The sequence below is a fragment of the Anopheles marshallii genome, chromosome 2 (genome assembly GCF_943734725.1).
Source record: "Anopheles marshallii chromosome 2, idAnoMarsDA_429_01, whole genome shotgun sequence".
Classification (NCBI taxonomy): Eukaryota; Metazoa; Arthropoda; class Insecta; order Diptera; family Culicidae; genus Anopheles; species Anopheles marshallii.
In genome coordinates, this window is record NC_071326.1 from 52,416,729 (window position 1) to 52,560,907 (window position 144,179).

The window sequence follows — 144,179 nt, forward strand, 5'->3', positions numbered from 1 at the left end:
AACATTGAGGAGTTCATGCTTAACTGTACTTCAAATTTGTTTCCAAACTATTAAAATTGAAGAAAATGTAACAAAACACCTGATAATTTTTTTCTTTTAGTTGCTCGTATACTCGTATCACCAAAATGATTGAAACGTCAAATCTTTGCGTACGTTTATGCTAGCGGTACATTTTTTGACATGTTCTTCAAGTTCCATCAGGAACATTGTTTTCATAGAGATCAATGAGCAATAACAAAATCGAAGTATTCACTTTGGCACTAAAAACACTGCAAAGTGGTGTATACATGATTGTGTGCATAACATAATTGTAGCCAACCAAAACAAACCGCGCAGAATGTGACGTTTGTTCAAGCCAATGCGAGAGTTGTTTTATTGAAATGGACACTTTATCTTGAACGGCCATGCTTGCTCCCGGCAAACGTGACTTGACGAGGAACATTGACTGGACAAGATACGACAAATTAGTAGCCGCTTCGCTTTATCTTGTAGAAGATAATTAGCCTCCTGTAAAGGAGTATGAAAATCTTATTTTAGTAATAAACAAATGCGCCCTGGAAGCTCAAACAAGGGGCACCCACCAAGCAAGGAAATTTTAAAAACCCCCCACTCCTTGGTGGGACAAGGACTGCCAAGCAGCTTTTAATAAAAAGCGAGAGGCATTTAAAGCCTTCAGGGACACAGGTTCCAGGCCTTTATAAAGGGATATTGGCGCAGATTCGTCAATATTCTAGATCCTTCCACTTCGCGAAATTCGTTTTGGAAAATGGCTAGAAGGATGCGAAACAACAACAATATAAACGAGAACGAATGTTTTTCCGGCGAATGGCTTAACGAGTTTGCTCACAAGTTTTGCCCCGATTTCGTTCCAGCGCAAAACTTCACTCAAGATGCGCCTGTTAGTGACGAAATTTTGGACATACCATTCACCACGGTGGAACTATCCCTGGCTCTTCTTCTGGTAGCAAACTGCTTCAAAACCTACCAGACATGGGCAAGAAACGACTGCTGAGAATCTTTAACTATATGTTGGAGCTCAACATCGTCCCGCAAGAATGAAGAGAAGTGACAGTTGTCACTATTTTGAACCCTGGCAAACCACCATCAAGACACGACTCATATCGTCCGATATCTCTATTGTCGTGTCTGAGGAAACTCCTAGAAAGAATGATTCTTTTCCGACTAGAAGAATGGTTGGAATCCAACAACCTTCTCTCAAGTACCCAGTTTGGTTTCCGCAAAGCTAAGGGTACCATTGACTATTTAGCGCTTCTGGTAACAGAAATTAAACTTGATCGTGCTTGCAAGCAAAACATGGGGTCTATTTTTCTAGATATACAAGGGGCGTTTGACTCAGTTTCTCCCCACAAACTGAGCCAAAAACTGCAAACTGCCGAGCTGGGACCTAAAATGAATAATTTCTTATTAAATCTTTTGTCGGAAAAAGCTATGAATTTTAGCAATGGTTACGTTCAATTAAAACGACTCGAACGAGGGTTAAAACGAGGAGTACAGATTCCTCGTTGCGTGAGGAGATCAAGAATATTCCTCATGATCTTCGTCCGAGAGTCTTACCAGGCATTTTTTGAACAAGTACGGCCACATTGACACAATTAACCAGTATTACACTGATGGATCATCCTCTGAGGAGGGCATTGGCTTCGGTGTGTATAGTGATACACCGAAGCCTTCTTCAAATCGAGGCAGCCATATCGCCGTATTCACGACGGAGCTTGCCGCATTTTTTTACGCATTATTTTTTTTTATAGCAGCGAGTCCCCCGGATCAGTACTTCAAATTTACAGATAGCCTTAGTGCTATTGAAGCACTGAAAACTCCAAGGGCTGTTAAGAGCCAAGACTATTTTGTAGTCAAAATTGTTGAATTGCTCGGCTCAATGTTTAACAAGGCGTTCAGAATATCGCTAATCTGGGTCCCTTCTCACTGTGGAATTCCCGGCAATGAGAAGGCAGATTCACTGGCCAAAACAGGCGTCAGAGAAGGCGTTTTTTACGACCGTTCCATCTCTTTCCATGAGTTCTTACGCACTCCACAGCAACTTTTCCTGTTTCGTTGGCAGAGCATGTGGGAGGCGGATGAACTCGGGCGATTCCTTTTCTCGATCTCTCCGCAAGTGTCCCTGCGGCCTTGGTTCGGTGGGCTTCCTGTAGATCGTGCGTTCATTCGAATGATGTCCCGACTCATGTCGAATCATTTCGTATTGGATGCACATTTACAGCGTATCAATCTGGCAGATTCAAAAGTGTGTGGCTGTGGGGTCGGATTCCATGATTTGGACCATCTTTTATGGTACTGCGTGGAATTCGAATCCGCCAGACCCTCCTTGATAGGAGCAGTCGAATCCAGCGGTAGAATCCCGGATACACCGATTCGAGATGTTTTGGCAGGGACATGAAATACATGAGGCTGATTTTTCGCTTCGCCAGGGACAACGCTCTTATCCTATGAATCCCATCCTTATTTCCCCGTGTATACTTTCGCTCCCCATCCTTTGTTATTCGTTGTCGTTGCCTGATGACATTTTTGCAAAGTTGGCCCACTGCATATTCTTCAGCAAAATATATCTGTCGGACGCATTTTTACAAGTCCAGATCGAGGAGTGTTACAGGCCTCTCCTGACAATAAACACGCATCGAGGTCTTTACCTCTATAATCGTCTGCCTCCCGGGTTAAAGATAGCACCAGCCGCATTTCAGCAGATTATGGATGCGATGCTTTCTGGATTGGGCGATACGTCTGGTTATATGGATGACGTTGTCGTCGGAGGTAGGACTGAAAGAGAGCACGACGAAAATGTCAGCAAGGTGCTTCAGCGTGTAAAAGATTTCGGGTTTACATTCAAGGCCGAGAAATGTGCATTCAAGATGCATCAAATAGAATACCTTGGGCACATCATTGACCGAGCAGGTTTAAGGCGCCATCAAATGTAAATGAAGTTCGTTCGTTTTTGGGAGCTGTCGCTCAGGCCAAGTTTTAAGCGCGCCACTCATACGGGGCGTGGCTTAACTACGTGAGTGACAAACGTGGATGTCGATGCGCGATCGCAAAAGTAACCGTATGAAAGGATGCGTGAGTGGTAGGAAGCAAGCGTAGATACTAAGAGGCGTGATTACTCACGCATCTACTATGCGCTTCTGAGCGAGCCGAGTGTATCGGAGGTGCGTAGGCACAACAGCAGGGTTTTCCATCAAAATCACGGCATGGTTGAGCTCATACCTCCTAAACCGCACATATCGAGTTCAATTTGGTCAACATACCTCTCGTCCTTTCACCAGCACTTCAGGGGTTCCACAAGGAAGCAATCTGGGACCGCTTCTACTTATTCTGTTTGTCAACGATCTGTGTGCTGTATTACCCGACGGTTCCTACCTACTGTACGCCGATAACGTGAAACTGTTTATGCCTGTTAAAACTACCGACGACTGTGAGAGACTACAGCATGCTGTTACTGTTTTCAACTTATGGTGCGTCCAGAATTTATTGACGGTTTGTACGGAAAAGTGCTTTGTGATGTCTTTCACTCGGACGCGCTCACCTGTAAGGTACGACTATCAGATAAACGGAGTCAGTATAGCAAGAACCAAAGAAATGCGTGACCTAGGCGTTTTGATTGACGAAAAGCTGACATTTAAGCATCACTATGACAACGTTCTCAACCGCGCAAATAGAACATTAGGTTTACTGTTTAAATCGACGAGGGACTTTAATGACCCACATTGTCTAAAATCTCTGTATTGCTTGTTGGTTCGCCCGTTATTAGAATACTGTTCAATTGTGACTTGCCCGTATACTATTATATCTATAAGAAGACTTGAGACAGTGCAGAAAAGGTTTACAAGATACGCCATTAGAAAGCTAGGTTGGGCAGACGGATTCTCGATACCACCCTACAAACAGCGTTGTCTTCTTCTGGGCATAGAAACATTAGAAGTCAGGCGCAATAGAGCTCAGGTTATCTTTATCGCAGGGCTACTGCTAGGCACCATAGATGATCCGTCGTTAGTAAGTAGCATTTCGTTTGCTGTCCCGCGATCGGTATCTAGACACCGACAAATGTTGCATGAACCTCGCACTAACACAGTGTATGGTACTAACGCTCCAATTAAAGCCATGATTAGGCGATTCAATCAATGTTCGTGTCAGTTCGATTTTACGATGTCTATATCCCAATTTAAAAGTTCTTTGCGTTTATTGTAAGTTCCTCGTTAATGTTCTGTACGATCCTCGTTAAACCGTTTTCGGTGGACGAATTATTTAATAAACATTAAACATTAAACAGCAGCGAGCGAGCTTAGTGTGCGGAATTAAGGAAGTTCAAATCCTGAATTTCCCGGAGCTTTAGGGTAAATTATTTTTGCGCCTTTAGGAAGCGGAAGGGATATGTTTTTACTTAATGGAAAGTTAAACATCGCTAAAACACCATGTATGAAAATGACGACTATGGATTGGAAAATAAATCATAAATCAGTAGCAAGGAGAAATTGAGCGCAGAGAATAATTTTTACCGAAATCGTTTGCATTCCTCGCAAGCCTTCTATTCCAATCGAAACCCTACCTGAGGTAATTTTGGTTGGACACTAGTAGGCGTTCAGGCGGTGGTCACTCTCCTCTCCTTCGCAACCAAGGGGTTCGTTCCGAGCGTTTCGATCTGCTGTGTTCAACATTTGGCAGGGTTCCTTTTCCGTCCGCAAAGGCCCCCGCAAGCTTGGGGCAACTAGCTGGAAGGCAGTCGCTGCGAAGCGCGAATCCTGTCGGTGAAGACACCGTAGAGCGGCGACAATCGACGAGCATTTTTGTTGCTCGGAGTCTGGCGGCACCGGGAGACCAGCTACCTTCGCGGCTGGTTGGTGCTCGGCGGAGCCCGGACAACAGGAGCGATCAACTCTTATGGCAAATTTGTTCCCAGGATGCAGGATTTGAGGTACCCCCTGGACGATTTATTGAAAAATGAGAGCCAGTTTGTGTGGCCGAAGCTGTCCAAAACGTATTCAACAAAAGATTTTGAAATCAGATCTGCTCCTAACCCACTATGACCCTAAAGCCGAAATCATCGTAGCCGCAGAAGCATCTTCAGTTGGACTCGGAGCCACCATTAGCCACAAATTTACAGACGGATCAATAAAAGTGGTGCAGCACGTGGTGTAACTCGCTTTCATAAAATGCTGTATGGCAGGCATTTTAAACTTCAAACAGACCATAGGCCATTGCTCCAGATCTTTGGCTCAAGGAAGGGCATTCCTGTATATACTGCTAATCGGCTGCAACGGTTCGCGCTAAAGCTGCTGCTATACGACTTCGAGATAGAGTATATATCGACGGACAAATTTGGGAATGCGGACCAACTATCGCGGCTTATCAACAAGCATGCGAAGCCGGAGCCGGAGTACATGATCGCAAGCATTGAGCTGGAGGAGGTTGTAAGTTGCGTAGCCATAGAATCACTAAAACCATTTCCGATTCGTTTTAGAGAAGTTGCAACAGCTACAGGAACTGATGTTTTGCTACGCCAAGTTTGCGAGTACATCCAAGCGGGTTGGCCTCGAAATATGGCTTATGGTGCGGATTTGACCCGTTTTCATAGTAGAAAGGATGCGATTACGACCGTTGAAGGATGCATTCTTTTCGGAGAGAGGGTAGTGGTCCCCGCTGTTTTGCAGAAAAGATGCTTGAACCAGTTACATCAGGGACATCCAGACATCCAGCGGATGAAGGCGATCGCGCACAGTTTCGTTTATTGGCCATCACTGGACAACCTCAAGCGGAGGCACCATCATTTTGGCCAAAACCATCCGGTCCTTAGCATCGGGTACACATCGACTACGCCGGTCCGGTGGATGGAGTATATTTCCTGGTTGTGGTAGAAGCCTTCTCTAAGTGGCCAGAGATCGTAAAAACGGCAAGTATTACCTCATTGTCTACAATTACCGTCTACAAATACAATTAATTGGTTTTGACCACCAGTCACATTGGTCAGCGATAATGGTACCCAATTCACCAGCGAAGTCTTCAAGGAGTTCTGCGAGCGTAACTTTATCGAGCATATACGAACTCCACCCTTTAATCCATAATCGAATGGTCATGCCGAGCGATTCGTGGACACGTTCAAGCGTGCGTTGAAAAAGATACGGGTTGGGACCACATCGTTGGAAGAAGCTTTGGATCTACTTCTTCAGATCTATCGATCCACACCCAATCCTGTTTTGGCGCAACGTACTCCAGCCGAGATCATGATCGTAAGAACATCTAGGACGGTTCACCATTTATTGCGGCCGCCCGCAACATCAGACACCATTACTGGGCGCGACTTTCGTGAATGGCAGCCGGGTGATCCAGTTTACGCTAAGATGTACAAGGCGAACTCTTGGAGCTGGATAGCTGGAAGGATAGTTCGCAGGGGGGGGGGTAAACGTGGGTAACGTGATTTACGAGGTAGTTACCCAAGACCAGCAAAGACATCGACGCCACGTGAATCAGCTCCGACGTCGAATTGCTAGCCCAGCGGATCACATCGAGCAAAAGGAACCCCTTTACATTTTGTTGGATGAATGGAATTTGCCGCATCTGTCGTCCCATCGGCCAGCATCTTCGGCGCCACCGGTCTCATTGTATCCTACATCAGCATCGGCACCTCCGGCGCAGGTGGAGATCCCATCATCGCTATCAGCAACGGCACACATCAGAGAGCAACAAGCACTCCCGGTTACCGACAAGAACAACACCCGCGGCTACCACGACGTTCTTCTAGGTCTAGAAGACTGCCACGTAGGTTCAGCGCGTACCGGCTAACTTAAAAGGGGGAGGTGTTGTGTAAGGTGTTTTATATACCGTGGGCGCGCAGCGTTACTTGCCGTTACTCGGTTCTGTCATCGTGTTGACACGTGACAGCTACCGATGTATGCGTTTTCGTTCGGCTACCTTCGGCTGCGCGCGCCTCCATTTATGTAAGCTCTTGGTATTTAAGCTTGGTGGTATTCTGACGGCATAGATAAGTTCATTGTGCGGATGCGCAAGGTGTTGGAAAAAAATGGCGATTATGAAGAAAAGTAGCCAAGACCTTGGCCTTTCCAACGGTGTATCGCTTTTTGTAAATAAAGTCATTTTCTATGAAAAAAAAATTGGAGACCTTACTTTATTGTCAGCCCTTGTATGTTTTGTAATAAAATTCCCGTCCCGTCGTAAAATGTCGAACACAAGAGGTTGTTCCAGTGAAGACCGATGCAATAGCACATCAGTCACACCACAAGCAATAGCTCCACAATCACAACAATAACTACAATAACATCACTGGACCTAGGCCATCACATAAAATAATAGGACAGAGAAAACGAACAACAACAATAGTACAAAACCCAAAACGACACACAACCAACAACCACCATGCACCAACAACCAATCCTACCGAGTATGCACGGGATAAGACAATTCGCAAGAAGGAAATGCCTTGTAAAATTTGAAATATCAATGTAAATGTAATGTAATGTAAAAACTCAACACTATGTTGATAATACGGCAAATGCCGTCATTATGGAATAAATAAATAAATAAATGCATGAGTTACCTTCTAGCCTAGGGGGGCCTGTAGGGCACGCTAGCGATTAGCCTGTTAGGATTGGCTTCCTCTGCATACATCGTCGTGCTAATTCGACTTGTGTAAAGCGCGAGTTAACCATCATATGTGTGAGTCACACGCATCACACACATTTCTTATCACCTAACACCCATACATACATAAGTTAGATTAGAATTAGGCTAGGTTAGGATAGAATAATAAATTAGAGAGCAGTTAAAAAATTTGAACTCAACGAGGAACGTCTACTTCTTTCAATCCGAACATTAATTCGCGTAGCAAAACTGTGAAGTAAGGTATGGTACTTTCCTTTGAATGTTTGCCACATATGTTCTGCTCACAAACAATTCCAACAAAGCTTATGTTCTTTTTTGCTCCCACCGGTGTCTAACATTTCAGAATGTAAACACCCCATATTTTTTTAAATGACGAGAGGTACACGACAGAGGATAATTTCATGTGATACGAGGCATGTTCATGGATGAATCACGAGATGGATTATAAACGGCACTAGTACCCTCAGTACTGGCCACCTTAAAGAAGCTGTTAGTTGACTGCACCTATAGCAACATTGCCCATTTTTTAACAATGGCACTTGATCTTCTGTGAACTTGACCAGTTCGTCATATTCATCGTGCTTTGCACCCACTGCTTGCCAACCAACAGTAGGCAGTTTGTTTGTCTTCTAAAAAAGGAGAATGGATAGTGACATGTTTCAGTGTTCCCAATAGGTTTACCCAATTTATGCAAACTCTTCATATTCAGGGTAAAATCGTCTCGACGCAATGTCATAAAGATGCGCCAGGTCATTTAAGTGGCGTCCGGTTGGTACTGCGCTAAAATGTGTATTGCGCTGCAGTACTGTTGGTTTAGAACCTTTTTCTTGGCATGTCGCTTTGGTATGTTGGTTTGGTTGTCCCGGTCTCCGGCTGAACTGAGCACTGTGTTCGAATTACGTTCTTTATTATGTACCTATGATATTTGTACGATTGTTTAACTTTACAATTGTAGCTTAATTATACTGCGCACTAATTTCCTGTTTACATTAATCGGTCGTGCTGGTTTATGTTGTCGCTAATGCTGTAATTCTTTCATAACCAGGATATCAGCTTCATGTGTTTGCTCGACATGAACCGTTCCATTTGTGGCTTCATCAGCGTAACACGGGAGCTAAGATTGGTAAAATTTCGTAAAATGCAAACGCACTGTTCCACCGAATATGCGACAACCCCACGAAGCATTAATTGCTGAAGTATTGCAGATAGGTGAATTGTTTTGCGCATTGATGTAATGGTGTGTATGTAATGTATGTAATGTATGTAAGTGGTATGCATTGAGGTAATGTAACAAGACACCTTTAACCACCTTTTCCCTTTTACAATACGAGGTTCGTTCTTGATTGAAGTTCTCGTAATAATAGTTTAAGTAACGTAGTAACGTTGAGATATTAAATCCTGACATTACATTTAGGTGCTGCAATTCGTAAAATATTCAATATAAAAAATTCTTGGGTTATATCGTTTTAATTAGCCTGAGTCCTCTGATTCATACCGAAGTTTGTGTCCTTTACTTCAGCTTGTTCAGTGTTTCTGTTTGTGGATCTGTTTCTCTGGTTTCATTCAGCTTCGAGAATGTTTTCTAATGTGTCATTATGTTTTCTAATGTGATTCCCAGATGTTCTAGGTAATATTACTATTCTCGTACGAAAATATATTGTAAGGTCAATTTATATATTGTGTATCGTATACCCAGCTTTATTCAAAACTGCCCGTTCTGTTCGTTTCAATGAACCCGTTCTGTTCTGCCAATCGAGACAGTGGCGGAAATAATCATGCTGAAAGTAAAACCTGATGGCTTGTTGCAATACCAGATGTGATGTAAAGTAACGAAATGAGCTATTCTAGGCAAACAAATAATACGATTGATCGTGTGGATTGTTGTTCATACCATCATTTATTTAAAAACAAACTAAATACTAGTTTTAAAATGAATGGCATCCGCAAAGAAATGAAACTAAACTCTGTACCTATAAGAATATTTTGATATTATGTTTATGTACGAAATGTTATGTATAGGAAGAATTTAAAGGGCTGTCGATGTTATATGCAGATTTATTGACTAAAGATACAAACGGTAACAGGAAGGTAAAAACACAAGTAGGACGCGTCCTGTATGAGCGTGGCGGTACGATCAAGTGGCCACTCGGGGCAATCCGATGATCCCAAAACCAGTAACCCAGTGCCCCGCCTTCAACTGCAGGTGTGCATAAAACAACAATTATTAATTTTCGACTGTGTTCACCGCTATACGGAAGCTAAGAACGAACGTGAGATTATGTGATGCGTTGATGGAGGAAACATCCTAACGGTAGTGATAATGTGTTCGAGACTGCTGTATTGATCCAAACATTGTATTGATTAATAACCTTAATAACTAGAATAACTAGAATAACTAGAAATAAAAAAAACATCTACATATGGATAAGTCCACCGTCTCAATTAGTGAGTAATCGCTGTGTGTTTTTCACAACAATTATTCTCCAGTCAGCACCACGAGGAGGTTTGAGATCGGAGTTCTTAAAATGCTCAATCAATACAAAAAGTTAATTCAACATTTTGCCATCTTTGTATCTTTAGCATTTGCTAACCATCTACCTAACCATCTAATCTGTTCTTCACTACCTGAATGAACTCCTATCAGATGCTAGCTATTTAACCCTAGTCTGCTTTTGGTATATTTCATATCTTCTCAAAACTATGCTGGTTATGCCATTTAAACTAATATTCCCTTAAATAAGACCTCATACTAGCTTTATTTGTTCCCTTACTCCTAAGAAAATCCTTAACATGCTTCCATAAATTCTCTATATTCTGCCTGTGTACCTCTCGATTCCCTAGATCTACAAAATTGTCAGAATGATTTACCTTAAGATGCATATACCCATCCTCCGCATGCCGCTCTAATCCTCCGTACGCTGCCCAACAATCCGTCATCACTATACTACTTCTATCTACATTGTTTAAAATTAAATTATGCAGTGTTGTCCTATCCCTTTTCTCCACAACTTCTAAAAATATTTCATTTTTTCCCCTACAAATGCCTCCAACTAGCCAAACCTGATTACTATCTGAAACAAGACCCCTATTATTCTTTCGCTTAGCTACTACCGACTTATCAATTTCTACTGTTAATCCCGATCATCATATTGGCTTTCTATTTGTATCGACGTAACTAGCACGTTTTCCCTAACTGTACTAAATCACTTATATACTGTATTCTTATTAACTGCAATTTCCTCAACTATCGTTTCTACACGAAGATTCCTAGCCCATCCTAATACCAACAGCAAACTTTTCCCTAACGTTATCCTTGACCCGCTAAACACACTACCCTTCCTTATCGAACATTCCACCTTGTTACACCGCGGATTGCAACACACCCACTTGTAACACCCTTCTGGACTAATTTTTCTCCTATTCATCCCTGCACTACAGTTCTCACAATTCTGAGCTGCCCATAGTCCTGCATCTAACATTAAACTAACTAGCCCTACCTCATCTTCAACTAATTTCACTAACTTCGTCACTGAGTTTGCCTGTCCTAATGCATTCATTTTTATGTACTTATTTCTGGCTGCCCTGTAAGCTAACTCTGCGCTAAACCACTATTTTCGCTTTCCACTATTTACGCTCACTTTTATATACTAATTTACTATTTTTTTATGCAAAGCACACAAATTTAATTTTCTTTCCTCCTGACTATGTGGCGATGCGTTGGTTTGTCGGTGTGAAAAAAGTCGTTTTTTACGAATGGAGCACCTTCACCAATGGTCAATGCGATAGTTGCCCACTCTATATTCGAAAATGCCTTTGGCGCATGGCCTTTAGTTTGAATAAAAATTGTTACTGCCGTAATGCTTATTTAATCTTACATTATGTGATTGATTATATAATAAATCAATTCGTCATTTTTTCGTCTACAACTTGTAGATAAAAATTTTTGCTGAAAATTTTAAATTGTATATTGCGTTTCGAAGATCGAAAATCAAAGTCCATATCCGTGATGCCAGATGATTCGAAATTTTAATCCATTTAGTTAAAATAAAATAATTTATTTTTAATTTTAACTATTTATTTAACTCTTCTAGTTTACACTGCAAGTGATGTGTCCCATCAAAACAAACCCGTTTTCATGTGATGGATCTTCAAGGTTGACAAAAACATCTGCCACACTCCTCTACACTCCACACGTACTTCCACCTGCGCCAAAACACGCAAGGTAAAACATTCCCTGCGGGAAAAATCACCATACTTTCTCGCTCTGCCTTACTAAGGCCGCGCTCTGGGATTTGTCGTATACGACAAACGACAAATACAAATTGTATTTGTCTAGTCCCCTTCTCTTGTGCCACCACTTTTTGTTACCAGAATTTAGGTCGACGTTGTTAGCCGAGTCGGTTATGGTGCTGGTGTTCTGGTGGTGGTGCTCTAGTTTGTTAGATCCGAAAAAGAGAACCACTAGGGAAAAATAAAGCGAACGCGCTACAACAGCATTTTTCATAAACCGTAAAAATAAAGTATAACGATAAGGAGATAAGGATATAAGTCATAATAATTTTGAGATTAGGAATCAATACACCACTTTGGTAATGATATATGAGTTTTAATCTATTATCTATTTTAATCTATTATGGTATAAGGTATTGAAAAACATACACTTTTTTAAAGATGTAAGAAAGGAATGAGGATTATATAGATATTAGAGCAAAAAAACGTTGCACGTTGCACGTTTATTGTTAGTAGTAGTAGTACTATAGTAGTTTGAAATTGATAATGAAATCCTAATCCTAATTAATTCCTACTAAAACTATTGGATAATTTAACTATTTCTCATAAACAAATTTTTTAATTCATCCCTAATTCGGTATGCCCTTCTGGTTGCATTATTATTACGCCTATTGCGTCGACTGATTTCTTGTGCTGTATTTGTTGAATTGCTTCTACCAGTATTATCTCTTAAGTCTATACATATATTATGCAATAAGCATATTGTTTTAATTATAACATCTAAATTCTTGGGCTCCATTTGCAATTCAGTTTTTAAACACCTCCACTCACAAACTGTTATTCCAAAAGTGCATTCAACTATTTTTCGAATACTATTATGAAACCTGTTATATAATTCCTCCGCTTCGCCACTGTTGACAGGATATGGTCTCATTAAATATTCTTTAAGTGGATATCCTTGATCTCCGATTAACACATATGGCATATGCATGGAGCATCCTTCGAGTGGTCTAGATGGGGGAAGTCGTAAAATATTGTTTTCAATATTTCGAAATGTGTTGCTGTTCATAAACACGCCGCTATCGCTTCGTCTACCATAATCTCCTATATCTACGGTAATGTATTTTCCTTTATCGTCGACAATCGCTTGAAGATGGACCGAAAAAAACTTTTTGTAATTGAAAAATTGAGACTCAGATCGGTTTGGACATTTGAATCGAACAAACTGCCGTTCAAATTCTTGCGATACATTCAAAAGATGTTCGGATGATGGAAAAGGCATATGCAATGGTTGCAATGTCGTCCACATAGCTTCACATGTGTTGCATACGATGAATCCTACAGTTTGGTTTGATATTTTGAAGCTTTGGGCCAAAGCTCTGTAGGACAACCCAGTAGATAAGAATCTAAATTTAAAGAAAAACATAAAATATAATATTATTATTGTTTCAGCCCATTTAGTTAAAACTAAGTGGCAAAGCCTGCGCTCTCAGTACGGCAGAGAGTTGCGCAAGCTTAATGTGCCAACTGGATCAGCTGCCCCTGCCACAACGTCGTGGCGACACTTCCAATCATTATATTTCCTAAAGGATGTGTACGCTTTTCGGAAATGCGTAAGCAATATTCCGACGCCAGTAGCGTACACCGATAACGGTAATGCCATAGCTCATATTGAAATCTTTGGAATTAATTAATTACAGACAAATTTATACTACAGGGAATCAGCCAAATCAGGAAGAGGAGGAAGGGGGAGTGCTTGAGGATGGTAATTTAGATACATATATTGATGTATGCAATCGTACGTATTTGTACATATTTATCTTTGTTTCATTTCGCATTTAGAATATCTCGATTACCCGAACCGGTACATGGAACAAGAAGAAGACTCTAGCGATTTCGAAACGAATTTTGTTGATGGTAATAGTAATTAAATGTGATTCATTTTCATTGACCTCTAGACCTTATCTTGTTTATTTTCTAGCACCTCACACAATGACGCAATCGACCGCTTCTGAACCGGAGGACACCGCGCCACGCAGTAGCCGTAAAAAAAAGGACTGCTGATTTAATTAAAAAAGTGTTGGAAGTCGAGAAGCGGAAGCTAGCCCACTTTTCAAACGTGGTAGAATCGATGGCAGATCCTTTTTTCGCTGGTCTGGCGAAAGATGTTGCCAAATTTCCTTTTGCCATACAGCTGCAAATTAAGGCTGAGATGCTGGCGCTTTTACAGTCGCATGCTGAACAGTGGTAGGCAGAGCAGTAGAGCGAGGATTAGAGGGAAAGCAAGTTGCATGACATTAGTTTAGCATAGATTAGGATGCATGTAAATAGTTAAACTTAGATAAGGTTTCATGTAAATAGCGTAGCATAGCATTCATGAATTCCAGTAAACTACACACTGTCTTATACACGTCCTTGCTCTTTTTTTTACGTAGGAATGGCCAGGTCGCATCAACTTTTTTAACAACACAGCCAGATAGTCAGTCTGGCGATAGGGGAAACGGTGGAATTTTATTCCAATCCTGTCATGTGGGACCATTGCTATCCTGATGCTGATGCAGAATGATGTATCTGATGGAACTAGGCATGCGTGTACGCATTCGCACACGTTATTAGCGTACGCGAAACCGTACAATTCGATCCTATCTTTCTAGTACGATTGGCATGCGTACAGTTCATGGCATTGAAAGAGCTGTCGCACGCGTACAGTTCATGACATTGAACGAACTGGACCGCCCTTAATACTTTCCGAACCGTCCGTACCGTCCGAAAACCTAGAAGTAGGGGAGCGGGAGAGAGGGTATAAGACAACACGAACTCACGCGACACGTCACGGCGATATAACCATTTTTGCTGCTATGGGTGAAATTTATCACAACAAAATGCTTTTGATAGTTTGTAGAATTGTGTACCACGGGTCTAAACAAAAATTTTCAGAATATTAGTGAAAATAAGTTTAAAGATAAAGGAGCTAAAGTTTGCCCAAGTGGTCTTTTCGAAGACAAATCGGAACTAATCAGGACCTTTTTAGGACGTCCTAAATACGTCCTGTTTATACTCCAAAGGAAGCAGGTTGGACTTCATCCAAAATTTGTCAGGAGGAATGGCAACTAATTTTGAAAGCTTTTCGTTGCGATTGTGGTAGTGCAATAAAAAGTTGGAAAGCTCAAAAATGAGTTTCTTTTCTGTTTATTGCTCCCCTTCAGACAATAAGAGAAAAAACGAGTGCGATTTACAAGCCAAGGGGCTGAGGAGGCCAAGAAATCTTAGGGAAACAACGTGCGACGCCGTGTAATAACGAGGGGCCGTTGAATGTGTGCGTCAGCTATCGGCGGTTTTCGCGAGCGAAGCGATTATGTACACGCTCGAATCCTTTCCGTCTCGCATTGTCCTTCATCGCAGCGATCCTGCTCACGCGTTAAGCCAGCGCGGTTACTGTGCGCTGAGCTAGAGCGGTCGTTGGGTGTTCCCTTTGGGTTAATCTTTTACGTTTCCGTTCCTTTATGTTATTTTCTACGTAAATATTTGTAATTTGTAACTATTGTTATGTCGCCTTCGATAGCTGGATAGCTGAAGAGGTTTCTTCCATAAATGAAATGGAATGACATAAAATCTGTTCCTGATTTCCACTATTCGTGCTCATGATTCTTAGTCATGTTATGTGAGCTTATTTGATCCCTTATTTGATTTAATCTCTTATTTTTTCTTATACACTTATCCTTTATGCTGTCCTTTACCAATAATTCCCTTTTCATTATACATTAATACTAGTTGTTGAGTTAAGACGTATAAAATCGTACATCCTATATAAGAAAATTAATAAAACGAACATAACACTATAATATTATAATAATACCGGAAAATCGCCACTTGGCATTGTGTCGACTCAAGTGCCTCGAAAGAAAAATAAATCAGGATAAACATCTAACTGCTACTAAATGGACCCGATCTGCTGACTCCGCTACAATCTGTACTGTTTTGTTTTCGTGAGTATAAAATCAGTGTGGCAGCTGACATTCGACAGATGTACCACAAGCGACTTCGACGAAATACACAGCCAGCGTTTTCTATGGCGATTGGGAAACACCAATGTAGAACCTCAGGATTACGTCATGTTAAAAATAACGTTCGGTGTAGCAAGATCTCCTTGTACGGCACAATACGTAAAGATCGAGAATTCCGAACAGTATCACTCACAATATCCACGAGCGGTACAATGTGTTAAGGAGGAACATTACGTGGATGATATGCTGCCAAGTGTGAAGGCACATCCGGATGCGACAGAACTGGCACATCAGCTGAGTCAGATTCATTTTAACCCCGGATTTTAGTTGCATAATCGGTTAACTACCAGCGACAAAGTCGTGATGACAGTAAAAAAATTGAGAAGCTGGAAGGGTGATGGAGTTCAAATCGTGCTTAAAACCTGAAAAGGTGCTGGGAATGTGGCAGGACACAACAAAAAATAGCTTCAGCTATAAGCTTTCCCTAGTAAGACACCTCGAGATAGCACGCAAAGATAAACCAGTATCCAAGAGACAAATTATTATTATTGAGTAATGCGTATTGAGCTTATTCCACTCTAACAATAGCCTGTTTTAAATGTTATCAATGCCTGTGTAGCATATCTGCTATACATCAATCAACACATAAATATATTTGAAAATATGCATCATTTATCATATCATATCATATCATTTACAAAATGCATATACAGATCTCAGGCACAAACAGGACGCGTAAAAAACTATCATGGAAACGGAATAACCGAAAATCTTAAAATCACAGGTACAGCACAGAGCGTAAACAAGAAATAGATCCAGCTAAGGGATACAGAGCTAATTGCATCAGACAACATCCAAGCAAGAACAGAAATAAACATATTTATCATAACCCATATGCATGGGTGGTCCTACCCTAACCCAGGCAAAAAGGCTGTCAATATTTAGAAAGGATCAATTCTCGGACGAACATTGGTTTAGGTACAGTGCTGATGTAAATACCTAGAAACTATCATAATTTAAACAAACTCAAACGTCGAGACCAACAAAAAGAAACAATTCATGTAATCCATCAACATCAAAAGATGTATCAAACCGAGAAGAATAACGGTGTGACAATCGTTATCCGGAGTGCAAGCGGGCAACTACGTTGTTCCTCATTGAGTACCTAGAGTATTCGTACTGTCGGGATATTTCAGGAACATATTGCTGCCCGTGGAAATAACCCGGAAACGTATTCGTGTCATAAATATTGAAAGAATCATAAGTGCAAAAAGTATTGTGAAAGAGTTTAATATTACTCCTGCAACTCACTCTTAGCAACGGCTAGTTAGCAACAGACCTAACTTCAGTAAGTTTAACGATGCAAAATTTAGAGACATAAATACGATATCAAATTGGTCCCCGATCAGAGTCCCCGTGTAACGTGAATGTGGCGTGACTAAATTCACGTTCATTGTCAATGTAGCATTTTCACGCTGTTGTCCTCCAATTAGGTAATAGTCTCCACTTTGTGACGTGGTTGCGTTCCTTCTGGTGTAATCGTTACAAGAACCAATAATCCCATCCTTTTTCCACTAGTACAGGCGTGCTGAAAGGTAGTGATTTAAAAATCTTTCAACCCGTTTCTCGTGTGGATTGCGAATCTCTGCAAAGTACTGTTGATCGTTTTTTCTTGTGGTGTGCTCGTAATTTTGTTACCCTTTGTCTTGATAAGTGTAGTGCTATCTCGCTTACCCGATTTCAATCTCCCATTACTATACTATACGACAACGAGCTATACTGACGGTGGCGAAAGCCGGCAGGATACGATGGCTGGGACATGTAAAGATGCGGGGCCACGAGCGTTGAGACTGCGTCTCAAACCTCCTCAGTCACTCATTTACCTCAAAAAGTCACTCAAAACCAATGTCTCCGTTGCCTCTTGAGGTTTCCCTCAATTTCAGTTCAGTGGCAACCTTACTAGATTTGACGTTGACAACACACAATGTGTGACGAGTAAAATGTTTTTCATGTATTTTTATTTCTTGTTTCTACTGTATTTTTGTTTCAGTTCAGGAAAATATGGTCAAAAAAATTGTGGTTTGTTGATAAAAACTTAATCATCATTTTCTTAATTACAGGAGATTAATTCACCAATCATATTGCAGTTGAAAAGTATAAATTCAATTATAAAACATGTTGACAACGTTTGTCACACAGTATTCCAAAAAGTACGTTGCGGACACATAAAAACATCATACCGTACGCCAAAACATTGTGCTTGTACAATCATAATTACGCATAAAACACTTTCAGAATGTAGTTACATTCATAATAGTACGCAAAAAGATTACAACAGGTACATTACAAGATTACAAGATACAACAGGTTTTGTTTACATTTTGAGCTGCTAACTGGTCAGATCTGTCAAAAAGTCTCAAAAATTTTTGAGACTTTTGTAGATGAGCCAGGTTTTCCTCAAGACTCAATTCACTCAATGTTTAGAGTTTAAAGGAATCCCCATCGCTCGTGGCCTCGTGGCTAAATGAGGATGCCGGACACATGTCCCACCAAGAAGCTGTTCAAGTCTCCATGAATGGGAAACTGCAGCCAGGGACCGGGTATCCTGGAGAACAATTGTTGACCGGGCCAAGTCACTACGACGTGCTCCATCGTAAACATGCCAACGAAAGAGAGAGAGAGAGAGAGAGAGAGAGAAACTCCCATTACTTATTCTTATGTGGTCGACCGGCAGCCTATCAACCATGTCTCAGTCGTTACAGACTTGGGCATCTGGTTCGACAGCGCTTTTATCTTCATCCAGCAAATCGATCCCGTCGTAAATAGAGCTTGGAGGACCCTGGGATTGGTGATCCGGATAGCACGTGACTTTTCTCATACCCGCGGATTGAAATCCTTGTACTGCTGTACTGCTCAACGAATCCATAACCATAGAACGTTATACCTTCAGTTTTGATTCAGCTACCCTACAACATTTCATTATGGTGTTGTCCTTCAATAAAAATCACTCGTTTCTGGGTCCTTTTCTTTAACTGAATTCGGGAGTTATGTGTAACGAAATGTTATGCCCTTCGGTAGTTATCGTTGGGTAGCTGATGATTTCGTTGTTTACTGTGGTTACATTTGCATGATGTTAACAATTTGTTCCAAAAATTTGCTCCTATCTCTCATCAGACGCTTCAGGTGCTGTAGTTCCTTATAGAAACCATATTGGAGATTTCTTCTAATGGTTCAAATCTGGCGACGTCCTCTTAAACATGCTGAATATTGTCAACATTGCTAGAAACATTTCTTTCTCCATAAATAGTGGGAAAATGCTTGACGAACTGATCCAGCATTTGTTTTGCCAGCTTCCATGCGCTTTCATATACGGAAGATAAGAATAACAGTGCACAAAATAACAAGAAAAAAATTTGCATGTCGTACAAACTACGCGTTACACATAATACACATAGAAATGCACACATAACAAATACACATACAACGAATCTATCTCATCGTAAGGAATCGATTAGACGTTGGTAGACGTTGGAACTTCACTCTAACCATCCCGTAAAGAACTGCCTGCGGACCAGTGTGTGATTCGTTGTTGTTTTGGCGTGATTTTGACGTGAATTAGAAAGTTTTATATGTGCACTTCATCACCCGTTCAACGATCATGAATTGTGTCTACCACTACCACTACGTTACATCGATGCTGCCTTAAGTGCGGTTAAGACCGACCTTAAGAAGGAATTTCTGTCAGGTCTTGAGCGCAAAGTTTCATCCATTTTGGAGATCCATAAGAAGGTTAGATGTTAGTATCTCTAAAAAGCCTCTTCACCGGTACAAAAGATTCACATGGTGCGGCAGGAGTTGCTCTTCCCACGCCAACTCTATTACCATCAACTACCGAGTCAACTACTTTTCACGTACACCTCTATCGGAACGCATCACATCTAACACCACCACTGGTCAATCACAATCATCCAACGCAACTAAGTTTAAATTGGTCAACCTGTGACCCTGATCCAAACAACTCAAACGGTCTGTTGGATTTGTTAGACTTATATCGACTGGAGAAAAAAATCATTGGCGTAATGAATCGGGCAGAATCTTGGATCTTGTTCTAATCAATGAATCTGAGTCAGAAAGTATTGACGTTACATTTCCTGACATGCATGGATATTTAGTACCTGCTGATCTTTATCATCCACCGCTAATCGTCCGTGCTAACATCATGACTGCTGCAACGCTCGAGAATAATTCTCCCACCGAACATCAATCGTTAGATTTTTTACATGCGAACTTCGAAATACTTGACAATGCAATTTCAAACGAAAACTTCGACCATTTATTTACTGACGGTATTACCATTAATGACGCAATACACTTTTTAACGCCAAAAATGAACGAAATTATACACAGGACAGTTCCTCGTAAAAAAAGAAAGCGTAATCCACCATGGTCAAACCGACAACTAACTGTCCTTAAAAGACGGAAACGGGTTGTGTTGAGACGTTTTCATAATCGCAAGAACAACACAAACCGTGATTATTCTCATACGACTGCTTGAGAATATCGGAACTACCATCGAATGTTGCACAAAAATTATATTTCTCGTGTACATTGCAACCTAAGACGTAACCCCAAATCGTTTTGGTCATATATCAACTCTAAGAAAAACGTAAAGAATGATACATGAGATGTTATTGAGAACCTCGGAGCAATACATCTGTTCTGCACAGCGCGGATTCATACCAAAACGTTCAACATCCACAAATTTGGTAAAATTTGTCTCGGAATGTTTGAGCTGTATGGTTGAGGGTCTCCAGATGGATTGTGTTTACACAGATCTCAAAGCAGCTTTCGAGAGCATATCCATCGATATACTGCTGAAAAAGCTCAGGAGACTTGGACTTTATGGAAAAATCCACGCATGGCAACAATCTTACCTGTTGAACCGCAACTACAGTGTAAGATACGAACAGTCATTTTCAACCGAATACGAGAGTACGTCCGGTGTACCGCAAAAGCAAAAAATAAATTGGCGTCCACTACTGTTCCTGTTATACGTTAATGATATGTCGTACGTACTACCAAAGTCCTGTTTCTTGATGTATGTTGACGATGTGAAACTGTTCATGCGTGTCGATCGCTACGGTGGAAATTCATCAATCCTACAAATGGCTTCAACCGCTTTTAATGAGTGGTGTCTGCGAAATATGTTGTCTCTGAGCGTTGAAAAATGTTTTGTTTTATCTTTTACACGTATGCGTACTCCAATTTATATAGACTATGTTATAAACGGACAATTATTAGTACGGAAAGATGAAATACGGGACCTAGGCATCATATTAGACACCAAACTTAATTTTTTGCAGCTCTATAATGACATATTGAGACCTAATAATAGGTTAATAGGACACTGAGATTGATTTTTAAGGTAGCGAGAGACTTAGACGATCTTACTTGTATAAAAGCCCTATATTGTGCGCTAGTCAGGCCCATTATGGAATATGGGTCTATTATTACACGCCCGCATTCCGAGCTATGGAAACAAAAGATCGAATCGATCAAAAAACATTTTCCCGATATGCTGTTCGACGCCTACCGTGGTAAGACCGTAATAACTTACCTCCCTAAAAACATTTACCATCAACAGCCAAAACGGAGAAGCTATTTGTTGTGCTTTTAATTATTTATCGAATAGATTGCTAAACGTTTGGTGGCCATTGAATGTTTACACATGTCTCTCTTCAGAAATTTAACGGTAAGTGTTATGTCTTGGGGTTCGGACGGATGCACGCGGAAGCATAGATCGTTAACCATTGTTTGTACGTTAACTTATTACATTTATTAACAATAAATAGATAAAACACTGTGACGTGCAGCAGCGGTTGCCAGCACGTCTGCTCACCGCTGATGCTCAACCCGAAGTCTCCCGATTACGCATACGCGTTGATATCGGGTCAATCACGCATTGACCCGTAAGCGACGCACCTGTGTCACGCACACATCTGGATGTTGTCGCATGGCGCAAACAACCCAGAGCGCAAAACATGCGACAAAGTCTGCGTCTGCAACAGTAAGAAAACAACGGTGCCGAAAGAATAATCTATTTGTAGACAAGACTTCGTTTAAATAGGTCTTGTTTTAACATAGCTGAGACTGTTTTATAAACTACCCTAAAGAGCATACAAAACTGTTTATGCTATATTGTTACCTAGAGGTTAACAAAATTCTTTGCATGCCGTACAAACTACCTGGAAGTTCTCATATGCACAACATTTTACCTTTGCAGGTTTACCCATTAGCACGGTTGTCTGCTAGAAAAGGTTTTATGTTTAGTACCTGACCCGTACTAGAACCAAACAGGGAAATTCCATTAGGGCCACGGACGTACGTGAGATGCATACAAGGGAGATGTAAAGCTATACCCATTCCTACATTTGGTACAGGTAAGTTATTAAGCCTAAAATTTGAGTATATTAAGACAGGATGAAGTACGCATATTCATCAATAGTTGCAAGATCCTTGCCGAGTCAACAAGTCAGTAAAGATGTGTTCTTCAAATAATCAGTTACATCTAGACGAGAGCCAGGAAACGGCTTTCATCGATACTGGAGTTCATGTTGTAGCCAACATCCCGTTGCCGTCTTTGGACATTGCGCATTTAGTCCCAGCTTCGACAACAGAACTCCAGCAGCATTCATCTTTAGAGCCTGAAAACCAACTGTCTTCTGTCGACTCCGGACAATACGCCGACAATATATTGGAGGCGGTGTTACAGGAGCTAAAACAACTCAGGGAGATCGTAAAACAGCTTAGAGGAGACGTAAAGCAGCTCAGATTGGAAAACAAGCAACTCATTCAGCAACAGTCGCAGAAGCAGGCTACGAAAAGCGATAATGTACAGGCGACAACAGTCAACAGTGCACGATGTCGTTAGAACAGTCCCATCATCGCAGGCTCCAAGTGGCTTTCGTTTCCAAATTATTAAGAAGCTGGAACAACTGGACAATTTGGAGGTGTAGCGACCGTCGTAACGGTCAGCGAAACCGGTGACCGTAGTGACACTGGCTGTCACGCCGATGACCATCACACGACCGTGGTGCCAAGACGCGAAATGCCAGGCGTAGGCGGTTCCGGTTTGGCTTAACTATTCGTTCTCGTGTCATCCTGTGCATTAGCGCCGTTAGTTTATCGTGAGAAATTAATAAATTTTACTAAGATCCATAAAAAAGTGCCTATTCAATGTAAGCAGGTGCTAAAACTGATGACCCCGACGTGATCATGTCAAATTTATATAGCCACGATCCTCCGCTCGCGCTCTCCGCGCCTCGATACACGCGCTTGTCGACAGTTCCCGCGTGACGACGATTTTGTGCAGATTCCGTACATTGTAAAAATGCTTTCCCCTTGCTAGGTGGATATTGCATCGGACCAATCACCCGGAACGCGTGCGATCTCGTTCACGTACCCGTCAGATGCATCGTGCATTTACGCCAACTTCTAACGGCTTGTGTTTCTACCATGAAGGATATGTTCAGGAAGCGCGAAATTGCAGACCATTGTGCTCCTTTAACATCCGGCAGCAACGTGCCAACACGCCATCTACGTCGTACATGCCGTTTCATGTGCAACGAAAATGTTATAACCTTTGGTAGTTATCGTTGAGTAGCTGCTGGTTTCGTAGTTTACTGTGGCTACATTTGCATGATGTAGTTCACACACTCTGTTAACAATTTGTTCCAAAAATTTGCTCCTATCTCTCATCAGACGCTTCAGGTGCTGTAGTTCCTTATAGAAACCATATTGGAGATTTCTTCTAATGGTTCAAATCTGGCGACGTCCTCTTAAACATGCTGAATATTGTCAACATTGCTAGAAACATTTCTTTCTCCATAAATAGTGGGAAAATGCATGACGAACTGATCCAGCATTTGTTTTGCCAGCTTCCATGCGCTTTCATATACGGAAGATAAGAATAACAGTGCACAAAATAACAAGAAAAAAATTTGCATGTCGTACAAACTACGCGTTACACATAATACACATAGAAATGCACACATAACAAATACACATACAACGAATCTATCTCATCGTAAGGAATCGATTAGACGTTGGTAGACGTTGGAACTTCACTCTAACCATCCCGTAAAGAACTGCCTGCGGACCAGTGTGTGATTCGTTGTTGTTTTGGCGTGATTTTGTCGTGAATTAGAAAGTTTTATATGTGCACTTCATCACCCGTTCAACGATCATGAATTGTGTCTACCACTACCACTACGTTACATCGATGCTGCCTTAAGTGCGGTTAAGACCGACCTTAAGAAGGAATTTCTGTCAGGTCTTGAGCGCAAAGTTTCATCCATTTTGGAGATCCATAAGAAGGTTAGATGTTAGTATCTCTAAAAAGCCTCTTCACCGGTACAAAAGATTCACATGGTGCGGCAGGAGTTGCTCTTCCCACGCCAACTCTATTACCATCAACTACCGAGTCAACTACTTTTCACGTACACCTCTATCGGAACGCATCACATCTAACAACCACCACTGGTCAATCACAATCATCCAACGCAACTAAGTTTAAATTGGTCAACCTGTGACCCTGATCCAAACAACTCAAACGGTCTGTTGGATTTGTTAGACTTATATCGACTGGAGAAAAAAATCATTGGCGTAATGAATCGGGCAGAATCTTGGATCTTGTTCTAATCAATGAATCTGAGTCAGAAAGTATTGACGTTACATTTCCTGACATGCATGGATATTTAGTACCTGCTGATCTTTATCATCCACCGCTAATCGTCCGTGCTAACATCATGACTGCTGCAACGCTCGAGAATAATTCTCCCACCGAACATCGATCGTTAGATTTTTTACATGCGAACTTCGAAATACTTGACAATGCAATTTCAAACGAAAACTTCGACCATTTATTTACTGACGGTATTACCATTAATGACGCAATACACTTTTTAACGCCAAAAATGAACGAAATTATACACAGGACAGTTCCTCGTAAAAAAAGAAAGCGTAATCCACCATGGTCAAACCGACAACTAACTGTCCTTAAAAGACGGAAACGGGTTGTGTTGAGACGTTTTCATAATCGCAAGAACAACACAAACCGTGATTATTCTCATACGACTGCTTGAGAATATCGGAACTACCATCGAATGTTGCACAAAAATTATATTTCTCGTGTACATTGCAACCTAAGGCGTAACCCCAAATCGTTTTGGTCATATATCAACTCTAAGAAAAACGTAAAGAATGATACATGAGATGTTATTGAGAACCTCGGAGCAATACATCTGTTCTGCACAGCGCGGATTCATACCAAAACGTTCAACATCCACAAATTTGGTAAAATTTGTCTCGGAATGTTTGAGCTGTATGGTTGAGGGTCTCCAGATGGATTGTGTTTACACAGATCTCAAAGCAGCTTTCGAGAGCATATCCATCGATATACTGCTGAAAAAGCTCAGGAGACTTGGACTTTATGGAAAAATCCACGCATGGCAACAATCTTACCTGTTGAACCGCAACTACAGTGTAAGATACGAACAGTCATTTTCAACCGAATACGAGAGTACGTCCGGTGTACCGCAAAAGCAAAAAATAAATTGGCGTCCACTACTGTTCCTGTTATACGTTAATGATATGTCGTACGTACTACCAAAGTCCTGTTTCTTGATGTATGTTGACGATGTGAAACTGTTCATGCGTGTCGATCGCTACGGTGGAAATTCATCAATCCTACAAATGGCTTCAACCGCTTTTAATGAGTGGTGTCTGCGAAATATGTTGTCTCTGAGCGTTGAAAAATGTTTTGTTTTATCTTTTACACTTATGCGTACTCCAATTTATATAGACTATGTTATAAACGGACAATTATTAGTACGGAAAGATGAAATACGGGACCTAGGCATCATATTAGACACCAAACTTAATTTTTTGCAGCTCTATAATGACATATTGAGACCTAATAATAGGTTAATAGGACACTGAGATTGATTTTTAAGGTAGCGAGAGACTTAGACGATCTTACTTGTATAAAAGCCCTATATTGTGCGCTAGTCAGGCCCATTATGGAATATGGGTCTATTATTACACGCCCGCATTCCGAGCTATGGAAACAAAAGATCGAATCGATCAAAAAACATTTTCCCGATATGCTGTTCGACGCCTACCGTGGTAAGACCGTAATAACTTACCTCCCTAAAAACATTTACCATCAACAGCCAAAACGGAGAAGCTATTTGTTGTGCTTTTAATTATTTATCGAATAGATTGCTAAACGTTTGGTGGCCATTGAATGTTTACACATGTCTCTCTTCAGAAATTTAACGGTAAGTGTTATGTCTTGGGGTTCGGACGGATGCACGCGGAAGCATAGATCGTTAACCATTGTTTGTACGTTAACTTATTATATTTATTAACAATAAATAGATAAAACACTGTGACGTGCAGCAGCGGTTGCCTGCACGTCTGCTCACCGCTGATGCTCAACCCGAAGTCTCCCGATTACGCATACGCGTTGATATCGGGTCAATCACGCATTGACCCGTAAGCGACGCACCTGTGTCACGCACACATCTGGATGTTGTCGCATGGCGCAAACAACCCAGAGCGCAAAACATGCGACAAAGTCTGCGTCTGCAACAGTAAGAAAACAACGGTGCCGAAAGAATAATCTATTTGTAGACAAGACTTCGTTTAAATAGGTCTTGTTTTAACATAGCTGAGACTGTTTTATAAACTACCCTAAAGAGCATACAAAACTGTTTATGCTATATTGTTACCTAGAGGTTAACAAAATTCTTTGCATGCCGTACAAACTACCTGGAAGTTCTCATATGCACAACATTTTACCTTTGCAGGTTTACCCATTAGCACGGTTGTCTGCTAGAAAAGGTTTTATGTTTAGTACCTGACCCGTACTAGAACCAAACAGGGAAATTCCATTAGGGCCACGGACGTACGTGAGATGCATACAAGGGAGATGTAAAGCTATACCCATTCCTACATTTGGTACAGGTAAGTTATTAAGCCTAAAATTTGAGTATATTAAGACAGGATGAAGTACGCATATTCATCAATAGTTGCAAGATCCTTGCCGAGTCAACAAGTCAGTAAAGATGTGTTCTTCAAATAATCAGTTACATCAAGACGAGAGCCAGGAAACGGCTTTCATCGATACTGGAGTTCATGTTGTAGCCAACATCCCGTTGCCGTCTTTGGACATTGCGCATTTAGTCCCAGCTTCGACAACAGAACTCCAGCAGCATTCATCTTTAGAGCCTGAAAACCAACTGTCTTCTGTCGACTCCGGACAATACGCCGACAATATATTGGAGGCGGTGTTACAGGAGCTAAAACAACTCAGGGAGATCGTAAAACAGCTTAGAGGAGACGTAAAGCAGCTCAGATTGGAAAACAAGCAACTCATTCAGCAACAGTCGCAGAAGCAGGCTACGAAAAGCGATAATGTACAGGCGACAACAGTCAACAGTGCACGATGTCGTTAGAACAGTCCCATCATCGCAGGCTCCAAGTGGCTTTCGTTTCCAAATTATTAAGAAGCTGGAACAACTGGACAATTTGGAGGTGTAGCGACCGTCGTAACGGTCAGCGAAACCGGTGACCGTAGTGACACTGGCTGTCACGCCGATGACCATCACACGACCGTGGTGCCAAGACGCGAAATGCCAGGCGTAGGCGGTTCCGGTTTGGCTTAACTATTCGTTCTCGTGTCATCCTGTGCATTAGCGCCGTTAGTTTATCGTGAGAAATTAATAAATTTTACTAAGATCCATAAAAAAGTGCCTATTCAATGTAAGCAGGTGCTAAAACTGATGACCCCGACGTGATCATGTCAAATTTATATAGCCACGATCCTCCGCTCGCGCTCTCCGCGCCTCGATACACGCGCTTGTCGACAGTTCCCGCGTGACGACGATTTTGTGCAGATTCCGTACATTGTAAAAAATGCTTTCCCCTTGCTAGGTGGATATTGCATCGGACCAATCACCCGGAACGCGTGCGATCTCGTTCACGTACCCGTCAGATGCATCGTGCTGTTACGCCAACTTCTAACGGCTTGTGTTTCTACCATGAAGGATATGTTCAGGAAGCGCGAAATTGCAGACCATTGTGCTCCTTTAACATCCGGCAGCAACGTGCCAACACGCCATCTACGTCGTACATGCCGTTTCATGTGCAACGAAAATGTTATAACCTTTGGTAGTTATCGTTGAGTAGCTGCTGGTTTCGTAGTTTACTGTGGCTACATTTGCATGATGTAGTTCACACACTCTGTTAACAATTTGTTCCAAAAATTTGCTCCTATCTCTCATCAGACGCTTCAGGTGCTGTAGTTCCTTATAGAAACCATATTGGAGATTTCTTCTAATGGTTCAAATCTGGCGACGTCCTCTTAAACATGCTGAATATTGTCAACATTGCTAGAAACATTTCTTTCTCCATAAATAGTGGGAAAATGCTTGACGAACTGATCCAGCATTTGTTTTGCCAGCTTCCATGCGCTTTCATATACGGAAGATAAGAATAACAGTGCACAAAATAACAAGAAAAAAATTTGCATGTCGTACAAACTACGCGTTACACATAATACACATAGAAATGCACACATAACAAATACACATACAACGAATCTATCTCATCGTAAGGAATCGATTAGACGTTGGTAGACGTTGGAACTTCACTCTAACCATCCCGTAAAGAACTGCCTGCGGACCAGTGTGTGATTCGTTGTTGTTTTGGCGTGATTTTGACGTGAATTAGAAAGTTTTATATGTGCACTTCATCACCCGTTCAACGATCATGAATTGTGTCTACCACTACCACTACGTTACATCGATGCTGCCTTAAGTGCGGTTAAGACCGACCTTAAGAAGGAATTTCTGTCAGGTCTTGAGCGCAAAGTTTCATCCATTTTGGAGATCCATAAGAAGGTTAGATGTTAGTATCTCTAAAAAGCCTCTTCACCGGTACAAAAGATTCACATGGTGCGGCAGGAGTTGCTCTTCCCACGCCAACTCTATTACCATCAACTACCGAGTCAACTACTTTTCACGTACACCTCTATCGGAACGCATCACATCTAACACCACCACTGGTCAATCACAATCATCCAACGCAACTAAGTTTAAATTGGTCAACCTGTGACCCTGATCCAAACAACTCAAACGGTCTGTTGGATTTGTTAGACTTATATCGACTGGAGAAAAAAATCATTGGCGTAATGAATCGGGCAGAATCTTGGATCTTGTTCTAATCAATGAATCTGAGTCAGAAAGTATTGACGTTACATTTCCTGACATGCATGGATATTTAGTACCTGCTGATCTTTATCATCCACCGCTAATCGTCCGTGCTAACATCATGACTGCTGCAACGCTCGAGAATAATTCTCCCACCGAACATCGATCGTTAGATTTTTTACATGCGAACTTCGAAATACTTGACAATGCAATTTCAAACGAAAACTTCGACCATTTATTTACTGACGGTATTACCATTAATGACGCAATACACTTTTTAACGCCAAAAATGAACGAAATTATACACAGGACAGTTCCTCGTAAAAAAAGAAAGCGTAATCCACCATGGTCAAACCGACAACTAACTGTCCTTAAAAGACGGAAACGGGTTGTGTTGAGACGTTTTCATAATCGCAAGAACAACACAAACCGTGATTATTCTCATACGACTGCTTGAGAATATCGGAACCACCATCGAATGTTGCACAAAAATTATATTTCTCGTGTACATTGCAACCTAAGACGTAACCCCAAATCGTTTTGGTCATATATCAACTCTAAGAAAAACGTAAAGAATGATACATGAGATGTTATTGAGAACCTCGGAGCAATACATCTGTTCTGCACAGCGCGGATTCATACCAAAACGTTCAACATCCACAAATTTGGTAAAATTTGTCTCGGAATGTTTGAGCTGTATGGTTGAGGGTCTCCAGATGGATTGTGTTTACACAGATCTCAAAGCAGCTTTCGAGAGCATATCCATCGATATACTGCTGAAAAAGCTCAGGAGACTTGGACTTTATGGAAAAATCCACGCATGGCAACAATCTTACCTGTTGAACCGCAACTACAGTGTAAGATACGAACAGTCATTTTCAACCGAATACGAGAGTACGTCCGGTGTACCGCAAAAGCAAAAAATAAATTGGCGTCCACTACTGTTCCTGTTATACGTTAATGATATGTCGTACGTACTACCAAAGTCCTGTTTCTTGATGTATGTTGACGATGTGAAACTGTTCATGCGTGTCGATCGCTACGGTGGAAATTCATCAATCCTACAAATGGCTTCAACCGCTTTTAATGAGTGGTGTCTGCGAAATATGTTGTCTCTGAGCGTTGAAAAATGTTTTGTTTTATCTTTTACACTTATGCGTACTCCAATTTATATAGACTATGTTATAAACGGACAATTATTAGTACGGAAAGATGAAATACGGGACCTAGGCATCATATTAGACACCAAACTTAATTTTTTGCAGCTCTATAATGACATATTGAGACCTAATAATAGGTTAATAGGACACTGAGATTGATTTTTAAGGTAGCGAGAGACTTAGACGATCTTACTTGTATAAAAGCCCTATATTGTGCGCTAGTCAGGCCCATTATGGAATATGGGTCTATTATTACACGCCCGCATTCCGAGCTATGGAAACAAAAGATCGAATCGATCAAAAAACATTTTCCCGATATGCTGTTCGACGCCTACCGTGGTAAGACCGTAATAACTTACCTCCCTAAAAACATTTACCATCAACAGCCAAAACGGAGAAGCTATTTGTTGTGCTTTTAATTATTTATCGAATAGATTGCTAAACGTTTGGTGGCCATTGAATGTTTACACATGTCTCTCTTCAGAAATTTAACGGTAAGTGTTATGTCTTGGGGTTCGGACGGATGCACGCGGAAGCATAGATCGTTAACCATTGTTTGTACGTTAACTTATTACATTTATTAACAATAAATAGATAAAACACTGTGACGTGCAGCAGCGGTTGCCTGCACGTCTGCTCACCGCTGATGCTCAACCCGAAGTCTCCCGATTACGCATACGCGTTGATATCGGGTCAATCACGCATTGACCCGTAAGCGACGCACCTGTGTCACGCACACATCTGGATGTTGTCGCATGGCGCAAACAACCCAGAGCGCAAAACATGCGACAAAGTCTGCGTCTGCAACAGTAAGAAAACAACGGTGCCGAAAGAATAATCTATTTGTAGACAAGACTTCGTTTAAATAGGTCTTGTTTTAACATAGCTGAGACTGTTTTATAAACTACCCTAAAGAGCATACAAAACTGTTTATGCTATATTGTTACCTAGAGGTTAACAAAATTCTTTGCATGCCGTACAAACTACCTGGAAGTTCTCATATCCACAACATTTTACCTTTGCAGGTTTACCCATTAGCACGGTTGTCTGCTAGAAAAGGTTTTATGTTTAGTACCTGACCCGTACTAGAACCAAACAGGGAAATTCCATTAGGGCCACGGACGTACGTGAGATGCATACAAGGGAGATGTAAAGCTATACCCATTCCTACATTTGGTACAGGTAAGTTATTAAGCCTAAAATTTGAGTATATTAAGACAGGATGAAGTACGCATATTCATCAATAGTTGCAAGATCCTTGCCGAGTCAACAAGTCAGTAAAGATGTGTTCTTCAAATAATCAGTTACATCTAGACGAGAGCCAGGAAACGGCTTTCATCGATACTGGAGTTCATGTTGTAGCCAACATCCCGTTGCCGTCTTTGGACATTGCGCATTTAGTCCCAGCTTCGACAACAGAACTCCAGCAGCATTCATCTTTAGAGCCTGAAAACCAACTGTCTTCTGTCGACTTCGGACAATACGCCGACAATATATTGGAGGCGGTGTTACAGGAGCTAAAACAACTCAGGGAGATCGTAAAACAGCTTAGAGGAGACGTAAAGCAGCTCAGATTGGAAAACAAGCAACTCATTCAGCAACAGTCGCAGAAGCAGGCTACGAAAAGCGATAATGTACAGGCGACAACAGTCAACAGTGCACGATGTCGTTAGAACAGTCCCATCATCGCAGGCTCCAAGTGGCTTTCGTTTCCAAATTATTAAGAAGCTGGAACAACTGGACAATTTGGAGGTGTAGCGACCGTCGTAACGGTCAGCGAAACCGGTGACCGTAGTGACACTGGCTGTCACGCCGATGACCATCACACGACCGTGGTGCCAAGACGCGAAATGCCAGGCGTAGGCGGTTCCGGTTTGGCTTAACTATTCGTTCTCGTGTCATCCTGTGCATTAGCGCCGTTAGTTTATCGTGAGAAATTAATAAATTTTACTAAGATCCATAAAAAAGTGCCTATTCAATGTAAGCAGGTGCTAAAACTGATGACCCCGACGTGATCATGTCAAATTTATATAGCCACGATCCTCCGCTCGCGCTCTCCGCGCCTCGATACACGCGCTTGTCGACAGTTCCCGCGTGACGACGATTTTGTGCAGATTCCGTACATTGTAAAAATGCTTTCCCCTTGCTAGGTGGATATTGCATCGGACCAATCACCCGGAACGCGTGCGATCTCGTTCACGTACCCGTCAGATGCATCGTGCTGTTACGCCAACTTCTAACGGCTTGTGTTTCTACCATGAAGGATATGTTCAGGAAGCGCGAAATTGCAGACCATTGTGCTCCTTTAACATCCGGCAGCAACGTGCCAACACGCCATCTACGTCGTACATGCCGTTTCATGTGCAACGAAAATGTTATAACCTTTGGTAGTTATCGTTGAGTAGCTGCTGGTTTCGTAGTTTACTGTGGCTACATTTGCATGATGTAGTTCACACACTCTGTTAACAATTTGTTCCAAAAATTTGCTCCTATCTCTCATCAGACGCTTCAGGTGCTGTAGTTCCTTATAGAAACCATATTGGAGATTTCTTCTAATGGTTCAAATCTGGCGACGTCCTCTTAAACATGCTGAATATTGTCAACATTGCTAGAAACATTTCTTTCTCCATAAATAGTGGGAAAATGCTTGACGAACTGATCCAGCATTTGTTTTGCCAGCTTCCATGCGCTTTCATATACGGAAGATAAGAATAACAGTGCACAAAATAACAAGAAAAAAATTTGCATGTCGTACAAACTACGCGTTACACATAATACACATAGAAATGCACACATAACAAATACACATACAACGAATCTATCTCATCGTAAGGAATCGATTAGACGTTGGTAGACGTTGGAACTTCACTCTAACCATCCCGTAAAGAACTGCCTGCGGACCAGTGTGTGATTCGTTGTTGTTTTGGCGTGATTTTGACGTGAATTAGAAAGTTTTATATGTGCACTTCATCACCCGTTCAACGATCATGAATTGTGTCTACCACTACCACTACGTTACATCGATGCTGCCTTAAGTGCGGTTAAGACCGACCTTAAGAAGGAATTTCTGTCAGGTCTTGAGCGCAAAGTTTCATCCATTTTGGAGATCCATAAGAAGGTTAGATGTTAGTATCTCTAAAAAGCCTCTTCACCGGTACAAAAGATTCACATGGTGCGGCAGGAGTTGCTCTTCCCACGCCAACTCTATTACCATCAACTACCGAGTCAACTACTTTTCACGTACACCTCTATCGGAACGCATCACATCTAACACCACCACTGGTCAATCACAATCATCCAACGCAACTAAGTTTAAATTGGTCAACCTGTGACCCTGATCCAAACAACTCAAACGGTCTGTTGGATTTGTTAGACTTATATCGACTGGAGAAAAAAATCATTGGCGTAATGAATCGGGCAGAATCTTGGATCTTGTTCTAATCAATGAATCTGAGTCAGAAAGTATTGACGTTACATTTCCTGACATGCATGGATATTTAGTACCTGCTGATCTTTATCATCCACCGCTAATCGTCCGTGCTAACATCATGACTGCTGCAACGCTCGAGAATAATTCTCCCACCGAACATCGATCGTTAGATTTTTTACATGCGAACTTCGAAATACTTGACAATGCAATTTCAAACGAAAACTTCGACCATTTATTTACTGACGGTATTACCATTAATGACGCAATACACTTTTTAACGCCAAAAATGAACGAAATTATACACAGGACAGTTCCTCGTAAAAAAAGAAAGCGTAATCCACCATGGTCAAACCGACAACTAACTGTCCTTAAAAGACGGAAACGGGTTGTGTTGAGACGTTTTCATAATCGCAAGAACAACACAAACCGTGATTATTCTCATACGACTGCTTGAGAATATCGGAACCACCATCGAATGTTGCACAAAAATTATATTTCTCGTGTACATTGCAACCTAAGACGTAACCCCAAATCGTTTTGGTCATATATCAACTCTAAGAAAAACGTAAAGAATGATACATGAGATGTTATTGAGAACCTCGGAGCAATACATCTGTTCTGCACAGCGCGGATTCATACCAAAACGTTCAACATCCACAAATTTGGTAAAATTTGTCTCGGAATGTTTGAGCTGTATGGTTGAGGGTCTCCAGATGGATTGTGTTTACACAGATCTCAAAGCAGCTTTCGAGAGCATATCCATCGATATACTGCTGAAAAAGCTCAGGAGACTTGGACTTTATGGAAAAATCCACGCATGGCTCACCTGTTCCACCTGATCCACCTGTTGAACCGCAACTACAGTGTAAGATACGAACAGTCATTTTCAACCGAATACGAGAGTACGTCCGGTGTACCGCAAAAGCAAAAAATAAATTGGCGTCCACTACTGATCCTGTTATACGTTAATGATATGTCGTACGTACTACCAAAGTCCTGTTTCTTGATGTATGTTGACGATGTGAAACTGTTCATGCGTGTCGATCGCTACGGTGGAAATTCATCAATCCTACAAATGGCTTCAACCGCTTTTAATGAGTGGTGTCTGCGAAATATGTTGTCTCTGAGCGTTGAAAAATGTTTTGTTTTATCTTTTACACTTATGCGTACTCCAATTTATATAGACTATGTTATAAACGGACAATTATTAGTACGGAAAGATGAAATACGGGACCTAGGCATCATATTAGACACCAAACTTAATTTTTTGCAGCTCTATAATGACATATTGAGACCTAATAATAGGTTAATAGGACACTGAGATTGATTTTTAAGGTAGCGAGAGACTTAGACGATCTTACTTGTATAAAAGCCCTATATTGTGCGCTAGTCAGGCCCATTATGGAATATGGGTCTATTATTACACGCCCGCATTCCGAGCTATGGAAACAAAAGATCGAATCGATCAAAAAACATTTTCCCGATATGCTGTTCGACGCCTACCGTGGTAAGACCGTAATAACTTACCTCCCTAAAAACATTTACCATCAACAGCCAAAACGGAGAAGCTATTTGTTGTGCTTTTAATTATTTATCGAATAGATTGCTAAACGTTTGGTGGCCATTGAATGTTTACACATGTCTCTCTTCAGAAATTTAACGGTAAGTGTTATGTCTTGGGGTTCGGACGGATGCACGCGGAAGCATAGATCGTTAACCATTGTTTGTACGTTAACTTATTACATTTATTAACAATAAATAGATAAAACACTGTGACGTGCAGCAGCGGTTGCCTGCACGTCTGCTCACCGCTGATGCTCAACCCGAAGTCTCCCGATTACGCATACGCGTTGATATCGGGTCAATCACGCATTGACCCGTAAGCGACGCACCTGTGTCACGCACACATCTGGATGTTGTCGCATGGCGCAAACAACCCAGAGCGCAAAACATGCGACAAAGTCTGCGTCTGCAACAGTAAGAAAACAACGGTGCCGAAAGAATAATCTATTTGTAGACAAGACTTCGTTTAAATAGGTCTTGTTTTAACATAGCTGAGACTGTTTTATAAACTACCCTAAAGAGCATACAAAACTGTTTATGCTATATTGTTACCTAGAGGTTAACAAAATTCTTTGCATGCCGTACAAACTACCTGGAAGTTCTCATATCCACAACATTTTACCTTTGCAGGTTTACCCATTAGCACGGTTGTCTGCTAGAAAAGGTTTTATGTTTAGTACCTGACCCGTACTAGAACCAAACAGGGAAATTCCATTAGGGCCACGGACGTACGTGAGATGCATACAAGGGAGATGTAAAGCTATACCCATTCCTACATTTGGTACAGGTAAGTTATTAAGCCTAAAATTTGAGTATATTAAGACAGGATGAAGTACGCATATTCATCAATAGTTGCAAGATCCTTGCCGAGTCAACAAGTCAGTAAAGATGTGTTCTTCAAATAATCAGTTACATCAAGACGAGAGCCAGGAAACGGCTTTCATCGATACTGGAGTTCATGTTGTAGCCAACATCCCGTTGCCGTCTTTGGACATTGCGCATTTAGTCCCAGCTTCGACAACAGAACTCCAGCAGCATTCATCTTTAGAGCCTGAAAACCAACTGTCTTCTGTCGACTCCGGACAATACGCCGACAATATATTGGAGGCGGTGTTACAGGAGCTAAAACAACTCAGGGAGATCGTAAAACAGCTTAGAGGAGACGTAAAGCAGCTCAGATTGGAAAACAAGCAGCTCATTCAGCAACTGTCGTAGAAGCAGGCTATGAAAAGCGACAATGTACAGGCGACAACAGTCAACAGTGCACGATGTCGTTAGAGCAGTCCCGTCATCGCAGGCTCCAAGTGGCTTTCGTTTCCAAATTCTAATAAGCCGGAACAACTGGACAATTTGGAGGTGTAGCGACCGTCGTAACGGTCAGCGAAACCGGTGACCGTAGTGACACTGGCTGTCACGCCGATGACCATCACACGACCGTGGTGCCAAGACGCGAAATGCCAGGCGTAGGCGGTTCCGGTTTGGCTTAACTATTCGTTCTCGTGTCATCCTGTGCATTAGCGCCGTTAGTTTATCGTGAGAAATTAATAAATTTTACTAAGACCCATAAAAAGTAGTGCCTATTCAATGTAAGCAGGTGCTAAAACTGATGACCCCAACGTGATCATGTCAAATTGATATAGCCACGATCCTCCGCTCGCGCTCTCTGCGTCTCGATACACGCGCTTGTCGACAGTTCCCGCGTGACGACCATTTTGTGCAGATTGCGAACATTATAAAAAATGCTTTCCGCTTGCTAGGTGGATATTGCATCGGACCAATCACATGGGTAGTGGATCAATTGTGGTAGTGGACCGTAACACAAACAAGCTGTTTCTCATAGATACCGGCGCCGACGTCTCCGTGATACCCAGACAACATAGCCATAGACAACATTCCTTGCAAACTACTATCGATGAAATTATTTGCCGCAAACAGCTCACTGATTCGCGTGTATGGTGAATCTCGCTACACCTTAGATCCTGGCCTAAGGCGAGCGTTCCTATGCAACTTTATAATTGCGGGTATAGCGACTGCAGTCTTCGGAGCAGATTTTTTCTTGAACTTTCACCTCCTGGTGGAACTTCACAACAAATGCCTCGTCGAAGCTCTGACCAAACTACGTATACCCGGTGTTCCCGACCGAAATCTGCAGGAACCAACAGTCAAAGTGACCATTACATGTAACTTCACCAATCGCCACGCCCGACCACACCGACTGTCTCCGACTGTGTTTGAAAAGTACGCTGCTGCTCGAGCAGAATTCGAATCTCTGGGGCAGCTCGAAGTGTGCCGCCCTTCCAACAGCAGCTGGGCCAATCCTCTGCATATGACGAAAAAAGCCGACGGCACGTGGCTACCCTTAGCGATTACATGGCTCTTAAGGCGTCGAATGCTTAATGGGTTTTGTTTTCGCTAAAGTCGAACTGCATAAGGCATATCACCAAATCCCAATACACCTAGAAGATATTCCGAAAACGGCGATAACGACGCGTTTCGGTTTGTTTGAGTTTACGACGATGCCTTTCCGATTTAGAAACGCCGTGAAAACCTTTCAACGCGTCATCCATCCGTGGACTCGTTTTAATCAAAAAGACCAAAATCTCCTTCCTGAAACATCTGGTTAACACTGAAGGAAAACGTCTCCACCCTGAGCGGGTTAGAGCGAATAGCGAGTTGAGTAGGCCGACGAACGTAATCGAGCTAAAAATAATCCTCGCTATGGTCAACTGCTATCGTCGTCTTTCCCCCGGGAAATAAAAAGATGAATAAAACGTTACTCAACTTGAGTAAGCGTTTGACCAACAGCCAACAGCCGAAGCTTCCGAAGCGTTTGACAGATGCAAGGAATAGCTGCTAAACGCCGCGCTATTAACACACCCCGTAGCAAACGGAGAACACTCGCTGTGGACCGATGCGTCAGAACACGCCAAAGGAGCCGTACTTCACCAGCTTTTTAACGACAACCTCTTGTTTTTTTCTTAAATAAGTTTGAGAAAGCGCAACGCAAATACGCTACGTACGACCGCAAACTCACGGCCATTTACCTAGCCATAAGGCATTTTCGATACCATTTAGAAGGTCGGGAGTTTTGTATATACACTGACCACAAGCCTCTGGTGCACGCCTTGAAATCTTTCCTCACGCATCAAACCTACCAGGTGACTCCTACTATCGACTACGAGAAACTACCAGAGGAACAATCCAGCGATCCCAAATTGGCCGATATGCTCAATGGGAAAAAATCAACCGACGTGCACCTCCAGAGGACACCAGGAAGCAACACCGAACACCGATTCCAGGAAGCAACAAATCGCTGTACGCCGAGCGCCCTGGTGGAATAATTTGACCTTACATACCGAAGTCATTCCGGAAACCGCTTGTACACGCCGTCCACGACCTGAGTCACCCAGGAGCAAGAGCCACAGCCAAACTGATGACAGAACGTTTCTTTTGGCTGGACATCAAGAGCGAGACCCAGGAATGCGTGAGGAACTGTATCGCTTGCCAACGAGCCAAAGTAGGGCACCATACAAAGAGCCCTCTAAAAAAGTATCCGACAATCGCCGTAAGGTTCTCTCACATCATTGTGGACATCATCGGAACTTTTCCAGTCAGCAATGGCAACCACTACTGTTTGACAATCATCGACCGCTTTTCCCGATGGCCCGAAGCAGTACTGATCCCGGACATTACAGCACCAACTGTCAGCACAAAATGATATATATATATGTATATATATAACCATTGACCAACAAACCGATATGGCTCTCCCACCTGGCAAAAGTAATTCAAATTTCTCTCTGAAATCGATCTGCAATCGATCTTAGGCTGGGCACACACGGGACGACCACGTCCACATCGAACATCGTGCAAATCCGAACATAAACCTATCCTTTACCGTACGCACAAGCGAGACACAATAGTCGTACGATCAACCCGTATGCTCCGTACGCGTCATTCTAACAGAAGCATACGTAAAGTTCAGAGAGGATCTAGATCTAGTTTTGAACTAAAGGAATACGTTTATGTGCTGACGTCAGACAAAAAAGAGTTGTAGAAATCGATAATTATTCTGCTGTGAAACTAATGGATGTTTTGGAAATGGCTCATGATAATAGGCAAATTAAACCTTCTATTTCTGCCGCTAAATGTAAGTGCTTATTTTGCCTAGTCTAATATTTGTTCGTATTTGTTTTATGTAGGTTTCAGATAAACCATTGCAAATATTGAGCTCATAAAAAAATAATGTTATATCATAATATCGGGAACCGCTTCGCAATATGTTCGTGGTGTTTGAACATTCCATCACACAAAAACAATGTTTTTCTTCCTAGTTCTCACAACGGTTCGATCATAACCCACCTTTATGCAATCCATCCTTTTTACTCTACAACAGCAAGGCTGCGTAAGCGGGTGAGAGCAAGTCCGCTGATCTGCTCTCGATAGAATTCTTTCCGATTCCTCTTTCACTTTGTGCTTTGTGGACGCCTTGTGGACGCGTCCACGGCAGGACCCAATTTTTTTGAATTTTTCTATGACTTCGTGGATTTTGGACGTCCAGTGGACGTACGTGTGTGCCCAGCAATAAAAGTACGTGCAAAGAGGCGCCGGTCCTCTTTTTCGTAAAGAAAGTAGCAGTGAACTTTTTAATAGAGAATATATTCATGGTATTAACCGAGCATGCCCGGGATAAGGCTGTAGACAAGGAGGAAATGCCTTGAGGAATGTGTACTCCATGCAGTCTGACGGACGGATCATCATCGTCATGGGACGGATAGTACGGCTAAGAGCCTTTATAATCAAAATAAATAAATAAAATTAATAAAACATTCGTGGTATTAAAGAAACTGATAGTTTTTTGTTGATTTATCAAAGACAAAAAGGACATCGTTGCTGGACGCAAAAGCTGATGTAATGTGTGGAAAGTTGTACATAAAACTAGACACGCTGATTTCCAATAGGGCACCAAGTCCCGAATCCCAGCTGAAAATCCCGATACCTTAACTTGACGGAACGTATGAACAGTGGCCAATGTTCAAGGCAATGTTTATGGCCATTGTTCAACGATGCTGCACTTCTGTTGTTCTAACGGGTTGGCCGAGGGAGTAGTTAAACCGAAGGCTTTGCCTTTGCAGAGTTCTTGATGAACTTATAAGTTCTTGATGAACGGTAGGAACACGCCAAACACAACTTCGAATACAAACACTCTGGAAAAAATATTCTGTTCCGTTCCACATACTTATAGGGAAACTGAATCCAATTAAGGAGGATATAGTAGAGGAAAATACCAACAACGAAAAATAATAATGATGTTGGTGTAATGTTCTATTCACTACACCAATTTTTATTTGTAGCCAAAAGAAAACTTGGACCTACGTTGTGTTATATTTTTTTTATTTTTATTAAATAGTCTGAGACGTTTTTGCCCGATTGCTTCTGCTATGCTACTGAACGCTCACTACAGGAGCACGATGCCCCAAGCCCCGCACGAGCTTCCTTCCTATTCTTTACTGTTAATTCGCAGAACCGTTGCCCTATTGGCTGCTCAACCTGGCTTTAGTCAGAAAAGAATTCTTATTAAACTCAGTATGCCGTTCAACGTCCAATTAACACAAACAAATTCAAACAAACAATACACATTGATATAAGACACACAGTAACACTAATAGAATTTCGTGAAAATGAACAGGTGTTTTACCGTAACCATTTCATTTAAGAGATTTTCAGGTTGATTCCAGCGCAAATACTGAAGAAAAAAAGTCCCGTTACGTATTTGATAAACGAGCTACGAAAACTAAAGGGAGTAGTGAGATTAGCACACCTTGACCAATCAAAAAAATTGTAAGACCACAAATGAGGCACGGGGAAGAAAGGGTAATAGAACGCAATAGCAAGAGAAATAGAAAACAAGCTTAGATGCGTAGATGCCACCAAATTGCTCCAAACAGAAATGGAAAATGAAACAAAAAAATGGTACAGTGACCTATCAAAAAACAAAGGAAAAAATTCTTTAACTTCCAAAACCAATTCTCAATTCTTCTGTTGATACAAATCAACGGTCCGATTAAAATTAGGAAAGCTAGGAACCAGCGTCAGAGATAAACGACATGTAGATGGCGTTGGCGTCGTCGCCCAGTACGAAGTGGAGTCGATCGGGCCGAATGACGTTTCGATTAGGGGTCATTGGCTGGCCAGGACGAGAAAAAGGCATAAAGGGGACCGACGAAGGGAAAAGAGCGCTCATTTGTTTATTGCGAAACGATAGTGAATTTTTTAGCCCTCTCTCGAGGAAAATAAAGCTATTAAAAACTACACCGCGTATTATGAGCCGTTCTATTACGATAACGTTCGTAACAACACCAAACAAACGAAAACAATGAACAAAATACTATCAGGGCACGATCTAACCGACTACTGGCTATTCATAATGAAGATCAAACAAAACGGAAACTGTGATAACTGCGATAAACCAAAGATAGGATGGCACATGATTTTTGAATGCCCAATATACCACACCAAAGATAGAATAACAAAACAAGTACTAAAAACGAAATGGAAGGAAAAAACAGGAGACACAATTAGGAAACTAACAAAGTACATAACAGAAAAAAAACATAGAAATATTGGATAAAACCAAAAAGGAAAAGAAACTTGGAGAAGGTAATAACCCCTTTCACCTTTTTCACACGGGGAAAAGCATGAAAAGGGGTTGTCTAACTCCAGAATAAAAAATACAAAAGAAAAGAAAAAGGAAAAAAGAGAACAAAAAAATGTATAAGAAAAAAAAATAAACAAACATTAACAAGAAAGCTAGGCAGACAATCATCAACTACGAGGCATTGGATAAATTTGGGAGTGGAACGACTTCAACGATTTTGGGAGAGCGAAGACAATCTTGAGGGACCCGCCTTGTCGTTAGACGAGGACGCTTGCGAGAAACATTATGCTGCAACTACAACACGCGATGACCATGGACGATACATAGTATGCCTGCCTCGTAATCCCAGCGCAGACAAGGTGTTGAGCTCATTAATGGAAATAGCGGATCGACGATTGTTGGGAGTGGAACGGCGCTTGAAGATCAACCCTGAAATGGAAACAGAATATAAGCGATTCATGCAGGAATACGAAGAGCTTGGTCACATGCGAAAACTTACCGCACCGGTGGATGATAGTATTCCTAATTGCTATATTCCTCACCATGCTGTGGTGAAGGAATCAAGTACATCTACCAAGGTGCGGGTCGTGTTTGACGCGTCCTGTAAAACGTCATCGGAGTACTCATTAAACGATACGTTGCTAGTTGGCCCAATTATCCAGGAAGGCCTGCTTACAATCATTTTGCGATGCAGGACACAAGCGATCGCGATAGTGGCTGATGTAAAAAAATATACCGACAGATTCTCCACAGCAAAACCGACCGGAATCTGTTGCGTATCAGATATCGAAAGAACCCCCAAGATCGGATATCAACGTATGAACTGAACACAGTAACTTACGGTACAGCGTCAGCTCCTTTCCTAGCCACTCGAACCTTACAACAAGTTGCGCACGATTATAAAGAAAAATACCCGAAAGCAGTTGATCCCGTTTTGCATGACTTTTACGTCGACCGGAGCGACAGAGTTAACCGATGCGACAGAGTTAACCGATGCGACAGAGATACGAAAACAAATCACGGCAATGCTCAACTCAGCTGGCTTCGTATTAAAAAAATGGGCATCAAACGTTCCTGAATCGCTGCTGGATGTACCGCGAGAAGATCTAGCGATTCAATCGATGCACGAATGGAAAAGTAGTCAGGCAGTTTCCACGTTAGGGCTGGTTTGGGAACCCGCTAACGTTTCGTTTTTCTTCAAGGTTGAATTGTCGCAACCACCAGAAGTACTGGCTAGAAGCCTTGTCCTATCGTATACGGCAAGCATATTCGACCCACTTGGTCTGTTGGGTCCGACTATCATCATCGCGAAAGTTTTCCTCCAACGTTTATGGTGCTTAAAGGAAGGAGGAAAGGCTTGGGATTGGAACCGTGCACCACCGGACGAGCTTCAACAAGAATGGAGGAGCTTTCATTCAACGTTATATTCGCTACGCAAATTAAGAGTGCCACGATTCATATCTTAGCCAAAAACGGTCAGCTTACAATTGCACGTTTTCGCTGATGCATCACAGAGTGCATATGGAGCTTGCTGCTATGTTCGAGAGTCCACGGGAAACGGAGTTACGGTGCAATTACTAGCGGCAAAATCTAAGGTCGTTTCGTTGTCGAACACGCATTCGATCGCCAGGTTGGATTAGTGCGCGGCACGATAAGCAACCCAACTATTCCGGAAAGTGAGTCGAGCACTAACAGCGTCTACGATGGCTTTCTGTTGGACCGACTGAGTGACGGTGATGCATTGTTTGGATTCTTCACCACGTAGATGGAAACCATTTGTGGCCAACAGAGTGGCGCAAATACAGGAGGAGACGAGAATCGCGGAATGGCGTCATGTTCCTGGGGTTGATAATCAAGCTGACGACATATCACGGGGACTGAAGCCAGGAGAATTGTTAAAATGCGATTGTTGGTGGCATGGGCCTCATTGGTTGGCTTACAGTCAAGATGCATGGCCAATTCGCCCATCGACAGTGAAGGAAGAGGACAGTATCATCGAAGAGCGAGTGACGGTTTCACGAATTGTCACAGTGGCTACAAGGTGTGAGTTCCGCGAAAATTTGTTCGTGCATTATTCGTTGTACAACAAACTAAAACGAGTCGTAGCATACTACTTACGTTTCGCGATTTGCATGAAACGAGCCGAAAGATCGAGAGTCAACCGCAAGAAAACTGCACACCAAGGAGTTGGAGAATTGAGTTCCACCGCTTACAACCACGGAACTGCGAAACACCGAACTAAAACTATGCCAGTTAGCTCAACAGGATTCGTTTGCGGAAGAGCTAGATGTGCTAGCGAAAGAAAAATATGTTTCATTCCGTCTCCAACCACGAAGCGATCAGGACGTGCACCTGCTCAAATGCTCCGTGCTGACGAATTCGACGAGAATTGCCAAAAACAAAAAGCCATCGACCCCAGCTACACGCAGCACGTATAGTGAAAGTGTATAGAACGTTTGAGAAGCGACCTGTGCGTAGGTGCGTAATTGTGACTGCTTAGTTGTATCGTCTAGTGTTGTGTGTAGGTAAGCTGAGCGCCCGCTCAGTAAAGTGCGGTAAAGTAAAGTAAATCCCTATTAGTAGAACAGGCTTCTTCCTCGAGTGAACCATTCAACTCAGCAGTCCCGAAACCAAGAAGCAGGGCGTATCCTGCTTCTTTCAAGGGGGTACATGATGTTTTCTTCATGCCCAGAAATAAACCCCTGGATGCCAGATCGATCTCTGCATCGATCTTTAAAAACTATCCAGGAGTTTTGGACGTGCTTCGGCTGCGATCCAATAACATTCGGGTTTCCGCTAAGGACAGGACGCAGGCCAATGCCATTGCGGCTGATCCGACCTATACGGAGGATTATCGGGTTTACATACCCGGTGGATTGGTGGAAGTCATCGTTGTAGTAGATGACTTTGAATGCTCTCTGGAGGACATCCTAAAATACGGAGAGGGGGCATTTTTGCATCAATCAACTCCTCGTGCTAAGATCCTTGAAGTAAAAAAGCTTTATGCTTCAAGCTTTGTCGACGGAAAGAAGGTGTATCGTGAGACTTCCTCGCTCCGAATCACCTTCGAAGGTACGGTTCTTCCGAATTCCCTTCATTTTGAGGGACTTCGCGTGCCTATTCGTCGACCTTTTGTTTCAAAGGTAGCAAACTGCACCAAATGCAGTCAGATTGGGCATTCAACTCCTTACTGCTCAAACGTAGTAAAGTGCAGTAAATGCAAAGGAGTTCACATTACCTCAGAGTGCAACAAATCGGCCGAAAAATGCATTCACTGCAAACAAGAATGGCATGAGGTTACCTCCTGTCCTGTCTATCGTAGAAGACAGGCGAAGCACAAACGATCTGTACTCCAAATTGCAAGGGGCTCGTACGCCGATGTTCTGAAGGCGACCCCAAGCGTGAATCCGTTCGACACGCTATGTCTTTTAGCGGAAAATGAACCGTTGCCCAATCTGGCTCCTCTCACAGGAGTTAAAAGATGGAACATCCCTAGGGTGCCGATCAGAAAGGCACCAAAAAAGAAACTTTTCCCCAAAAAGGCACCGCGTCGTCACGGTGAAGCTTCGCCCATTTCCTACCCGTGATGAACAAACCACCTTTCGCCCACGTAAGGTAAAGACTCCTAAAAACCTTGCGTTCCCAACTGAACCTAGATCCTTACCCACCCTGACAGAGATTCTTCAATCTCTGCTTCAATCCCTCCACCTCCCGCAACACCTAGCAGGTCTGATTCCCTTGGCGATTCCTTTCCTCAGAGGAATGGTTCGAGAGTGGCTAGATCAATGGCCAGGTCTTAGTATGATGATACGCCTGGACGAGTCATGTCTTCCAATGGCTATCATACTACAGTGGAACTGCAGAAGTTTTATTGGAAAAATTGACCAATTTTAAATATTGGCGTAGATCACGCTCTAAGCCAGTTTTTTTGTATGCGTTTTGACGTTCCCAGGCTTATCCGCCTACAGCTCGCCATACAAATGGCAAGCCAAGTTAAGCCTAGGAAAGAAGGATTAGATTGGTTTCTCAATGAAAGTACCCAAGTACCCAAAACCCAAACTCGACAAATGTCAAAACAAAGAATTTTGCTAGCTGGTCTGAGCCAGGTTAGGCCAAGTTTCCCGTGTGCGAAAAAGGTAAACAAATTTTTTTTAACGAAAAGAACTGAAAAAGGATTATTTTGATAATCATACTTGTATATTATTTCAAACACATTGAAATTAAAACCAAATTACTAAACTTAAATCGATTTTTCTCAAATTTTAGTTTCACAAAAATGATCCCTTGTGTCATTCTTTATGTCAAAATGCTATGTCCTTTACGAATCTGTACAGAATGATACAGCCCGGTACCTGGATTATTTGACAGATACAGGCTTAAAGCTTAAGCTTTCTAACTTTTGGGATGATCTACCCCAATAGTTGACGGTCGATTATGTTGAGAATATCATGTTTATTCAATGTAATATCACAATAATAAAAAACTTTTGTCGCTAAACATAGATAGTAGATCGCAGAGTGTTGTACAAATGTATGAAAATATACACGCGTACACGCGGGGATAACGGTACAATGTGGTACAGTACCGCACAAAATAGGTAAAGATGTCGCATAGAGTTATTGTTCAGTAATACGATTCTACCAACAATATTCAGATGCCGGTCAAATTCAGATGCCAAGGAAAACGCATGTAAATGTTCGATCTTACATGAGGCCAGTATTGCTTTCATGTAGGCCAGTAGTGTTGAGGCAGGTGTAATGGCATACAAGGCTGAGCTTCTTCTTACGTTTCAGGTGTTGGATATGACTCGGACATTCGATCTCTTTGTGTTTGATCTGGAAAGTGTATGTTAGTCTTTTGTTAACAATTTTATGCTGGCGATTGACTGTCTCTCTGCGTGGGATAAATCCACCGTTTAAGAATAGGATCTAAAAAGTTATGCTCATCGTTTCTGAGTGCTGTAAGGAGAGTTGAGGTCTTCCGTAAAACTTCGTCCTTAAACAGTCGGAAGGAAATATTTTTCCATAACCTCCAAGCGCTGCTACTGAGTGATTCAGCATACTCGATTCGGATTTCGTTTGATGTTAGGCAAACATTCATCAACACGAGAGTTTTGTTTTGTTTTCGTCTTCAATTGGTGTTGGATAAGATAGAAAGGTTCCACGCATTTGAAATTGGGTAACATTGTTAATGTATTTAAACATTCTTCATTTTCTATGTGATTTTTACTCACACTCTCATTACTTCGGCCCTACTGTGTTATTACACAAGCGGCAGGCATATTTCTGTCAAAGGCTGATATTGGAAGATAGAATCCAAAATCAAGTGACAGAGTTTTCCCCCATATAATAAGCCCTTTATTGTTCATTCCTAGCTCCCTCTCCTCCCCCCTCTTCAGTCATACGGTTTTTGGTTATATTGTTTGTTACCCTAAGGTAGTTTGTAAGTACAGGTGAAACCTACAGGCAGACCTGTTTAATAAATTGAAATTGAAATAGTACCTGTGTAAAGACGTGGAACGATTCTTCTGGCTATAGTACGGCCAATCTCGTTAGGATTCATATCCATATCCCGTTCCTTGTTTCATATCTAGTGATATCCTGTTCCATGCGTGGAAGATCTGCTTTGGCAGATTCTTGATCTACTTCATGATTCCAAGAAGGAAGGCATCTAGCGCAATATTTCTAGCGCTAAACATTTACTGCGGAATGCTAAAGAATCGTCGGCTACTCGAGAAGAGTCAGCATTTTGTACTGTACTGCGCAATTTAAGAAGATCTGCCCAAAGCGTGCGGACTGCAAAGTGCTCATACGCACAGTATCTAACTACGATCAAAAAGTTGGGTTAAAACAAGGCAAATCGTGTGGAGCAATTGCATTTTCATATGGGGTCACACACTAATTCATAGTCACAAATCGTTCAGTTGGAGGATTCGCCTATGTGTGATGGAGAAGAAAGACATCTGCGACCAGGACACTCTGATTAAACCCACCTACACATACAAAACCGATGTGCGCTACGAGTACAAGTGTGCGAGAGTTACCGCGGAGAAGTTTGCAATTGAGGGGAAAATCAATCTAATCGGCCCAAGCTTCGAAGCGTGTTACCATTCCGTGTGAGTGCAATCAAGACGGAAATAGTGGTTAGAGCGAGCACTTTGAGGTTTCGTATGGCGTCTGGTCTAAAGGAGCGTCCAGACTGTAGACCATAAGAGTTACACATAACAACATTTTGTTATGTTATACTTGTTATGCGTAACAAAAACAGAATAGCGAAATGTTGAATCCGTACCATAACATATGCTCGAAATTTTCGAGCACAAGTCAATTCAGTTTTCGTGCACAGTCGAGCAGATGCGATGAATAAAATCAATGCTTCATTTTTAATTGTACAAATCCACGTGTTGATAGCATCTTGTGGAAAAAAATAATTGCGAAATGGATATGAAGGCTGAACATGTTGAAAAAACTGTAAGTATTTATAAATATATAGCCAAACCAAATGTGAGATAATGTTATCAGAATCAGTTTTTAGACGAAATTGAACGAAGAACAATGTCTCTCTTTAATTACGGAGGTGCATGCCAGGCCAACGCTTTGGAAAAAAACAAACGTTAATTATAAAGACAAGCAAAGAAAAGAAGATTTGAATCCATCCACTGTATCCACTGTAGATTAAAGATTATGAGACCGTCCATGATGACCATGCCCTTCCCCATTCGACCTGACGTTATGCTGTCAAGAGTTACTACTAGGTCCAATGTTCGGTCATAGATCGTCGAATGGTCACCATATTGGCAAAAAGGAGAATGCTGTGCGTATCACGTCCTTTAAAGTAGACAATGCAGATCGTGTTCCACGCCACATTAACTGGATTCACATGAAGACACAATGATCGCTTTTTCTCCTAAATTTACATGGCGAGAAATAATCTGATTGTCTTTATAAAATCTTCTTCCCTAGGTAAAATTAACGTTGGTTCGTCATAACCCATGTCGCATTATCATAGAAAAAATGAGTTATTTTCTTGAAGTGGGTTTTGTGTATATATTAATATCTGTGTATATATTAATAGCTATTAATATCGTACGTTCTACTGTTAGGGAAACTAAACTGTTAGGGAAAGTATCGATTTATAACTTCTTTACTATTGCACTTATTCGAATGTCGTAGAAGCAAACACAAAAGTATTTTGTTCGAAAATTAAAAAAAAATGTAATATTATTTAACTCGTTTGTTACAGCTTCATCGGTTACCAGCAAATCATCACGATGGTTTGCTTTCGAAGCGATGGGATTCGTGAATGGAAAACGACCAGGTTGGAGTAACTACAGACTCGGTAAGTTAAAATAATTTTTCATTACTCACTTTCTTAATTCCTGTATTCATTGAATCAAATTATTTTTATTTTCAGATCCAAAACACTGTCTATCGGGTGGAAAAACGATCACGCATTTCAACTCCGAGCCCTAGCAACAGTAACAACCATTCACCAGACCACCAACCTGAACCATGATCCCGGATTCCGCGTTTGAGCTGGGGAACTCGGGAACAAGCTGGGACATCGCTTGACCCGGAATCTCAACCCTCCGTAAATGTCGAAAGCCCAATATTATTACACACAAACGAGGTAGAACCCGCTCCATCAACCAGCAACCGTCAACGTGTAAGACGTTTACCGCGGCCACCGACAAGCACTGATCCGCTCTTTACTGATACACTACATAATTATAATGCGTTGTGCGAAAAAATTAACAAGAAGTTGGATAGCAATTCAAGATCTGACGCTTTTTTAGATTATTGAATATAAAATGAATAGAAAGATTCCCTCGGACCGGAACGAAATAGAACGGCAATTATTGACCGTTTTGGATAAATTCAACGATCTATCTGTAAGTGAGCCGGCCATTGTAGAAGGGGAGTATTTAGAAGAATATTTAGAAGAGGAATAACAATAAGACGAGGGAACAAAATAAAACAAAGGATTGGCATCCAGAGATGCCAATGTTTTGATAACACTAATATCATACAAATAAAATAATACTAATGGGAAATAAATAATAAATAATAATAAATAATTCAACGATCTATCTGTAAGTGAGCCGGCCATTGTAGAAGAGGAGTATTTAGAAGAATATTTAGAAGAGGAATAACAATAAGACGAGGGAACAAAATAAAACAAAGGATTGGCATCCAGAGATGCCAATGTTTTGATAACACTAATATCATACAAATAAAATAATACTAATGGGAAATAAATAATACATCGGGAGCGATCGTGTGAACGATCTGACCTTTGGATTGCGATCGTGTGATCGTATGAACGATCTGACCTCTCTGACCTTTGGGCTGCGGACCGGGACGGTCGCGTAATGTGTGCGATTCAATAGAGTGATATTAATTGTAACGCCCGTGATCGTACGACTGTGTTATATATACATAGTGTCCGAAACATAACAGATACAGATTAAAATCACATTTATTCAAGCCAGTTTTTCACAACAACACCACTTATATATTTAGCCAGACATTATCCAACTCAACAAGGTACTTATGGGGCCGTGAGGTTTACGATATAGGTATTTAATGAATCAGCATGCGAAATAATGGTCGTGTAATAATGAAGTATTACATAGGCTTCAAGAATACGGGTTTACAATACGAGCTGGCAAATGTGCGTTTAAACAGAGGCAGATCACGTACCTTGGACACGTGATCGATAGCCACGGGTTACGACCAGATCCGTCGAAGATCGTGCTTAACAAGACGCTCCCAGAACCAAAAGACATATCCGGTGTGCGATCATTTCTGGGGGCAATTAACTATTACGGGAAGTTCATCCCGAATATGCGAAAGCTACGTTATCCGTTGGACAGTTTGCTTAAGGCAAATAATTCATTTTGCTGGGCACTAGAATGCAAGCAATGGTTCAAAACTTCCAAGTCCCTCCTTTCGTCCGACTTGCTTCTAACGCATTATGACCCAAGGCAGAAACTAGTCGTTTCTGCAGTCGCCTCATCCATCGGTCTCGGCGCTACTATTAGCCACGTTTATCCTGGGGGTTCAATGCGGGTGATTCAGCACGCTTCCCGCGCCCTCACTGAAGCAGAGCGTCGTTATAGTCAAATAGATCGCGAAGGCTTGGCTATTATCTTCGCTGTAAAAAAAAATCACAAGATGATTTTTGGAAGGCGTTTCACTCTTCAAACGGACCATCGACCTCTACTTCACATTTTCGGCTCAAAGAAAGGTATCCCGACCGTCACAGCAAACCGGTTACAGCGTTTTGCACTCACTCTTCTAGCGTACGACTTTAGCATAGAGTACGTACGCACCGACGATTTGCCGATCTGCTTTCGCGCCTAATCAATACACAAACCAAGCCTGAGGAAGACACCGTAATCGCATGCATCGAGACAGACATCAAAGCAATGGTGATAAGTGCGCTTCAAACAACTCCACCTCATTTTGCAGATCTCATCAAAGAAACAAAGAAAGACTCCTTGCTGCAAAAAGTCATGCGATACATACAGGAAGGATGGCCCATTAATACAACATACACAGGGGAACTTTCACGATTCTTCGCGCGAAAAGATGCCTTATCAACCTTCGAGGGTTGTATTTTGTTCGGTGAAAGGGTGGTGATTCCTCAAGTTCTGCAACAAAAATGTCTACAATAAATGCATCATGGTCATCCCGGCATACAACGGATGAAATCGTTAGCCAGGAGTTATTTCTATTGGCCGTCCTTGGACTCTGACGTCACGGACTGGGTCAAAACATGTCATCCGTGCCAAACAGTTGCAAGATCAGCTTCTCACTCGAACCCTGTGCCTTGGCCAAAAGCAGCTGGTCCATGGCAGCGTATTCATGTGGACTATGCTGGTCCGATAAACGGAGACTCTTATCTCATCGTAATAGATTCATTCTCGAAGTGGCCCGAGATATTCAGAACGAACAACACTACGTCTGCAGCAACTATAAGCATCTTACGCGGAATATTCGCCCGCTTTGGAGTGCCTACCATCCTAGTATCCGATAATGGTACGCAGTATACTAATGAAGATTTTTAGTCATTTTGTTTACAGAACGGCATCGAGCATATGACGACGGCGCCCTATCATCCACAGTCCAACGGGCAAGCTGAAAGGTTTGTTGATACTTTCAAGCGGACGGTTAAGAAAATATCAGCAGATGGGAGAACGATGAAAGAGGCGTTGGACGCATTCCTTCTGGCCTACCGAAGTACTCCAAGTTCCTTGTTGGATGGAACAAAATCACCGGCGGAGATAATGTTAGGTAGGTCAATGCGAACAACATTAGATCTATTTCATCCAGCGCCCGCCGATCTACGCTTAGTGTTACTCTCGCAACGGTTGGAGCTGGATAGCTGGGACCATCGTAAAGCGGATTGGAAATGTAATGTACACCGTCAGGAAAATTGATAGAAAGACCATAACAAGTCCCGTGAACCAACTGCGAGAGCGCGTTGAACGTCATCAACATCATCATCATCGTGGATCAGCAGAATCTATCGTTTTACCCCTTGAAATTCTTTTGGATTCCTGACACCTTACTACGCAACCGAGAATCTCAACAACCGATTCGTCACCGCTTCAATGCGCTGCACCTGTACACCGGCGAATCGACTGACCCTAATCCACGAACATCAACATCAGTCATCGATCCGCGTATGACCTCAAACGAGTCACAGCTGCATCCAACGACAGCCCCTATTCCGGTACGACCTCCAATCCGGGAACAACATCGCTCTTCTAGGCATAGAAGACCGCCAAGTAGGTTCGACCTGTACAGACGTTTTTATAAAAAAGGGAGATGTTGGGTACGTACGCAGCCGGACATTCACGTGCGCTCTCTGCGAAAAGTCTCTCGTCGATAGAGCAGTACGAGTGTCCAAAGATGACAGAGAAGGACGATCTGGATATCGTCATCTCGTATTTGATCAGGATAAGGGAGTCGGGTTTTAGCAGCGGAGCGATAACGTGGTGGTGATGTGACACTGCACATTATTTTAATAAACCAAGTATTTGTTTTACGTAAAGTTATTTACGTTGTATCGTCTTGATCACTTTCGGTCCCGTGCAAAAACTCTCCATCGTAAAAGTTGGCAATTCATACACCTCGGACATCCTTTGGTTTCCGTGTCTTGTTGTTATGTATACATCCTCAACTTAATGCTGTTTGTGATGTGGTCGAGCCGAAGATCTCTTCGGCCGAATTTATTTATCCTGTAAACGTCCTGCGTGTGTACAACTCCATCCGTTAGCGATCCGATCCGATATATAAACGTTACATATTTTGTGTAAAGTATGTATGTATGTATTAACTATAACGGGTGGGCTAAGCATAAAATGAAAATTCAGTTCGAGCCTGTCACACAACAAGAGAGCGAAAGAGCCCAAGACAAAATATAACTTGCTAGGCCGCCAAGCACTTCAGACTATCGTTTCGCTTCCTAGTTTAGATTCGATTGATTGATTAACCACGACATTTAAATGCCCGGTTACAATCGATGATCGTATACATTTACAATCGCGTAACTAACACACCTCCCCGGAAATTTCTATTTTTTGAATAGAAAGTATACCTTTACATAGTCCTGCAGCGCTTCGTTTAGGTATTTGCACACCTCCGGAACTATAGTCGAAATAGATTGCTTTGAAACCTTAAATAAACAAAATCAAAAATAATTTCACTATGTACACAGCATGTACAAAAAATAAGGTTTACTCACGCAAAACAAATACTGCAGTTTTGTGTAATCTTCACCAATTGCAAGATAACGTAGTGTAATCATAAGCCGCTCTTGCACAGATATTGGGTGACGAATATGAGTGCTTTGATTTTGGATTTTTGGTCCGTGTTGGCACAATTCAGAAAGCTTCGGTTGTTGTTTACCAGCTGTCATCTGGTGGTCGATTCGATCTTGATGTGCGATCGATATGCAAAGAGTCGTGCTACCAATCGCTAGATGGCGCTGGCCACTCCTGAGTGGAAAGAGATAACAACTGCGTGGGAGCGAAGCAACAAATGGACGCGGGGCGAACGAATCAGAGAAAAGGGCAACCCAGGTCATAAGGTTCAGGGACAACCGGCGCCCGATCAGCTGGTTGACGAAATATTACTGAGGTAGTAGCAAAAGTAATCGCCGCGAAAGAAGACGTTTTTTAAAGCCTACACCACCTACAGCCCTACAGTGGTTATAAACGTTATTATTGCTAAATAAAAGTCTTTAAAATAAATTCGCGCATAAAAGCTATTTAGTTGCGACGTTGCAACAGTCCGATAGCAGCAACCAAAAAATCAAAGTCACATTTTCGCATTCTTTAAAAATTGCAATGCCGCCTCCACAAGATCATCCAACAACTTATGGCCGTCTCCGACACGGTTAAAGAAAACCGGCCGCATCCAATATTCTCGGCCTTGGTGACGGTCACATTCTTCTTTAAGATTGTCTCTACACAGTTAGCGATTGTCGCAAATGCGACTGCCACTCTATACAAACCTATACCTGTCAAACTCTATACAAAAAAAATTGCGAAATATCGCGATGTGACGACCCATGTATAGAGTTTGACAAAGTCGCAGTCGCAATTGCCACAATCGCTAACTGTGTAGAGACAGTCTAACAGCGCTTATCAAAACTAGGCAAGGCGTGGCGAATTCGATTGCAATTTGATCCATTTTTTAGTAATAACATTGATGGATAGGAATTCTTTCACATACACATTTTCTTTACCAAAGCAATATAAACAAAATACCGTTTGACCGCCAAAAGAACTCGACTTTATTCGAACACAAAAAATTTTCAGCAGAATGAAACGGAGCATCGTATAGAATATAAAATAGAACCCTAGTGAAAAAGCTAAAGCAGTCGACGCGAAAATCATATCGAGCCAGCGGATTTACATTTTGAGCAGGAGGAAATAATTCATAGGATACGAAATGCATTTTAAGACCGGCAAAGTATGCTATTCAAAAGGCAAAGTGGCTTGTCATCGAAAAGAAAATGAAGCTCAAGTAAACATAAAAATGTTGTTGCATGCTGTGGCCGTTATTCGCTTCTGTTTCACCGCGAAAAAAAGGGAATCTTTTAGGATTCATGAATCTGAGGATTTGAATCTTTGAGGATTCATGAATCTTTTAGGATTGCAATTTTTGACAAATCTCTACGATTGGGTGTCTTCGTGGCTAGTTCCAGTTTAGATTCAAAAAGGGTGATTTATCGAATGCTTCCAACTACCGTGGCATCACTTCGCTTTGCGCCTGTGCAAAGGTCTTCGAGCTTTTAATGTACGAACCACTCCTTGCAGGTGCTTCGAACTACATTAGTACCGCTCAACACGGGTTTGTCCCCAAGCGCTCGACTACCACCAACCTAGTGGAATTTGTTAGCCTCTGCCACAAGTCCATTGATGCTGGTCTCCAAGTCGATGCTGTGTTTACTGACATAAAAGCAGCTTTTGACAGCGTTTCGCATTCGTTGCTACTTGCCAAGCTTCAAGTTCTGGGTCTTCCTGAACAAATGATGGCCTGGATGCGGTCCTATCTAAGCGACCGAACTTACCAAGTGACGATGGGAATCCACACCTCGCGCCGTATCAAAGCTTGCTCCGGAGTGCCTCAAGCTATCTTGGCACGCTACTGTTCGTGATCTACATCAACGACGTAACATGGGTGCTTCCTCCAGGGTTGTATGCTGACGATGCAAAGCTGTTTCTTCCTATCCACAACCATGGAGACCAGTTGCTTCTCCAGGAGGCATTGAGTATGTTCCAGTCTTGGTGCTTCACGAACGGCCTTAAGTTCTGCGTCGATAAGTGTGCGGTCATAACGTTTGCCAGAAAACGCACCACATTACTATACACACTATGCGTCTATGCACTATGAGTGTAAAAATTGCGTCAGAGATCTTGGAGTGCTCCTTGACGATAAGTTGAGCTTCAATGACCAGCTTGAACATATAACTGCTAAGGGTAACCAGTTAATTGGCCTGCTCAAAAAACTTGCGCACGACATCAACGATCCGGTCTCTGCTAAGATGATATACTGTTCGCTAGTTCGATCTGTAGTAGAATATGCGTCTGTGGTGTGGTGGCCTACAGCCTACCTACAGCACGTCCCATGGCGCGTCTAGAATCTATTAAGTGTAAATTCACGCGGTTTGCACTTCGCTCCTGGAACGTCCAAGTGGACTATGATAGACGCTGCGCATTACTTGGCCTGGAGACGCTAAAACGCGGATTACAGTCATTACAGTCGCGGAACTGTAATGCGCAGAGACTATTTGTTGCTGGGCTGTTTGACTATCGAATTGACTCGCCGACGCTGCTCTCCAGACTTAATTTATACGACCCAGCTAGAAGGCACCGTGCTAGGATGTTACTTGACGTAGAGGAAAGTCATAATCGTTTCGGCTCCTCTGATCCGTTTTTAATTATGTGCCGAGATTTTAATGCTGTTTGTGATCGTTACGAACCTGACATGTCGCGTTTGCGCTTTTAAACTGTATTCGTGCTGTGCGGTCAACTTCCTGTTAATTTATTTTCTGTTTGCTGTATTGTAAAACTAATCTTAAAAATCGGCTTCAAAGGGGTTACATGAGGCCCATTGAATTAAAAAAATAAATAACAAATAACAAATTCATGAATCTTTGAGGATTCAAGAATCTTTGAGCATTCAATCTTTTAGGAATTATGAATCTAATGGTTTGAATCTTTGAGGATTCATCCTTTGAGAATTTGAAACTATAAGGATTCATGAATCATTGAAGTTTTGAATTAGCAGTTACGCATGTATGAGTGAAATAAATCCCAGAACAGTGGCCCTGTCACGCACATCCTATTAGTGCGTAGGTGGCTTAGTGAGGCAGCGAAAGTTCGGGAAGCACTTCATATCCAACTCGTATACGCGTGAGTGCCAGTGCGAGTGCCCGACATAAAGGGTCCTTTACACGATTTCATGAAGCGCTGAACGGGATGAGTGACCACGACACCAGGTTGGGTGCGGCCCTGAAGGAGTTTTTTGGCAGGAGTAGCAAAACTGCTCGCTCTCCGCCAAAATATGATGCTGAGGAACCACTTGTAAGAAGTACGGCAGGTAAGGAGAAAAATATCGATGCTAGCGAAAATGATCCTGCAGGGCTAGCAGGAAACGTGGAGCAGAGAGTGAACGTGATCCGTCGCACGGAGTCGACAAGCTCCGTAACTCAAAGCAGCAACGATGTACAGAAAGGCGGAGAGCTGCAAGAAGCCTTGGTGACAGCGAAGGAACTTCGCCTCTACGTGCAGGATCGGCATAATGTCCATGCTCCATGTAAAAAGGTCCTTAGCAAAGGTGAAACCGGTACCCGCCCCAAGACACCTATTGTCGCGGGATCGACTAAGCGGATGCGGAATGAAAGTACGCCAGAAAATGAAGCATTAGGAGAAAGGCAGAAGAAAGCGAAGAGCGACGCCTACCCTAAACCACGTGTAGCCGCCTCATCCAACGAGGAGTGGATCACTGTGGCGAAAAGGAAAAGCAAGACCACGAGTGAGAAGCTAACAGAGATCTCGAAACCTCCGCCGAAAACGATGACCAAAGTGCGACAAAGGCCTGAAGCCATTGTTATTGGCTTGAAGGAAAAAGGATCTTATGCAGACATCCTGCGTAGGGTCATAACCGATCCGAATCTGCAGCCACTGGGGAAGCAGGTATCAAAAATCAAGCGCACTAAAGAGGGCAACGTGATCTTTGAGCTTAAGAAGGAAGAGAACGTCAGTGGAGGAATTTCAAAGATCTCTTGCATCCAACAATGGGTGAAGCTGGTCACGTTTCTCTTCGCGGAAACCTCGCGACGATCGAAATTCGCGACATAGACGAGGTGAACGGCAGAGTAGGTTGAAAACACGTTGCGAAGTCGTTTCGAGCTGGGCAGTGAGGCGGCACAAGACCTGTTGTGCCAGCTGGTGGCAGAAAAGCAGGGCGATATCGTCATCCTATCGGAGCCGTACAAAGCAGCCGATAGGCGGAAGCATCAACTGGGTAGCGGTCAAAACTGGAATGGCTGCAATCTGGGCTGTGGGACTATCCCCAATCCAGGATGTTGTGTCCTGTGCGTTCGAGGGTTTCGTCATCGTCGTGGTTAACGGAGTGTTCATCTGCAGCTGTTATGCACCCCCGAGGTGGGACCTGGAGAAGTTCACCACAATGCTGGACAACATAGTTGCGGAGCTTCGTGAGTGAACCCCGGTTGTCATCACTGGAGATTTTAACGCCTGGGCAGTTGAATGGGGAAGTGTACGGACGAACAGCAGGGGAGACGCGGTGCTCAAGAGCTTCGCTCAATTGGACGTGGTATTGGGTAACGTTGGCTCTACTCCCACGTTTAGCAGAAACGACAGTACGTCGATTATTGACGTAACGTTCTGCAGTCCCGTCCTGGCGCACGACCTGAACTGGCGAGTGAGCGAAGCGTACACTCTCAGCGACCATCGTGTGATCCGGTACTGCATCAACAGAAGGCGCGGTCCAGTACACTTTCTCCCAACGAGTATCCGTGGTTGGAAAACTCAACTGTTCGACGAGGAACTGTTCCTGACGGCGTTAAACTTCGGCGATTTCGGAGAAACACGTGACGCACAGGCTCTAGTGGCAGCTTTGTCCAGGGCATGCAACGCCACGATGCCCAGGAGGAAAGCGCCGAGCCATGCAAGACCCCCAGCTTACTGGTGGAATACCTCCATCAAAAGGCTTCGGGACGAATGCATAGTGATGCGCAGAAAACTCCAACGCGAGAGGTGTCTTGCAACCAAGGAGCAACTGAGGGCCAACTACGTTACGGCTAGGTCGGACCTGAAGAGGATGATCAAGGCGAGCAAAAGGCGGCATTTCCTCGAGCTCTGCGCCACCGTCGCTCGGAAACCATGGGGGACCGCCTTCAAGGTGCTGATGGGGAAAGGGAGGAAGCACGAGCCGGTTGAACGACGCCTCTTAAAGCTTAAGGGCATCATTGAGCAGTTGTTCCCGACTCATGACGCTCCGGTGCTGAACCCTATTTTCAGCAACCCAGAGTCCAAACCTGTGCCGGTAACAATAGACGAAATCCTCAGGTTTGCTGCACGCCTCAAGCCAGGAAAGGCCCCCAGTCCGGACGGCATTCCTAACGAGGCTCTAAAGGCTGCCATGCAGGCGTATCCATCAGTGTTCCAGGTCATTCTTCAAAGCACACTGTCGTCTTGCCAATTTCCGTCGATATGGAAGCGGCAAAGACTGGTGCTTATACCAAGGCCAGGTAAGCCCCGGGGCGGTCCGTCAGCCCTAAGACCTTTAGGACTGGTCGATAACCTGGCAAAGGTACAGGAGATGCCAATTCTGGACCGCCTGACTACGTATACGGAAGGCCAAGATGGTCTTTCGGAGCGGCAGTTTGGCTTCCGGAAAAACAGGTCGACAGTTGACGCGATACTGGCAGTGCTGGAGAATGGCTATGCGGCGTATCGGCGGAAGAGGTGTGGCGCTCGTTACTCCGTGGACATCACCATCGACGTCAAAAACGCTTTTAATAGCGCCAGCTGGGAGGCGATTGCGGTCGCGCTGCAGGGCATGAGTGTTCCCCCGTATCTGTGCAGGGTGCTGAGGAGCTACCTCAACGGACGCGTGTTGCAGTACGACACGGATGAAGGCGTAAGGATAGTAAGCATCACAACAAGCGTACCACAGGGATCAGTTCTTGGTCCCACCCTTTGGAACGTCATGTATGATGTCGTGCTAACCCTTGCACTGCCTCCAGGAGCACAGCTCACCGGTTTTACAGATGACATCGCTCTGACGGTCACCGGCGAGTCCACCGAGGAGGTGGAAATGCTAGCCACGGACGCTGTAGGAAGGATCGACAAATGGATGAAAGCAGTGAAACTAGAGATCGCCCACGCGAAAACTGAGTTCATACTCATCAGCAGTCACAAGGAGGTTCAGAAGGCGTCGATAATGGTAGGCTTAGAACGCATTGAGTCTGTCAGAAACCTCAAGTATTTTGGGGTTAAAATCGACGACCGACTGAGATTCAAGGACCACCTTGAGGAAGCCTGCAGGAAGGCCATGAACACCGCAAACGCACTGGCATCCTTCACGCCGAACATAGGGGGACCGAGTAGCAGCATAAGGCGTCTCCATGCCAACGTTGCCACGTCCACGTTGAGGTATCGAGCGCCTGTTTGGGCGCATATCCTGACGGAAAAGCAGCATCAAAATGCTGTTAACAAGGTGTACAACAGGCGGTTGGCTATGCGGGTTGCTAGTGCGTACCGTACCATCTCGTACGAAGCGGTAAGCATGATTGCGGACATGATGCCCTAGTGCATCATTCTTGAGGAGGATCGAGAGAACTTCCGGATAGCACGTTCTGGGGAACCACTCACTGCAGCGGCGAGAGCTGTCATCAGAGCAGCGTCGATGAAGAAATGGCAGAACGCCTGGAGCAGCGCAACAAAGGGGAGGTGGACCTTCTCGTTGATCCCGGATGTGCCATCATGGCTGGGTAGGAAGCACGGTGACGTGGACTTCTATGTCACGCAGTTCCTGTCCGGTCACGGCTGCTTCAGGAGCTACCTACAAAGGTTCTGACACGCATCCTCACCTCGGTGCTCAGCGTGTGTGGTCGATGACGAGACAACGGAACACGTCATGTTCCACTGTCCAAGATTCGCCGAGCAGCGTCAGCAGCTGAACGACAAATGCAGAACGGAGGTATGCAAGTCGAATCTGATGCAGTTGATGCTACAGAGCGGATTTCTGTGGGAAGCCGCAGCCACAACGATGCGTCTGATTCTGGTGGAGCTACAGAGATAGTGGAGACGACCAGGCAAATGGTCGCGCCTGAGTGTTAAGTGTTCTGTGATATGTCTGTCTGTGTGAAGTTATACCGCGAGGTGATCCCGTGGGAGGGTGCATAGGGTCCAAGGAGATTTTTTTACTGGTAAAAAATCCCATGTCGCCCCTAGTGGTGTCTTTTAAAGATTTTAAACTCCTTGTCAAAAAAAAAAACCAACACTCACGAAGGAGAACTGTTTGCAAAGTTAACTACGGGGTCGAGCTTGCAAAGGTTACCAGGAATTGCAGTTTGGACCCAGTCATCAATGAGTCCCACAAACCAACCAACTTCCAAACCGCACACGAGTTCCGCTACCAAGGCGAACAAGCAACAACAGAGCAAGCCCAACCGCTCAGGCGGGGAAAGCTTCGAAGAGCAGGGAGACAATCAGGCACCATTCTAGCTCGAACTGTTTCGACCGTACTTGGAGTTCGCCGTAGCTGTTGCTGAATTTTTAAGGGGACGCTCAGCATAATGGAGGCGCTATTTAAGGATGTGTCACGTTTTAAACAGCCAGTTGCTACGCCCCCTGTCACATTCTCGCCAGACAGACAGACATCTAGACAAATGAGGAAAGCATGCTTCCATCTACACAAAATGAGAAGGTGGATAAACGTACCGTGGCAGTCTGCGCAAGCACACAAACTACACCGATCTAGGCGATCGTGTCCCAGGTGAAAAAACGTAAAAAAAAACTCGGCAAAAATCCTGCAGAAAAGCCATCCCATCTCATTTGGTTGTCAAATTGTTTGATTGTATCTTTCTCGCGGTCTGCTATTTTTTACGTTATTTAAACAATTTGTCCGTGTTCCGTCTAAATACAACATCCATCATCTGTGCAATACGTGCCAAGTTTCACTGCAAATTTTTGGCATCCCATAACACGGGATCTACCTCACGACCCCCCAATGGAAACAATCACCGCGATACCGTACATCGAGCTTACAACACTCACCAAAACGCTCTCGGTATCGTTACACCAGGCCAATACTCAACACGAATAGATAATATGGGACACGAGCCTTTATTATGTACCACTCCACTCTTTACTTATTCTGCCATAGACAGTGCACATGCATGTCACTCTTATGCCTGATACTCCGATTGATTGATTGCACGTATTTTACCAGAACGTTAAAGGATTACGGACTGAACTAGACGAGCTTAATAGTATAATAAATTATTAACAGCCTCCGCTCTCGTGGTGGTGGAGTTTTGATCGCGTGCTCTGATAAGGTAAATACTTACGACGTCACTCACAGTTATACCTCATTGGAACTCACTTGGTCGTGCATCAAGTTAACATAAACATCAATCTTCGTTGGAGTGATTTACATCTCGCTTGATCGAACTAACCGAGAGGAGACTTGGAGTGTCCTACACGGCAGTATAAGCGAAATATCGGAGCGGATGAAACCATCGGACATGCTGCTGCTGTTTGTTGATTTTAATGCCCCGTCCCTGTGCTGGAACGCATCGACAACCGATAAAAATTGCTTCTTTCCCACTTTCCCACTTGCCTGTAAATGATGGGTCGCTCACCGACGGCGTGATCCTCAACGGTCTGGTACAGATCTCAGGGGTAAAAGAACTTATTGTAACGTAAGCTAGACCTCATGTTTGTTAACTCGGTGGCAAAGAAAGCTTGCTCCATCGTAAATGAATCCACCTAACCGCTGCTCACACTGGACAATTACCATCCTGCTCTCGAACTAAGTGTATCGATTACGCCTTCTGCTATTCCGGGAAGTCGACCCCAACGGTCAAGGATGCCAAAACCATTTAACTTCCGCAAATTGGACTATGCTGCTTTCTTGCGTTTACTATCAAATGAGAGTTGACATTTTATTCTGACTTAATCAGAATATCTGACCCAAATCTTACGAAATCTTAATCTGACCCAATTATTGACGATGTTCTGACAAATCTCAATAATGTTATCCTTTCTTCCTTTCCTCAGTGCTGTCCTATCTTGCCTCCTCCTCCAAACCCCACGTGGTCAAACAGATCGTTTAAGTGTTTAGAGCCGACAAAAACCGTGCGGTAAGGCGTACTCGTTCACCACATGCATTGCCAGTGCAAAACTATTACTATTACTACAAGTCCGGCATTGCTCGGCTCCAAATTAGGTTATTATCTTATCCGGGTTCTTTCTGGCGATTCGCAAATGCGCGTCGTAAATCGAACATCATTCCTTCCTTAAAATCCTTAGGTGATGAAGTGGCTGATACGGCATCCGGATGCTGCGAGTTATTTGCTAGGCATTGATCTGACGTCTTCATTGACCAAAGTAATAATACAGCGTCTCTCTCTGAGAGTCTTGCATACACGCCCAGTAATCTACTAGGTTGCAACACTTTCGATATTGACGACAATACGATAAACTTAGCGCTTAAAAATGTCTTTTACTCCTGGACCTATTGGCATACCGACATGTTAGTTAAAAAAAATGCAGCGCAATTTTTATCTGCAACGCATTTTTAAAAGATCTTTTAAGGACGGATGCTTTAAATAATATAAGAGTTCGACAAAGTAAAGATGCTACGTCATCTTTTGGGGTGACACCTGACAGCCGCAAAACAATAGGCCCAACAAGCACGAGGTCATGTGCGCAACAGAGGTTCGCAGTAGAAACGAAAAAGGCCCGTATCTAAGCTGGAAGCTCCCAAATAAGCTGATGGTAGCGGTCAAAAATCCCATTCAGGGCCAATCCCCCGTACGCAGGACTGACTATCCAGCTACGGGTAAATACAGTAATAGAAAGCTAGAAATGGCAGACCTAATACGACACATCCTGTTTGCTTTCAATTGCCACCTGGACTGCGATGCCCATATGCAACGTATCATTTAACATAAGTACTTCAAATTACACTTATGCTGTTCTTAACAATCTTGCACAATCTTGCAACAATCTTAACAATCTAACAATCTTAACAATCAGATTATAACTCCTGCTGCCAATCTAGATTGCTGAAGCACAGTCCACCGACTAAAACTAAAAATTTATACTACTAAAAATCGTCTCGTCCCGTAAAAATTCAAACATGGACGGTAACAATTCTGCAATCGTAAACCCGAAATATGCGGCGAAGTACAATCATTAAGATGATGGTGGAAGCCAATCGAGGGGTCTTGGCTGGACTGATTTGAACTGACGATTGTTACAGGGTATCCCGACATTTTTGTACAATTTCCCTGCTAGTTTTGAATTGGTTTGATGGCATCTTGACCATTGGAACTTGTCTCTACAAAATTCTACGTCTCCTGAACCAGAAACCCGAAATATCTTCCAATGATAAAACCACAGTACTCATCGAAAAAAGTGCATTTGGTTATAAAATATATTCCCTGGTCGTTCTCGTGGTAAGTAAATATATGTAAGTATAAACAAATAAAAAATGTAAAAAAAAACTATTATATGAATTATGGAAATTTAAATGAATATAGAAAATATAAAATGTACGATATGTGAAATATTATTTCGGAACGAGTTCTGATACGGAATCGAATAGTACGGAGCTACGCAAATTTTGCAGACAAAAAATATAAATCCACAGTATTCAACTCATGCTTGCCCCGGCTAAATTGGAATTGCTCCGCATTCGTTTTTTTTGGATGTGAAGTGTATATCCAGATACCGGAGATGAAGAGAAGCAATATTGACAACAAAGCCCGAAAACTTACGTGCAATGTAATGTATATGTCAGACAGGCGACCCAGAAAGCAGGATTGAACAGTAATCCCAGAAAGCAGACGTTCAAACTCGAGATTCGTGTTTAACTTTGAGGGTGGTAAATCCGTCGTTAGGAATGTGCGACATTGTTGTCCATAGAAGCAGAATACGTAGCACCTTCTGAAACATTAATAGAACCCATAGTTAGGCAACTGTTTAAAGGCTTTAAAGAACTACTGATGAATCCTACTACGATTAAATAATAATCAACGATGTCAACCACTACGTCAACAAGCCAGAAACGCGATACACATTCGAATGAACAAATACAGCATGTCCCGTCCTACTCAAAATCTACGCACCGGTGAGCTGGTGCTTTGAAGTGTTATCTATACATGTATGTTTCGTAACGAAAAAAGGTCAGTTGGAGCTTGTGGGAGACCTTGAAACAGATGCCTTAGCAGCGGTCTTGCATCGTTGTAGACCTCGCCGCGGATAACCGGTGCCTACGCACTTCAACAATCGCATAAATTCTTCACATCGCTTAAAATCTCTTGCCTCCGAAAGATCCATAATTTGGCGGACTGTGGGAAAGAGCGGTGACGATTGTCCAGAGACAATTATAATCAGGTATTTGTTGAATGTTAAACAAATAGAAGCGATAATGAACACATGTCCTTTGTTGCCCAGATCCGACGCCCTGCATGATTTGCCAACACTTAACACAAAGAATTCTTACCGACAATTAGCTTGCTGTAAGCATGTATCACTCGAAGTGTATGCGAAACAAAAAACGGTGAAGGGAAATAATTGCCTGTCCGATAACCAAAATTCGTATACCGCTCTTAACCGCGGATTGCGAAAACGCGTGCAAATTTCTTTAGCTTTTTGTTGACATACTGTCATGAGGGGATATGTTTTAGTGTTGGGCAATGGGATTCGGATCGGATTCTGTTATTCGATCCTGCATCGGATCAATCTGGATCCAATCTTAACTCTAGGATACTCTGGACTCTGGATCCTAGTTCGAAATTTGGGATTGGGATCGAAAACAAAATTCTAGATCCAAATTCTTCAGGTTTTTAGAACAGCAGAGTTAGATTATTGCACAACATCTAGGCAAAAGGTTAAAAATTGGTCGAAAATACCTTTCGTTGTTTTTCGTTTATGTTAACGTTTTCTGTCGAAAAGTCGCCTCAATTTCTAAATGAATTAAGTGATGTGAAGGAAGTCTGTAACATTGAAATATAAATGAAATTGCACCAGTATTCGACAGATGCGGAAATTAGAATTACGCCGATCTTTCCCGGACTATATAAGTCCGCTATAATAGCGCAAATTGGGGACAGCCTGTATATTCACGTTATAACGATTTGCTTATGTTTGAATGTCAAATCCGTTTGAAAGTCATGACGAAAATCACATGAGTAGTGACTTGGTGCGCGATTTGCCTCGAAGACCAAATGCAAACAAGTCACAACTGCTCGGAAGGGTAAATTAAGGACTGCTAATAGTCGCTTAAACTGCCCAATTAATTAAAGGTGATTTATTTGTCCCACTATAAATTTGTCCCACTGAGTATGTCTTAAACATAATTCTATAAATATATAATTTATTCTATAGGCGCCTGTTCTAACGAAAGAGATAATTTTCGTTTATTGTAACTATGGTTCTACACCCCTACCATCCTGGACACCATCACCTTTAGTGATTTAAAAATATGATTCTTGCTATAAAAATATAATGACACCTAGGTGGCACTACTGTTGTGATGTACGCATTGCATATTGCCTAGGGGCTTTATGCATATTTGCACATCCTTATTTTGCTTTCGTAGCTATCGTAGGTAGTCTAATGTTCTCGTGATACAAATATTACTTTCATATGCTTGTGACTACGTTTTCTCTAGAAGGATAGTTTGTACGTCTGTATTTCGCATATTTCGAGTTGATAGAAGACGATACTCGACCGTGAGTCGTTTTAAAACTCCTGCAACAGGCTAACATTATTCGACATACGCTGTTTATAGGAATTATTCTGTACGTTAACTTTATACAAATCAAAGAAAAACGGTAATATTGCAGTAAACGAAATAAAGTTTGGTTTTTATATTACATAATGTTCGTACCAACGAATAAGGATTACCAATTATGTCTGCTTGTTGTATACGAGCCCTGCATTAATCATCAAGCACATATATCACAAATATAATAACGCAAGAGAAATCAAAGCACAAAGCCAAATGCAATTATGATCAAGTGTCTTCGGTCTTCGGAGGACGAACGATTGAGTTCCGCTTGATAGATTCCACCAACCATTTGATGCCTTCATCGACACCTTCCCTAGAAATCAGCAGCAAAGGAGAGAGCAAACAACATGGAGTTAGAATACATGCTAGAATGCTAGCACCATCGTATTTAACCATTTACCCCGTCAGCGCTGATACGGGCATCACCAAACAATCTCGACGTCCAATTAGATGCCCAGCCTCCTGGAAGACGGGTTTTATTTCCCGCACGCCCATACAATCGGGCAGATCTTGTTTGTTGGCCAGCACTAGCAAGGGAATTCCGGATAAATACTCATTGCTAATCATCCGATCGAACACTTCCTTCGATTCATTCATACGAACACGATCATTTGAATCTACCACGTAGATGACAGCGTGTGATTCCGAGTAGTATTTGTCCCACAGTGATTGCAGTTCTTGCTGCCCACCCAGATCCCAGAAGCTCAACCGTATACCAGCAATATCGATCTGGCCGATGTTTAATCCGACAGTGGTTGTAATTTTACTCGGGTTCATTCCCCTGTAGTTTTTACTAAACTTCGTCTTCGCCGCTTCCAAGTAGGTCTGTACCAACGATACAATTGCAATGTTCGAATATGCTAATGCTCTTTCTCCCGGGCAATACTGTATAGCTTACCGTCTTGCCAGCATTGTCCAGCCCGAGAATCAATATGCAGTATTCGTCTTTCTGTGTAAGGTACTTGTAAAATCCGCTCAACAATGTATACATGGTGGCAAATGCGAACTAAATACAGAATCAAGAACAATATTAATTTCAAGTCCAAAATTCCTATTCTTGCGCTGTGTAGATTTGACTTCGTGTTGTTGTTTTTATATGACTGACGGCGACAATTGCCATACTGCCAAATAGCACGCTGGGATCGTACGGGGTTACAATAGTTGACAGTTAAATTTCATAAACCGGCAATAGCAATTCTGCAAAGTTTACAATATTTCAGTGCCAAAGATGTGTACCAAATTTTCTACTATTGCAACAGATTTTATTCCATTTCTAAGAAACCGAATCAACTATTTCTATTCAAGATTTTTAAAACACTACAGGTACTCCCCGAAATACGCGGATTCGGAGATTCGAGGTTTTTGGAAATTTGATAGCTGACTTAGTTTGTAGCACAAAATTGAAGTAAAAAGCTGAAAAATTGGTAGACAGCATCATCCCTTGTTGGATAAACCGTTTGTTTTATCTCGGGTATCGATTGTATTATTATACACTAGAAACGAGCCGTTCATTATAAACGTTCGGCGTATCAGCGAAGTGCAAACGTTATCAGTTTGGGAATTCCTCGCTTGTGTATCATTGAAATCATTCGATTGTTTCAAATGGAAAGTAAGGAAAACGTGAATTCATTATTTTACATTTAAAAAAACCACGACTTTGCTAAATTTTACAAACTATAGGTTCTGCAAATATTTTAAAAAAATATTCATATTTATTCCATTATTTATAAGTAGCAATTCTTCTTCATAAAAATATGTTCTAGTTGGTATGGTAAAATATTAATACTATGCTATATTTAAGCTAGATTAAAACCAGGTTATGCCCGATGTGGTAAATTAAAAACGGTACTAATCGGAATCTTTACGCGTCCGCGACAGCTAAACCTAGCACAATTTCAAGTGAAATGAATTCATAATGTCTTTAGTTCAGCTTATGGCATGATGTAAGAAGCGTTATTACATACTTGTTGACAATGCGTGTTTAAATTCATAAAACTTTGTAAATTTCGCTGCGGGCGAACTAAAAATGTTTGAGTATTAGGGAAAGGAGAATAAAAGATGATGCGCACGAAAACGAACGCCTTCAGTATAGCATAATCGCACCTTGTGTTTTGTCATCGGTAGGAGGATTCAAGAATTTTTTCCTCTCGCGATGTTCGAGTCGTGTCACGGCAATAAGCAACACCAAATTCAGTATAACCAGCGCGATACCAGCCGGAACGAAGAAGAAGCTTGATCCAAGCATGGTCAGCCCCGTGCTGTACCAGTTATTGTTACGATCCTCGGCAAGCAGCACGTTGTGCGTCAGATAGTTGTAAAATTGTAACAGCCAGCATACAAATGCTATGGTCTGGGAAAATCCGGTAAAAAGGTTGCTCACTATCAACACTACCATGGTACCGGTTTTCTTTGAAGCCGATGCCGATTTTAGAACAGAGGCAATGGCAGTAATCACTCCACCAAGAATACCGAATCCAGTGCCAAGTGCAGCGCCTAGCCACAGCCAATAGCTCATCACGTCCGGTTCATTACGTATCATTGCCGGCACTGGAAAAAGCATAACACGATTTTAATTTGCATCAGTGTTACAGCACAGTTCATCATTATCCTTACCATCGATTTTGTAGTCTCGCAAACCGAATCCAACGTTCAAACGCCGATGCCCGGAGAATAATCCGAAATTTATTTGACCGCTTGATTCCGTGAAATTTCGCCGTTTCGCGTTACCTTGAATCCAGTTGTTGGTCGTGAGGCTGGCCACAAGCAATCCAACGATCAAGCAGCTGGTGAAGAACGTCACAAACACGATACTACGTGTTTTAAGACTCATCGTTCCAGTTTGATAGCACTTCACACAGGTATTATTATATTTTACCAAACACCAAACTATGTGCAGGAAATAGGATGCTTTCTTTAGCTGGAAATGAAAAATAGGATAAAAAATACATCTTACAGGTATACAATGAAGGTAGTTGATCCTACAGGCATTCCAAAATAAAAAACCAGGGACAGGCCCTTAATAGCATGTAGCCTTGTGCTGCAGAAATAAACGACGTGTTGTTCATATTAACACAAAGGAATTGAAATCATAATCATTCATAATTGTGCTTGCATAGCCATGAGCGTATTATCTTACGATAAGGGGTAAGCGCATTGATAACCGATTGAACGCATTTAAGGGAAGAGAAAACACTACAAAAAAAACAACGATCGATCCACTGCACAGAAAGCATGAGAAAATAAAACAAATTTTCACACGCCGCTTTATGCGCTAGTCCATCGTTTCTTTCACGACTATTGACATCTATCAGGGCAAATTCCAATGCACGACGAGGGAGACCATGATAACCCTCCTTGTTAAATGTTCGGTGGTGAACACCTTTGAAAGGGACAGCGATCCAGCATGTATCGCAAGTAAGACGTTAGCATTGTTCAACACTAAAGAACACAAGGATTGTTTTAGTCACCGACAGTTAAATACTCATCTCACCTTGCACAACTTTCTTTGCGGATTTTCGTATACCTTTACTAGAAACTTTCCCCACGTACAGTAAACAGCTGAAAACGTAGCACCATCATCCTGTACATTGGCTTATGTTGTTGAACTTTTTTACGAAATTATTGGGATGAGTGCGATTTACACCGTCAGCTATACTTTTTAAAGAACAATTTCTTTTCTCCGCAAAGATTATTATCCAAATAATCGCTAGAATGGTTAAACGCTTGATAGTTTCACTTTTTTCCCCGCTTGATGACACGCTCTTCTGCTCAAGAAGTACGCTTGCACGATCGCTGTCCGCACAGCGTACGAGGAGCCACCACTCACGTGGACAAAATTACAATTCATCTTGAAACAATTATTACAAGCGTGACATTAGCATTTTTCATAACAATCAAACTTCAAATCGCACAAACCTGAATCGTTTTAATCTGGTATTCGTAGCATTTTATTTCAAAAAGGTGTGCATTTTTCTTGGGCTGAAGTGGAAACTCGTCTTTTCTCTTTCTTCGAACGTCTTCATGCTGTCAACGATTTGAACTGTCATTATTGAATGTTCAACTGGCAACAAACGGACGAATTGTTGTTTTCTTACCACTGTGTATTGTTTCCTGGCGAAGCTTTCTGGATAAAACTTGTTGCATTCGTACTATCGCCGGGAAATCGGGAAAAATCTTTCAATCCCTTCCGTGGTTACATTCCCAGTCTCAAAAAAGTACACAATGGCGGAAAGTGCAAATTTCAAGGTTCCCAGCGTTGATCAAAAACTGTTAACAAAGCTCCGAAAATCCGGTCTCCCGGCGTCAGTTTCGAAAGTAAACATCGCTGTACCGACAAAGGTAGAACCGGAGAGTGCGGATAAGTTTGAACAGAACACCGTGGAAATTCCTCCTATACCCTACAAGGAACCCGTATGGTCGCAGAAATGCGACCCATCGCAAGAATACAGCTTGGAGGTGGAGAAAAACGGGGTCATCATTGAGGAGATTAAGCAGCTGCAGAGCAAACCATTCTGGTTGTTTGGCCGTTTGCCGAACTGTGATGTTAATATGGCACATCCAACCATCTCCCGGTATCATGCTATACTTCAGTACCGTGCATCAGATGATTCTAAGCAGAAGGTTGAAGAATCCACACGCCCGGTACATGCAACAATCGAACCGGGATGGTATCTGTACGATCTGAACAGTACGCATGGTACATTTTTAAACAAACAACAGATTCCAGCTCGCTCATACGTACGTGTTCGCGTAGGATACATGATTAAGCTAGGATCGAGCTCGCGAACCTACATATTCCAAGGACCATCCGAGGACGACGAAGAGACTTCACGCAATGTAACAATCACGGAAATGAGATTACGCAAGCAGAAGGAGATAGAGTTACGGACAGCATTCGAAGAAATCGAGCGCAAGGAAAAGGAGCGTGTCGAAAAACTGAAAGAAGAGGAAGGTATCACTTGGGGTATGACGGAAGACGCTGACGAGGAGACGGATCTTGCCGAAAATCCTTACGCATCATCAAACAACGAGGAACTTTTTCTGAACGATCCAAAGAAAACGTTGCGCGGTTTCTTTGAACGGGAAGGTTACGATCTGGAATACAAAGTGGAAGAACTATCATCGGGCACGTACTGCTGCAAGGTAGAGCTACCGATTGATGCCGCAAACGAGCAGCCAATCGTTGCGGAAGTAACACATAAAGGAAAGAAGAAAGAAGTGGTTGTACAGTGCGCTTTGGAAGCGTGTCGCATACTAGACCGTATTGGTAAACTCCGGCAAGCCAATCATGGTAAGTATTAGAATGTAAATTTGATAGGTTTGATGAAACTGCGGCACTCATTACGCCATCCGGATAACACAATTGATTGTAATTTGCTGTTTCAGAACCACGCCGACGCTTTCAAAAACAATCAGATTCGGATGACGATGATGATTTTCTAGACCGAACTGGTGCAGTTGAGGAACGCCGGCAGCGAAAACAGGCGACAATGAATCCTCAAACGCATACATATGCAGATTTGGTAAGTAGATGCGGACAAGGTTACGAGAAAGAAAGTAATTGAGTTTTTAACAAACGTTTCTCATTACTACCCTTTCCAGATACATAAAGAAGCACTCCTGCTAGATCGCCTGGAGTCGAATGAATCGAAAATACAAAATGCTCGTTTGATTAAGCAGGAAACGCATCTGCCTGAGAATGATGAAGACGTGGACAGTTTTTTAAACAATCTGACTAAAGATACCAAGGTGGACAAGTTTGAGATCCGACGCCTACGGTTGGAACAGGTGAAACTAAATGAAGAACTAAAAAAGATAAAGAAACTCATCGAAGTAACGAAGCCTATCAATTTAGACAAGATTGGCAAGCAGAATGAATGTTCCACGATATCCAAACGTCCGATATTACCACTGTACGGTAAACGAACCAAGCTTAGTAATACGTTTGGCATCCGTGAATCGAGGATAAAAGCAGAAAAGGATGCCGATCTCGATCCAACGGACGGTGCTTCTGGTTCCACTAACGAAACGCCAACATCCGACGTACCACTGCAAAAATCACTGCCCAAACAGGAAGAGTTAGGGGAACCGAGTACCCGTTATAACAATGAGCGTAAACGATCATCGATCGAAACGCAGTCCAATGTTACTTGCCAAACAAATGCCACAACCATAGGTGAGAGTAGTGGCAAGAAAAAGCGAGGTCGACCGAGAACTCGGAATATCCCCAAAGCTCGCGAAAATGTCGATTTTGACGATGCGGTTGAGATGGTGAGCGAGGATAAAAATGTCGAGTGGGTGCCACCATCCGGTCAGACTGGTGATGGTAGAACTTCGTTAAATGAAAAATACGGATACTGATAAGTTGGTAGTAGTGTTTGTATGTGTATATTCAATGCATAAACTTCACAACTTTTAATAAAAAGACAAGTGCGAATTTACACCATTTGTTGAGCGGTCATCTTTTCATTGTTGTCTGATTGCTATAAGCCTATTAGTAGTACTGGATAGACTGTACTAGCTCTCGAAGTATACCAGATTACAAATATACCAACACAAGAAGTTACTACATGTTTGTTGACTGAAAAAATACATTGTATACTTGAAGAAAGGACACTAAAACTCTATTCGTAAAAATGGGCTACTGATGCCCAGGAATTTTGAGAGGTATTTGTTAACAAGTACTCTAGCAATATAAGCTTCTATTACTAGACCAAAATTACATGCGAAATGGGTTAAGAAATGCTGCAACTTAAAAGTCCCGTAGCTTTAATTTGACCGCGAAACATGTTGACCTATCACACATCGGAATCTGCATTCGTCGGATGTCTGCGATTCGCTTATTTAGAAATTTGTGAAAGGGAATTGTTTCGTGTATATCACCTAATCATACCATCAGAGACTGAAGAGTTTGATTAACAAATAAATAAAGAATACATTTAAGGTTTAAAATGCTTATTGTGCGCATCAAGTATCGCCTCCGGTTCAAACATGTTTTGTTTTGGATTTATAGTAACTAGGATATTGGATCTTGGGACTAGGTTTTTGGTTTTGGATTTGGTTTTGTTATGATTTATAGTTTGATTTTAGATTTCATTAATAATTAAGTTTCAGTCCAAACTCTGTGTAATTCCTTTCCAACTCATGAAATACACATCTTGCGTAGAAATGTGCCGTGTACACGCAATATGACATTTCATAACTAGGCTGGTAGCATTTGTTTTGTTATGAATATTTTGACTTTTTTAATCAGCGTTTTGACCTGTACCGCATCAAATAGAAATCGATGTTGAGCTCAAGAGAGAAGTAAGTGCTTTGCAAAGCGAAAACCAACGCTGTTCCCTACCTGCGGATGACTGATAGTCAGGGCTACCTAGGAATAATACAGTCGGAAAATTTTGATAATGATTTCATCGATTCTACTTCACAGGAAGGTTTCGCAGGCCCGGGGTACACGCGATGCGAACAATTATTTTTAGAACCATATTAATCTGTGATGTAGCATCGTTCGGATACCCTGCAATCCTCGTCCTTCCCTCGGAAATCGTGTAAGTAAGGTGACTAGGACAGTTCCCTCCAAGCATTATGCTGACCTTCGACCCATTTCAGTGTTTCTCCTGCCGCTGAACTATAGGGTTTAGTCAGCATGACACTTCCACCTCAACCCATACCTACCGAACCGTACAGAGTGGTTCCAATCCATAAACATCGTGAGCTGATGGATCAGTGCATTGCACTTATAAACGCAGAATGGCCACGGTCGTATACGGCTCGGCTGTGGAGTTTGGAATCGTCGAAGGAAACGCTCCCGACCAGCTTCGTGCTGACAACCAGCGTGAAAAATGAAACCATCGTCCTGGCTCACGCCAAACTTTCGCCAATCCCTGCCGATCGAACTGCCGTGTTTGTGGAAAGCGTAGTTGTAGCTCGCGAACACCGTGGACAAGGCATTGGACGGTTGCTAATGCAGGAAGTGGAAAGGCATTGCTTCACGAATTTGCATCTGAAGAAGATCTACCTTTCCACAATCGACCAGGAAGCATTTTACGCGAAGCTTGGGTACAAACTGTGCAGTGCTATCAACATTTTCGGGTCACGTCCCACGTTTAACAAGAGCACCAAGAAAACGTGGATGTCCAAGAGTGCGGGTAGTTAGACGCGCAACGAATGACGGGTATACGCATGTATTTAATATCTTTGTCCGATTGATTATTGGTAGCCTGCCTGCCAGTCGTTAGTTATGTATCATTACAAATTTATATCCTAGGACTATCCCACGAAGATGTTATTTATTGTAGTTAAGCCAAAACCTGAAAACTGGAACAAATTAAGCATAACACCTGATTTGATGAATAAAAGGTGCTCTACTCGTGGTTCGCTATAGAGCGTGTTGTGTTTTGGCGCTTAGAAAAGCGTGATAAAAATAGCTGCTCGAATTTTCTCTTCTGAAAGAGCTAAAGGGTAGTTAGGATAAGAAGGGATCGATAATAGGGACCACGAATCATGTATTTATATACATATTCATTCCATAGTATTTCATGGTAAACACAAATTATATCGATTTTGGTATTGTTAGCAAATAGCACATTAAACGTAGCACGTAAAATGTACAACTTCCTCAAAGATAGAGTTGACGAACAATAGAGCTGTTTCAAACGGATTCTAGATGTGTGTTAAAAACCGGTACATTTGCCATCTACATTTCGGTTCAATCAAGTTTGATGTTAACGCATTTTTCTCGCATGCATTTCTTGGAACTCGAACCCTGTACGCATCAAACTCGAGCTGGGAAGTGCAGAGCGTGTTGTTGCAATTTAGCTGCGTTGATTTGACACATCAGTAGCAACCGCGGTTGCTGCGGCGACGACAAGAATGATTTGTTTTCCTCGAACGTTCAATAACTATCCTATCGTTGGTTATTTTGATGCAGTCGGCGTGAGCTAGTAACGATGGCTCTAGTGGCTTTTTCAGAAAGGGATGTTATGTTTTGGAGTGAATTTATCGTACTGCACCGTAATCTTCCCGTACTGTTGTTGAAGAAGTCGGCGAAGGGAACCAGTGCAAAACATCTTCGTGACCGTGCGCTGTACATGCTGCTTCGAAAATATCGCGAAGAGACCCTCTAGCAACGGTCGGGGATATCAGGAAACTTTTAAAAGCGGTCCGAATTGCGAGTGGCTCTTGCACTCAGTCTAGCTAGTTTCGAATCTTCTCTGTGGTATTTTGATGCGTTGAGTTTTTTGCTATCGGAAGAAGTGGACCATTCGAAGAAGGAACTCCAGCAAACCAAAGGTAATGATAATAGTTCGACTACTAGCTAGATGATTTACAGCACGGAATAGTGTTGATGATGTTATTACAGAAAAATTCAACGAATGTCCAGCTATACCAGCGCACACAACACTTAGAACACGGACCAACACATCGGACACGGATATTATTCACTATTGCAAATCTCTTGCAATGGTTTTGAAACTGTTAACACCACAGCAGCTAGTGTATGCAAGTATCACATTGACTGTATTTTGCAATGCGGCTGGATGGGTGTATTAAAATTCGACTGGCCACATATAGATGTAAACTTTTCAGAACAGGCATCCGGTACAATCATTGACGGTGACACTCGCGCAAATTCCTCGATCTGCTCCATCGTTGCTATTACAGCCAAACGTATCAAAGCAGGTCATGGAAGTTTTGAGAGCTTCCAGGAGATTTTTACGTTACCCGTATTCACAGTACAACAGACATCGTATGACGGAAGTGAAGCTGCTTACAATTTGGCTGAAAAATACGTAGAAGCGTATAGGCTAGAAACAGATAACACCAAACAAGCTAGTAATTCTTCGAACAAATTCTCAATTTTAGCAGTGGAAGATAATCAAATCGATAACATTTCAAACAGGTATGATTTCACGGCAATGAAACGACACCTTCAATTGATGTGACCGTTGAGAATCTCTATTAAAGCCTGGTCAGATGTAGCACAAAAAACTGAGGCTAAACGAACGTTTCAATCAATAACACAAGAAACGACAGTACCCGACGGTAAGCTAAACTGGGAATAATGTATCTGATTTTTTGTATGCCTATTTTCTATTTTTTATTCGCTATCGAGAAAATGTTCATCGGGCAGTAGCTGCAAAGCCGGAATTAACATTTCGAAAGCAGTGTACGATGCACTACTCGCATTGCATGCATAACGTGGTTCCACATTACAGCGACGAAGAATTGCTGCTAAATTTTCGCATGGGGCGCAACAGAGTGCAGATGCTGTATAGTTGTCTAGCAGTATGTTCAGCCTACAGAAAGTTAAGAGGATCGTACGTTTATCGATAGTAGTAATGGGATGGATGAGAAAAGATTACCTAATCTATACTGTCACTATCAGGGCACGACGGGTACGAAGCTATTAGTCTACAAACATATGTGCTAGCGTTTCTGTGGTTCCTTGGGCAAGACAAAGTATCGTACAGAGACGTAGCAGATCAGCTTAGCCTCTCCGTAAGCTGTTTGCTCAGTGTAATCTGCAGAGTAGCGGATGTGATAGTTAGCATGAAAAAAGAAGTGAAGTGAAGTGAAGAAGTACGACTGGACGAGGACATGAAGGCCAAATCTGTCACCGTGTTTGCAACAATGTGCAACATTTCCTACGTAATTGGTAAGAGTTTGGAAACAGCATAACGTATACATATCGTTAGTGGACTGGTATATTTGCAGGATGTGTTGGAGGAATACAAATTAAAATTGACAAGCCTGCAGAAAATGCGCAACGGTATCAGCTTTGGAAAGGACACCATTTCGTACAACTAAAAGTAATTAGTAAGATTAGTAAGTAAGATGAAAATGAACGTTTCGTGGATGTTTTTGTCGACTATACCGACGGACCTGGAACTGATGAGCGCTATCAAATATATTTGCGGTAAACAGTACTACTTGGTGGGGACAGCTAATTTCCCTTACTTGTACTAGCTACTGATGTCTTACTGCTCCGAAGAAGCGACACTAACCGACGCCCAGAGGACGTTAAACGAACATCTGGAATCGGTTATAAAGAAAAATGCGTTCATATATTCACCCATCTGAAGAAACGGTTTCGACAGCTGTATCATCTTAAGGGACGTCATCTGTCCAGCATAGTTAAGTTGGTTAAAGTGTGCTGCCTAATGCACAACTTAGATTCAGCCAAGGAGTTAAAATTTCTTGCAAGAAACGATAGCGATCACCATGTTTGAACACTTGTTTGAAGGTATGATTGGTATATGATATGGTATGGTATATGATATGACTAAAGATCAGTCACCAACGGATGTTTCGCAAGGAGAGCAGCGTAGGGATAGAAATACAAGTTAAAAGTGAAACAACATTCGGTGTGCATCGATGTGTCTGTATTACTCCTCAGAATTTATCTGTGGTTTTTGCTATTTTTTAGTGCATAGCTTAAAGATGTTAAAAGTGTAACGATAAATCGAAAATGTTAATTATTAGATACATTAGGCTTCAAAACGAAAAAAATGTTAGACATCCAGTGTGCGTATCTGCTCCAAGAAGACAATTCATCTCTTGTTGGTAGCTAATTTAGAGCAAATAAGTTTAGAGTAATTTAGAATAATAAGTATAGTTTTAAATAAGTTAGATACCTCCAGGATTGCTTAAAAGCACTCCGAAAGATTTTAGATTGGAATCTCTATGAATTTGGATCCAGGAAAGACGTTTGGATCCCTCCTTTGTTGCTAACGTGTAAGCATAGAAATACGAAGCTATACGATACATTCCCGTGGCCTGCCGGGTGTGTATACTCTTTGACAAAGAAGGACTGTATACTATTATTTTGTTACGTCGATCCTTTAAGGTCCACATATTAATTCGGAATTTATTGTACTTACCGAATAAAGCAGTTCTCATTGCTCTTTGCGAATAAAGTTAAAGTACAGCACATCGTAAACAGAAATCGATAACTGACTTTATGTGGCTTTTTATTTGCACCAGGCTTGCCGCGTGAACACCGTTGTGTGATCACCTGTAGATCATGTTCAACACATAGAGCGCGATGTGCGACGATGCGTTAGTGTTTGTATGTTGCTTCACGCTGTCATCGTCCGCGACATATCTGGTTTGTTTATGGTCCAAAACAGATTTCGCTTCTCGTCATCATCGTGCGAACGATTTGGTTACCTGCTGTGATAAGCAACATTTTACAGCCAATTGACGTTAAGTGCCTTGTACGAGAAGAACTTCTAACGCAGGTAGATATGAAGTTGAATAAACACTCCGATTTTGAACAATTAGTTCACAGTTAAAAGGCACTGCTTGACGCAACTGGTGATCCCATTATGTAAAGATTAATGCACTATTAAGAGTTAATAATAGAACTACTATCTGCCACCATTGTTCGCCAGATCCGGGCCACCGAGGAACGAGGCCGAGTATGGGTTCGGATTGTATGCAGCCCGGCAAGCGTGGCCTCACGGTGTCGGTTGCAGTGCTTGGTGGTGCATGTCTAACAGTTATGTTGGCGTATCTGGTCTTCGGAGATAGCACTGATGAGTCCGGGTTGCGAACACTTCGGATGGTAAGCATTATTTTTCGCCACGGGGACCGCTCTCCCACCGATTTCTATCCAAACGATCCACATCGAAATCATCACTGGACTGGCGGTTTAGGAGCCCTATCTGAGGTAAACGCGTAGGGTAGGGTATGATCGTGTGAACCCTATCATAAAACACACGGCAATCGTGTGTGTGTGTGTTTGTATACTTGTATACCTAACTGAATGCCATATGGATTCACAGAAAGGATCTCAGCAAATGTATCAGCTTGGCAAGTTGCTACGACCGCGATATTATCGTTTGCTTCCCCCGAACGGTTTATACTCGAAGGAGCACATGACCATAGTAAGCAGTTACGCCGAGCGATGCATAATGAGCGCTCAGAGCTTTATAGCCGGATTTCTTCCTCCGCTGGAAAATACTAACCCCTTGCCCATTCCATGGCAGCCCGCAGCGGTCAATGTATTGTCACGCGATCGTGACACGGTAAGCATTGATGATGGCCGTCAAGTAAGCAAACCATTTTAAATGACCCATTTCTTGTACGTTTGTTGAACAGATTTTAGCCCAAAAGCAACCTTGTCCGAGGTACGACCAATCGAAACAACGTCTGGTAGCCTACCCTCCGAAGGATGTTCGGGAATTGTACGAAAAGAACGCGCCATTGTTTCGTACGCTAAGCCAAGGCACTGGCCAAAACATTAGTACTATCCTCGACGTGGAGCTGCTATACAATACGCTAGAGATAGAGAAATCGGCTGGTCTGGAATTGCCGGACTGGACGGAAGGAATTTTTCCGCAGAAGATGCTTCCGATTGCCGAACGCAGCTTGGCGCTGATAACCGAGTTGCCGTTGATGAAGAAAATCAAAGGAGGTGCGATCGTGGCCGAACTGCTTGATAATGCCATTCGTCGACGATCCGGCATACTGATACCAGAGCGAAACATTTTCATTTATTCCGGCCACGACGTTACACTGGTGAACTTTATGCGCGCTCTGAATGTAATCGATCAGACGACCGGCAAACCGGACTTTTCGGCCACGATTGCATTCGAGCTGCACCACAGCATAACCTTTGATGACGATTTTGAGGTGAAGATGGTGTATTACTTCAACAGTGAGGACAAGTATCCGAAGGAGATCGAAATACCGAATTGCGAAAGTCCTTGTTCGCTTACCAAGTTCGAACAAGTTATGGATACAGTGCGTTTGCGAAACTACGACGAAACGTGCCAGCTAGTTTGAAGCTCCAGAGAGTATGGTGGTGCAAGACAGTGGCCGCATAATTCAATCATCAATTTGATGTTATTATTTACACTATCTGCATTACATTAAGCTAACCACATGTGATGTATGTTAGCCTTTAAAACCACAATGCCAAAAAGACAATCTCATTAGAATCGTATGCCAAAAGCGCTCGTCGTCGTTATACAGTTTATACTTATTTTGTTAAATTATGTTCTTTTACTAATAAAGAAAAAAGAAAAGAGAAGAAGAGAAAAGGAAGCACAGTACTTAACATAAAAATCGGCAAATCCAAAGGGACCCTGCGATTTCAGAAACCATATGGCCTCAAAAGGAACTGCCGCTACTGGTACTGGTCAAATCAATCATGTCACTGGAGTAAGTTTTAAGCGGTAAATGTTGCGAAGGAAAAGAGACAGTCGTAATATACATATATACAGGCAGTAATATACATAACAGATAACCACGAGAAAGTTGTGTTGCAACTCAAATATTTATTTTGTTTATTTCATTTTTCTTTTGTACATAAGTTTTGTAAAAGGATAGAAGATCAAGTCATATGAAAGACCGAACATATGTGCATAAGTTTTGGTTTGGTGAAGAACGGAGAGAAAATAGAACATGGCGTTTATCGCTAAAAGAGGTTATCAATTGAACAAACGCTGCATCTCCTCTTTTGTAAGTTGTAAGAGAACGATCGGCTGGTGCACGTGTAAACATTGATTTTCCACTTGAATGCTTAAGCAAACCAAATGCTACTTTATCCATGTTCAGACAAAAATAAATGTTCGTACGCTTGAACTTTTTTAATTGGACAATTAAATCAAACTTCCGTCAGTTCCAATTGCTTATGAGACATAATGCATCTACGCGTGTATAATGTTACTACACAGATGAAACCTAACTCTACCATATTCACCACTGCGTACAACTACTTTTATCTGTGCATACACCTAGACAGCATGATCGAAAAATCATTTAATTATACATTCTACATACCACAACAACCCCGCCATAAACGAGACCAATGGAATGGGTGGTTTGATCGGCACCACACCATTATACAGTTTAGAATACAAAACCGGTTCGTTAGAAACACGATTATTGAGTGTTGCCACGTCGTTCAAATAAAATTCCATTGTTCTACTGTTATTTTCTTATTTTCCCAACATTTCAAATTCTCTCTACCATGTATGTGATTTCCTGTTGAACGAAACAACAAAAAACGACTTCTACATCTGAATGCTTTTAATTGGACCATTGAAACATTTTGAGGACGACCGTCTGTCTCTAAGTAGGGGTAAATCGTCGAGGTATGCATAAATGGTAGATTAATGCGTATAATTAATATTTAAAAATGGATAAAGTAGAGGCGCATGTTTTGTATCAAACCAACGTAGTCGTCCTTCGTCGTTACAATACATGTGTTTTAAAAGCAGAACACTTATGTGCTCAATCCTCCATGCTTTCATTACGCTCCGGAGAGTGATCGTTATTTTTGGGTGATGTCGAACGAGACTTATCGTGCGACTTATCCTGCGATTGCGAACGGTCGCGTGATCTTGAATGCGAACGTGGCGAACGGGAGCGGGATCGGGAGCGAGAGCGCGACTTGTTATCCTTCGACTTGGAACGCGAACGTGAATGCGATTTCGATCGTGAACGTGAACGGGAACGGGACTCATCGCGATCGCGCTTTGGCGAGCGGGAACGTGATTTGGATTTACTGTTGTCACGCGATTTGCTGTGAAGGAGAAAGTCGGAAAAATATGAAGACTGTGTCTCTTCAATTTACGCACTACCTCTACACAAATACTTACTTTGAGCGAGAACGTGAGCGAGATTTTTCTGGCGATTTCGATCCATTCTTCGATTTCGATCGGCTACGAGACTTAGATCGGCTGCGAGACGAACGACGCGAACGAGAACGGGTACGCGATCTACGACGTGAACGTGATCTAGAGCGACTACTGGAAGATCTCGAACGACCACGTCCATTACGCCCGTTACGCCCACGGTCCTCGACCAAACGAATGCGTCGTCCATTCAACTCTGTATCGTCCAGTTTTTCGATTGCAGTTTTCAAGTCGGTTAACGTTGCAAATTCTACCACGCTGAAATTTGTTATTGGCAAAAATAGAAAATCACTTTGCTTGATCGTCGCTTTTAGATTGAGAATGCTTGCTTTACCCTTCATTTTTACGTTGTTTGTGAGCATCGGCATAAGTTACTTCTCCGGCTTGGCGCATATAGTCCTTCAAATCCTTTAGAACCCAAAATAAGTGAGAGAAAATACAAGCCAAAGTTAGTAAAAAACACTTTTGTGAAAGCTAAATCTAGAAAAATACGCTGAAAAAAAAGAATCATTATCTATTTTAGCGGAAATTTGATAGTTTCTAGCCCTGCAAGTGCCTATTTGTCGAGGGAAGAACCACTGTCTAAGACATGGTGGCATAACCACAATGTTTTACAGTTCTCATTCACGATGGCGCTTGTAATATAGAGCGCATGCAATAAAGACAGTGTAAAATTTTCTCCGAAATGTCCAAAAAGAAATGCAGATTGACCTTCTTTCTGTGCATGTTTTTCTAAGCGCAGGCATAATGAAAAGAATCATCGATGGTGGTCGAGACGATGCGCCAGTTTTCTTCGATGCAGGATATAAATTAGTGGTATGGGTATGGTGCTCACGGCAAATCGGTATCAACAGTCCTGGTAAAAGGTGCATCCCTTGTTTATGTGTCTTCTCTGTCTTCATATTTTTTAATCCAGTTTGCGATCACATGTGCTGATCTCCTCTTTTGTAGGGATTCTTCTTCCGTCCTTCACCTGGACTTTTATCCGGGGGTTTATTAAAGACTGTTGGATTTCGTTTCTCTTCCATTTTGCTTTGATATCCCAAAATTTTCTGTTTAGTATCAATACTGTTTAGCCGCTATTCGTTTCAATCATGATGAGTCTTTTTGTTGGTAATATTGTTTAAGTGCTATCCCCAATCATCATCTCCGCAGGGTACATAATATATCGCCGGAATATCATTATTCTTTCAGCAACAGCCGCCTTCATTCTGTCTCATCCACTTCAGGTTGCCATAAGATGCTGCTCTAGGATGTATTTTATGATTCTTTTCATTATGTCCTTCAATAGCACCATTCCCGTTCAGACGGTATGATATTCAAGTTTATGTTCAAACAGTAGAGATTAGCAAGGAAAGACATGCGTCTTACTCTCCTATTCTCTGCAGAACAGTACAATTTAGTTCGATATTTCTTCCCTGTTAAGCTAGGTAACCGAAAGGATAAAACTACTGTGTTAAGTAAGAAAGCAAATTCGAACATTAATTGAAATTATTAAACATTATCGAGTCCGATAGGCTCCCGTGCTGATAACCATCGTTAGAATTACCCTTGATACAACACACGCATAGAGAAAAATGGCGGATATTTTAAGAAACGTGTAAATTAAATAAGGAAAACAAAATCTAAAAAAATCGACCATTACCTTGGCGGCCGGGCACAGTTTTGGTATTTGGGACAGTCAACGAATCGTCTTTCCTTTATCATGTTCACAGAACCACAGATTTGACCTCTCCTCATCATGCGTGTGTGTGTTTAGTGTGGTTATGGAGCGGGCATGGCCGTCACTGTGCTGCAACCATCGCTAAATGCCAAAGGGGGTGGAGATTCAATCCTTCACATAATGTCAGACCTCTGGTGTGGAATATGTCGTCTTCGAAGGGAACGCGATCGACGAGACCCAGCAGCGAGTCAAGGCTTCCGATGAACGAAAGGGTCATCAGAGCCACAGCCTGAGAATTTTGACGTTAGTACGCGATCGGCTGTTTCCTCCGCTTGCAGCTCGCCACCTCAGAACCACCAAGGAACGATCGTCTTCCAAAACATCGCGGAGGAAGGATGTGTATGGACGGCACCATTGCTATTGGCCAAAATTATAGACGATGATACGAAGTTTGATAAACATGTATCACCCTAGTTGACTAAACCTCATCATGCTAGTGCCATCTTCTCTCCAGCCACAATCGATGAGTGTCCATGTTCTCGAGTGGTGAAATGAATTGAAATACGCATTTGGCAGGGAAGAAAGCAGTCAAAGCTTGAAAATAGAAAAGAAAAAAGGAATAGAGCAACGCCTAACGACGTTTGGATGGACAGGTCCCGATGGCATCACCGGTTCGCGCTCGTTATACATCCAAGTGGGGCCGAGTCGCATCTTCACTTGCGCGGAGAAAGGTATCTCATTTTCCTTAGACCATGTTACACCAAGCTCCAACATTAATTTAAGGGCTTCAACAGACAGCAAGTGCACCATGCCGCATCGGATCATTTCGGGCGAAACCACTGACGAGTACATTGCCATCTTTAGAACGGGTAAGGTAGACATCCTTTTCATCATCGTCATCCGCGGCGTTGCAATTGACTCGAAGCTTTCGTCCCAAAGGCCGAATATGGAGAGCATAATTAGCTGATTCCTGATTGGTTCATATGATCGATTTTGCCGTAGAAATGCATTTATGCACCCAAAAGTGTAATAGTTTGGAGTAAAAAGCATCACTCAAGCCGAACTTCCGAGTCCGGTCTCTCCCATTCGTCTAGACCTCGCCGTTCCGTTGCGTTGAAGAATGTAGAATTTGATATGACGCCAAAACAATGATGCCCTCAACCAAATTCTGACTGCGCTGTTTTATTGCGATCGAAGGCGGACACCGTTCGTTTGAGTGTTCATCGCACACGGTCTGAGCCATTTCATAACGTCATCCCTTCCTACGCTCATCTGATGACCAGACCAAGGGGCAGCAATCGATCCTTGGGCTCGCACAAATCTTCAAAATTAATCAATGTGAAAAATTTTCAAGAATTAGTGTACCATGGATAAAGGTAGGAAGAGATTGTGTAAGAAAGAAAAAGAAGGAAATAAAAACCAATGGAACTTTAACGGTACTTTTCTGATTTGTTGGCCTCGCTGGATCACATAACTGAGGGAGCGCTCCAATATCATCGATTCTGTATCCAGAGAATGTGACAGATGTGTGTTGTAGAGAGGGCATTCAATCAGATGATTTGCCCGTGTTAGGCATCATTTTCATCTTCTCTTCAACGATTATCGGCTGTTTGAACATGAATTCCTTTAAAGTTTGCATCGATTCCGGTACACCATGTGGAAGTGAGGTGGTTGTATATGGTACGCCTTGAAATGGTGAGCTTCGCATCATCTTCATCCGATCTCAATCAGGTGGTTTAGAGGATAGAGTTTAACATCCATCATACGTCATCGAACCTATCTCCAGAGTATATGTACTCGAGTAATGACGTTTGTCGCATTTAGCACAAGGTGCTTCTGCAAGTGTCGTGCCGCTTCCTATTCTTGACCAACCAAAAGACGTCTTCTACAAGAGATTCACCCGTCCTTCACCGAGTTGACTATGTTGATCCACTGTAACGATATCTCATCCCATTGATCGTGCACGTTCTCCCCATCGTTTGCTCCCTAGTCATTGGAAGTGTTGCATTCAACAGGCGCTACCACACTGTATAATGTGTAAACCCTAGTTCTATGACCTCTCTCATCATGAAATAAGGGCAGCCGCCTTAACAGAAAGAGAATATAATACATATACAATTTTACTACATTTCTTCAACTGGTTATGCCGTCTTCTATGATAGAAAATGTTACGAATAGCTTTCAATGCACCTTTCCGTCTTAAAACAAACCCTCTCTCTTTCAATTACAACACCTTATTCGGGAAAATATAAATATTATGCACTCATTAAACGCATTCTCAATAATCAAAGATTATTACGATCGTCGTCGTAACTGGCTAACTGTTATCGATATTTGCAACTTTAGACAAAAATTTAATCGTTTTAAAACAAATAGAAACTTGTACCAATGCACAACATAGGTCGAGTCAAAATACATTCATGCAACGTTTATTTGCAATCCATGTCGTGTGTCCTTCAAAATTATACATGAAAAACACAGCACGATTTAAATAAAACCAATTAGAATACGTGAAAAGAAAATATTGTTAGCATTACGCATTACGTTTTATTATGTTTTGATACATTTACTTTTTACTTTTTTTATACTCAAACAACTTATTTTTGCAAGATATTCATCGACGAGGTTTTTTAAAGAAAATTTATCAACAAAAATACGAAATCTTTAAACCAGTATAATCAAGTTTCTTTACATTTAGAACAAGGCATTCAATATTTATGCCGATTTATTTATATATTTTATAATTATCAATTTATTAAATTGTTTATTATGTTGTAATACTCCAATAAGGATATGAATATAAATGTACAAGAGAAAAGGTTTTAAAAATCGTGCTGCATTGACTGATTTCTAAACATATGTTTACGTATTGTTATCTACGATGTGAATAATCAACTGCCACAAGTGTGATTAGTATAGTGAAAGTTTATGCACAATTAACTATCTACAAACATTTCATCATACCTGCAAAGCAAAACTAGTGAAATAATCAGCTATTTCAACAAATAGCAGCAGAAAAACATTTATTTGTCAGTCACAAGGAACAACTTCTTATGATCCAAGATTGTTATGTCTGAATGTTATTGTTGTGTCATTAATGTGACTATAAATGTGTAATTATACAATCATCATCGAGAGACTGTAGTTTTTGATTTATAAAGAATCACAAAGAATGTTACATAGGCAATATAAATCGTTATACGTGGATCAACGAATTCAGACATTAAATTATTTCTTCGAATCTGATATTAGTTATACTATCTCCCTGTGGATATTACGGCAAGTAGTGAATGATAACAATCAATTCATAGTACAGAAAGCTCTTTAGCCAATTCCTTATTTTTAATTGTAAAATTATAAATTCAAAACATATCGCTAGTACAATTTGATTTTCTGACTTATTCATCCCTTCCATAATGTACATATTATAAATAATTGTATCCCTCCCTGTGTAAGTAAATGAAAAAGTACGTACCTGCCAGCTGACTCGGGTTGATAAGTTCTCCACAACCAGACGATATTCGGTGCGAAGCGGCGGTCCATAGCGGGAACTGTTCCTGGAATTGCTTTTATATCTAAACCAACAGTTCAAGGGATTGTGTGTTATTAATGCTAATCGGAGGGTTTCTTATTTGACACCCATCGCGTTGATCATACTTACTTGTCATACCGTCCACCACGACGGTCTCTATCATACCGATCTCTTTCACGGTAGCCGCTGGGACCACGTGCAGTACCTCTTGCAGGTTCCACTACAACTCTACGAAACACAATGAGAAAGAAAAGTGAGGTTATTATTCGTTAAACAAAAAAACGTTTTTCGGCCATAATTGCCCGATGGTCAATTGGGATAGTAAGTAGGCTCTGTCTTCTCTATGACTAATATGTCTATAAAAACTGTGAGCGGTATTCGTGAAAATTCAGCACTACACACCTTTCTCCCAGCAACTCCTTCCCGTTCAACTCATATACGGCGTCATCCGCATCACGATAGTCCTCAAATTCCTAAGAATAAAAGATAGCAGTATAAATTTTATTTAAATTTTAACACAATGTCCAAACATCACCACGAGAAAGCAGTACTTACAACGAAGCCATAGCCATTCTTAATCAGAATATCTCTTGTCCTGCCATAACCCTTGAAGAAACGCTCCAGGTCGCGTTCCCTGACGCCATACGGCAAACCGCCAACATACACGCGTGAACCGACCATTACTCGTTACTGGTCCTTTATTTCAGACATTGTATGTAAATAAATAAAAAAGAAAGATGTATCAGCACTTTTTGATATATTTGGTTAAGCATTATTCGATTGGTGGGCTAAATAATTTTCATCACGCGACTTCAAACATGGCGGCTTTACACCCTCTTTTCCGCATTGCACACGATGGCATTTTATGCCCGGTAAAGGATATTGCTAAACGCTGTTGGCATTGCTAAGTCCATCAGCTTTTACGATACGTACCTGTTTGTAGACTATATCAAATAGTGGCAGATACGCTATCAACCGAAACTAAACGTGGTTTTGCCAATCTAGTTGCTTTCCGGTTCACAATCCCACAATTTTTTCACAGTCACACGCACAACCGCAACTTGCTGCGAAGAATCCGCTCTACCGACAGCACTCTTCTTCTTCTTTTTCTCTCTCGACAAGGGTACGCGACTGGACAGTAGTCGAGCATGCTGGTCATCAGAAAAGAAAGCTAAATGAAAGGCGAAAAATAACGAAATGCAACCAGCCATCGATTTAGAAAAGAATTTCTACAATAAAAAAAAACAATCCTGTTAGTAGGGAAAAAGTATTGTTGTAGATTGAAAATAAAGAATGAAAGAATTTGGAGTACCAAATACAGCAATGTAAAAACTATCTCTGCTCTATTTGTGCAGTTACGCCCGCACGATTTTACTTCCAAATATATAAAATAAACCAAACCACTGCAATTGAAATACCGTTACAAATGACATCAAATGAGGAAATTATAATTGCAATTCAAACAGCAATGAAAAACGCACTTCTACAAAATTAGGAAGTTTGACCATTTGATATCTCAACAGAAAAAAAATTTCTTAGAATTCACATCGACGACAATAGTTCAAGCATTTGGCATTAAATAACTCAAATGATTAAATATTCACGTAAACTGTTTCTATCAAAACCGATTCCATACGATGAATTCGATTCAAAAGGCCTTTTTGTTTGAAAAAAAAAATCGTCATCGTCGAGCGAATTGCACAATTTCGGGGCGAAAAGTTGTCAACTTATGACAGTTGATTATGTTTTTTTCTTCTTCAGAAGTTTGACATTGTGATGTGTCTGGATTTCTTTTTTCCCGTAGAAATCTCCAAATAGCTTTGGGCAATATCCCGAGTTTACCGTTTTAAACGTACGAATTCCTGCGGTGTTCTTGCGGTGCAGTCGTGAGTCAGAACTCCACGCGTTATCCTTTGTTCGATTGCTTTAACTTTCGTTTCGGCGTCGTATACTGGCTCATTATCTAGATAAGGAGGACGATTCCACTGTTCCGTATTACTCATTGCTATAATTATTCGCTAAGTGAAATCACATTTCCGACTGACTTTGTAAAGAAAAGCGTTTGAACAAGTGCGAATACGAAGTTACAATTTCTCAGTTTGTCGATCAAAAGCGTTGTAACGAACGTCGCATAATTTGCGGTTCGGTGAGCTGTTGATGAGTCAGAGTGCATTTTTATCACGGTAGAAAGTGTTTTACGGGATTACCGTGGTCCACTAATAACAGGAACAATGTTCAGTTGGCTAAAAAGAGAAACGAAAACAGAGGAGGTGGTAGACAATGTGTTGGGAGAGCTGAAAAAGATTTACCGCAGTAAGTTGTTGCCGCTGGAGGAGCATTACAATTTCCATGACTTCCACTCGCCGAAGCTGGAGGATTCGGATTTCGATGCGAAACCGATGATCCTGTTGGTTGGCCAGTACTCCACTGGTAAAACCACTTTCATCCGGTATTTATTGGAACGCGATTTTCCTGGCATTCGGATCGGACCGGAACCGACGACGGATCGCTTTATTGCCGTCATGTATGACGACAAGGAGGGTATGATACCGGGTAATGCGCTTGTAGTCGATCCGAAAAAACAGTTCCGTCCGCTGGAAAAGTATGGCAACGCTTTCCTTAACCGTTTCCAGTGTTCCCACGTACCATCTCCGGTACTGCGGGCGATATCGATCGTCGACACGCCCGGTATTTTGTCCGGTGAGAAACAACGTGTAGATAGAGGCTACGATTTCACGGGAGTTTTGGAATGGTTTGCAGAGCGTGTGGATCGTATTATATTGTTGTTTGATGCACACAAGCTGGACATTTCGGACGAATTTCGACGATCGATCGAAGCACTGCGAGGACACGACGACAAAATTCGGATAGTGCTGAACAAGGCTGACATGATCGATCATCAACAGCTGATGCGTGTATACGGTGCTTTGATGTGGTCGCTCGGCAAAGTACTGCAGACACCGGAGGTGGCCAGGGTGTATATCGGTTCTTTCTGGGATCAACCGCTGCGGTACGACGTAAATCGGAGGCTGTTCGAAGATGAAGAGCAAGATCTTTTCCGTGATTTGCAATCCCTACCCCGCAATGCGGCACTGCGCAAACTGAACGATCTCATCAAGCGTGCTCGCCTAGCCAAGGTCCATGCGCACCTCGTCTCGGAGCTTCGAAAAGAAATGCCACCAATTTTCGGCAAGGATAGCAAGAAAAAGGAGCTGATTAAAAATCTTGGCACTATCTACGATCGCGTTTGTCGCGAGCACCAGGTGTCGATCGGAGATTTGCCGGACATTAAGAAAATGCAAGAAGTCCTCGCCAATCAGGACTTTACCAAGTTCCATTCGATCAAAATGCCGTTAATTGAAGTGGTGGACCGCATGCTGTCCGTGGATATTGCGCGATTAATGAGCATGATTCCTCAGGAAGAGATGCAGTTGGTTTCGGAGCCGCTTGTCAAAGGTAGGTACTTTCGTTCGCATATACACATACTTCCAGAAAGCAACAGTTACGCAATCCCCACTACACTTTATGGGCGTTGTACGCGTCCGTACCATATGACGAAGTTCAATCCCTTTTATCTAATCTTTCTCGGGGCTGTTTGAGGCAACACAGATTTCGTACGTCTCTTACAACACATGTTCGTCAGGACAAAAACAGCGTTGAAAGAGGACAACATATTAAACCTTTTGTCGAGCAACAAGGCCAATGCTTCATTACTTACTGATAATGTGTCACAGTGCTCGCTGAAGCATAGCCTACTTTTAGCACGAATGGTCACAAGATACAGCTCAACTAACTAAAGGCAATCATTCAAGCTTTAGCGTATACGGAACCGGTTTCAGTCATTGCTGCACTTTAGAATCAATTTAACCGAACAACTTGCACAGTGTCGTCCGCCTTTTCATTTGCTATTGAACTGCATATCAGTAGAAGACGGGTTAATTGTAAGCCTTTTTTCTAGAGAAGCAATTAGATGTTGTGTAATCTTTTTTTCTACTGAATCCCTTTCACACTTAACGGACACATCCACTTGAAAAGGGAAGATAAGCATTGATTCATTTATGGAAGTGTTTGATTAATGAAGAAAAGAATAAAACGAGTTGGGAGAGCTGAAAGTTTAAGTATTTAAGTTATAAGTTTAAGACATACGTTAATTTATCCGTGTCATAATTTGTGCTACCAGTACATCTAGCGCATGATTATATTTTTAACTAATCTTGATTTGTACGGTATCGAAAATAAATTCCATTTTCAAGGCTATGAAGCGAATCGTTTTGAAGGTTACTTTGTGTTTGTTGGTGTTGTCTGGAAGATATAGCAACCAGTTAGCATATTCTGGAATGAAAAATTCGGACGTTCGCTCAGTGCTTCGGTTTATTATCGCAAATGAATTGGTATGTTAGTTTTCTTTGCTATATTTGCACTGCTGCATTGAAATCATAAAACGCGATCGCCGATTTCCGAGCTCTAATGGCAACTACTGCTATTCATATGACGTTACCATAAATGACGTTAACAGAGATGTTGCCCTGCTTGCCACATTTTGTGTTCCACTTACCTACTACCAGGCGTACTTACAGATGGCCGGCATGGACGATTAGAGCGATGATGTTAATTTCAGACCAACTTCCATGCCGGCGAATAGATCGTTGGGTCACAATTAGCATTGTATGGCGGGTTTGTAACATTGTGCGTGGTTAGACTGTTCATCGGTCAGAATTGACCGTTCACTTGTTATGTTTTGCTCCGTTTGCAGTTTTGCTGAACTGCCGAATGATGCAGCTACATAAGTGGAAGCGAGAATATACATAGATTATCCGCCTCCACTGGTTTTGTAGCGTCTAGTAGATTAGATGCACTTGATGATACTACCGTTGAGGCATGGCAGTAGAACCAGATAGAACACACTTCTTGATCAAGACTGAAGGCTGTTAAAAGGCAAAGGAGAGCTTCGCAAGTCCATGGAAAACACTTACAAGTGACGCACATTCGTTAGCAAATTATTATAAATTGCTCAATGAGCGCTGTGGCCAGTTTTCAATGGGGTCTTCAACAATTGAATGTTTGTATTTGCCCATTGATACGAACCGCATTTTGAACCCAAGAACAACATTATAGGTATGGAGTGTTAAACTTATAAATTGCAATGTCAAGAAGTAAATTCATTGACTCGGTCTCTTAATCCTGTAAAGCGTTCGTTAAAAAACACTGGATGTGTTACGTTGAATGGAATCTAGGTCAATCAACTTATGATGTCAACTACTGGTATATCGACATAATGTTATATGGTAAAAATTAAGAACAAGCTTGCATTACGGCATATAGCTGTTGTTTCTGTATGCTGTACCGCATTGCTTGTCAAGCGCGGATTTTTTAGGGGAAATTTGAGAAACATATTTTGTAACCTTGCGTTACATGAGTCTCTATTGACTATAGCTATCGGTTGACCGTAGCTGTATGTATGTATTGTATGAAATTTGATAGAATTCATGATTGATAGCATTTTGTGCCAGTATGCTTTATTTAACGAATGAGTAATATAGTAACGACTAACGAAGGACATATTTTTCATATTGTTCAATGGTTTGGACACAGGCGTCAGTAGAGTGTGTTTATTAACGTTTTCAACACAACGGAAACGATTCTGTATTTTTCCCATTGTCGTAAAGCGGCAAAAAATCCCAAAAAGATAATTTATTTGACAATTCTTGTAAACGCTGTCGGATTCGGATGTGGGGCAGGCGCATACTTGCAGCGTGACTAACTATCCATAATCAGTCAAAGCAAATTCACGGTCGGTTACCCTTTAAACATTGAAATACTTTATATGTTGTTCCCAAGGCTTGTTCTTTTGATGGGTAAAAACTAGTTGAAATATGTCTATATCAATGTAAATTCTGTAAAGACTGTAAATTCCCCAGTTATAAATATAGTACAAGTACTTATATAGATATCTATATAGAAAAAACGTATATAGATAGAATTGAGGCGAATGTTAGGCCGGTTTAATGTTTCAATTCAAGACCAACCCGTAATCTTGTCTACGTGGAAGAATTAATCGATAAGATAAAATTAAAAAAAAAAGATCCTTGACAACTACATGTACTAAATGACACTAATATGTTTGTAGCATTAGTGATTTTTTTAGTTGTTTATGTATTGGATACTGTATTGTATGTGCGGCTTAAAGAGGTCTAATGATAACAACACCGCTTTTCATTCGAAAGAACATGATAAAATTATTACTTATTTATCAGATGCTACAATCGCTTCGCAATCCTGGCCTGCTACAGGAGTTCTCTAAACTGCCCACGGACGGCTTCTGGCGGACGCATCAACGCCATCACTCCATCTCAATATGGACCTACCACGTCTCCGCTGCCCATGTGGATGATCTAAATGGTTTTTACGGGCTGGGTGGTCCGGTTTCATTTTCATGACGTGACCAGTCCAACGGTGAATGCTGTACGACAGTAAGTTCGCCGTACTGCTCATAAATCTCGTCACTGTAGCGGCTCCTCCATTGTGCTTCCACACATACGGGGCCAAAGATCTTTCTGAGCATCTTTCTCTCGAACGCGGCTAAGAGGGGTTCGTCAGTTTTGGACAAAGTCCATGTCTCAGAGGCGTATGTGAGAGCTAGAACTATATAAGTTCTGCATAGTTGCAGAACTATTTAAGTTCTATATAGTTCTATATAGCTATTTCTGATTTAATTACGATTGAAAAATACGAGGAATAGTATGGCCGTATCAAATGTTACTACTTTTCGTTAATATCATCAAATGTACGTATTTTAACTATTGGAATTGTACTATGAATTTTGATTTGTCAAAAATGTTTGTTGGAAATAAGGATAAATAGTGCATTATTTTATTACGCTAACTAAAATACATGAAAACATCGGATAAGCTTGTTCTCATAACTTGAGATATTTGCCCCTCTTGAATAGGATTATTTTTATGAATGAACAATCCTTGCTATGAAGATGCCGAAAACGAACGCTATAAGGCATGACAAGTGTAACAGAATGTTCTGTTACGGTTTATAACGTTTTAATTACACCGATTCGTTTGCCTATTTTGGCTCGGGTGAGAGTTTCTTTTCTGCGCAATAATTTATTCGTGACAAACTCTCATTATTCGTCGTAAACCCGTGAAATCTACTAACAGACTTCTGTCACATCGAAAAGGTATTTGTTTCTTTCCGAACACCACCTGTGAAGAAGCGCTGCCATACTAAACAGTTTTACCTCCTATGGAGATTCTCTTATTTTTTGTCTCAACCGTATCAGATTTCAGTTAGTTGATATTCGAGATGAAAATTATGAATGTGCTGTTTTGCTTCAATTTAATAGTTGATATCAATGTGTATAGTATGGTAGGTAGTACGGGTTTGAATTCTCTTACACATATTTTAGGTGTATGATTAATAAAAAAAAGTATTGAAAAAGATTTAAAGAAACTCGTCCAACCTGTGGCGTTTAAGTGGACCATCACGCCGGAAGCACTTCCTGTCACCATATGTTGTGTGTCCAGCGCCAGATCTATTGATACTATAATGATAAATAGATGAAGAGGACTGACAAAGCACCGCCATGTGTTGGCACTTAGAGCGCCTCAGTGAGTGTTGGGAGCTGTGCGGGTATCTTTGAATACATGCTCCAGTACCTGCGACCAGAAGTAAGCAGTGGTTTGCTACTGGCATGTCGAATTCCAGCACTGTTGGATATTTTCCATCGGGCATTATGGCGTACACCCTACCGACACCGACAAATACTTTCTATCCCTGTATGGGCATGGCAAACTTTGTCAAGTGCAGAACAAATTAGTGTAAGAAGATGTACACAAAGTCTCTCCATGAATACGTCAAATAGCTATGATAACAACATTTCCAAGTTATATTGAATTGAAATCCTATTGAAATCATCCTCTTGGCGTAACATTCGGAAGTGAGTTATGTTTTGTGATTAAGTTTTTGTGCCTTATCCTCATTCGTCTACATAATTTCAACTTGTTTGTCTGGAAGGTATAGCAGATACACGTGTCGTAGCACCAAGCTTCTGTTTGAGTGTGGATGCTATTAGACTTGATGGTGAATGTATTTTGAATGTTTTAAAGGTTTGTAACTCAAACCGTTTGTTTGGAACAAAAATTTTCAATCTTCTTTATCTTACATAATGCCACGCATAGCATACGCATATCAACGAAGTAATACCAACAGCTAAAGGCGGCCAAACTATAATGAAAAACAAAAAAACACCACCACAAACATTCATCGCGGCTTAATGTAGTTGAAATCCTATTTTTGTTGTTAGGTTATCACTTACATTTGTGGGACGGGCCGGTGGCATGATGGCATGATGGCCGGTCTTCACACGAACGGACCGGACCAAAATCCCATCAGGGCCAATCCCCCGTAGCAAGGACTGACTATCCGGCTACGTGGTAAAATAAGTCGATACGGCCAGGCCATTCTGACGAAAAAAAATTATATTTATATGACTTGCTTGTATTGAGTTGATTTTTATTTTGACTAAGCAAAATAGAATATAGCAAAATAGCATAGTTTTTTTTTTCTTATCGTTCAGTGTTTGTTGCAATCATAGGAAGTTTTATTTGTTTTTTTTTTTTGCTATCATTCCGCTACAAAGTGTGTGCAAGTACAATCTGAAAAAAGTCAAAGATAAGCAAACAGCAAAACAATCTTTTTATGCCTGTTTATCTCACTCCGAATCGGCATTGTTGGTATGTATTTCGGTAGATATTGCATTCATTTTTGATCCTAAAAATCTACAGCATCATCACGGACGTGTCGTCAACAGGCGTGCGTGCCGTGTTAGTGGTACTTGTGTCAAGCGTTTCGGATATATTGTCATAAGGAGAGGTTTGAAGAATGCGTATGTGTATGTGTGTATAAAAAAGGTCTAAATTGAGAAAAAAGTAACACATTCAGGGTGACACTGAAGATCTTAGCGTTAGGGGGGACAAAACGACAAGGAAATAGCTTTATCATATTGTTGGTATAGGTTGTGGTGAAAGAAGCATGAATATATGGTAGCAGCCTGTTCAGCAGATGCAATTTGTGTGTGCTTTTCAATCTCCTGTTTGTCTGCATATTATCATTCTACATCTCATTGTAATGGAATACGTGATGAGCATTCCACAAATAAAACTAAATTAAACTACCACATTGTGTTGGTGGGTGATTTTTTTTTACCGTTCGGATGTATGCTTGCTCAATCGTATCATATTGACTGTGTATTGACAAGTGCTAGGCAGTGGAGTCTTTCAACTAAGACTAAGCTAACTAAGCCTATGTACCTACTTTACTTTATATTTACTTTAAACGTACGAAAGCTATCATTCTTTTCCGTTACATCGGTGTCCGTTAGAATTAGGTTAGGCTGTTTAGGTTGTGTTAGGATATTTAGCTGTCGTTGTTTTGTCACTCGTCCCTGAAACGAACAGTTAAATAACTGTGTTCATGTCTATTATTATGCTTAGTGCAAATATTTTGTTAATTCAATTTACTGCCACAATGTAGCATCACTCATTGGTTTTTATAAACTTTTTTTCCGCATAGTAAGAAGCAAAGGAAATGTAATAACCGACGCTAATAGAAACTTTTTCTTCCCATGTTTGAACATTTTAAGATGAAAGAAAATTTGCTTTTGAAGGTTCACTTTGTTTTCTTTGTTACGTCAGGGTGCTTCTGTTTTGTCCTATTTATGGGCCCGAACAAAGCATAAACCATTGTCAACCGTCGTTATGATATCTTATCGTGTTTGCTATTGCTGAAGCTGGAATTGTATGCCCGGGAGTCCGGTTTTGTCAAAATTGTAGGTTATTGGATGGATATGTTGACAGGGGATGCCTATTTTATTTTTTGCTGTTCCTTTCATTTATCGTACCTTTTTCAATTGTCGCCACTTTTCCATCGCCATGCTTTTGTAGTATGGTCCATGGATATGATGAACAGAGGAGGTTTGATTTTGTATGCCAAAGAGCGACTAAAAAGAATGTGAAGCCAAGTTCGCAACCCCCCCCCAGAACCGTATCCTGTCGGTCGGGACATATCAAGTGACCTGTAAATTTAGTCGTTACACATTTCTAATACGGTTGGTCTGTGCGTGCACAAATAACATTGAATCGAAAGCCTTGCGAAAGTAAAAACCAGCACCGAATATAATAATCGATCTTAACTGTCGATGTGCAGTAGGACTAAGGATGGTACCATCATGTTGCACGATGTTCTTTGGTGAAGAATGCCCTAGGGGTTCCTGTTACTTTTCTTTTGCCGAAATGGGTTTAAATCCCTGTTGGTGGCTATGCGCTGTGGTTTGATATTAAACAAAAAAGATATTAGAAAAATGAAACCAGGTTTCGTAGAAGTGAAAAATGGTTGGGGTTCCTGTTCCTGATGCTTTTACATTGATTAAAACTTTTTTGTGTTTAATACAAAAAAAAGGCTGACAGTTTTTCAAACCTGCAGATGGTGCCTTGAATCGCTAATTATGTTGTTATTTGGCCTTCAAATAATCGTAACCAAATGTACGATGAAAACTTGCAATAAATTTGAAAGGAATTTCATAATACTCCAGTTCCAGTTTGTAGCGGTTCCAGCGGTTATGACATCACACGCTTCATCATGGTCCATGGCAAGCAACATATGTATTTCATGAACCAAATAGTCAAATTTTTACAAGCTAAATTCCTTAGACTTAATTTAACGATCATATGTTGAATATGATATTGGTTAATGATATTGTTGTAACAATGATACAACAAAGGTTTTATTATCGCGTCAGTCGTAGATAATATCGTACTTACGCTTACACTTGTTGTAGCGTAAATGCATGATAAGGATGGTTATTGGACTTAATCTAACAAAATATTAAATAACAATAGAAATTGATGGCTTTCCAGCATTTGGAATCATTTAATTTGTTCTTCATGGTCTATGGTGTTCTTTAAGGTCTCCATAGTTGACAGGTTCGAAATAATATTACTTATTGGTTTTGTCTCTATTGGCCAAAACGTTTAACGTTAAACGCGCTTGGCCTATTGTTCTGGCGGAGCGAGGATTGATTTTGTTTCTATAGATTGCGATCTATAGATTTCTATATGAAATAAGTATTTAATCTTAATCTGTTTTTGTGAACTAACGTTTTTCCTGGTCCAGTACGTCTCCCTTCTTCTTCTCTATCGTCACAACCTGAAAAGGTCTCGGCTTGCCATTTTTTTGGTTTTCTTTGACTTTATTTACCCACTACCGGATAGTCAGTCCTGCATATGTAGGATTGGTCCAGGATGAGATTTTAGACCGGTCCTGTCGTATGAATACCGGTACCGGGCCACCCCCCAGTACGTTTAACTCAACATTAAAATGCCAGATCATTGTACAACTTCCAAAACTAATAATTGTTTATTTATTTATTGGGTAAGTGTAAATGAAGCGGTTATTCTATTGTCTTTTGATATAAATGGGACACAATATTGTACTGAATGTCTCTATTGCATGACTTGGGTGCACTCAGATGCTGCGGAAAAGCTTCAGGTGCAGTTTATATCGGTTTTATATCGTTCCTTGAAAACCGCCTGCCTATATTCAATTCCAAACTACAAATTTGTTTGTCCGTTGACTCGAAGAAATTGAAATGAAAAATGCAAACCTCTAGCAGCAATAATGAGTGGGGTTCGTTCGTTTGCCCTGCACTTCCCAAAGCATGGATGGGAAACCGCGATGTGTGTGTGTGTTCAGTTGTGCATTGGAAGCTGTAACAACATGGCATAATGGCATAGTAGCTGAGAGCAGCTTTTTGTGCACGTGCACAACTGCAGCTCACCGAGATCGGATGCCACATGTTCGCGCATAAAATTTGTCTTTTGCCGCTCGTAGTGTGAAGCTGTCATCTAGGGCGAGGTCGTCTTGTTTGGGTGCATGCTCCTGTAAAGTGAATTGCTTCCCGAGCATATTCTTTCACTGTCGTCGTTTTTAACTTTTGTTTTCTTCCAAGCGGGTTCATGTTGACTTCGCTTTCTGTGCTTTGAGCAGACGCGTAAGAATAGGTTGGATATCATTGAGGAAGAGCGAGAGTGTGTGTGTGTGTGTTTGTTTTAAATTACATAAACATTCTACATTAGCGCAATGGTTTCCGGATACGGAAATGTCTGCCGGATGCTGGGTAGTTGCCGCAACAGGCAAATGCGCGGGCAAATAGGGTTGAATTGTCACCGTGACTAAGGCTAGAATTAATGGTGATGAGAAGAATAGGAGATATTTAATGTTGGAGGATCTAGTGAACCGTTTTACTAGCTATGTGTTTTGCACCCTTGTCTGTACGATAGCTGTGGAAATGGCGGAGGGTAGGTTATGCGGTATTAATTATTCAGTGCAGTGTGCCAGTGTCATTTTTTTGGCTCATCTGTTGTTTTTTGGTTCATAATATTTCATTACTTTTTCCGCTTTCGGTGGTAGTACACCTCACGTTCATTTTTGCTCTGCTCCGTTTTGGCACAATGAAGGCAACTTTGCCCATTTGAAATCCCACTGGAGAAGGAAGTTCAACCCTCGGCACGTTGTTGCAAGGGCAACAAAGAGTAGAAAGCTAAATTTGGGGAAACCTCAAAAGCTGACAAAAGCTGTGTAGCACTACGGTGGCCGTCATCGGCAGGGGGGTAATTTTTCAATTTTCCTCATCAACCAACCACCAAAGGCGCGTTACCTTCCTACCTACATACCTACGTACTACTACAATAAAGCTGCCGGGTAGTTATGCTGTTTGCATGCTGATGAAGTTTGACCGTCCACCGAATCTTCCAGCCGGGTCCGCGATGGCCCGAATTCGGGCGTGTCTAGCTCAACCAAACAGTGCTCTGTACTCTCGGCATAAGCGAACTAAGAAAACATTTTGTCGTATGCCATCGTCCGCTCTGCCCATGCGAATATTGTTTTAGTGGTCATCTGCCGTAGTTGCTGACAGTGGGTGTGCATTTCAACGAAGGGTACAGGTTTTCATATAGCAAAGGCTCCCCGCGCTGTCGGCAAACAGGCGAATCATTGTGGCCCATCTACCTTAGCTAGTTTTTTTTTCATCTGTACTAACAAAAAATGACCTCATTCTTTCTGCCATGAACTATCTGCCCTTCCTGTTCCATCCATGCTATCGCAACATCCGAAGCATAGCATTGGTAGGAGTGCGCCCACACATCCCTGACGAGATCAGGGGATTCTGCAGGATGCATGTTCGTGTTGTTTACTGCAGAACTGTACGCAGCTGCTCGCTCGTGCTACCAGTGTGTCTTGTAACGTGCGAATTTCTTTTCTCTTTTGGACGCATGGTGGCGTCTGTCGGTCTGTGTGTTTGTCTGTCAGTTTGTCTCCCGTAACAGTGGGAGGAATGTTTTCGTACGTGACGATCTGTTTGTCGACTTTTCGGACAGCTTCCATAGTTGCTAACAATCAGAGGATATGTGTGATTAAGTAAGGATTTCATTTCATTGCCATTTTGGTCCCATATAACTTCCGGTTCAATGGGAGAAGTCTACAAATCTGTATGCTTTACGACACGACTTCATAACACCCTTCTACGTCACGGTTGCAAGGACGAAGCAATAACATGTGCGATAATTAACAGTATGTCTGTGAATTGTCCTAGGCATTGAAGAGGAAGATGGAAGGTATTTATTATTGAGATGAGCATTGATGGCGCAAAAGTATCTCCGGGAACTTTCCGGAGTGTATTCCTACGTCTTTGTTTGTTAGATCACATTTACAATTGTCCTTATATGTACTTGCCACAATTACCAATTTTCTGTTGGCATAGCTGTTGCCAGCTACAAATACTTACTTACTTACTTATCCAGCGCTACAACCGCTTCGCGGTCTTGGCCTGCTGCAGAAGTTCTCTAAACCGCTCACGGTCGAGCGCTCTCGTCTGCCAATTCTTTATCCCGGCCCTTCTGGCGGACGCATCAACACCATCACTCCATCTCAATATGGACCTACCACGTCTCCGTTGTCCATGTGGACGATCTAAAAGGACTTTACGGGCTGGGTGGTCCGGTTTCATTTTCATGACGTGACCAGTCCACCGGAGCATGCTGTACACCGTATAGCTCATAGATCTCGACATTGTAGCGAGGAGCCGCATTGTCCTTCCACACATACCCTGAGAGTTTTCCATCCACCATCACCTGGCATGTGACGTTGGTCATTGTCACCTACAAATACTTTATGTAAATCATAACTCACGGATCATCTAATTTCTGCAGTAAATTGTACTGAATAGAATGCAAATATTGCTAATATTAGGGAAAGATATAGTAAACGATAATACAATACTTTCAGTTCTGCCCATCGTGTTAGATCAACTTTGTTTTCGGAATTAATTTGATTTAAAAATATATTGTTTGTTGTTGGTAGTGTCTAAAGAGGTTTTGAGATTTCGAATGACTTTTGGATTCAATTAAAACTTTAGTCCGAAGATAGGGCTCTAATAGTGTGGCTGTTGGGAACATTATAACTTTAAGGTCGATAATATGGTGACATGGAAATGTTGAATGATTAAATGCAAGATATTTGGCTAAAAATGGAAATCGAATGAAACACAAGCAACGGTTTTCAGATTCTGGCCTTTCCAAGATGAATTATTGGACCTTGGGTACAGTCATTCAACCGTAATAGGTGTCACCTTTCTATTTAGTAATACTTCTTTTGGAGACGGACAACACACGTTGGTTTATCGGGTCAGTATCAAGGTCTGTCGAATATACAGATCTAGTATTAGGAGGGTTTTCGCAGCTCTTGGTGTAATAATGGAAAATAAGTTGATGGCTACGTATCCAAAGAGTTTACACCGTGTGGTGCTTGTGTGTACCGATCGCTATCCTCAGTACAGGTAACCAAAACACAGAATATTATTACGGATATTGGAGATTAGTGCAGAATCGCGTTTAATGAATTTCCGCAAATGTTGAATAGGACAAAACAATACTATTAAGCATCATTTAATCTTGAAAAATATAGAGTCGATATACATTTTGCTCACATGAGTTTAACATTTTATGTGAATTTTACAAAAAAAAACATTACCAAAAAATCCTAAAAATGTTGCTTAGTCAAATTCGAAGGAATTAACAAAAAATGGTTTTCTATTTGCATATATTCTGTGCCATAGACTAACTAAGATGTTGAATTTTAAAACTCTCCTATGTGTAAATCCGCGTATATCTGTGTCGTAAATGTTGGGGACTACCTGTACAGTTTCCATCTTCCAATACATAGCCAACGATATTTAATTTTCAAAATTAAAACAAAAAAAGTCCACGTAAACATTGGCTATTACTAGACCTCATTACTCAATAAACCTTGGTCGGAATTCTAACTTTCTTCCAAAGAAACAATCAATACGCATTCATCAAATCGTGTTGTCGTTTGTAGGTGGATTGCGGTATTCACGCATACTATTGATTGTGTCCATTGGGACGTTATTTCGCTTTCGAGTAGCCTTCTCGTATGTAGTAGCTATTTCTTGTTGTTTACATTATCTTGCTACCGTAAGTCGCTTAATTATCTACTTGTCCTTACCAACCTGTACAAGCAATTGTCCTCTTCCTTGGTCACGGTTTATTGTTGAATCGTGACAAGCACAATAGCTCCAGAGAAAGTACATGAAAGTAGATAACGTTATCTTATTGTTGGTACTTCATGTTTTACATTTTCAATCAATTCTGCCTAATATTTGCCAGTTGTGCTAAATATCTCGTTCTCGTTGAATTGAAATTTGCATCAAAGCGTTACTTTTAAGAAAAGAAAGTAAACAAAAGTGAAGAAGTAAGCAATATGCACATCATTACAAATTATGAAAGTAGTAAACTGACGTAACGATTTGAAAATTGCGTTTAACGAAATATATCACGGTTTCTTATCGATGAAAGTCGCATAGCACTGGAAAGTTTATCATAAAACAATTCGATGTACTGGTAAGTGCCATTTTATGGTAATAGGTAATAGAAAAGAATTCTAATGGAACATTGAACATACCAATCAATAGCAACAATAAATAAAAATAAATTGGAAAAAAACATTTTTGGCCCTGCAAATGTAACTGGAGCTTTTTTTTCGTCGGTTTTTATAAATGTTCTACTTGAGCAATAAAAATCCTACTGCTCGAAACAACTGCGAGACGACCAGTAGGAAGTTCGGCGCGCCTTGAGGGCAACGTAACGGCATTGTATTGGTGAGGAACGTTGCACGCACGTGATTGATTGGCAATTTTCGTTAAGGCTTCGCTTACGCGCGTCTAGCTCGTACATGTAGGAAAAAGTACGAAAGAACATAACCAATGTTTACGGGATGCGGGGAGGTATGGAAGATGAAGTTGTTCATCGTCTCTCGTTAGGTAATGGGTATCTTATTCATCGCGGCACACGTTTAGGCGAACCTTTGCACGGGGTGGCGGTGTTTTGTACTGGTGGCAATTTCCTCTAGTCTTCCAACCGTGATAAGCTATTTTAAATAAAACAACACGTAAAACCTAATACGACATTAGCGGCCGATGTCACGAGACTGAACCGATGCGCGTGTGATGTGGAAAAACGATTCTTGAGATTCTTTTACAGCAACGCTTGCGAATCAATCGTGCCAAGTGGTAGTACAAGAACAAGAACGTACCAGCAGTAGAAGGCATCCGTAGATCTGAGGATTCCTTTGACATTAGCATTCGCTCAAGATCGCACACAAATTGCCACTTTTTGTAGCAATTGAAGTTAAATTGGGTTTTCTGTTTGGGTGCTGTTTGTTTGTAAAATGTTCAACAGTATTTAACACATCATTCGCGTAAAATGAAAGGTGGGATTTGTTGCTGTGGCTTTGTGGAACGTTACATCAATAAAAGAAGACAATGACGCCAGGTTAAATTTTTTTTATCTTCCATGTTTTCCGTATGCCAGCAGCGTGTTGTTAATAATTCAAGACATGATTTTTGCGAATGATGTAGCTGCTGTACGGCATCGTGTCAGAAGCGTAAGATCAGTATATCAAACCATCTGTGATGACAGGGCTAAATGTAACAACCCCCAGGACATTATTTACTTTAGAACGGTGTTAACTTTATGGCTAATCCAGCGGAGAATATATGATCGGTGTGGATCCGTTGTTTCAATGCCATGAATAATATCGTTTCGCGTAATTATGAAAAGATGAGAAAAGATTATATACTGTTGCATGGGACTGTATACCCCAGAATAATCGATACACAATGTGCTTAACGCTTTGGTCCTAGAATTGTTCTAAACCTGTGTTAAGAATTGATAATGTGGATTTTCGAAAGTAATGTGATTTTGTTAATTTTGCTTCAGATTGTTTGCAGTTACCGTTCTGAATCGAATTACGGACATCTATAAATTCCGGACATGCTTCACATTTTAGTTGCATATGCTTATACCAGGGCTTTTGCTTCAACGCTTATTAATTTAGCATGATTTACATGATATTGTAGAATCGATTTATAAAGTTATTGGATACTATTCTATAGAAAAATGGTAATATGTGAAGAATGTCTGGAATTTGAAGCTGTACGTAATTCAATTCAGTTTTAATGTTTTTTTTATTGTATATGTAATGTAGCCGAATGTAACAATACTTTTGTGTAGTGAATGAGAAATAAATTACTTATCGTATGGTTTTATGGTAATCGTAGTAAACCCCATTTTCGCCATGTGCATGAAAGATGTGTACTTTATTAAATAAATCGCCTTATCGTTCGCTTTTTGCAGCACTCTATTTCGTTTTGTGCCCCATTACACTAATCGGTGAAGTAATGTTTGGAAACGAGTGAATGAAATGAATGTTTCACTTGATCAAAGGCGATTTATGCTTTGTTTAGTCTGCTTTTATGCCATTGACTTGTGTTTGGGTAGTTGAAAAGGGGCTTGAATACATTCAGGCAAAAAATGTATGCAGAGAGGAAAATAGGATTCCGTACCAGCTTTTCCGCGAAGTGTATAGTGAACTCAACGTAATAAATACTGGAGCTATGTAGTTTGAAGTACATGCAAACTATGGCACTACTCATGTTACATTCAACAATGAAATAATTGGTTGACTCATATTACCCCACAGTTACAGTCCGTTAAGTGAGTTGCAGGGTTATGATGTATCGCCAGAGAGTCTGTTGAATATATGTGTTATTTTTTTTACCAAAGCATAAACACAGACGATTTGTGAAGGAATTTACAGTTGTTTTGCAAATTTACGTATCACATTTCTAATGTGAGGTTAAAAAAAATGCTAAAATCCTCTTTGCATTGAAGTAAGTAAGGTACTTATTGTACATTTTTTATGAAATCCAACTCCATGATCAAACGCACCCTCGTTACACCATAAACCGGACACCTAATCACCAAAACAGCATTTATCGACCATAAATCAATGAACGTATTTAGCCTGAATTGAGCGTTTTTGTCGCCAACCAGTATTCACCACAGAACATTACGTGGCAAGGAGCGGAAAGACACAAGGGTGATAATTAAATGGGTTATTATAAAGTGTCGAAATTGCGATCCCTCATTAGCCACTGTAGCTGAATGTTAAATCACGCAACACTTAACAGGAGTGCCGGTGTTCGAGTGTACTAAAGCAGCTCGTTTTGCGCTCATTTTGTCAGCTTTTAATATCACACTGCATTAGCCCTTTTAATCTTTGTACACAAGCAGCAAGAGGTACAAAAATAGATAGTACCGATTTAGGCGATCGTATGCAACGTGGTTTTCCTCCATGCAGTGTTTGTCCCAACAAGTTGTTTCGTATGAGAGAAAAATATAATTTATATGTACGTAAAGCGCATTTGTTTTGGAGTATTATAATATTAACTATTTTATCGTTATAGCTAGAATTTCAGTGCAGTGCACTTCACAGCTGATGCATCTGTCGCACTTGCTGGCAAACTGGGATTGTTATTAATCAGAAATGTTGTATTGACTGTTTTGAAGTTATGGTTCTGTTTGATATGGTGTTATTATTATCATTTATGAATCTTCAATCCATACTTAATTCAGATGTACATATAACAGTTTATTACAACATAACATAACACAATGACAACTCATACGATCATGGTGAAGTATTGATAATTTGTGTTATATGCCTTGTGTAACATAACTATCCCTATAGAATGGTTTTAATTTAGACTGTCTGATAACATTATACTGAAATGATAAAAAATAGTGACTCCTTTGAGGAAAGTCATTCAAATTATGAATGAAAACTATTCATGAAATTTCCGAGTGCTAAAAGATTCATAAACCATCAAAGATCCATGAATCGTCGAAGGTGTATGAGTGGCTCAAAGGTCCGTGACCTCTCAAAGATTCAGGAATCTTTAACGGAAAATGAATTATCTTAATAAATCGTCAAAGGTGTAATAATCCTCGTAGCTAGATTAATCGCCTACATGCCAGGATTTTACTCAATTTTTGGTTTTTAGTTTCTCAAATCAGAATGTCTGCAACGATTAAATAAACCAAATACTGCTAACATTCGATTGCATAAATCAATTTACATATCATGCATAAATCATTTGCAATCATAACAATTGGACAGTAGTTTTTTTTTACTAAAATTTATGCTCATGACCTTTCATGAATCAAACTATTCATGAAGCACTGATACTTCAGGGACTCATGGGACCCTTATGGAATTCAATCATATTTTGAGGATTCATGAAACTTTAAGGGATTCTGTGAGGAATGAATCGTATCGTAAAGGAGTAATCATTCTTCAGAATAGAGATTCAGAATGATTCAATATAAATATTCATACTGATTCATGCATATGGTACAGATTTACCCAATACAAATAAAAGTGATTTTTAATTTGCAATTTCAGGTGCATTTTAATATTTCTTGCGCTTTATTTAAGTGAAAGTTAATAGATTTCTTTTAACGGGAAGGGAACTCTCGCGTATCAAATGCGGGTTAACCACAATAAAAATTAAAAATCGGTTTAACAAAAAAGTATTTTTGTCGCAAAAACTCTCTCACGTAGTATCAGATTGTACCTTTACCGATTTTAAATCTGGCAGTCGTGATGGAACATACCCTCGTGCATACCACACGATTGTTTATGTTTTCATTTATCCTCGAGGTCATTGGTGGTATTTGTTGAGTCATGTCACCATTTCGTCAAATTCATCTTCCGTCTGTCTGCGCATAAAGAACGGTGTACGGTTCTGCTAACCAGGTCATTGTTGTTGCCCAGTATAGTAGAGAAACGGAATCGGACGGAAGTGGTTTAGATAGTTTTTCATTTGATAAAAAGGAGAAAAAGGAAATTCAACAATGTGTACAAAGAACTTTCGCCCAACTGCTTGTTGTGTTTGGAGCGAAAGGATGTGAAAAACGATTTAGTTCAGTTTTCTTTCCCGTCAGTGCAAACGGTTTTTGTTTAACGGCGGATATGAGCAAATTTGCCTGTTGCGGGTCTAACACAGCCTGCTGCATCAGAACGATATTAGAGTTATACAATTTGATAAATTTCATTTATCCATCGCCATAAGCAAATGATTCTCAGCAAAGCAAACTGTGGGTCCAAGTTTTTGCTGGATATTAAGTAAATGAATAAAAATTTGGAGTTTTTTTTAAACACCTTGGGAATAGCATTTTTTGTATATATATAGCAGTTACTAATTGTAATGTTTCAGCTTCATGGTTCAATATTATCGATTTGAGTTAATTGATAAGCGATTTATATCTTTTCTTTATTTAAACGTTCCTTTAGATTTTTGTAACAACATCGTTTGTAACCTAAATCTACATCTACAAAGTAGATTATTGAATAAAAATATACTTATAATATCGATGTCATATAAACCGATGTCATATTAAAGAGTTGTGAAATGTTGTGAAAATGTGTTTCTGTTCGCTAACATAATACCATTTAATTTTACATCAAAACCCCAGACAGAACGCATTTTTGGGGTCACCAGTTGAGTTTACATTTTTGTTTCCTTTCTACCTTTCAAACACGTCGGCTTCTAGGACAAAGCAATGGGTCGACGATGGAAACAAACTTTTTGGACCATCTTCTGCTGAAAGGTTCGAATGTAATTTTTTTATTCGCTACCAATGTTTGCACAACATCACTTTCATATGCTTCATTTGTGCCTGATTTCGGGATCCACCCTCATTGTTTCGTCATTCCGCTTACCGTAGTAGTGTACAATTGGTATTATGCTATTAAAATGGTATGTTTCTGAATAATTGTGAAATATTTTTCAAGAAAACGTGGAAAATTGCTTTTTAAAATGTAAAACATTACTTACTTCACGATTGCGGTCGCTTCGCTTTAGCGTACTCTGACGTACATTTTGTTTATATGTTTATGTTTGGTTTTTGACGAAGGAAGCGTTTTGGTGCAGGGTTTACGTCTGGTGGCTGGTGTTTATGTATTGTATCTAGAAGAAACATCACTACACATTTACAGCACATTATTATCTGTACAAGCATATCGTTTCCCATTTTGGCCTTCTGTTATATCCTGTAAGTGTTTCATACAAGCGGACTAGTGTGAGAGTTATAGTCGTTGCTTTCCCGAAAATGATGTGTCCATCGGTTGTGTTTTGTCCTATTCCAGTATTAAACTGTACATGAGAGGGATAGGGTGTTGTTCACGATGTATAGTACTACTGTTAGCAAGCATTATGCGATGGTGCCTGTCAAACGCGGTATTTAACCAAGGCGATGTGTGGGAAAATATAAAAGAAACGACCAACAATTGATAGAGAGCTACGAGCAAAAAATAGTATCGAAAAACAAGTCAAATAAATAGACAAGAAATTGTTAGAAGTAGAACAAGACCTCCGTTTTCCATTTCCGCATTGTTAGTGTTTGATGAGTTCGTTTTCGCATTTGCTAAATGTTTCTTTCCATCTCTCTTTCTCGTTTATATTCTTTTGCAACTTCCTGACACATGATACATGAACACGGTTTCGATTCGCTTGGCACATTTTTAGGAGGCGCCTTCGACGGGGTAGAGGACGTGGTTTCACCGTTTGGGTACCGGAAGGGCGAAGGAATCGATGCCGGGTATGGTGAGGTGGATTGGATATGCAATCGTGATCGTGCCCGAACGGATCCCATCTTCGAGTCACTTCAACCGACTGATGGAAAGATTTCCGGTGCCGGTAAGTATCATTATCATCTTCAGCTTCACGGTTCAATATCTTCGTCAGCTAGGTCAACCTCCAATCTCAATCAACAGCAGTAGTTTTTTTGTTCGGTATCGTATTTCTTCAGTGCGTCAGTGGTGTCCCCGCTCTGAATCGATTAATCAGTCGATGGGCATAATACCGTATACTAATGATTTCTGATTTCTGTTTCTTTTCTCTTCCCGTACACCAACGTTAATTCTTCGCTTTTTGTTTGTTTGATGATGACTATTCGCTGCTGTTCTCGATGGTGTTATGCTGTGAAAAACTGCCGATACTTACCTTGCGAACAACCACCACCCGCTCACCTTCCCAGCGGCCAAGTCGGAGCTGATCAAATCGAAGTTACCGAACAACGTCCTGAGCAAAATTTGGAAGCTCTCCGACTACGATCAGGATGGTTTCTTGGACATCGAAGAATTTGCTCTGGCGATGCATTTAATCAACGTCAAAATGGATGGCAATGAGTTACCGACAGCTTTGCCCCTTCACCTGGTACCACCGTCCAAGCGGGGTGTAGACTAGGATTAGATGTACCGAGCAAAGCAAGGAATCGGGGGCACGGATGTTGAGGCCGTACAGCGTTTCACGTTTGTGTGTGTGTATGTGTGTGTATTAGCTAAACTTCCAGCAGTGCTAGAGAGCTCGATTGTTAATCTTGTTTCCTATTTACTATCTTGCCCACCCGACCGGCTTCAAATATTGCCTGCGCGTTAGATCGACCCATCACCTCTGACATTCGTTCGAGAGTTTATTCATGCTTTGTGTATCATCTTTTGCTTATCGTTTGTCCGACCTTTCTTTTTTTCTGATGGGTTTTTGCCGTGTTGCCGTGCGTTCCGATCCTGTGCCAGGCGACCAATCAATCCTCAAACTTTCGCTTCCCTGGGGTTTATGCATTCAGGCACTCTTCCCGTTTTTCGTTAGCGGAAACGTTGATGGAGCTGCCTGCAGCAATGGAGGAAGTTGGAGTTTTGTTTCGTTTCGCTTGTGACGATCCAGTTCTCGGAAAACGAAGATCAACTTCAACTATGGTCCGAGTTTGTTATCTCCTCCTCCTCCTTGTTATCCTCCTCCTGTCCTTTCCCCATCGAAGTGAACATCAAATTTTCCGCTTTAAGACAATGCCAATGAGGAAAACAGAAATCGGAAGACAAGCATTTCGGTTTCAGTTGTAATGAGCAAAAGCAAACAAGCGGTAGAAAAGATCAAGGAGAATTTCGTTGAGAGAATTATAGAAAAAAAGCTACGTTTCCTCCAGGGCAGTGGCCTCGTTTTTTCGTGTTTAGGTGATTATTTATTATTTATACACTTAGTTAGTGAAGCAAATCATTACGAAATTTATCAAAACAAGTACATGCATACTTACACACACACACTCGTACATATACATGCAATGCAAAAATAGCTTTCGCGCAAAGTAGAAAGAGGAAACACGAATATTGCCGAACATAACATAAACGAATACAATCAATTATATGTATTTTGATTTATTATGCGCTTGTTGCAAATGCTTTCATTTATAACGTGTTGATTGTATTGATTTGTGAGACGTTTAGTAAAACAGGTTTAGCTAGATGAAAAAAAACCATGCAATATTAGCAGAAAAAAATTTATGCAGTTTCCAGTAGAAAACGGCGGGAACCTGTTTGTTAAGAAGGTCAATGGAAAACGGATCGCGATGAGTTTTTGTTATTCTAAAGAATTTTGAACAAAAAAAATGTGTTCAATGATATAGTATGCAATGACGAAAGATGCTGGTCGGTGATACGCAAATTCATGATCAACCAACAAACAAATATGTAACATGCAATGTGAATGTGTGTCAACGTAGGGTTTTGTTTAGTGTTTTGTATTTGTAATGGCTTTGTATGTCTGTATACCTTTTTAAAAGGTGTTTTATTGATTAGATATTTTTGTCATTGTATCTTATTTAATCAGCAGCAAAAATGGATCCGAATCAACTTGCTAAGAGTTGTTCATATGTCTGGTGAGAGCGGTAAAGTGTTGCTCTTGTATTCACTTTACCCTTTCGGTTGCTTCATTTCAATTGCAGTTCTTCACTGGAGTGGGTCGTTGTAGTGAAAAGTGAATTTGGTTGGATGGCATTTCAGAACGTTCCAAAGTAGTCGTCAAAGTGGTAAAGTTTCAGTGTTGACCTCAGTTGGTGGAAGGATCTACAGAAAAAGAGACAAACAGAGAAATAGAAAGAAAATGAAAAAAAAAACTTTATGTCCCTTTCTTACATCCAAAATGCATAATTTATGCGTGGCCAGTGTCCTTTATCCATTGCCATGGTCCTATGGTAAAGAAGGAATAACAATGAGAGTTTCTAACGATAGCTGCTATCTCTCAGCTGAAAATAGTCTCGAACGGCTTATTTTAATGCATCGGTTACTCTGAATTATTTTGCCACAGCACTCTGGTCCTCCACGTTGCCGATGGCCCGTACTTGGCTTAAAAAGTAAAATCGATTGGAATTGAATAATGTATTACTCCAATTATTCTTGGTTGTTTTGCAATGCCTTAACTAACTGATCGGGTCGTTTTGTCTGTTACTTGCCGATGAAGAAAAGGTAGATAATTGCATTTAAATGCAGTTTTTTGCGTCTTTTGCGTACGTGCGTGGAGTTAGCTTCATATGAAAAAACCATAATAAAGTAGAACAGTATGAAAAAAGGATGTAATAAATAAAAAATCTTGTTGCTTTTCTTATTTAAACAACGCGTTAGCTCATGCCATGTAATGGTTTTCCCGGCTAATTTTTACCAAATTGCCGGGCAGTTAGTCTTTGCTACTACGCTCTACTACTACTTGCAAATCCGACGCTCGACTTACGGTGTATTCAACCAATTCCCTTGGGCTTAGAACCGACATGATCACATGCAAATAGAAGGATCGGAAGCATGTAACCAAGTTACTATATTTTACGCAATGAATATGTACTTGAGAGAGTATTTTTTTTATTCTTTATCAAGCGTTAATGTGGTTCTTTACTTTTTCTTTTGATGAAATGGAAAGTGTGAACTAGTTGAAAATAACTTGATTACACAGAAAACAACGGACTTATACATATACACATCCCTTTGATATACATAACTCGACAAATGTATACACAACGCATATTTACAATCGAATGGCTGAGCATTTTTATGGTATTTGTATGTGTTTAGGGTATAACCACGCGAAAAAGATAATGGGAGAAATAAACCGAAAACACACGATGTGATGAGAAATGTAACAAACAGTGTTCGAATTGGCAAAACGCTTACTTGTGAACTGACGGCACACATCAGCAGAAGGTTCAATGCCACCTAAAAGTTCGGTTGGAAATCGCCCGTTTCTTGGTCGATCATCCAATCATCAATTCTTGAAGGAAGAATCTTTTGTACTAAACCGAAAAAAAGAGAGTGAGCAAGTACGTGTGCAGAATAGCAAGCACAAAATAGAAGCAAAGAGGATAAATAGTAGTAGGTATGTACGGCAAAGGGGATCTAACATTGCAGGATAAAACATCGACCCGTGTAAAATGTAACATCAAAGACAGGGGTCGATAGGAAGAAACGCGACCGAAATACCCGGCGGCTTTCTTTTGCTGCGTATGGCGCGCCTCGATAAGCAAATGTTGTAAAAAGAAATGAATCATAACGAAACGACAATAGTATCGTATATTTTTATGTTCAACTTCTTTCGGTCGTCGAATATTACGCCTCGAATGGTTTGCGAAAGAATGACTTCGGAATGGATGGTAGCCGGTAAGTATATCGGAGAAGCCGCATGGTGATTTTTGTGCTATTGTTTCTTTTTTTTTTAACTTGTTTTATGAAACCCGAAAGGAATCGTTACGGTATGACCATGTTGCGGTTGTAATGATGCTTGATATTTCGGCTGTGTTGCATTATTATCTTTATTATTATCGTTATTATTATCCAATATTTGGCGGCTGATTTTGCATCTACTTATGAATGCCAAAAATGTATTTGTCGGAATGTTTATGTAAAAAATGCGTCTTTTTTATTTCATGCATCGTAAGGTTGTATAATTGTATAATTATCAGTTAAATTCAACAGACTGTATGTGCCCTCCTTGATAATTTTATTTACAGATTTTTTAACAGCTAACAAGTAGAAGGGCGCAAAGGACGAATACAATTTATGAACGGCTACAAACGGCCTTAAATTCGCGACAGTTACACACAACGAACGGACCAGAGGAGCCAAAACAATTGCGATATTCCTCTACGTAACGATCAAGAATGGAACGCTATTCGTTACTTGCAGAGAACGGTTGCGGGGAATCGATTCGATACAAAGAAGCTTAGCGACACATAATCTTTGTGCGTTACATTTCAATTTTGTTGTTCCAGCGATTCCAAGCCAAGTAATGCACAGCTTCCGGCCTCATTCTTCTGGACCAATATGTTGTTATTCGGACGCATCAACGCCATCACTTCATCTCAATTTAGGCGTCTCACGCTTCCACCGTCCATGTGGACGATCTGAAAGGACTTTACGGGCTGGGTGGTCCGGTTGCAGTCTCATGACGTGACCAGCCCACTGGAGCCTGGTGAGTCTAATCCGCTGTACAACAGTAAATTCGCTCATAGACCTCGTTATTGTAGCGGCCCCTCCATTGTCCTTCCATACATACGGGGCAAAGATCCTTCTAAGCATCTTTCTCTCGAACGCCTTCTCGAAGAGGGTTTCGCCAGTTTTGCACAAAATCCATGTCTCAGAGGCGTATGTGAGTACTGGAACTATATAAGTTCTATATAGTCCCAGCTTCGTTCGTCGCGACAGGTGTATTGAGTGGAAAAGTTTCCTCAGACTCAGGCGGTTGGCAGCCAGCAGCCCTAACGCGTATTTCAACATCTATGTTATTGTCGGTGCTGACTTTTGACCCAAGATAGGAGAAATTTTGGATGACTTCGAAAGACCCCTGCGTTAGTTAGGATGTGTTAGCAGGGCCCCTGGTGGTGCCACCAACAACTTAGGTTTTGCCTCGTTAATCTCCAACCCGAGGTTTTCTGCCGCCTGCTCAATCAGCGTCATCAGCATATGCCAAGATCTGGATTGGCTTATAGAAGATGATCTCTGAAGTTTCCACCTCCGAGTCGCGGATGGCACTCTCTAGCACTAGGTTGAAGAGTAGACAAGCTAGCCCATCTCCTTGGCGCAGACCCTTGGTGGTAGCAAAGGACTCTGAAAGTTTTCCATCCACCATTCCATCCACCTGGAATGTGACGTTGGCCATTGTCATTCGTACTAGGCTGGTAAGTTTGGCCGGGATTCCAAAAGAGCTCATTGTGTCGTAAAGTTTTACCCTGGCTAATCGGTCGTATGCGTCCTTGAAGTCGATGAAGAGATGGAAGAAGTGTGGCTGCTGCTCCACCATCTTCTCCAAGATTTGTCACATGGTAAAGATCTGATCAGTGATCAGTGGTTTTCCGTTTCTGAATCCCCTCTGATAGTTTCCAACTACCTTTTCTACGAATGGCACAAAACGATCTTGTAGTATAAGGAAGATTTTTTGTAGGTGGTATTCAACACCGTAATACCCCTGTAATTGCTGCACTCTAGCTTATCTCCCTTCTTGTATATGGGGTATATGATACCAAGATTCCAATCACAAGGCATCGATCCACTATCCCATACCTCAGTAATAATTTGAAGAATTTCGTTTTCTAGTGCTGCACCTTCATTTTTGATCAGTTCGGCTACTATTCCGTCGGTACCTGGTGCCTTGTTATTCTTGAGCCAATGAGTGGCCTTTTGGGGTTTCGTCAATACTAGGTGGCAGTAGCATGATATTATCTGCTAGTGGAGCCTTTAGTTGAACTGATCGATTAATAATTCATCAAAATACTGAACCCATCGCGAGAGGACCTGTGGCTGGTAGGTGACCATATTTCCATCCTTATTTCGACAGCAAGTCACCTCAGGTCTGAAGTTGTTTCGGTGACCTGCTGTCTCCTGGTAAAACTTTCTTCCGGGTTCGTAGCATATGTTCGTTCACATTGATTTCTTCTTCGATATTCGCGTTATTCGAGGTTTAGTTCGGTGCAAGCAGCAAGTAGTAATTAACTACAATTTCAATGGGCTGGGATTATATAAAACTTATATTGTTCCGGTATTGATATACGCCTGTGGCACAGAGATATGGATTTTGTTCAAAGCTGAGTAAATTCTCATCCGTACCGATACGATATTACTCAAACCACGGATCCATAAATCGAAACCCGACGTTGCACTCGATAGCGTATGCCGAAATACACTCGCCTGACTCTTGTGGGTTAGTCTTGCCATTAGAATGACACCGAACGACCCTGCCCGTAATATCCTTCTAGGTCATTCAAATGCACAGAGAAGGTGTGCTAGAGGTGCTAACGGTAGAGAAGTGATGGTGTTGTAGCGTCCGCCAGAAAGGCATGGATAATGGATTGGCAGTTGATGGCGCTCGGCCATGTCAGCACGACGTGCTCAACTGTAAGCAGGCCAAGAAGAAGACGATGGCGCTCGACCGTGTACGGTTTAGAAGATTCCTGCATCGGGCCTATATTACGAAGCAGTTGCTGCGCCGGATAGTTAGTAAGCATAAATTTCCAATAAAAAAGACCTTTCAAGGAAGGTGAATATCGGATGTCCAAACATTCGCTTCTGAGAATTTTATGCCGCTTTTGGAGAGACACAGCTCAGTTAAAATTTAAATCCGACGTGTCGGTCACCCAGATGACTAAGATATCAATGAGAAGAAAAATATGTTCTTTGTACACATTACTCACTTTGCATTCTTCAAATAAAGGTCAGTAAGCATTAATATTATAAATTTTCGTAATTTTCTTTTCAACATTAAGCTTGTTGTTGCCGACTTATTTGTATAAGTAAACGTTCGCTTAATCGTCTTTTGCTTTCTGGTGTGTGCTTTACTTTTTGTCACATTTTTCATATCGAATAAAGTTTTTTTCCAGAAGCTCATCCATTTCGAGCATTCCTCAACACGTAGCTGAGCTGCAGCAGGTGAAATAATCTTCTAAAGTCCCAGTCTCTTGACGTACAGCGTGTGCCGCATAACGTTTATCTCGCCAGAATGAAGGGAAATTAAAATTAACCCAACGAAATTTAATCATCTTAAAAGTTTTGAATGGCTCCAGTTTACACATTATTCACGATGATTATCGTCAGTTTCCGTTGTTTGCAATGGCGGCAAGTTAATATTTGCGATAAAGGCTCGTGGTTCTCCTGGTTTATTATGATGGAACGTTATGGGTCCGGTAATATCCTTCCTACGAAGCTACGTTGTTAGCTTCCTGATACAACGTAGTTGAGGTTCTTACATTACTACCATCACAAACTTATGTATCCCACATATACGGCTTTCCAGTTCCTTATAAGCAATTAGGCTTTAATGCACATTCCACAAAAGCTACATTTATTACGATAAAGCGACAAAATGGTGAAGAATAATGCTACTCATAGCATTGTATTAACAGCTTGAAGATCCCAACTTTTTACTCGAGACTGATGATGAAAACGCACAATAGAACAGTGTGTTTTCTAATTTGTCTTGCTAAATGTTCCGCTGGGACAAATGTAAATTTGTAGCGAATTATAACCCGGCTATTAGAAGACAAATAACCAGTGGAGTGGAAGCGAAACCCTCTTGAGCATTTTTTCAGCAAGTGCACTCAAAATCTGCTGCTCGAAGAATCGCACGGCCAAATCCGGAGGGGTGATGAAATGATGAAGAATATCCGTCAACATAAAATCCCCTGACGAAAAACTGATGTGGACCACATTTCTCGACCTACATCTCGCTCTTTAAAGATGCTTCGGTTACTGTCCAAAAGCCCGTCATCTCCGCTGACGGTAATTGATATGAGGCGGCAAAGGAAGACACAACACGCCTTAGATCCTCTGGTACAAGACAGGGATGAAACGTGAAATGAGTAATGAGTAAAATCATCTCAATACTGTTGTCAGGACCGTCCACAGGGATCTCCTCGCCCGTTATCGTTTTTTGATGCAGCTTTTCATCTTAAACTCACCATAAACCATACAGATTTAAAGTGCTGTTGCCACGTGAAACAAAACAGGTCGTACCGCCTGCCGAATGATAATGTTTTTGGTCATCGTTTTGATTGCTTCGAACCCTGGCGGTGGTTGCTTCAATGAAAAGTTGGGAAAGGAAATACACCGCATAAAACATTTCTAGGTTCCATAGTTACTAGGAAGAAAGTATTTCTTGGTATCTCATTACGTGATACTTATCATACTTTATCATACTTATCATCCTTTTTCTGGCTATGTTTCTTTGAGTTGACTTGTTATTATGTTTGCTGTTGCGTTTGCTTTGCTATAAGAGGCACAGCACCTTTTTTTTTATTTATAATACTAAGCTTAAATTTATTATATATTGTACATTATAAAACTAAGTATATCCTAAAGGTATCTAAACTCATCTGCAGCATACCGCTCTCAGTAGTTACCAGTTCTACATATCTTATGAAAATTTTCATTAGTTTAATCCTATTTTTTTTGTTTGTGTGTAATAATGCTGGTCTCGACAGCTCTTCAAAAGAGGGACATTGAAGATAATGTGTCCAAATTTATGAGTTGTTACATCTCAATTTAGTTTCATGGTTAATCTCATAGAATTCGTAAATATAATTCCCAATAGCTTGATTTTTTTCAGGGGTATGAAGCCATGCTATTTTGATACGAGTCTTGTGGGAAACTATTCCGACGTCAAGTGCTTGTGATTTTTTTAAATTCAGTTTTATTCCTGATACCACACTGAAATGCATAAAGAAAATTGAGGATAACTCTATCAAACGCTTTTGATAAGTCAAAAGAGATGATTTTTCCTGTCTTGTTTTTATGTTTGTGATCCATAATTTTATCTTTAACTGAAAGTATTGCTTGGAAAATGTTTTTACCATTGTTACAACATTTTTGACAAGAAGGTATTATTATGTGTGTTTCTATTATGTATGTTATTCTGTGTTTCATGATACGATTGTAAAGTTTATAGTCGGTATTTAATAGAGAAATTGGTCGAAATGAATCAATGTTGCTCTCGTCCTGGTTATTTTTTAGGTTAGAACAATTATTCCTTCTGTTGATTTGCCTGGGATGGGATTTTGTATTATGTCAACCTTAACAGTAAAGTTGAAAGAAAATATATAAAACACAATGAAGCTTATCGGTTGTATGATGAACGGTTATACGAAAATCAATCTACTTATTATTATTACCTACTAGCGACTAATCAAAGAAAAAACTAAAAAAAATGAGTAAATACGAGGAAAGACACGATAATATGTTTACTATGGACGTTGAATTATTGAGGTCCCATTTTTGATACATGAAAAAATGACCATTTTTCATTGTTATTCGGTCGCAATACTTATACATTCAATGAAATCAACTATTTGGACCTACAATTGAAGTCAAAACATGGTTGATTATTTCCTCATAGACAAGTATGATCTAAAATATGATTAGTTTCAGCTCACGAATTGTCCCTAGGAGTTTGCACCGTCGTTACTAAAAATGGTACGGCGATAATGCTCCAGTATTCATCATGGTCAGGTTACCAATCCTTTTGCAGGAAATTCGGTCCAGGGATGCTCTCCTCTACTCCTGGCTGTATCCAATTTCGTAGTCTTGCCATATGATATGATTTTGTGTTCGTAGGACTGCGGTGATATTTGGTAGCGAAAGTATCTAAAACGTTTACAACACAAACTTACAAATTATAAGACTATATTTACACTAAAACTGTTCGCGCACACGCAACACACACACTACGCACGTCTTCCCTGATCGGTTGCTCAAGATCGAATCCTCTTTCCCTTTGGTGCCAACGTGCATCCAAAAGGAGCGCTCTTGTCCTGCACGCGGGACCGCTGACATCTGTCATACAAGCGCGTAGTGAGTGACCCAGGGTTGCGCGACGACCAGCGTGTGCACAACAATATCCTTCCAGCCTTGTCCACGGTCATGGTGTCTGCTTCGCCAACAACTCACCACCCTATGTCTCATGGGTGGATCCGACACTAGCAGTGTGCTGGCGAGAGGTCAGCGTACGGGCGCGCGCACAACCCGACACTTTCCGGTTCGGGCAAGCGATGACGATGAACGTTTCGAGAGGCGGGAGTTTAAAAGTTTTAAGGTTTCGATTTTAGATAATAGAATATATTATTTTGTAATACGTGTAACCGGGTCACGTGTGTAATTCATTTGGTGCATGTATGGTGTCATTCCATTTGGTGCGAACGAAATACAAAACTAGGTAGGTCTTGTTACGGTCAGAACCTGCGGTAAACAAGTACTTTGCTTTGGTCGAATTGCTCTTCAATCTAATCCAGACTTCGCATACCGCTGCATATGACCGATAATGTCGATGTCGTCCGTGAAACCAAGGAATTGGATGGAGCAAATTGCGTCCGTAGAGTTACCCATCTAAAGTACATCACGAACATCGTTGACGTTGCCCAAGAGTATGGTTGTCACAATTTATCTACTCAAGGTATCGAACAACACTCTTGTTGAGCACATTAGAAAAGGTGTACATCAAATCATTGAATGAAATTATGTGCCCAGCCATTGATCACACAAAAGCAACAATACCAGCTTTATTCCCATCTCATCTGTTAAAAAGTTTAAAGCACAAACGAAATTATGTCACGCAAAGCATTACCAGAATTGCCACTAATAAGTGCAAACATGGTTTCTGTTACTGTAATGTACTTGGAAAGCATCCAATTAACGTAAAATGCAATGGTGCTTTAAAGTATAACAACAATGGAAGCTACGCTGCGCAAACGCACCATCGTTCATTTTGTGCTAAATTTACATAATGAATTTCAAAGAAAATTCCACACGCTTTACCCTTTGAATGGAAGCAGAAGCTGGACGAACTTTAAATGTGAAAATCAAGAAATAAACATTCAACGAAGCATGCACAAACTTTGCTTCCTGTGTTTGGGCAGCATCTCAAATATTGAAGACGTTCCTTGCCTTTGTTTTTTCTTGTCGAATGCTTCAAACTTGTTCGTACGAGATAAGCAGCATTTTCCCAGTCAATGACTCAGGTTCAGGGCACTCCGGGAAGTAGAGTTCACGGAGCAACGTTTCCATCGGTAAATCCATAGTTTGCATGTAAGCCACCTTCAATACAGCAGGGTACGTTGCGAAAGGGCGTGTAAAATCTCGCACAACATCGCACCCCGTCGAACAGAGTTCGCAACGAGAACCGAACCGAAAGGCATTGGAAGTGATTGCTGATTGAATTACCACGAAATGTCTCACCGGAGGTTGACCATGGTACGGCAACGAATTTGATCCAAAACTCAAGGGTTTTCTTTGCTCGTTAGGAGGCTACAAGATCGGGCCATGGCAATGTGTATGTGTGGGAAGGAGCAGAAAGAAATGCTACGACAAACGGGACAAAGAATGGAAATAAAATCGAAGCATCTTCTTCCCCATTGAGGACGAAAGGATAACATCTGTCCGTTAATGGTTCTTGCAGACGTTATACCGGACTCCGGATTGTGTATGGTTGTTTTTTTTTGTTGTTATTTCTCGCCTTTTGATTCGCGATCACCTCTGTCCCTAGTCAGTGTTGAAAGTGAGTGTGTTTGGTGGTGAAATGAGCATTTGTGAAAAAAGGGATTTCACGAACACAAGCAAGTAAAAGAGTGGATAATAAAAAGTGTTGGGATTTTTCAAATTTGGAAAGTTTTTGTGGCCAAGCCCAACCCATCACCAAAGGGTGATGTAGTTTTGTTCCTTCACTCCGGGCAAAGAAAAGGGTCGAAAGGGATGCGTGTATCACCATGGAGACATTGAGATAGCTTCCTCACTGTCACGGTCTAGTGAAATCGAATCCGTTCTCCGGTGCCAATGGATGTCACGATTATCGTATCTCCATCAAATGGAATCATTTAATTCCTTTTTAAGTTTTTTTGCCATCTTCCTTTCGCTATCCAGCACAAGCGCCCCAAACGTGTACCATGATCTTTCAACATTTTATGTTTCGCCTTTCTTTCGCGGTAAAAAAGAAGGCGCAGACTTACGCTAGCTAAATCATGCTTTGTTGAGACATTAGAACTGTTAGTTTATTTTTACAGCCAGCGCCTGGACCCATGGCAAACATGGCCACCGATACACAAGGTACGTAAAAAAGCGTCCGCTACTGACACATTTTTTTTTGGCGTCAGAGCAAAGTCATAAAATCGTAAAATTGAAGTTTTTTCAAGGTATCGACAGAAGGAAACTTTACAGCTCAGCGTTTGTATGAATGTAAAGGCAGCCATGATTGGCTGCCATTGGAACACACAATCTTTCCTTAACGTTGCGGCATTAGAAAAAAGAAAACTAAACCAAATATCGTGAATACGTGCACAGAGCAAGAGGAAACAATTGTTCAACGCGTCTGCTCCGAATGGCATTTTTGGATTTGGATAAGTGAAAAGCCACAGAAAACTGTACTTTCTATGAAATGGGAAGAATGCACTCCTGAAACGGACCGGCGAATGCGGTTAGCTTTGTATGCCGTTTGTTGTCTAACCGACTGTCACTATGGTTCGAGGAAGGGTCAATAATAGGAAAAAATCTACACAGAAATACTACATCGAATTATTCGACGTATTGTAATGCTTAAAAATCTACAAACGAATTAGCTTTTACAGTTAACTAAGTATAACTGAGGAAGTATAATTAACTTTATCGCTTCCTCAAGCCACACATTGTACCATTTCTTAACGCAACATACAAAAGTCAGCATTTTTTTATAGAACAAACACGTACCTTACTCGGAACACTTGGGATTAATCTCCTTTTATTTTGGATCACGATCAACCTATTTGGGTTCTCCTTCAGCTTCACCTTCAAAAGAAATGTAAGATCTTCCTCATTCAAAATGGGGTTATTTGATAGCGAGTCTAATGTAACCATGACTGAAGCTGATTTATGTTTGCGCTGATCATCGAGTACGAAAGTAACTTATTTGGTGACTAGTAAATCATAACCAGTCCGATACTAAAATTTCAATGATCAGTAGTTAAAATTTATCTAAATGAAGAAAGCGCAATCGTGATTTTGAATGCTTGTTCGCCGCTTGTTACATGCAACTGATCAGGTTGAGGCTACACTTAACCCTCTGTCAAATTAGCCCATTTGGATTTCGGAGGAAACCGATTTCGAGTGACAGTTGTCCCAACAACCTGAAGCATTACTTATCATAGTAGCTGGAGATCTTTGGTCGGTTTATTGTGATAGAAAAACAGAGCGTGTTTCCAACTGGTATGATAAATTTTGTATATTGAGTATTGAGTAGTATCTATTTTATTAATTTTATACACGTGGCTGGAGGCGCCCAGTACTTTACTGAGCACAGATATCTACATCTCATTTAAACGCTATATAACCGTGTGGTCTAGCTCATTTTAGCTCGGCTTGCGGTGTTTGAGAACAAGCCGGTAGATGCAGATGAAGTAGGAACGTTAATGCACATATTCATCATCACTATGAGTTTTACTTTCTAAAATGTTATTCTGCCTCTTTTGCATGTCGATATAGGTAGAAAGCCACTCTCACTAACGAAAAACGAAAGAGCATTCTTTGCATGTGTGCAGATATTCATCTGTAAGATTCATGCTGCCTACTGTATTATAATCGCTTATCGAACAGTCTTGAATATCAACGCTAGAACAGTTTTATGAAACTGGTCGCACTTCGATAATAGTTGTAGTATTAATTGGAAATGGTACCATCTGCATGTTAATTTTAAATAAATTTTAATGTTTTTTGAACATTCAAAAAGCTAACACTTTGAATTGGAGATAGAGAATTGGAATGGAATGGATAGCTTTTGACCACGATAGCTCCACCGTGGCATACGAGAACCGCCGAGACAAGTTGGCAGTTGGCAAAAAATTTAAACCGACACAGCATACAGACAGCACAAAACAATGGTGCTAAACGACACCATTTGGAGGTTAAATATTTAATTTTTATGCGTCAACTACACAGTCGGTGCTTAATTTGATGTACAAAAGTACGAACCAGATTGGAACGGTCGGTCGCGCACAAACACGATGCCAAGCAAGAAGCATTTGTGTGGCATGAAAGCACTTTTCCCCGATATCGGTGAAAGAGCGAAAAAAAGCACACCAACTCACAAAATGCGTAAGAAAAGTTTACGCGTAGGCTTTAACTCTTCTGAAGATATAGCAACCCAAGGGGACTGGCAAAGGACACTTCGCGTGACAAGGTAAAATCCATGATTAATAATTCAACTTTTTATCTGCCGAGTCGGTGGTGATTTAGACTTGAGGGTCTTTTAGAGAGATAAATTGACCAGTTTGTAACAAAACCGTCAAATAAAAGCAAACCGGCGCGAAACATTTTAAAATGACGAGGGATGGTTTTCTTCCTTTAATTTTCCATTAAAACCTGCCGTTAAACTTAACTTTTTTTTTTGTAATGTAATGTTCACAAAATAAGCATCAAAAGACTAATTATACTTCAGGCGTGGTACTGCATTTGTGTGAGTGCCTATGCGTCGATTCGGTCATTATTCAAATCGAATTATCCCGTGCCTAAGTAAATGCTAAAATGCAGAACAGATTTCCCGTGAGATGGATGGTCGGGTAACGTAATATTGGTGTCGGTACCCTTCGATGCAAATAAATGAACCAGGCAAATAGGATGAAAATAAATGAACGTTGTAATGGCTCAGTATCGCTGCTGAAACTGTAGATGGAAATCGAGATGTTCGATGGAACGACACGCGTTTAGAGTGTTTGGTGTTAAGCAGTACGTCTGAAATCAATGAAAAATTGAATTACTCTCACTTAAAATGCTCGCCTCGAAAATACATGGCTTGCGAACGAAAGGCAGGAACTATTGAACGCGTTGGCTGCGTGAGCCACTCTTGTTCCAAAACAGTCTTGAACCGCTAACCGTCCTGGATGTGATTGAATGTGATCGTAGCCCATTAATCAGTGATTGATCTAATAAACAGAATACACAAGCTCTTGGGACCCTTGACAGCTTGTTGTAACTATAACAGATTTGATCGCTTCTAATTCTTCTTCTAATCGCTGCTTCTCACTGCTTGTGGAGTATCGGACCAATCATTTTATCAGAGTATGTTCAATATTTGTTTTTAAAAATTAATATTAAGTCCTAAGGAACAGCGGCACACCATGCGATTGCTTCGTCCAAGCTGTTATACGTTGCACTTTATTTCGTTTTGTTCAGCAGCTCACTTCAACCGAAACTGGGGCAACGTATGTGCCCTTGTGCTGCGTTGTGATACTACAAGGTTCGGCATAATTGCGTAGATTTGGCCCTACACGTCAGTTAGTCTAGTGCTCTTCTTCACAGCCAGTGGCCACTTTCATCCGTCGTTAGCGATCTGACGCACAACATCTCCTGCCGGCAGGGCTGCCGTCCGACCGGTCGCACGTCCGACCAGTACATCACCCGCCTCAAGTAATTGGGAGCAACAGAGTGAGAGAAAGTTCAGTGTCGTTTAATGGTTCACAGTCTGCGTTTGAAAAAAAGCGTTGAAGCTGAACCGATTGCGCGGAACTCTGAGAGCTTGCAGTGCTACCCAGCGTTTCGGTGTTGTTGGTAGACTTTCCTCATCTGGCGGACCTTGTGTCTTAACAGACGCACCCGAGTGTGCTATCTACGAGTTTCGTACTATACGATGTTTTTTTTTTGGTTTTGCTTCTTCTGAGTCACCCATTGTTTCATGTACCGTTGTAGCTCCGCGTGACACTAGCTCAGTACTCTTGGTTGCGTGTGCTGCGTTCCGTTACATTGCACAAGGTCTGGGCAGAAAGTCCAACGTTTAGGTCTTCAGTATCGCCTCCGGAAATTCAACTTGCCGCTCCGTTGTCACCAGCAAACGTGGAATGGAAACTGTTGGGATTTTCCTTTTTTTGATCCACTCCCCCACCAAGGACAAACGCATTTTCAGAGGTTTAAATCCTTTGCAGGGCTGGGTTGTTGGCGTACAGAGGGAGGCTCCGGCTGCAGAATGCCTGTTGCGAATTAATTTTCACTCGGTGCTGCGTCAGTGAAGTAGGGATGAAGTAAAGCCTACGTACCGCACATAATCAGTGGAAAACACGCAAACGGGAGATAAGAACGAATGAAACAGTGTGCGGAAGTAAGTGGGTGCCAAGGGTCAACGGTAGGTCAGCAAGATAAGGACTGAACAAGAGGGACGAACGGTTGGCCAATGAATGAAAATAAAGATAATGGGAAAAGACAAATAAAAGTATACTAATGGGAGAGAGAGAGAGTGGAGGTTCGGACGTGAAATGTTCGCTGGAGTAGTGGAGGACTGGTTCAGGGCAGGGAAATATCTCGAGTAGCATGATTTTAAAATGCCTCCCACAATGCACCATCGCTCTCGGTGTTGAGTTCCGATGTGGTAGTGCAGGTAGCATAAAGAATCCCCACAAGGACGCGAAAAGGAAGCAAACGACGGTGAACCGGAAAATACAAAAGGTTAAAAACCTACCTCTTCGGCAGTGAGACGCTTAGCAGGATTATACCTCACCAGCCCATCTACCAGGCTGATCTCGTCGCGGGTGGTACAGCTCGGGAAGATGTCCTCCCAGCGTTCTCCACGCGAGTTCGGAAAGCGGATTTTGTTATAATCCGGAAGGCTTCGCACTTCTGGCCAATCTTTCTGGTTCGGAGTGCCGAGCGTGCGGACAACAAGCGCCAGCTGCTCTATATCGGTGGCACCGGCGAACAACGGAACGCCCCGGAGCATCTCGGCGTACACTGCTCCGCTGGCCCACAGATCTATTGAAGGACCGTAACGTTGGCAACCCCACAAGATTTCGGGCGCTCGGTACCAACGTGTGGCCACTTGCGGCGAATAGGGTTTGGCCGGTTGTAGTCCGTTCGACTCGGTGTAGATGCGGGCGAGTCCGAAGTCGGCTATTTTGAGCACATCGTGCCGATCGATCAGCAGGTTGGCTGGCTTAATATCGCGATGCATCAAGCGCAGTCCGTGCAGGTACGCCAGCCCTTTGAGTAGCATGCCCGTGTAGCGCCGGACGGTTGCACGAGATAAAGGATTTTCTTCGTCCTTGAGCTTACTGTACAGCGTATGGGGCATGTACTCGAATACCAAGGAAATGCCGGCCAGATCCGGATACATGTCGAGTAGCTCTAGGACCTGCAAATGAAAACAGAAATCCACATCTAAGTCAACATTGCACTTGAACCAAACCAACCTGCGTCTAGACGAGTCATATAGGCAGCATAGCAACCAGCTAACCAAGCAACCGAACAACCGCCAGTAAGCAGGTGTTGTGTGTGTATGGGTGTGTTTAGGTCGAACTCACATTGTCACATCGGCAATGCTGTAGGGCACGAATTTCACGAACCGTGTTTAGCGATACGACTCCGAACTTTGTCCGCAGCGATAGCTTTTTGATGGCCACCATCTTGTCATCACACTGCAGGTCTCGCGCTTTTACGACGACACCGTGGACTCCTTCGCCGATTCTGCCGAGCAGCTGATAGCGCGACGGCATATAATCGTCCATTGTGCCCGGGCACGCTCAGATTCCAGCGACAGGCTGATGCGATTGTTTTTCTTCACTGTTGCTAAGGAAAAATGCCAAGATTGCGGCTTTTGCAAGCGGTTCCGTTCGTACGCCACATTTACCGATCAGACGGGATTCGAGGGTTGCTTTTTCACTTTGACGCCAGGCTCCACCGGTTACGCTCCGCTTCCTCCGAAGGGTCTGTCACCCAGGATGTTTACTTTTAATTAGTGTCGAGCGATAAAAAATCGCTCAAACAACCCGCCTCCACAGGACAGCAAGTAAACGAGACAAAGAGGGGCCGAAATGGAAGTAGCGTCATTTCTCCTTTTTAGCTGGTGTGGATGGGGTGATGGTGGTTCTGGTGGAAATGGTACGGTTTTTCTTTTGCGAGCTTAAATCCACCCTAGACCTTCGACTGCGGAAAACCGCCACTCAAACATGCGCTAACACACACGCCAGCGGACAAACGCATACTAGCAGCGGGCGATGGAAAAACATCAACCATGCTATTAATGGGGCCCGTTGTTTGTTATTTTCGGTAACCCTTGACAACCGGGTTGGCTGTAGCGTTACGAAGAAGGCTACGTTGCCGGGAGTGTATTTCTTTACGCATTTGAACTTTATTCTAATTTCAAGATCACTTTCCTTCTCTTTCTAGTTGTCGCTACCGTGCTCTGTTTGGCCAAGGTAGCGCTCGTTGCGTACCATCTGTGATCTGTTGTATGGTTTTACATCCACAGGTGTATTTATCAAGTTAGGGGTGTTGTGTGTATCTCCGGTTTCGTGAGACAAACAATAAAGTGTGTACGCTGTGCGATATATAGGACGTGAGGGACTGGGTGTCCTATAGGAATTGTGCATGTAACAATCTTGCACAGATGCGCGTACGCAACAAGCACATTCCAACGTTGAATTAGTAAAATTGTTAAATTTATCATCTTTTCCCTTCTCATTTGACGATCAGTATAAATATAACTTTGCTGTAATATTTTTCGTTCGTTATTGAATTATGTTTACTCTATATTTCTACAAAATATAAATCTTTTAACAATAAGTTAAATACCAGTGCGATACGATTTCTATCCCAAAACATAGCCAATACGTTGTTGTTTTGCATTATGCTTTAAGAACCCGCGTCTCACTGCGTTTGTCAGCATCAAATTAAAAATATGCACCACAAAGCATTGAGTTATTAACAGCTTAAATTACACAGTTTTTGCCATAAGCTGTGCAGTTTTAATTAATCTTTCCTGTTGCCTACAGGGCAACGTTGCCCTTTTTAGCAGCAAGTTTTATTATGCCTGTCTGGTTGGTTATCTGCTTGAGAGGATCTGTGATGAAATGATGAAGAGTCCAAAGAGTCTGTTTTAGAAATGAAAATTGACCAAGTTTTTTTTTTTGTTTCTCTAAGGACGTCTGTAGATCACGATGGACGCTGGTAAAGATGTTGGATCACGATAAATGTAACATGATGGGGTTTTTTTTGCGTTTGGCTGTATTTACAAAGGAGAACAAATATAACTTCGGTCGCCTCTGGTAACAATGTGGGTGGTTAAATTGATAGAATATTAATAATATAACCATATCTTCCGTTCATTTTGTTGTGCTGAAAACAGTATGCTTCTCATAAATATGTAAGCAATGTTTGCATAAACTTAATGTTGGTAGATCGTACTTGAATAAGTATGATTGAACTTAAATCAACTACCAGAGTGTACATTTTTGGCTACAAATCCATCGAATGATACGTTTGATTCATTGTTTACATTTTTTATCACAATCCTCCTGGATGTTTTACATTAAGTTGTGCACTTTGAGTTCACCAATTTATCTGAACAGATGCGGCAAGCAAGAAATAGATCCCAATATTTAAAGCCCATTTGGAGGACGAAACCATTTCATATCTTGGATTAAATTCTCGAAACACATCGATAGGTATTCACGGTCCCGTTCCATGTAGCGATTCGGGCATGCTTTTAACATAAACATGTGGTGTGCTGTATACCATCAGTTAGATAAATATTTTCACTTTCCCGTCACGGCTGTCGAATGTTGAGCAAACTTGTCAAAAGATGTTGATTTTCTCAAGGGAGAGTAGAATTCATTTATTTAACTCCCAATAAAGTACAAATGGCTTGTTGCGATATTTCCCTGTGGAATTTTACATTCGGTAAATAGTTTCCTGTGCCACACAGCGGGGATGGACTGGAGTTGCGTGTAACACAAGCGAACGACGTATAATTCTTCTGTCGTGTAATGCCGGTGTCCCTTAGGAGAATTGTTTGGATATTATTGATAAAGGACTGCGATGAACACATCATTGAAGCGTAGCATAAGTTTGATTATATCTCAATGTCTCATATCGCTGCTTTATGCTTCTAGGCATTGAATACTACGCAGTGCTTCAAACACAAAGCTTGACACCTCCAAGCTGAATTGTTGATCTTTCCGAATGGTTATTAAGGTTGATGTTTAAAATTTTAAGATTAGTTATCAATTAGTTTAATTATTGGTTATTCATTAATTAATATTAGCTATTAATTTTTAACATATATGCCTTTTGACGCCTCTGGAGTTTTTAAAATTCTCTCTGCAACATGTTGAGTAATTACCGTTGGCGCCCTTGGTTGCATTTATGATCCAATAACAAACACTGGTTCTCGCTAAACTTTGGTAGATCACATTTTGAATTATTGTTTTCGGTTTGTTGGTCGGCCGCTTTTTGTATTTTTTGAAACGCCTCAGAAAATAATACTCGTGCTTTTCTTTCAATTTGTTCCGGATTTCTGTTATTCATATTGTTGAACAACAATTATTGTAGAGAGTAATAGCAATCCTCGCCAGCGTAAAGAGCGGATTCCAACTCTTTCGTATTTAGATTAATTAGTATTTATAATCTATTATTATTGTGTAGTGTGTTTTTTTCGAATCGATTCGGAACATGATGCAAATTTAAGCAATACCTCTAGCGATGAAATATAACACAGGAGTTTAACGGGCATAAAGGTGGTTTCGTGATCCATTATGATGTCTTTAGGCAATCCAAAGGTTGATAAAAAAGTAGCCAATTGTCTTTGAACTTGCACTATATTCTTGTTTTTCAAGCAAAGCATTTGCAAATATTTTGTGAACGAATCTATGATAGATAAGAAACTGTGCTAATAAATAATGTAAATATTCATATGGATGCGATGTCATGGTTTCCCTGTAATGGACCTGGGCGAAATCTTAATGTTATAAGGATTTCTATCGTACACACATTACAGTTACAAATCTCGCAACTCGTTACAAATCTCGCAACTATGAATATAATTACGAATAGTTTTTTTTATTCAATAAGGACGGCCAGCCCGTATTACTTACAACTAAAGAGGTAGTTATTTCATTTTTTCCTTTCCTTCTCCAAACAGTCCAAACAGGTCACCTTATCCCGGGTGTTCTCGGACGCACGAATAGTTTTTAACATGCATGGAAAAAATATGATCGTCGCAGTTGAGTAGAAAATCACATTCACATATTTCTGTATGTGCCCTATCATGCTCTGATGTTACAATAAAGTTATGTTTTTCGGGGCTTTAATATCTATATATTTCTTTTTTATATATTTTATCAAGAAATTTCTAGTGATAACGGAATGACCTTTTGTGAAATGGTGGTTACATAGGGATCCTTGTAATACTTGCATTATGTTTTCCAGAGCGAGAATCACTTTATGCCATTATGATACTTGGTTAATTGTTGCTTTATATTATTCAAATCTAATTTATCTTGCGTGATTATCGTTCTAACATAATTTAAGAATGGGGTTTCTTGTATAATTGAGTTCGCAACCACTTTTTTAAATATTAGTTGGTTGCTGTAGAAATGAATAGACCTATCCGTGTAGTGAATGAAATATTCGTTTGAATTTACAGCTGCATGAATGGTTGAGTCTTTGCTTGCATTAACGCTATTTTCTGATAGATGAAAGAAAACTGTTTCTTAAAATATTTTTGTAAGCACCAGTGTCTATAGACAATTTAAATAGATTTGTGGCATCAGGATATATTCCTATTATGTATGATAGAAAGTTTAAATCGGAGCTTTTGTTTTTACGGCCTCCAAAAAATTTTCCAAATCATCATCGTTCTCATTTTCTGATCCATTTGAATCGAATCTTTCATTCGAATCGAACCCTTTTTTGTTCAATGTTAATTTAGTTCTGCTAGTCGTAGTTTCCATTTAGTCGTAGCTAGTCGTCCATCGGAATAGAATAGAATTTAATTCGAGAACAAAGGTGATGTGCTGTTAGTGTACTGTTTAATATAATTCTCTGTCTAAGAGTCTGATTCATCTTTTTTGCGGGATGTATTTTAATTAGTTGGCAAACACTCTAGATTTGTTTTCAATAATTTTGGGATTGTTTCTGACATTTTTCTTGGTTTCATATTAAGTGCTGTAGATTCGTTAGATTTAAATTTTACATACAACAGAATATGCTTCTTCTAATTCTTCAATACGTGCTGCCTGTACATATCCAAAATATGGATGAGAAAGTCCAGAAAGTCAATAAATGTAGCTAAGCTTGTTTCATATATGAAACTGTTGGTTGCAGACCAACTGTCTTTCTATTTTTTGTTCCGTTTTTTCCGGACAACATTTTTTTGAATTAGCTCATTTGTTTGGAGATAATAACTTCTAATATTAGAAGTGCTATTCATTTTATTTTGCCATAGCTGGCTCATGTGAGTTGACTAATCAAATTTATCACTTAATTCATTTAATATGATTTCTTTTACTTCGTTGAATTCAGGTGAGGTGCCCTCGAGACAAATTATGTCTCTTGCACGACCCTGCACTTTATTTATAACAGCTTCCTCATACGTTCGTATTCTTAAAAAATATTCAGAGCATTTTCAGTGGTTTTTTTCCACGAGCATAATTTTTTTTAGAATTTCCTTCAAATACCGAAATCACTTTTAATGTGTCCAGTATTTTGTAAAACGGGTTTTTCGACAACGTAGGGACAACACCCTCAGCAGTACTACTGCTTGAACCATCCTTGTTCGTAGATGGCAACGATAGAATTTGTTGCGTTTGTCGCTCCTGCGTTACAGCAAGTCCATGACCAAGTTGCGTAAGCTGTTGAATTTGTGATTGTATTCGTTCCATGGCACTATTATTATCGAAGTGTAAAGTATCAATCGGAAGATCTGCCTTTTTTGGCATGTGAGAGAGATTATCCGAATCGAGATAACGAATCTGCCCAAAACTAGCTTTTTATTCTTTGAAGATCAGATCCGGAGTGCCATCCAACTGACATTAGGTTAGCTGTCGATTGGGCATGGTTGTTTGGTTTGGGTATGACATTGCATTGCATTATACTACATATAATGTAATTATACATCTTTTTCATCGGCACAACAACCTTAAGAAGTCTAGGCCTGCCATTTTTGGGTTTCTTTGACATTATTTACACGTAGCGGGATAGTCAGTCCTGCATACGGGGGTTTGGTCCGGATGAGATTTTGGTCCGGTCCGTTCGTGTGAAGACCGGCGCCGCTACCATTATGCCACCGGGCCGCCCCACCTATAACTATATACTATAGTGTAAAATGAAAGTGAATTATTTTCAGTACACAAAGAAAAATTTCCGGGGTGTATTACAATTGTCCTGATTTGCGTGCGAGTCACTGTATGGTAATGGATTATGATGAGGAGAATACCTCAATGTGTTAAGGACTTTGACGGAAAGTTTTTTTCAATTTTGTATAGGTATAGGAATAATTACAATTGTTAATATGGCTAAGAACCGTTATAAATCAAATACATAAATAACCAAATTATAATTACAATTTTCACAACGCCGTACAGTTTTGTTCACTCTGCAGTAACTGTCGCCGAACATCTAGCTCACTTTAGTTCCACTGTCAAGCATCATTATGCGCCTGGTACAGAGAATCAATATAATGCTATAATAACCTTTTTTATTTAATGACGTTAAGCACAGTTTTACTTATCAAACGATTGGCACTTCGAATCGGCTGGTGTAAGCACCGGCAGCCCGGGTAAAGTGTTGTGTGACCCATAAAAATTGATGCGCAAAGTGAAGGCATTCAATTAATTTTGCGATAAAATGACGCTTCCCTTCCGCGATTTTTCCCTTAGCGAATGGAAGGGAGAAAAAAGAAATACCAACGAGAAATGAGGAATAAACTTCCTCCCGGTGCTGTAAAAGCATGATCAAAAGGCCTGACTTTTCATTCGTCTTACCGGGCGCAACTCATTACGGAGGAAGTCTAAATTGAAACTTATCTTCCACCGCATACGGCAGCATGCTCATTTTAGATGGATCGTTGCTGGAACGCTTTGATATTCTAATGAGATCAGCCTCTCTACCCGCGGCACGTTCTTGGCACCCGGTGCTAATCTCGATACCAAGCCGGTTTGTGCAAGCCGGGGCACTTGCGAAATGAGGTTCGAATGGATTCAAGGGATGACTTGTGCAAGTGTTGCTGTAAATTCACCAAAACCGAACCCGAAGGTGGGCAAGGTCGGATCCCGAAACCTTAGCAACGGTGTGTGCTAGTGGCTCGCGCTTGGAACGTAAAAGCTTCCGCTAGCACTGGACGCCACCGAGCAACGAGCTTGAGCAGGGAGCATATTCGGTATTCGGAATGTATTCATGCGAAGAAGATGAATCGCGTGCGCTAATTAATTACATAATTAAGAGTTAATGAATTAAAGTTTTACTGTCTTAGTCTGTCAGCTTGTAATTCTAGACGGCGGTATGCGTGATACGGCAATTTGCCCGTTTGCCCAAATGCCCTCTGCGTATTGCAGTTGTCCAACTCTATCATGTCAGCTACGACCAACGGTTTTGACCGCTTGGTCCTTCTGCCAAGGAGACAATAATGAAGAGGAAGCACGTGCAAGATCGGACACTATGTCTTGTATTTGTGATTCCTCTGCTTTTGTTATTGCGATTTTTCACGAAACTAGGAGAGAAATCGGATGATAACGAGCCATGGACGTGCATGTGCGCGTGTCGGTATATGGTTATATACTGAATCGGTACAGCTGTGTAGCAAAACCACATGGCGGCACTCTAATGAACATCACAAAATTAAACCCGTAACAGATTGTGACGCTTTACGAGCGTCTTTCTTCTACACTCGTAGCTGCGAGCTGATCTGTTATTCAGCGTGCTATTATTTACACAATAATTACGTTAACATTTTGAACGATTCGTTTAGCGCGGTTTTAATCATTCCCATCACTTAATAGTTTCATGAGAAGCCCACTCACCGTTACCGTTGGACAGTGAAATCCTCATTCAAATCTCAGCAGCAGCAGCAAAACGGCGCGCCATATAGCAGTTGATTGTCAAATTTGCATCATTTTCGCTTTCGTTTCGCATAGAAATGTACAATACTTCCCTCGTCTCTGTCGCCCTCTCTTGGAAATGGTCCTTTCCTGCGTTTGCCGCGGAACCGCAAATTGCTTGAAATGTATCGTGCCTGTCTGTGGCCACTTTATATCTCCTTCGTTATTGAGGAATTCCGGCTTAAAAAGTCATTTTATGCAAATGTTCCACGGTGCGGTGTGATCCGTACGGCCGGCACTCGACGCGGCTCACTGCAGCCGTATCGCTCTGGCACGGCCGATTGCTAGCCGGATATGTCGGATACGGAGACGTTTCCAACGACGTACGTATATGGGATCCACCCTCTGCATATCAATGCGTTCTCAGTCTCTGGAGATCGTGTCACATTTATTGGTTGCTATGGGAGATGCCGTTGTTAAACATGAGTTGACGCTGCTAGCCTGCTTTGACGATCGTTTGCATTTGACTGTTTCGGTTGCGGTTTGTGCCGGCCATGCCCGTCTTTCGAGATATGATGTCGTCGTTCACAGGGAAGCTAATGGAGCCACTATACCGTTCGTCATAAGTTAGCATTTGCTCAACGTTGGACTACCGGGGCCCATAGGCTCCGGCTCCATTTTATCACGGTATGTGTCGTCCGGCTGGCTGGCTGGCTGGGTGTTTGTGAGTTTGGTGCGGCGGAACAGATCATTGCCGTTTGCCACGCAACTCACATGCGGCTTTATGTTCATTCTTTTTCTTCTCTACTTTCGCGCTCTGCACGCAACAACTATTCAGTCTTCCGGTGATAATGAGTCCCGGAGGAACGGTAAAGATTTTGAACGTATTGCTGTAGCCTGGCAGGGGTTGCTGGAAGCTTCGAAAAGATGAGAAAATTTACGCTGCCTCCACGTAGCCGGCAAACCACGCGAAAACAACGAGCAACAGCAAATCCTGACATTTAATCACTTCTTGCTGTTGCCGAATGCTGTACGATCGATAGGATGTGGTTCGCTAACGGAATAATAGTGTAAGGTTCTCGGACGCCAAAAATGAACGCCTTTTGATACGCTCTGCCCAAAATTCTTTGCTCGATACTGCAACTTTCCATCACTGTAATCGTTTCGATCGGATGTCCTATCATCGAATGCCGGTAAGCCGAAACCAACCTTCATATTTCAAAAGTTATCATCGGTCAGCAACATTTGATGGGCGCAAACAGGAAGCCCAACACTATCGATACGGCTCTCGTGCTTTAAGGCTTGCAGTGTTAACGACACACCGGGACGACAGGCCTGTGAGTCTATTAGCGTATTTTAGGCCCATTGCTAGCTGACGATTCTTCTAGGATGCTCCTACACACGGCTAGGACCAGTCCGAGGCGAGGCACCTTGAGTTCGCTCCTTTGCTTCTTTCGCTTTCTCGTGCGTAGTTGAATGGCCGGCGTCTCTCGCCAAACGCATCGATTCGTATGAATTTGCAAACGAATACACACCCCGCGCGCATGACAGATGGAGCTCGTGCCGAGAAGCGCCCGAACGAAGGTGGTAAGCTGTCCATTAACGAAAAGCGCTTTCGCTCGCAAGACTTTTCGCAACCAGCGTCACACACCGGCCACCCCACATGGACGTGTAGGTGTTGCTGGTGCCGCGTTTTCCGAGTTGGTTGGATCTCTCCTGTTTTGCTACCGTCGCACGAGGACACCACCGTTAACGGGCATTCATACTGTTGCTCATTTCTTCGGTCGTCGGGAAAAATCTCTCTTGGTCGCGTGAGAAAACGTGGACCGTGGCCATGCCATTGGAATACGCTCAACGGCAGTCTCCTAGCGATTCTGCTGTCGTGTGTATCGTCACCGTTACCGTGGCCGCAGGAATGGGTAATCCGATGTCCTGCGAACGGAGCTACAGTTTGTTCCGATAGCTGGTCGGCCCGATCGTTTGTGGGGGCGCGACAGAGTGACACACTCGTCGGAGAGAGCGAATGATAGATGAGAGAGAGAATTTCGTACCACGAGCTCGGATCCACAGTGCCATAGTGTCACAAGCCAGCATTCCCGATTCGCCATTAGGTCCTTGCCAAGCCAAAGTGACAGTGGGTTTGCTCATCCGTCGATGTCGAATCATTTTGTCGGGATTCCGTACCGTCCAAAGGTGTGCTTTTGTTAATGTGTTAGTAGTGTGTGTGTGTGTACATGAGCAGGATCGAAAAATTGGTGTTACACTTGTGTGCGTGCTGTACGTGTGTGTGATTTTTTATTTTCCTTGAGCAAAGCAGTGGATTCGCAACACTTTACCAGCAGTAACAATTGTTTTTTTTTCGCTCGGCCATTCATCCGTACAGCAGTGCGAGACCGTTGTCTGTAGCTTCGGGAGCATTTTCCGTACTACACCCTTTTGCTTGTTTATGGGAGCCAAGCAACGTCATAAAATGTGTGTCACTGTCCGAGTTACCAAATCGTGCTGTGTTTGTGTGTGAATATCCCAAATTATTACACAGCGCAAACGTTACGTTACACAAATATGAAGCTTTCCTTTTACGACTCTCCCCAAACCTCTCCTCTCTCCCTTCCCCAGAATCAACCCATTGGTTCTCGTGTGGGTTTCCTCGTGTCAGGCCCATGGGGCTGTTGCCGAACACTATCCCTGCGTAGATGCGAGCGCTTTCCATTTGGGGCCCTAAACGCTGCTGAACGATGCAGACAGACAGACGCACCGTGAGAGTAGGTGAGAGTAGCAGCATCCGTGGCGCTGAGTAAACGAACGGTTAAATTATGTACTGCATAAGATTAGGTCAATTTTTGTTCCTGTTGAAAGCGCACATGCCGCACATAATACTTCTACGCGTACGACACTACACTACCACTGTTGCTGCTACCGCTACGTGACTGATACACACACCACCGTTACTACCACTGTTACCGCTACGAGTACTAATATTACTACAGCTACTACTACTACTACCACTACCACAAAGCATCACAGCCATTTGTGCTAGTGATGGCAGCTCCACTTGTCATCCTCGTGGACAGTATGAAGAGTCACTTCACTTCTGAAAAGCATCATCCCAGACGGCGTAGCTTTCAGCCCCTGACAACCGTTGCATAGCAGGGTGTCGTTTTTCCTGCCATTCAACCAGCTTTGCTAGGTGTTGCTATCGTTGCAAACTGTTTCATTGCTACATATAAACGATTGCACAGGAATAATAGTGAAAAAAGGCTTCTCGGACTCAGAATAGAACAGTTTTTTTTTTGCTGTAGTTTTTAGCTCCAATTCGAACGCTCTGCATGATTGTCCAGCTTGGCAAGCGGAAGGTAAAGTACCTTCATGCGAAAGTCTTCCAACCGATCGTGCTCACCGAGAAGCGGAATTTCCGTGTTTTGTTTAATGATTTACGTCTCCATCAACGAGGTAATGAGAGATTACCATAGTGTCATAGCGTATCAAATGACATTTTAGGCACCGTAATTGTGTGAATTAATGAGTTTGGTTGATGCATTAGTTCAATGCTGCTTCGCCAAGGATTTTTGGAGCAAAATTCTAGAGACAAAATCGTTCTAAGACGTAGCGCACGTTGGGTGAACAGTCGCTTAGTCGAAGAACCTTTGGAAGCTTTTTTACGATACCTGACCTGCCCATTGAGGATAAAATCGTAAACTTTCACGTTTTTCCATGCTGAAAAAAATATTCGTTGCAAATATTCATTGTTTTGTTACAACATTTTTCACAAAACACATCCATGTCACTCAACGGTAGTGTCCTTAGGAGATAAACAATTTTCTCGAAGGATGTAATTTTCATCACCATCGTCATTCTTGCCCGTTAAATGACTTTCTTCGCCTGCAACAGACGATTGGCAGAGCCGGCGACCGAAGACCCACGCGAATAGTGAAGATGAATACGGTCGTAAAAAGTAAACCATTCGCTTGTGCGAGATGTACGAAACGTTCTGGCCATCTAGCTCATGCTGCGAAGCGGCACATTCATATGACATGACTTGCGGCGGTAGTGACGCTAGCAAAAAGTTGGCCCGTTTTTTGTTAGCCCAAACATAGGACTATTGGTGCTGCTGCTGCAAATCCGTACAGTACAATGTTCGTGAAACAAACACGGAATGAAGGTCGCTGTTGGCCTTCTGACCGTGCTAGTACGGTACCGGGACAAGGAAAGGTAAACTTTAGCTGGGAAGGAGACAGTACGCCCCCGGAATCCTTGGTAGCCAAGTAATGTCGGCGGCTAAGGCCAAACCGGGTCAACAAAGTGTGCCCTCCGGCCGCGAATGCAGAGGCTAACCGAAATTGCAGAGCTCACGCACTTGGCTTGTGGTTCACTTGTATCGTTTTATGTAACCTTCGTAAGCTGAAGAAGGAAAGCATAAGGGTCGGTACTGGAATGACACAAGCGAAAGAGATAGACAGAAAAAAGGAGCGAGACAAAGAGAGAGAGAGAAAGAAGAGACAAAAAAAACAGGAATCTTTCGCTGGGTGCTGGTAGTGGCCTTCGACGAGTGGGGCGTGCTGTAAATCAATCGGAAAACTGTATCAAAAAAATAAGGGGTAAAAAACGAAACAAGGGACCTTGCAGTGAATCCGATACCACTCAGCGGTTTGAACACCGTAACCGCACCAGCCGCACTGTGAGTGATGTAGTAAGCAAGGGCTTCGCTAAATATCAATTTGTATTACTTTTGACAGTTCGTATTTACGATCCTTTACAAACTTCACAAGTAGGCACCGGCGAGCTTTTCAAACAGGCAAAAACCAAATCACCTCGACATGGGGGCATGTGAACCATTAGACATGTCGTGAGTGAGCAACGTGCAATTGCTTCACGTGGGGCATGGAAAGCTGAAAATGCTCCATTTGCTATAATGGCAAACACGCACACACACAAAAAAGGGATGCGAGTCATGAATGTGTGACGGGGCACCGAACCGAACCGTGGATTGTAATCGTAAAGGGGAGAAAATCAAAATGGACGGATGTCCGAATGGGTTAGCACCCGGAATCAAACGTTAATTATTGATAGATATCTGCGAACCTGTTCATGTGTAGTTGCCCTTGCTAACGTGGCTGTATTTCTCCACCTGCATACGATACACACCGCATACATAGATGCCGTGCCCAATATCGAGCGGTTTGTGTATCCTTTACAAGAAACTTACATACCCGGACGACTGCAAAATTTTGAATTGAAAATAACCACCAGAGGGGGCATAGGGAACCATCCGTGAGCAGGCACATCGAGCACGTCGGGGTGTGTTGTTGGGAATATAGCTGGTGGGCTTATTCGGGAAATGGTTTGCTTTTCGGAAGAATATGTTTTATTGTGGCTTCACGCCATACTTCACGCATGATTATCATCGGTTTGGCAAGGAGCTAAAAGTAAGCCTCTGTTTCGATTATCGCTCACATATTACACGATATTGATACAGGGGCGGGTGTCCCCGCAATGACAAGACAACTTTCGTTCTCGGTTTGCGGTTCGTATTCGCGAAAAAAACATCGATTTTGGCCTACAGCCAAGGACGAATGTCAAAAAATATTGCGTAGGCGTAGAAGCGAACCGAAGTAGGCTGACGGTGTTGTATGATGCGATGTGAAAATCATCCTCCATGCATGCTTCCTGCGCCAAGTTCTTAGCTAAGCACGGGCAAAGCTTCTTGGAATGCCGGCAGTAACGGCGGGTGTTCCCTTGCTCTGGCAGCAACATAACACACTAACACCGTTCGGAACCGGCGAATGGTTGATGAAGGTGGGAAAACTGCGTCAAGCCCGAGTGGGGAAGATGTTATTTCACAGCGCTCTGTCATTAAGCGGTCGGATTGAACGAAAAGTGCTGCCATAGAAACCATAAAGGATGGAAACAAAACGGCCACATGCACACATGTCTGTACAAATCTGCCTGCAAGCGATGAACGATTTGAACTGGTAAAGGTAGAGACGGAAAGTAAAAACGGCATAAAAATCCTCCTTCCAAATATAACAAAACGTCATAAGTCAATTCGACAAACAACAAACAGCAATGAATTAACGCGGGCTGGCGACGACTCACAGCTCTCTGCGCTGGTAGATGCTTACTTTTCCCGTTCCGGTGTAGACAGGAAGTACTGAGTGTGCATCGTGAAGGTGTGCACGTGTACGCTAGTGTATGCAGTGGCAGTATATGTTAGTGCAAGTGTTTCCCCAATGTTGGCGTTGCCGATGGCTCCAGCACACAAAAGCGCCCCAAAACACATCTATCCGTCACTAGAGTGAAGTGGCATATCATCATCATGGCAGTTCAAACAGCAGTAAAGGGCGCGCATGAAGGTAAAGTGGCGTAATCGGAGTTGGAGCATCGATCAGGAATGCATTAGTGTGTCTATTTACCGCTAGTGCCTGCACACGTGCGTGTTTCTGTGTGTGTGTGCGCTCGCGCGTGGGGCTGTTTGTGCTTGGGTATATGAGTGTGTGTGTATATGAGAGGTGCTGTACCATCGGTCCCATCAGCTAAGCTTAGTGAGGAAACGAAACAACACACGTTTCCCGGTGTGAAAGAGGAAGGGCGACCGTTGGCATAAGCAGCGTGATCTAGCACTAGCACCGTACGATGCACACGCCGAATGTACGGTGTACCGTGGGATCTAGAAGCTGCAATGTGACGACAGTGAACCGTGCGTGGCAGCGAGGAAAATTGCATTCTGCAACGGTGAAAAAAGTGCGCTGTTACTCTGAAGGGTTTGGGCACCTTCGACCGGGCAGCACCGTCGGTGTGCCGCTAGCGTAAGAAGGCTCCACGGTAGAATGCAACGGTGCGGCACGGTACGGTACGGTGAAGATAGCTGAAATTCATCATCGTTGCACATGGGCGAAATGCGCTCCAGCGAGTTGTACACACCTGATGACGTTATCTTTTGATCACGTTAGCAGCAACAAGAATACCAAAAAAATCACACAGAAAAAAACAGGCAATACGTGAAGAAGTACGATTGTGAGACTGGGAACGAACGTACCGGCCACCGACGTCCTCGGCACAAATTGAATCAAGGTAAGTGAAGCGTCCGTCCGTAGCTCATCTGCAGTGGTCAGGAACGTTGCAGCCCGGATGAATGTTTTTTGTTCCAGCGAGTGTATGTACTTTTGTTCTTGTACGGATCTTGCCTCAGACCCTAGTTACGCTCCTGCCGGAAAAATGTTTTCATCGCTGTTGAACGATAACGTTTGATGGTTCTCCGTCTTTTGCTCCCATTTTCTGATGCTGAACCGATTACACTAGTGGGTTTTTTTCGTCTATGAGATGGTTTGCAATATTTCGACGAATAGATGGATGGCCGGACCAGAATCTCTATCCTGCGCCGTCACGCTGCCGTGGCGATGTTACATCAGCAGATTTCTGGTTACGCCACTATGGCTCAAGAACAATATCTTGACAATACCGGTACGAGATGGATAGGACGGGGCTGAGTCTTAGTTTCGGTGGCAAATTTAGAGATAAGCTAGTAATACCAGCGTAACGATGTTATCACTTAATTCAATGACGGAGGGAAAAAATTCGTACAAACTAATGTGCTTTTATCGTTCGAAGCGGTACGATGAGCCACCACCAACCGACCAGGTCGTCACCAGCGGGATGGAGAACATTTCCTTGTAAGTGTATCATTCCTTTCGGCCTATCTGCGCGAGGTGAATCGACCTCGGCGAAGTTGTCGAAACACAATTTTCGACTTTGACTACGGTGCTCTTTAGCTGGATCGCTGTCCTTCTGCTTCGCAGTCCTTAGGGCCTTTTCATTTTTGGTGGACAAGGACTCTCGACGTTCCGAGCGTGCGGGCAGCATTTCCCGCCGCCAAGTGGAATCACAAAGCGTTTATAGTCGGTGGGCGATAGCAACCACCATCCAACAATCGAAAGCATTTCGAGCCAGTCAATTTTGTTGCTGGAGGTCCTTGAAAAATAAAACCCAAATGAATCAAAGAATGTTGGGTGCTTTTCCCACTCGATTCCATTGCAAATCCCCATCTTTAGGACCTTCGTTAGGATCCAGATTTTTACCGTACAACCGTCGGTTTCTTTCGGCCGCATTTTGGCGAATCGCAACGCAAACCATGGGGTCGAAATGATGCGAATCCGAATGCTGTCGTCTTTGGCGATGGCTAGTGGATGCCTGGGGGAATGTATTACTGCTTTCCGATAGTGGTTTGCGTATCACGGATACAGACGATGCCGCATGAGCGCCGAGTAGAGTGAGTCAAGGATTTTCTTTGCTTTATGGTGTGGTCCCAGCAGCAATTACCCATAACCTATAGCAGCAAAGCGAGCAGATGAACATTATAGTAAACCGTACTGTTACTTACGGAGCCTCCCGAGCGTCTCGATACGCTCGCAAACGTCACTGGCTGCCACCAGAGAGTGTACGTAACTAAGCGCAGTCAACAAAAAATGGTGTTTATTAACCCTTAATTTGATTACTGTGCTTATTATTGGATCGTTTTCGTCGAGTTCCTTTGGCAACAAGCATACGATGCCTTACGCCGAGGACTACGACTTCGAAAATTGCAACAGCGTTTAAGCTTTTATGCCCGATAGAGGCGCCTTTCGTCCATGTGCTTGTGTGGATGGTTTTGTATATGGAATGTTAGAGCTTTATTGCACTTCTTTCTTACAGTCTGATTCCACCATGTGTACATTAAAGTGCGTTCCGATCTACGATAGTATGTTGCCTCCAACTGAAGATTACACTCCACAACGGGCCCATCAAGATCGCTAAAGAAATTATTTGAAGTGCGATCATTTATTGTGTTCGATATTCTTGGGCCGTGACTCGATTCAGGAATGTTTGATTAAGGCACCAGCTTTCGCAATTGGTCATAATTTCATTACCCATAGCGGGCAATTACGAAACACACACTTACACTCGCTCCCTAAGACGCCCCCACCCCTACGCCATGAGTGATTGTTTATTTGTGTAGTGAACTGAAACAGTCCGCCCTTGCTGAAGCCTTTGTGAACGTCTGCAAATTAGTATTGTGTGGTGTGTTGAAGTTGAATTGGCTGAGATGTGGTTTCCTTTTGCTGCCTATAATTATTTGTAATTAACTCAAAATTCAAAGAACATCATTGGCCACCGCACAGAACACACCTGCCTGATGGAGACGCCTGGTGTTGGTTCGTGTAATGTGAGATCAACATGCACATGGAAGGAAATGTTTCATTTCTAACTGAATGACAACTGGCCGTTTGCTGGTGTGTAATATTATTTCACGGAAAAGTTATCTAATATCTCATCACCATGTAATGGTTTCAAGGTCCAATTTACGTATAAATGTAAAACATCGGCTGTTGATTTAGTACAAGTGTTAGCTTTTAGGATTGCATTCCAAGGATTATGGTAAATGAATTGTAAAATATCTTGTGATGCGCGGATAACAATCTTTGAATAGAATTTTTAGCATACTAAAGTTTGCAAGTCTTTTACGTCTAATCGTATGATGTTAATAAAGATGCCTTGGAAAACAACCGTAAAAAATGTAAATATCAAATTAGGCTACACATCAAGATGATACTGAACAGTACTGTATACCATATATGAGTCCTTTAAACTACTCATCGTGTATCGTATCTGCCATATTAACTTGGTCATCGTTGAAAGGTTGGGTTATCGAATCTCTCTTGTTTGA

General features: G+C 41.7%; 8 protein-coding genes and 1 pseudogene across 9 annotated transcripts; 5 read left to right on the forward strand and 4 right to left on the reverse strand.

The window, feature by feature from the left end:
• Positions 1-66,763: 66,763 nt before the first annotated feature.
• Positions 66,764-67,529, reverse strand: LOC128707336 (ADP-ribosylation factor-related protein 1-like). The gene is made up of 3 exons (XM_053802287.1): positions 67,437-67,529; positions 66,939-67,363; positions 66,764-66,851 (listed from the first exon to the last, which is right to left on the reverse strand). Exons 1-3 carry the CDS (start codon positions 67,527-67,529, stop codon positions 66,764-66,766), a joined length of 606 nt encoding a protein of 201 aa, XP_053658262.1.
• A 1,092-nt stretch (positions 67,530-68,621) lies between these two features.
• LOC128708476 (uncharacterized) lies at positions 68,622-69,368 on the reverse strand. Its single transcript, XM_053803455.1, has 2 exons — positions 69,152-69,368; positions 68,622-69,085 (listed from the first exon to the last, which is right to left on the reverse strand). Exons 1-2 carry the CDS (start codon positions 69,366-69,368, stop codon positions 68,622-68,624), a joined length of 681 nt encoding a protein of 226 aa, XP_053659430.1.
• Positions 69,369-70,759: 1,391 nt separating this feature from the next.
• LOC128707251 (kanadaptin) lies at positions 70,760-72,898 on the forward strand. Its single transcript, XM_053802202.1, has 3 exons — positions 70,760-71,828; positions 71,924-72,060; positions 72,140-72,898. The coding sequence occupies exons 1-3, from the start codon at positions 70,760-70,762 to the stop codon at positions 72,896-72,898; spliced, it is 1,965 nt and encodes a 654-aa protein (XP_053658177.1).
• A 1,285-nt stretch (positions 72,899-74,183) lies between these two features.
• LOC128708281 (N-alpha-acetyltransferase 80-like) lies at positions 74,184-74,693 on the forward strand. The gene has a single exon (XM_053803242.1). The coding sequence runs from the start codon at positions 74,184-74,186 to the stop codon at positions 74,691-74,693; it is 510 nt and encodes a 169-aa protein (XP_053659217.1).
• A 793-nt stretch (positions 74,694-75,486) lies between these two features.
• LOC128718129 (uncharacterized) lies at positions 75,487-77,769 on the forward strand (annotated as a pseudogene).
• Positions 77,770-78,962: 1,193 nt separating this feature from the next.
• LOC128719268 (lysosomal acid phosphatase) lies at positions 78,963-80,329 on the forward strand. The gene is made up of 3 exons (XM_053812893.1): positions 78,963-79,211; positions 79,327-79,569; positions 79,643-80,329. Exons 1-3 carry the CDS (start codon positions 78,963-78,965, stop codon positions 80,327-80,329), a joined length of 1,179 nt encoding a protein of 392 aa, XP_053668868.1.
• Positions 80,330-81,781: 1,452 nt separating this feature from the next.
• On the reverse strand, positions 81,782-88,061 carry LOC128707231 (serine-arginine protein 55). Of its 2 annotated transcripts, none has more exons than XM_053802182.1 (7): positions 87,936-88,061; positions 87,783-87,853; positions 87,519-87,608; positions 87,324-87,423; positions 82,520-82,593; positions 82,150-82,443; positions 81,782-82,073 (listed from the first exon to the last, which is right to left on the reverse strand). In XM_053802182.1, exons 1-7 carry the CDS (start codon positions 88,059-88,061, stop codon positions 81,782-81,784), a joined length of 1,047 nt encoding a protein of 348 aa, XP_053658157.1. The 2 variants fall into 2 exon arrangements, with proteins under 2 accessions (XP_053658157.1, XP_053658156.1); XM_053802181.1 differs by having other exon boundaries at positions 87,510-87,608.
• Positions 88,062-89,611: 1,550 nt separating this feature from the next.
• Positions 89,612-110,112, forward strand: LOC128710341 (EH domain-containing protein 3). Its single transcript, XM_053805391.1, has 4 exons — positions 89,612-90,836; positions 108,419-108,475; positions 109,393-109,563; positions 109,904-110,112. Exons 1-4 carry the CDS (start codon positions 89,612-89,614, stop codon positions 110,110-110,112), a joined length of 1,662 nt encoding a protein of 553 aa, XP_053661366.1.
• Positions 110,113-125,657: 15,545 nt separating this feature from the next.
• LOC128708069 (cyclin-dependent kinase 20) lies at positions 125,658-127,174 on the reverse strand. Its single transcript, XM_053803027.1, has 3 exons — positions 126,971-127,174; positions 126,133-126,801; positions 125,658-125,705 (listed from the first exon to the last, which is right to left on the reverse strand). The coding sequence occupies exons 1-3, from the start codon at positions 127,172-127,174 to the stop codon at positions 125,658-125,660; spliced, it is 921 nt and encodes a 306-aa protein (XP_053659002.1).
• Between the last annotated feature and the right edge of the window lie 17,005 nt (positions 127,175-144,179).

Coding starts and splice junctions, on each gene's coding strand:
- LOC128707336 (XM_053802287.1), bottom strand. CDS start 67,529: ATGTATACATTGTTGAGCGGATTTTACAAGTACCTTACACAGAAAGAC. Junction 67,364..67,436: donor TGGACAATGCTGGCAAGACG/GTAAGCTATACA, acceptor TCGTTGGTACAG/ACCTACTTGGAAGCGGCGAA. Junction 66,852..66,938: donor CCCGTATCAGCGCTGACGGG/GTAAATGGTTAA, acceptor GCTGATTTCTAG/GGAAGGTGTCGATGAAGGCA.
- LOC128710341 (XM_053805391.1), top strand. CDS start 89,612: ATGTTCAGTTGGCTAAAAAGAGAAACGAAAACAGAGGAGGTGGTAGAC. Junction 90,837..108,418: donor TTCGGAGCCGCTTGTCAAAG/GTAGGTACTTTC, acceptor GTCGGCTTCTAG/GACAAAGCAATGGGTCGACG. Junction 108,476..109,392: donor GGACCATCTTCTGCTGAAAG/GTTCGAATGTAA, acceptor GCACATTTTTAG/GAGGCGCCTTCGACGGGGTA.
- LOC128708281 (XM_053803242.1), top strand. CDS start 74,184: ATGACACTTCCACCTCAACCCATACCTACCGAACCGTACAGAGTGGTT.
- LOC128707251 (XM_053802202.1), top strand. CDS start 70,760: ATGGCGGAAAGTGCAAATTTCAAGGTTCCCAGCGTTGATCAAAAACTG. Junction 71,829..71,923: donor ACTCCGGCAAGCCAATCATG/GTAAGTATTAGA, acceptor TTGCTGTTTCAG/AACCACGCCGACGCTTTCAA. Junction 72,061..72,139: donor CGCATACATATGCAGATTTG/GTAAGTAGATGC, acceptor TACCCTTTCCAG/ATACATAAAGAAGCACTCCT.
- LOC128708476 (XM_053803455.1), bottom strand. CDS start 69,368: ATGAGTCTTAAAACACGTAGTATCGTGTTTGTGACGTTCTTCACCAGC. Junction 69,086..69,151: donor GCGAGACTACAAAATCGATG/GTAAGGATAATG, acceptor TGCTTTTTCCAG/TGCCGGCAATGATACGTAAT.
- LOC128708069 (XM_053803027.1), bottom strand. CDS start 127,174: ATGGACGATTATATGCCGTCGCGCTATCAGCTGCTCGGCAGAATCGGC. Junction 126,802..126,970: donor AGCATTGCCGATGTGACAAT/GTGAGTTCGACC, acceptor TTTCATTTGCAG/GTCCTAGAGCTACTCGACAT. Junction 125,706..126,132: donor AGCGTCTCACTGCCGAAGAG/GTAGGTTTTTAA, acceptor TGCGGTACGTAG/GCTTTACTTCATCCCTACTT.
- LOC128707231 (XM_053802181.1), bottom strand. CDS start 88,061: ATGGTCGGTTCACGCGTGTATGTTGGCGGTTTGCCGTATGGCGTCAGG. Junction 82,594..87,323: donor CAACCCGAGTCAGCTGGCAG/GTACGTACTTTT, acceptor TGGGTTCTAAAG/GATTTGAAGGACTATATGCG. Junction 82,444..82,519: donor AAACAACGTAAAAATGAAGG/GTAAAGCAAGCA, acceptor AACAAATTTCAG/CGTGGTAGAATTTGCAACGT.
- LOC128719268 (XM_053812893.1), top strand. CDS start 78,963: ATGGGTTCGGATTGTATGCAGCCCGGCAAGCGTGGCCTCACGGTGTCG. Junction 79,212..79,326: donor GTTTAGGAGCCCTATCTGAG/GTAAACGCGTAG, acceptor ATGGATTCACAG/AAAGGATCTCAGCAAATGTA. Junction 79,570..79,642: donor TGTCACGCGATCGTGACACG/GTAAGCATTGAT, acceptor TTTGTTGAACAG/ATTTTAGCCCAAAAGCAACC.